At 53.3% G+C, this 141,472-nt stretch overlaps 1 protein-coding gene across 1 annotated transcript; it reads right to left on the bottom strand.

The window, feature by feature from the left end:
- Positions 1-32,629: 32,629 nt before the first annotated feature.
- LOC121167154 (forkhead box protein P4) lies at positions 32,630-82,168 on the bottom strand. Its single transcript, XM_040996540.1, has 17 exons — positions 82,090-82,168; positions 61,994-62,226; positions 50,221-50,316; positions 44,816-44,938; positions 44,308-44,394; positions 42,864-43,011; positions 42,519-42,732; positions 42,229-42,333; positions 41,374-41,461; positions 40,531-40,614; positions 40,230-40,434; positions 39,992-40,068; positions 38,875-38,976; positions 35,533-35,654; positions 34,794-34,860; positions 34,275-34,444; positions 32,630-34,033 (listed from the first exon to the last, which is right to left on the bottom strand). Exons 2-17 carry the CDS (start codon positions 62,207-62,209, stop codon positions 33,886-33,888), a joined length of 2,052 nt encoding a protein of 683 aa, XP_040852474.1. The 5' UTR covers positions 62,210-62,226; positions 82,090-82,168; the 3' UTR covers positions 32,630-33,885.
- Positions 82,169-141,472: the final 59,304 nt, after the last annotated feature.

Consider the following 141,472-nt stretch of genomic DNA (forward strand, 5'->3'; position numbering starts at 1 on the left):
CATTTTACAGATGAGTAAACTAAGGCACAGAGCAGTAAGGTAAGTGGCTCACCTGCCAGTCGTGGGTAGAACTGAGTCTTGTCCAGCACTTTCTAAGACCAAGAACAGAGCTGGTTTGTATCCCAGGCACAGCCTAAGCACATGGTGAGAGCTATGATGTCCTTTGTGCTATGCCCACCCCAACCCGAAACTGGTCCCGGCAGGTGCAGACATGGCCCTCTGTGTCCCACTTCTGTCTCGTTGGCACTGGGGCACCAGGAACTCACCAGGGCGTGGTAGAAAGAATGGGCTTGCTTTGCATTCTGGCTGGGTCATCCCTTCCTTGCTGTGCGATTTGGGGCAAATTGTTTGCACTCTCCGAGCTGCAAGCTTTTTCAGATAAACCTGGGGGACACTGGGTCCCCACTGGGTTGTAGAGAATGGGAGCCCTTGTGGTGTGACATCCTGGACTCAGTGAGCAGGGAACCCTTGTCCAGCACTTACCTCTTCTGGCTCCTGACAGCCCATGGAGCGGCTTCACCCCAGTCCTGTCATACTGAACTGTGTTTGCCAAGCCTTGCCCAATGCTTCCCATGTAACAGCACAGCTTGCAGCACGCCACAGCAACCAGGCGCTTCAACCTTTGCAATGTGAGAGAGCAGCTCACACTGGCTCCACTGCTCCCACATCACAAAGCCCTTCACTGCCCGCCTCCAGGTGCCAGCATGATCTTCCTTGGGGCATCAGGGCGCTCTGCTCCGGCCTTAGCTGTTGTCCTTTGGTCCATCGACCAGTTCATTGATCCTTGAGCTGTCAGTCATGGCTATTATGCTTACAGAGTGCCCCACCCAAAACTTTTTATTTGCAAAAAAAAAAGCCAATTAATGGGTGGGTTTTGGTGCAATGATTAAGTCACAACTTGGAATTCTTGCCCACTGTGTCACAGTGCTTAGCTAGACTCTGCTCTGCTTCCCATTCGGCGTCCTACCACTGCACATCCTAGGAGGCAGCAGGAAATAGCTCAAGTAACTGGATCCCAGCTGCTCTCCACTTCCAATCCAGTTTCAGGATAATGTGCCTGGGACGGCACAGGGGAGTACCTTTGGCCTGGCCTGACCCTGGGTGTTGCAGGTATCTGGGGTCGTAAACCAGCAGATGGAAAATATCTTTTTGTCTTTCTTTCTCTGTCTCTACCCCTCTGCATCTCAAAACACAATGACCTATAAAAAAAAACCAATTCAACTTTACACAGTTATTATTAAAGTTTATTAGAATTTTCTAGACAGTGCCAACACCTGACTTTTAAAAAACATACTCCATTTTAAAAAGATTTATTTTATTTAAAAGGTAGAGTGACAGAGAGAAGGAAAGAGATTTTCCGAACCACTGGTTTACTTTCCCATATGGCCAGATGGGTGAGATCGGGCACTCTGATATGGGATGTCACCATTGAAAGTGACAGCTTAGTCTACTGTGCCACAGTATCAGCCCCCACAGACTCTATTTTTAATGCACTTTTTCTTTTTTAAGAGTTATTTATTTTATTGGAAAGGCAGATATACAGAGAGGAGGAGAGACAAAGGAAGATCTCCTGTCCGATGGTTCACTCAGCAACGGTTCACTCCACAATGGCCAGAGCTGAGCCAATCCAAAGCTAGGAGCCAGGAGCTTCTTCCAGGTCTCCCACGCGAGTATAGGGTCCCAAGGCCTTGGGCCGTCCTCGACTGCTTTTCCAGGCCACAAGCAGGGAGCTGGATGGGAAGCAAGGCAGCAGGGATTAGAACCAGTGCCCATATGGGATCCGGAGCACTCAAAGCGAGTGCTTTAACCGCTATGCTAACACACCGGACCTTTTTTTTTTTTTAATATTTATTTATTTTTATTGGAAAGGCAGATATACAGAGAAGAGAAGAGAGGAAGATCTTCCGTCCGATGGTTCACTGCCCAAGCAGTCACCACAGCCAAGCTGAGCCAATCCGAAGCCAGGAGTCTCTTTGGGGTCTCCCACGTGGGTGCAGGGTTCCAAGGCTTTGGGCCGTCCTGGACTGCTTTCCCAGGCCACAGGCAGGGAGCTGGATGGGAAGTGGGGCCCACATGGGATCCCAGTGAGTTCAAGGCGAGGACTTTGGCCTCTTCGCTATTGTGCTGGGCCTGCACCAGGCCCTTTAAATGCACTTTTAAGTTGCAAGCAAAACTGAGTTGAAATGACAGTCTCCATGCTCCCCTGCTTGCTGCTGTCAACACCTCCCACCAGAGGATACCCTTGCTACTCTGGCATATCACTGTCACCCAAAGTCCATGGTTTACATCCAGGCTTATCAGAGGAGATGGGCAGGGAGCACTCCCACCTATTGGTTCACCCCAAAAAGGCCTACGATGGCCAGGGCTGGGTCAGGACTCAGAAAAGCAATCCAGGTCTCCCAGATGGGTCAGAGAAACCCAGTGGTTTGAGTCTTCACCTCTGACTCCCTGTGTCTGTGCTGGTGGGAAAATACAGTCAGGAGCCAGAGCCGAACCCAGACATCCTGATGTGAGTGCGGGTGTCTTACATGCCGGGCCAAAGGCCTGCTCTCTAGCACTCACTCTTGGTGCTGTGTACCCCAAGGCTTCTGACGCATGGATGACAGCATGGATCTGCCATGACGGCATCACTCCGATTTCACTGCCCTATAAACACCCCCGTGCTGTGGCTGCTTCTCCTCCTCCCCCACCTGCCAACATTCCCCTCAGCTCTGCTTGCTGCCGCACCGCCCTGCCAGACCAGGATCTGCTCCTCCGTACCGTAACAAATCGACCAGTGTGCAGATGTTTTTGTGAGTCTCAGTTTCCCATTATTTAGGTAGTTACCAAGGAGCACAGTGTTGGCTTACGGGAGAGAATGTGCCCAGTTCTGTTAGGACCCAGCGTGGTGTCTTCTGAAGAAGCTGGACCCTTTGGCATTCCCACCTGTGGGGACTGAGGGTTTGTGCCACTGCTTGGCGCTGTCAGCGTTGTGGATTTCTGCCAGGTAATCAGGGTGTGCCGCATTGTGGTTTTTACTCATATTTTCCCCATGACACATGACCCTAGCAGCATTCTTTCATGCGTTAATTATCTGTTTTACCTATCTTCTTTAGTGAGGTGCTTATTCATGTCTTTTCTCCATTTTAAAATCAGGTGATTCTTTTTATTATTGTTGAGTTTTAAGGGTTCTTTGCACATTTGAGGGTAACAGTCTTTGATCAGATGTGTCTTTGGCAAATATTTTCTTTTGGTATGTGCCTTGTCTCATTTTTTTGACAGTATCTTTTTTTTTTTTTTAAGATTTACTTATTTTTATTGGAAAGTCAGATATGCAGGGAGGAGAGACAGAGAGGATGATCCTCCTTCTGATGATTCACTCCCCATGTGGATGCAATGGCCGGAACTAAGCTGACCAAGTCAGGAGCCAGGAGCCTCTTCTGGGTCTCCCATGCAGGTGCATGGTCCGAAAGCTCTGGGCTGTCCCCAGCTGCCTTCACATGCCACAAGCAGGGAGCTGGATGGGAAGCAGGGCTGCCAGGACTAGAACCAACACCCAAATGGGATCCTGGCACATGCAAGGCGAGGACTTTGGGTGCTAGGTTATAGCACCAGGCCCTTGACAGTGTCTTTTAAGGACCTTAAGTGCTACACTTTAAGTCCAGTTTATCAGTTATTTCTTTTGGGGACCATGCCTCTGGGGAAGTTAGCCTCAGGGTGAGTGTTGGGCCTCATGATTCGGGCCCCAGCGAGGGCGTCCATATTCTCCATCCAAGTTCCTGCACCAGACTCCAGCTTCCTGCTAATGCAGACCCTGGGCAGGAGCTAAAGTTCCTGGTTTCCTGCTGTCCACGTGGGAGGCCAGGATTGGGTTCCAAGCTCCCATCTTTGGCCTCCTCCCAGTCCTAGCCAACCGTTGCAGATATCTGGGAGAAGAGAACCAGTGGATGGACTCTGTTTCTTTCTCTGAGTGCTTCATTTTTCAAATAAATTTAAAAAATAAATATAATAATAATTTAGAGAACCAAATAAAAAGTCAGTGGCAAACTCAAGGTCATCCAGATATTTTTCCTCTATGCTACCTCCCAGGAGCTTTATGTTTTAGCATGTGGCGCTGAAATCTGTTTTGAGTGACTCCCTGTGATTGACGGAAGGACTGTCTCCGGAGTCGGTTCTGTGCAGGTGGACAGCCTGTGGCTGCACAGCAGTAATGAGAAGGACTGCTCTGTTGTGCTTGTCTCTGCATGTTTGTCAAAGGTTGGCTGTCTGATCTGGGCTTTCTGTGCTGTTCCATGTCTGTCTACCCATTCTTGGGTTAACACCACACTGTCTTGATTTTGACTGGAGAATATAAATCCTCCCGCTTGGTTCTCCCTTAGGGTTGTGTTGATTAGCCTGGGTCTTTTGCCTCTCCATATATAAGCTTTTTAAAAAAAAAATTATTTATTTTAAATAAATAAATAATTCTTTTTAAAATATTTATTTATTTAGGAAAGACAGAGGTAAGAGCGAGACACCCACACACACATATCCTCTGATGCTTTCCCCATTGACCACAATGGCCAGGGGCTGGGCTCGGCTAAAGCCGTGTAGGCAGGAACTTTTTCCCAGTCTCCCGCAGGAGTGGCAGGAACTCAAGTTGCTCTCAGTATTGTTTTGGCACTACAAACAACCCTGGCAGGAGCTCAAGGCGCATCTTCTGCTGTTAGTAGGAGGTTGGTTCAGAATTGGAGCAACCAACTGGTAGTTGGATGTGGGAGCTTTTTTTCTTTTTCTTTTTAAGCAAATTTATTGAGACAGGATTCACATGCCATATGGCGTATTACATTATGAATTGTTTAAAATAGTGTTAAAAAACATTGTTTATAACTAGAGTTTTCATGTCAAGAATCTTTAGGTATGCTCCACTGGCAACAATTATATTCACAATGTTGGCAGTCCATAGTTTCATTTACAAAACTTTTCATCACCTCAGACAGGAATTGTAACTATTAAGCAACAACTCCCAATTTTAGTTTTTCAGGGTTGCCATGATGCTGTACCAGGCACTGGGTGCTGAGAAAAAGCATCATCTTGCCATGTAGTTTCCAGAGCTGGAAGTTGGAAGTCAAGGTGCCGGCAGGCTGTGCTGCTTCCAACGGCTCCTGGGGTGGAGTCCCGCTTGGTCTCTCAGTCTCTTAGCAGTGACCTGTGAAGCTCCAGGGCTGGGAGATGTGTCCTGTGGCTGTTCTCACACCCTCCATCTTCTTCTTTTAAAAGATTTTAGAAAAAATTTTATTTGAAAGGCAGGTTTTCATAGAGAAGAGACAAAGAGGTTCTCCAACTGCTGGTTCATTCTCTGAATGGCCACAATGGCCAGAGCTGGGTTGGTTCAAAGATTGGAGTTAGGAACATTCTTCCAGGTCTCCCATACAGGAGCAAGGGCCCAAGCACCTGGCTCATTTTCCACTGCTTCCCCAGGCCATAAGCAGCAAGCTGGATTGGAAGTGGAGAATCTGGGGCTGAAACCAGTGCTCACCTGGGATGCCAGTGCTACAAATGGAAGAATAGTCTACTACGCCACCGTGCTGGTCCCCATCCATCTTCTGCTTGTGTCTGCCTTTGTGGCCATATTTCCTGTTCATTTGGGGGCATCAGCCATACTGGATTGGGGCTCGCTCTGGAGCGCCTCAACCTGGTTCCATCTGCACAGACCCTGTTTCCCAGCCTGTCTGTGGTCTGAAGGACGGTGAGGCTGAGACTTCAGTATATGCTTGTTAGTATATTGCTTCCCTTCTTGCTCCTCCCAACCTCGGGTTACCTCTGTTGCACTTTCTGTACCCGTGTGTTGCCTACTGCAGCTGTTTCAGAGAAGTGGAACCCGCTGCTTGTTCCAGTGCATCCGACTCGTTTCCCTTAGCATCCACACCATGGCATCTCAGAGCTTCGCTAGTCTGAACGGCTGGCTAGTATTTCATTGCGTGTAGATAGATCGTTGGGGTATTTCCATCTTTTGGCTACTTGAAATAATGTTGCAATGTAATACTATCTGAGGTTTGCTTCTTCTACACTATGTTGGTATCTGTGTCAGTTTTTAAAAGTTGATCATGGAGGGGAGCGTTGTGGCAAATCAGGTTAAGTTGCCATTTGGTATGCCCACATTCCATACAGGGGTGTCAGTTCAAGTCCTGGCTACTCTGTTTTGTTTTTAGTTCTTAACTGAATAGTTAGCTTATCAAAAATGTATTAATTTAATTAATTCATTTAGAAGACAAAGCAACAGACAGAAGGAGAGGGAGAGACAGAGAGAGGTCATCCACCTGCCGGCTCACTCCCTAAATGTTTGCAAGAGTTAGGTCTGGGCCATTTCAAAGCTAAGAGCTAAGAAATCCATCCTGGTCTCCCACACTGGGGGCAGGAGCCCAGGCACTGGGCTGTTACCTGCTGCCTCCCCAAATGTGTTAGCAGGAAGTGGAATTGGAAACAGAAAAGCCAGGAGTGGAACTGGCCTTCCAGCGTAGCATGCTGACATCACAAGCAGTGGCTTAGCTGTCGGCAACACAAACACCAGTGCTGCCCATCACCTCCAAACTGTGTCTGATCCAGCTTCCCGCTGACATGCACCCCGAGAAGCATCAGGTCACAATTCAAGTGCTTGGACTCCTGAGAGCCACCTGCTGGGAAACCCAGATGGGCTGGCTTCAGCCTGACCTGGGCCTAGCTGTTACAGGTCTTTGGGACTAGAAAATGTCTCTCCCTCAGCCTTTCAAAGAAATAATTGAAGTGTGTTTTAAATCTCAAAGAATTGACCATCAGCACTAATATATGTCTATTTACATGATGTGGTATTATGTCACCTCACACATTGCTAGCCACATCAGTTAGCGTTCCATCAGGAAACTAAACTACCTCAAGCAGAGGCAGGTCAGCACAATGAGCTGGGTACCACGTCTTGGAAGGATGAAGGAGGAAAGGGAAGAAGGTGGTTCTCTGGGCTTGGAAACTTCCACACATGCAGAGAAAGCTCTTTCTGCCTCAGGCCTTCTCATCTCTCACTGATTTCCTCTCCTTGGCAGGACCTCGCGGAAGTTTGCCACGTGGGTTACAGGCTTCTATCCCCTACAAAACACAGAAGGGAGAGAGGAAAGCTGAGGGCCACCAGGCAAAGAGCCAGCCTGCTGCAGCGGCTCTCGCAGACACCCTGGCATTTCAGGGGTCTGTGAAGATTCACTTTCCTTTTTTATCCTCCCAAACACTGGACTACTTTAAAATTTTTATTTAGGGGCTCAACTTGATGACTCAGCCGCTAAATCCTCTTTGATGCGCCGGGATCCCATATGGGCGCTGGTTCATATCCCAGCAGCCCCACTTCCCATCCAGCTCCCTGCCTGTGGCCCGGGAAAGCAATAGAGGATGGCCCAAAGCCTTGGATCTCTGTGCCTATGTTGAAGACCTGAAGGAAGCTCCTGGCTCCTGGCGTTGAATCAGCTCAGCTCCAGCCTTTGTAACCACTTGGGGAATGAGCCAGTGGATGAAAGATCTTTCTCTCTGTCTCTTGCTGTGGATCTGCCTTTCCAATAAAAATAAATATATTTTAAAAATTTATTTAGAAATGTAATTCAATTTAGATGTCAAGGAAGCATATACCTTCCCTTTCATTCTGTTTCTTTTAGTGTAAAGTTCTATGTTATCTATTGAGATTATTCCTAGGAAACAATTATGTCACAGATATGAAAAGACTTAAGAGGGTATGGCGAGATAAGCCGTTCCCTACAATGCTGACATACCATACAGGCGTCAGTTTGAGTGTCTTCATTTCCAAACCAGCTCTCTGCAATGCACCTGGGAACACAGCAGAATATGGCCTAAGTGTGAGAGCCTCTGCACCCATGTTGGAGACCCAGATGGAATTCTAGGTTCCTGGCTTTTGCCTGGCTCAGCCCCAAGCTTTGTAGTCATTTGGGGAGCCAACCAGCAGATAGAAGATCTCTGTCTCTCCCTCCATGTCTCTGTCTTTCAAATTTATATATTTATGTGTTATATTTGGGCCTGGCAAGGTTAGCCTAGTGGCTGAAGTCCTTACCTTGCATGTGCTGGGACCCATGTAGACACCAGTTTGTGTCCCTGCTGCTCCACTTCCTTTTCCAACTCCCAACCTGTGGCCTGGGGAAGCAGTGGAGGACAGCCCAAAGCCTTGGGACCCTGCATCTACATGGGAGACCCAGTGGAAGCTCCTGGCTTTGGATTGGCTGAGCTCTGGCTGTTGTGGCCACTTTGAGGAGTGAACTAGCAAATGGAAGATCTCTCTCTCTGTATCTCCTTCTCTCTGTATATCCGGCTTTCCAATAAAAATGAATATATATATATATATATATATAAAGAGTGTTCTCCACTCTTACCATCTGAAGAAGTCAAGGTCTTGAAAGTGACGACTTGCCCAGAGGGCTCGGCTGCCGGAACATGCCTGCCTGAGAGCCTCGCTCATTGTCTGGGCGAGGTCAGGGTTGACTCGGCAGCTGCCTGCTGCCCACCACGCCTCCCAGGCCGGGCTGCGTGGCCGCAAGCCAGGACGTGCACGCCTCTTTCATGTTCCCCACACTCTTGGCGCCGAAGCCGAGAAGGGCTGACTAAGCTGTGACCTCTCCGGGGCTGGTGGCTTCCTTCTACTCCAGGAAATAGGGCATCCTGGCGGCTCCACGACCAAAAGGGCCAGGGCAAAGGTCAGGCAGTCTAGCAGCTGAGGCCTGGGCTGGGAGGGGAGGGGGCATGGGAGAAGGGAGCCCAGTTCTGTAGTTCCCAGGGTGGAGTGCACTACCGCAGAGTCGCTGCTATCCTCAAGGGGACCGTATTGTCTGCCTACAGCTCCTTCATGTGGGCAGACACATAGAATTAGGAGGAAGAGGAAAATGGCAGCTAGGGTGAGAAATAGCATTGACCTTGGCTGTTGATGTTCGGGGCAGGGTTGTTCCCATCTGTGGGGCTGTTATGTGCACTGTGCAAGTTGATCAGGAACCCATAGCCTCTCCCCAGCAGGTGCCAGGAGCTCCCTGGCCAGGACAACTCCAAATGCTCCCAGACATTGACAAAAGTCTTCCAGGTTTGGGGTAAACGCTCCCTTACTGGTTTATTCCTTAAAGTAGCAAGCGCCTCTGCTGATATGCCCAAGGGCAGAGCAGAGCCCTTGGCTTGCAAAGGATAGAGGCCCAGGCCTGTCTCTCCTCTGAAGGGTTCTGTCCTCAGGGAGTCCCTGGGCTAATGGGGGAAACTGCACAGTTGCTAGAAAAACAAGCAGCATGGTTAGTAAGAACACAGACTTGGAGCCAGAACACACAGCTTCAAATGGCGTCCCTGCCATTCATAGAGTGACCTCCCCCCCTTTTGACTCAGTTTACTTCTAGCAATCACAACAGCCTTATAGAGTTTTATGAAATCGAGTGTTTAGTGTTAGAACAGACTTTTTTAAGAACAGATTTAGGTTTGCAGAAAAATTGAGAATCAATACAAAGAGATATGACACAGGTCATGGTCAGTTCTCCATGATGAACATAAATTCCAAAGAGTGGACCCACAGTAACCCTTTATACTGCTAGCTACTGCCACAGTTTTTTCCAGGGTGTCCTGGGACCTCATGTGACCAGTCATCATGACTTCCGGCTTCCTCTCTCAGCCCTGACAACGTCCAGGACCTGTGTGAGGAGTTGAAGACCCTGAGAGATGTGAGGGGTGCTAGCCAGGAGTTTTGCAGGATGTCCCTCTGGTGGAATTCGCCTGTGCTTTTCTCGCCAGGAGGCTGGGATTGTAGGTATGAGGAAGGACAGCCTCAGAGGTGAATGCCAAGCGCCTAGGGCAGCGTGTGTGGCCCGGGGTAAGCTCTGAAAGGATGGTCCAGGGCGATGCCTGAAGGTGAGGGTGGAGAGTTCCCACACCCAAACACACCCAGGGCAGCCTGGAAGACAGCACCCCAGTCCCACTCCAGGCAGGTTCTCGGAAGTGATGAGTAAGTTAGCCATCCGGTGGAAGGAGACTGATGGAGACCTGGGAAGACGGCCATGGATTGTCCAGGTGGGCCCGCCAGTCCCAGAAACCTTACAGGGAGGGAAATGTTCCTGGAGGTGACTAGGGAACACACACAGCAGGATGACAGGACAGGGTCAGGGACCAGAGACACGGGAACTGGCCCCTTCTTTATTCTTCAAATATGTGTTAAAATATTTATTTATTGGTGTTACAGAGGGAAACAGAGAAGGAGAGATAGAAAGAGAGGAGAGAAAGAGAGACATCTTCCATCTGCTGGCTCAAATGGTCAAAATGGCTGGGCCTAGATCAGGGCCAAAGCCAGGAGCCTAGAACATTATCTGGGTCTCCCATATGGGTGTCAGGGACCCAAGCACTTGGTCCATCCTCATCTTTTTCCCAGTCACATTAGCAGGGTGCTAGATCAGAAGGGGAGTAGCCAGAACCATCATTCATATAGGATGGCAGCTTTGCAGTAATTAGCTTAACCTGATGTGCCACAACACCAACCCAAGGACGGGCCTTCCATCAATGGTTTTGCAGGTGAAGCAAGGTGGCAGGGCCCCAGGAACCCCTGGTCTGAGCTGTCAGGTCATCAGCTCACATTGGTGGAAACTGCTGATGCAGGTAACTCCAGTAGTGATGGGCTACCTGTGCACACCCTGACAAGTGTGGGGCTGAATGTGGAGACCGAGTCCTCAAATTGGACTGACTCTTCCAGACTGCAAACCTACCAGCTCTCCTTCCTAGTGGACTCCGTTCTTCCTGACCAACCCCAGCACCCCCAAAATCACTCAGTGGGTGACAGACACTACCATCTCTTCTTCTAAGCCGGGATGATGCCATGCCAGATCCCATGGGAGGCCCTTTAACTCATGGTGTCATTTCCTCTCCACACCACACTTATGGCACAGACAGAGGAAGGGTCCTTTGCCCCTCTGCTCCCAGGTTAGCTCCTTGCTGGTCATTAATGTGCTGCAGTGACCTCGGAGTAAGTCACTGTGCTGGGTCAGCCAAAAACTTAATTGGAGGACGTGTGTCTGCTGTCTTGCAGGTCCTGAACAGTGGCCCTTCTAGATCCATCAGAAGGCTGCTGGTAGGCTAGCACTGTGTTAAGGTGTGCCGCGTGACCCTGACATTCCTCCAATTTGAGCTCCGGCTGCTCCACTTCCCATCCAGCCCCTGCTAATGTGCCTGGGAAAGCAGCAGAGGAGGCTCACATGCTTGGGTCCCTGCAGCCACGTGGCAGACCTGGATGGCATTCCAGGATCCTGACTTGGCTTTGTCCGGTTGCACAAAGCTGTTGTGGTCATTTGGGGAGGGAATTATTGAGCCAGAGCAGAGCTCTCTGTCTCTCCCTTTTAGTCTGTCACTCTGACTTTCAAATAAGTGAAAGCCAATCCTCAGAACAAATAAATAAACAAACAAATAAATGAAAACTGCTGCGGGGCTGGTACCATGATGTAGCAGGTTAAGCTTGGGGGGTGGGGCAGTTTGCATCCTGGCTGTTCTACTTGCCATCCATCTTCCAGCTTATGGGAACACAGTGGAGGATGACTCACGTGGTAGGGCCCTTACACCCCGTGGGATACTCTGGGCTCCTGGCTTTGGCCTGGCCTAGCCCGGCCATTGTGGCCATTTGGGGAGAAAACCAGCAGATTAAAAACCTGTGTGTGTGTGTGTGTGTGTGTGTGTGTTTTCTCCCTCTCTCTGTAATTCTCCCTTTCAAATTAAAAAAATAATAATAATTTAAATATAACACAATAGGAGTATCTGGAATATACTGCAGCCATTAAATACTTAATTATTCTTTAAGGACCTGTGGCACAGCTCAAACTTGCAGGAGAGTGTGAGGTGCCAACAGGATCATCACTTGAGACAAAGTAGAACCAGGCACAGTTGCTTAACTTAAGCTGTGGGGAATCTGAGAAGGCTTCTAGAAGGTGTGGTAGGGGGAGCTGATGTAATGGCTCATTGGGTAAATCCTTCACCTTCAAATGCTGGCATACCATATGGGTGCCAGTTCGTATCCCGGCGGTTCCATTTCCCACCCACCTCCCCGCTTATGGCCTGGGAAAGCAGTAGAGGGTGGCCCCGAAGTCTTGGGACCCCACACCCACGTGGGAGACCTGGAAGAAGCTCCTGGCTTTGGACTGGCTCAGCTCCAGCTGTTGTGATCATTTGGAGAGTGAGCCAGCGCATAAAAGATCTTTCTCTGTCTCTCCTCTCTGTAAGTCAGATAAATAAATCCTAAATAAAAAGAAAGATGGTGTGACTGAGTTGGGCCTTGAAGAACAGGGAGGCCTCACTAAACAGAGAGAATGACAGAACAGTTCTGCTAGGACAGACAGCACATGCCAGGGCACGGAGCAAGGGAGACAGAGGCCCATGGCTTAGCTCTGACACTCCTCACAGCATCTCTCTTGAGTGGGTGCTGCCATCAGTCCCACTTGGCACAGCTCTGTCCTAGGTGAACCAAGGTAACACTGTGGCTCCCCAGGAAGAGAGGGGACTGGTGGGACCATTTCGCAGTTCAGGAAGTGCCCTCAGCCTGTGGAACAAAGGAGGGAGCGTGTGGAGGGCACGGGAGGAAAAGAGAGATGGGTCAGGGATGGAGATGGGAAAACTGGTGAGAAGCCAAGCGGCTCCGAGAGGCTAGAGGCCCACTTACCTTGGCAGGGCCTGAAATCCCAGCCTACCCTTTTCTGACTACACTCCCAGCTGGCCCTGCTTCCTGTTAAGAGAGGGCACATTCCAAGCTCAGCAGTGGCCCCAGATCCGCTGCAAACAGCAGCCCTGCTGGCCCCTCAAGCCTGAGGCCAGGTTCCAGAGCTGCCTGCAACCGCCAGGGCACAAACTGGGGGGATGAAAGCAAACCAAGACCAAGTCCAGGCACACCAAGAACTTTCCAGTGTGGTGGATGCAAGTCTCAGCTTGGTGGTGGGGCTGTTGTCACGGGGCTGGTACGTGGTGCATGTCCAGATTCACCGAGTTAGACATAATAAGCATGGGCACCAAGACAGCAGAAGGAGATGGAAAGGAAAAGAAAGAAGAAAAGGAGAAGAGATGCATGATACCAGGGCTGGGGGGGTAGGAGTGGGAAGTGGACGTGATGCTAAGGGATGAGGCTGATGAAAATGACCAGTGGGTCAACTTTGACTCACAGGCTAAGCCATCACATGTCGGCATCCCTAGTGGTGCTGGTTCAAGTCCTCACTATTCCACTTTTGATCCAGCTCCCTGTTAATGTGCTTGGGAAAGTAGCACAAGATGGCCCAAGTCCTTGGACCCCTACATCCATATGCAAGAACTTGATGGAGTTCCAGGCGCCTGGCTTTGGTTGGGCTCAGCTCTGGCTGTCACAGCCGTTTGAGGAGTGAACCAGCGGATGGAGGATCTCTTTCTGTCACTCTGCCTTCCTAATAAATAGTAAAACAGTGCCTGGGCCTGGGCGCTGCCTCAAGCTGTGAGATGCAAGCAGCTGGCTGGGTTCCTGCTACTCACACGGGGACCTGGACTGATTCCCTAGCTCCCAGCTTTGGTCCTGGCCACTGAGGAAATTTGGGGAGTGAACCTGCAGATGAGAGATTTTGCTCTCTCTGCCTCTCAAATAGTAATAAAAGTGGACTTTCAACAACTGCACCCATGCAGGGTTGGGGTGTGACCAGGTACAGTGGAGGGAGCGGAAGTGGGAGGGGAGCAGGTGTTGGCACACAGCACTCCTTCAGGAAAGCTGCCAGGGAAAGGAAACGCAGGAGTGAAGGCACTGGGGTTGCGGGGGCGGTGTGAGGCGGGAAGGTTTCCTGTTAAGAAAGGCATAAATGGCTTGATTTCAATGGCTCAAATGGCTAATCCTCCCCCTTCAAGTGCCAAGCATGCTCATTTGTGTTCTGGTTGTTCCACTTCCCATCTAGCTCCCTGCTAATGTGCCTATGAAAGAAGGATGACCCAAAGCTTTGGGACCCTGTACCGCTGTGGGAGACACAGAAATTCCTGGCCCTTGGCTTCGGATCAGTTCAGCTTTGGTTGCCTGGGAGTGAACCTGCAGATGGAAGATCTTGCTGTTTCTTCTCTCTGTACATCTGCCTTTTAAATCCTAAGATTTATTTATTTTTATTGGAAAAGCAGATGTACTAAGAGAAGGACAAAAACAAAGATATTCCATTCGAGCTGAGCTGATCCAAAGCCAGGAACCAGAAGCTTCTTATGGGTCCCCTGTGCATGTGCAAGGTCCCAAGGCTTTAGACCTCCTTAACTGATTCCCCAGGCCACAAGCAGGGAGCTGAATGGGAAGCAGGGCCGCCAGGATTAGAACCTGCACCTGTATGGGATCCTGGCATGTGCAAGGCAAGGACTTTAGCCGTTAGGCTACTGTGCCGGACTCGAGGTGGGGGAGGTCTCAATGGCCACCCTGGCAGAATCGCTTCATCCATCGCTGGCACACTGCCGGCCATGTACTCTCCCAGTCCTTTCCCCCAGCATCTGTTGTGGCCCTGACACTTGACACTAAGGGAAACAGGCAGAGGCAGCATTTGTGACCCGTTTAAAGGATCACATCTGGTTAGCACTGCCCTTAGGCAGGGGACAGAGGGGTCACTAGATAGTGAAACTGATTTTCCTTCTTTCTTATTTATTTATTTGTTAAGGATTTATTTATGTGAATAACAAAGGTTGAAGCTAGGAGCCTAGAACTCCGTCTTGGTCTCCCACCTGGGTGCAGGGGCCCAAGCACTCGGGCCATGGTCTGCCGCCTTTCCAGGTGCAGCATCACAGAGCTAGACTGGGAGTGGAGCTGCCAGGGCTCAAACCAGTGCCTGTATGCGAGCTGTTACTGCAGATGGTGGCTCAATGTGCTGCACTGTGGCTCTCAGACTTTGAATGAGAAACCGAAGCAAATGAGGTGACCTGTCTTTACCCTAGCTCACTGCCTGAGGCGGTTTCCAGGCTTCAGGTCAGGCTGTGGGGAATCCTAACCAAGCTCTCTGGTGCCTGCCGGTTAGAATTTGCAGAGCAGACCGCAGGGAGCGCAGGGTGTATCTGCAAATCCGCAGAGGTGTCTCCGTGACACTCAGGCCCATCCTGGTATGCACATGCCTGCAATCCAAGACTGTGTGCAGAGCCCCTGCAGGCTGAGCAGTGCCTGCAGCTGACACAGACCTGGCTTAATCTGCAGTCCCCACAGGCAGAGTGGATAAAGCTTGTAATACCTGGAATATCGGGTGCAACCTCAGAAGATATTGTCTTACAAGAACCTTAGAATAATAGCTCTTCTCTATCTGGCCTCATAAATTTGAAATGCAAGCATCAAAGGGAAACATATGCCTCAAAGTGTGCTAGCTGCGGGCCCAAACAAAACCCAACACCATCTCAGGGAATGCAACAAACTCAGAACTAAACAAAGTAAAACATGATGCCCAGCATTCAATTAAATGACAGTTGACAACCTTCACACAGACGCAGGGGGCCTGTGCTGGTGCATAGTAAGTTACGCCTCCACCTGTGGTGCTGGCACGAGTCCTGACTGCTCCACTTTTGATACAGCTCCCTGTTAATATGCTTGGGAAATCTACAAAAGATGACCCAGGTGTTTGGGCTTCTGTGCCCATAGGAGACCCGGAAGAAGTTCCAGACTCTTGGCTTTGGATAGGCTGTTGCAGCCATTTGGGGAGAGAAACAGCAGCTGAAATCTCAGTCTGTCTCTCCTTCTCCCTCTGTAAATCTGAATAAATTGGGCCTAGTGCAGTAACCTAGTGGCTAGGGCCCGGTGCGGTGGCACAAGTGGTTAAGGTCCTCGCCTTGCACGCCCGGGATCCCATATGGGCGCCGGTTCTAATCCCGGCAGCCCTGCTTCCCTTCCAGCTCCCTGCCTGTGGCCTGGGAAAGCAGTCGAGGACGGCCCAAAGCTTTGGGACCCTGCACCCGCGTGGGAGACCCAGAAGAGGCTCCTGGCTTCGGATCGGCATAGTATCGGCCGTTGTGCTCACTTGGGGTCTTAAAGAAGTAACCTAGTGGCTAAAGTCCCTGCCTTGCATGTGCTGGGATCCCATATGGGTGCTGGTTTGTATCCTGATTGCTCCACTTCCCTTCCAGCTCCCTGCCTGTGGCCCGGGAAAGCAGTAGAGGACGGACCAAGGCCTTGGGACCCTGCACCCGCGTGGGAGACCCAGAAGAAGCTCCTGGCTTCGGATCGGCTCCAACCATTACAGTCACTTGGGGAATGAGTGAAAGTGAGTCCAGTACCTGGGTCCCTGCACCCCCAGGAGACCTGGACGGATTCCTGATCCTGGCTTTGGCCGCAGCTCCTGGTTCTCATTCCCAGTGTATGTGGAAGTGACAGTAATGGCTCAAATAGTCCTGGCCAGTGTCGGGGGGAGACTAGGGGGAGCTTCCAGCTCCCAGCTTTGGCCCAACCCAGCTCCAGTCATAGTGGGCTTTGGGGGAGTGAATCAGCCTGTGGGCGATCTCTCTCTCTCTCTCTCTCTCTCTCTCTCTCTCGTCCTTACTCAAATGAAAAAGACAGCTCTTTGGGACCAGTACTGTGGCGCAGCAGGCTAATGCCTTGTGTGCTGCTGGCATCCCCTATGGATGCCAGTTCATGTCTTGGCTGCTCCACTTCCCATCCAGCTCCTTGCTTATGGCCTGAGAAGGCAGCAAAGGATTATCCAAGTCCTTGGGGCCCTGCACCTGCATGGGAGACCTGGAAGAAGCTCCTAGCTTTGGATTAGCTCAGCTAAGGCTGCTGTGGTCATTTTGGGACATGAACCAACAGATAAAAGACCTTCTCTCCATCTCTGTTCCTCTCTATAAATCTGCTTTTCCAATAGAAACACACGCACATATATAAGACACATTTCTGTGCATCGTGCTGGATTCGTGAGACGGCACATGTGTCAGACAGGAAGCTGGAGCATGTGCTGTGGAGTCATCTGTTGGCTTCATTTGTAACTTCAACAATCTAGATCTAGATTTGGGGAGGCTTTCTTGCTCTGGGACACATGGAAGATGGGGAGTGCCTGCTGGGTGATACGCCAGGATTTCACCCAGGAGTGAGTGGACAGGGTATTTGACAGGAGAACAGCATGGACCAGATTCTGCAAGAGACTTAGGGAGATGCCACAGGACTTCTGCAGGAAGTGGAATTTCGTGTGGAAGAGGGTGGGTGAGAGGAAAGGAGAACATGTTATGGGGCGTGCTGCTGTGGGAGTGGGGGGAGGCTGGAGCGCACAGCCTTTTCCTCTGCGGACAACACACTGTCCAAGGAGACGCTGGGGGAGCGGGGAGAGGAGAGCTTGCAGCTGGAGCAGGGAAGGCCCTGGGTTCTGCCTCCCTTTACCGCAGCCAGCTCCCCAGCACCCTCAGGAGGGGAGCCCAGATCACTTGTGGCACTACACGCCAACTCAGAGGCGGCAAAGCAAACTCCGCTCCTGCTGGAGCCTGTGCCTGCCAGGCGCTCCCAGACTCCAAGCCAGGAGTCGGCTGCCGACCGGCTGCCCTAGGCCAAGACTGTTCTCCTTGCTCCTTGTCTTTCTGTATGCAACTGTTTTGGAGCCAGCATGAGGGCAGGGAGGGCAGACGTAGGTTGGCTTCGGGAGGGCGGTGGGAGACCAGGGTTTGTTTTTGTGTTGTATTTTTTTTTTCTATTGATTGGAAAGCTAGAGTTACAAAGATAAAAGGAGAAAGAGCTCTTCTACCTGTTGGTTCACTCCCTGAATGGCTGCAGCTACCAGGACACAGCCTCGCTGAAGCCAGGAGTCTGGAGCTTCTTCTGGGTCTCCCAGGTAGGAGAAGGGGCTCAAGCACCAGGGCTATGCTCCACTGTTTTTGTAAGTGTATTGGCAGGGATCTGGGTCTGAAGTGGCAGAGCCAGGACTCAAACCAGTGCCCTCATAGGATACTGGCATTGCAGGTGGTGGTTTAACCCACTAGGCCACAGCACTGGCCTAGAGACCAGGTTTTGTATCAAGGGTTAACCCTGAGCTTTTGGGAAAAAGGGGTTCTTGGCCAGTAGCTCTGACAGAAGCAGTCCTGAGAAGTCCCCTGTCCCTGATCCTCCCTCTCCGATCCCACCTAAAACACACCTGGCATCATGTGGCCCCATGTGACCAGCTTCCTGCAGCCCAGTGGCCGTCACATAACTGCCGGCAGCGGCAGTCCCTGAGCTGGGCCAGGTGGGGCTGGGGTCATCAGGCTCCCTTCAGGGGCAGCATCGCCTGTTCTCTCTGCGTCATGCTCCCATATCCTGCGGGACACTGCTGTGGGATCACCGGAGAGGGATGGGAGGGGACAGTGGAGGGCATGTGGGACTCTGCCAAGTGTAGCTTCTTTGGTTTCTCCGAGCTCGCTTGAGTCAGGGAGCTGGGTAGGAGCGAGTCTCAGCCTCGGGCCCTGTTGCTCAGAGGTGCCTGGAAGGCGGAAATGGAGCAGAGGCTGTCTCCTGCCCTTCTTGGCTGCTTTTGCTCTCTGGGAAGGAGCCATGGCCCTCTGTGGTTTCCTGGCTGGGGGCAGAGTGGAGGGGAGGAAGGGTTGGCAGCAGTGGCCAAGGCGGCTTCCTGATCCTTGGACTGCCAGCCTGGAGGATAGCGGTGTCTGCTCTTGGGCAATTAGCTCCAAGGGGGCCTCTGTGGAAGCTGCCCCCTTGGCAGGTCCCGGGTTGGGGGTGGCACCTCCTCTGATGGAGATTGCCATTGCTGTTCCCCTATCCGAGTGGGAGGAGCCATGCCCACTCTCACATCTCTCCCTCCCTGCTTGTCTCCTCCTTCTTTGCTCGCTAAGTCTTCTCCCCTCCATAGCTATGCCCACCCTGCAGCTCAGGGGCAGTCAGCCCCTGCTCACTGTGGGAGTTCTGGGATGAGAATCCAGAGGAGTGCATTGTAGTCCTGCTACCCCCCAGCTGAACCCCAGGGGACATGTTGCTTCTTCTCTGTGGGCCTCAGTGTGCTGACCTGTAAAATGGAGAGTTGAAACGTTCTCTTCCAGCTTGAACGCATGCATGACTCACCTGACACACATGGAGGGCCAGCTGGCTGACAGGTCCTGGGCTAGGTGCTGAGGCACCGAGATGAACCGGGCCTGCTCCTTGTCCTGGGGAAATTCACCTCCCAGCAGCCAGGTGAACAGGTGCGTGGGGAACAGAGGCCTGCCGGCTGCAGCTGGAGGCGCTAGCTGCCGGCACCCAGCTTGTTAGGGAAGCAGGGGTCTCCCTGTCTTAACCCCCTACTCCCCTCCCCGCCTCGCCTTTCCTTCCTGCTTCCCAGGCTGCCACACCCGGTTCTACAGGATTCTTTAGACTTTGAGTATAGCAGCCACATTGCTACATCTGTTTCTTTCAGTGAAGTGTCAGTTACCTCCTCATTCTGTGAGTGTGGGTGAAATGCTCCCTCCTGGCTCTCCCCAGGAAGCCTCGTGCGTGGCCCTCCTTCCCCAAAGTGCTTACCTGTTCCTTGGGGTGGCAGTGTTCTCACTGTAAAGGTTTTATGCTTATTTACAGCTAAACCACATACTGTTATGACACTTCTATTTGCTTGTTTGTTTCTTTACGTTGAAAAGATGGAGTTTACAGAGAGGAGAGACAGAAAGATTTTCTGTCCGCTAATTCACTCCCCAAGTGGCCACAATGGCCGGAGCTGACCTGATCCAAAACCAGGAGCCAGGAGCTCCAATGGGTCTCCCACGCAGGTGCAGGGTCCCAAGGCTTTGGGCTGTTCTCTACTGCTTTCCCAAGCCACAAGCAGGGAGCTGGATGGGAAGTGGAGCAATCAGGACACGCATGAACCAGTGTTTATATGGGATGCTGGTGCTTGCAGGCAGAGGATTAGCCAACCAAGCTATTGTGCTGGATCTGTTATTACATTCCTTTCTACCTGTTTTCTCCCTAGAGTTAATTACATTTTTAAAAAGATTTTATTCATTTTTATTGGAAAATCAGAAATGCAGAGAGAAAGAAAGACATAAAGGAAGATCTTTCATCTGTTGATTCATCCCCAAGTGGCTGCAATGGCCACAGCTGAGCCGATCCAAAGCCAGCAGCCAGGAACTTTTTCTTACGCAGGTGCAAGGTCTCAAGGCCTTGGGTCATCCTCCACTGCTTTCCCAGGCCACAAGCTGGGAGCCTGATGGAAAGCGGGGCCGCCAGGATATGAACCGGTGCCCTTATGGGATCCCAATGTGTGTCAGGCAAAGATTTCAGCCACTAGGCTACTGTGCCAGGCCCACATTTTTTCACTTGACTTATTTTCTTTTTATATGGGAAAAGTCTTCAGCAAGTTCATAGAAAATGTTTATTATGAGGACTGACATTGTGGGGCAGTGGGTAGAGCTGCCACCTGCAATGCTGGCGTCCTCTATGGGTACCCGTTGGACTCCTGGCTACTTCACTTCTGATCCAGCGCTCTGCTAATATCCCTAGCAAAGCAGTGGAAGGTAGTTGCAGTGTTTGAGTCCATGCACCCACCTGGCAGAGCTGGAAGAAGCTCTGGGCTCTTGGCTTCGGATTGGCTCAGCTCTGGCTGCTGTGGTCACTTGGGGAGTGAATCAATGGATGGAAGATCTTCCTCTCTGTCTCTCCTCCTCTCTGTAAATCTGATTTTGCAATAAAAAAAAAATACATCTTTAAAAGAAAACTTTAAAAATTTGTTCTGAAAAAGCTACACATGTATTTCAAAAGTTTTTGCACCAAAATAAACATCTTCAGATTCTTTTTTTTTTTTAACCAGTCTTTTGAAATACCTTTATATTAAATTCATCTCTCCAATCTTGGGGGCTGGAATTGTGGCAGAGTGGGTTAAGCTGTTGCTTGAGTTGCTGGCATCCCATGTTGGAGTGCCAGTTAAAGTCCTTGCTGCTCTGTGTCTCATCCACATACCTGGGAAAGCAGTGGAAGATGACCCAAGTATTTGCTCCCCTGACACTCATGTGAGAGATCCAGATGGAATTCCAGGCTTCACTGTGGACCATTCCCAGACGGTGCAATGGTTTGGGAAGTAACCAGTAGGTGGAAGATTTCTCCTTCTCACCTCCATCACTCTACCTTTCAAATAAATATTTAACCAACAAGTAAGCAACAGACACACACACACACGCAAAAAGCCACCATCTTGGGTCTTGCCTAGTGGAGCAGTAAGTCAAGAACCTCTCTGCATTGCCAAATCAGCCCAGGAAAGGAGCCTGAGAGTATATGCAGGAGAAAGCTTGCTCTCCGGAACACGCTCTCCGACCCTGCATTCAGACGGCCGGCGTTCTGTGCATCCTGTCTTTTGGAAACAGTCGGGGCCTCCCCAGTCTGATCCGGCCCCAGGGCGTCTGACCCTGGGACAACGCGCCCCTCACCTCTTTCTTGCCCTGACCTCTTCGCGCCCATCTTGCTGGTGGTGGGAAATGCTGAGCCGGAGCTACATACAGCGCGAGGAGCTACATACAGCGCAGGTCCCTACACGCCTGGGCACTGCTCTTAATGAGCGGTGTGACCGGCTGGGACTCTTCTGCCCGCCTCCTCAAAGCCAGCATGGGCGCTCGCCACATTCCGCAGCAGCGCTGAGCTCGCATCCCTGCACGTGGCTTAGTTTCCTTGTTGGCACTCCACAGGAACCCCTGCTGGGGTCGGAGAGTGTGTTCTGGGGAGTGAGCGTGCCCTACATACACTCTTGGGCTCCTTTCCTCGGATAACTCTTGCATTACTGCTGGAGGGTTTCTGTGCCCTGGCCCCTCTGCTTCTCTCTCTGGATCTCCTGTGAGCAGGTACGGGGTCTCAGATTCTGTTGTCTTTTCTGTTTTTCTCTATCAGCTGTTTTTGGTGTCTTCATATCCAGCCCCTCCCGCCTTTGTTCTCCTTCATCTTCTTTTTCAGATTTATTTATTTATTTTTAAGATTTATTTATTTTCATTGCAAAATCGGATATACAGAGAGGAAGATCTTGTGTCTGTTGATTCACTCCCCAAGCAGCCACCACAGCCAGAGCTGAACCAATCCAAAGCCAGGAGCCTCTTTCAGGTCTCCCCTGTGGGTACAGGGTCCCAAGGCTTTGGGCTGTTCTGGACGGCTTCCCCAGGGCGTAAGCAGGGAGCTGGATGGGAAGCAGGACTGCCAGGATTAGAACCGGTACCCATATGGGACCCCAGCCACTAGGCTACCATGCTGGGCTCTATTTTCCTTCTTTCTGCGATCTTGTTTTGTTAAGTTTCTGAGCTCTCACTCTGTCCTCAGGACGCTCACTGGTACAGCAACTTGTTTCAAGGAGGCAGGATCACACTGTTGAGGTGGCATCCTCCGAGTTGCTTACTGTCTGTTGGTTGGTTTTGATCCGGGGGGTGAGGGAGAAATGGCAATTTTTGTCCCAGTTTGCTTTATTTATTTTTCATTTGGTTTGAAAGGCAGAGTGACACAGGTCTTCCATTTGCTGGTTTGCTGTCCCAAGTGCCCTGTGCAGCAGTGCTCCGGCCAGGAGTCGAAAACTCCAGTGAGATCTCAAGGACTTGGTCTCCTCTCCCCCAACCTCCCGGCTGCCCAGCGGAGTGCTTCAGCAGGAAGCTGGGTCAGAAATGGAGGTGGGCCTCATCATGGTCTCGTGATGCGGTGTCCAGGTGGCAGCTTCACCTGCTGGGCCACTATCCCTGCCACCATCCCTGCTTTTCTTGCTTTCCTTATCTGTCTGGGGAGCCGTGTGTGTGTGTGTGTGTGTGTGTGTGTGTGTGTGTTAGCAAAGCACGATTTATTGTAAGTCAGAAAACCCATGCCGCAGCAGCCCGGGGTGGGGTTTCCAGGAGAGGATGGCAGGCTCCACGCAAGAGTGAGACTAACAGCTCTGAGTCCGCAGGGCCAGCCTCTGGGAACCCCTGCTCCCACTGGTGCTCAGTGCCCTCCAACACTTGCAGCCCAGGACCCTCTGCTCACTTCTCCAGCATGGCCACCTCTTGTCACCAGGTGGGCTAGTGACAGGGTCAGCAGGGGTGGGAGGAAGTGGGGCAGAGCCTGACCGGGCATAGTGGAGGAGGCTGCTTCAGCTGACCTCCACTTGTGTGCCTGACTTCTTTTTGCAGACTGGACTTTGGGTTCTTCAAGCAGCTTTCGGTGAAATTGGCAGGAAGCAGAGACAGCTCGCACGTAGCCCCTGCCCTCTCTCCACTGTCCGCTCCCTGCCTGCCCCAGACCCGAGCAGCACGTTTGTGACAGTAGCTGATCCTGGCAATCCTAAAGAACACATGATTGTCACCCACATGCATGGTTCACGCTGGGGAGCCCTTGATGTGGCACTGTCCTGGGTTTGGGCCAAGGAGTAACAACAGTCAGTAACAACACAGGAGTGTGTTACAGGAGTAACAACCACAGTCACAGTCTCACAGAGGAGTGTGCATCTTCTTCCTTGCTACAGATGCACCTGCGCCCCCATCCCCCACACACCTCTCAGCTCTCCTCACTGCTGGGCCAGGACCCAGCTCCAGGCTCAGCCCCTCTCCAGCTTCTGAAACTCGCTGCTTTTGTCAGCTGTTGGGTTCTGCTTGTGGACAAGTAAAACTCCCTCCATTGCAGCTCAGCGGGACTTAAGGAGGCAGTGAGCTCAAGCCACCATCTTTAATTAGAAGTTGCTCCAATTGGGCTCTCTGTTGTCACCTCAAGTTCAACGTGACCCAGGCCAATCCTCTCATCTTCAACCTCAAAATAAGCTCCTTCTCCATATAACCCCACAGCTGCCCGTGACTTCCGCCCCCTCTGCTTGCTGGGATTTAAAGCCATAGGGTCCCTTGGTGCCTTGTTTTCTTGGCTCCTGTTCGTGCAGCGCTAGCCAGTGTGTTCTGCTTCTCGCCTTACCGTGTACATGTTCCCTCCCCTCCGCTCTCGGCTGCCACCCAGAGCTGGCCTGACGCAACGTCCAGTTTCTGAGCTCTGAGCTTTCCTTCCCCATGTCTACAACAATTCTGTTTCCAAGGAAAACGCTGCCATCAGGTTTTTCCCAACTCAAAAATATTTTGAGAATTGGTGCTGTGCTGCTGTGGGTAAAGCTGCCACCTGTTACAGCCTGCATCTTATATAGTCACCAGTTCGAGTCCCTGCTGCTCCACTTCCCACTCAGCTCCTATTCACTAGCCTAGGAAAGCAGGAGAGGATGGCTCAAGTTTGAGATCCTGTGCTCATGTGGGAGACCCAGAAAAAGCTCCTGGTTCCTGTTTTCAGATCGGCCCAGCTCTGGCCGTTGTGACCATTTGGGGAGTGAATCAATGAGTGGAATATATCTGTGTCTTTCCCTTTCTGTAACACTTGCGAAAATAAATCAATCTTTAAAAAGTATTTCCTCTAGAATGAAAAGTCCACATTGCTGAGTTGGGCAGGCACCTTTCCATAGTCCGGCTCCAGCTGCTGCCTGCACTGGACTCGCCTCACCCCTGCTGGTCAGATGAGCACGCTGCCCTGCAGGTCTTCACGTGCCCGTGCTGCCCTCGGCGACTCTTCACAGGTTGATTATTTATTTATTTGAAGGTGAGTGAACAGCAGAACTCTCATCTACTGGGTGGTCCACTCTTCAAGTGCGTGCAACAGGCGTCAAAGCTAGGAGCCTGGTGCTCCATGTGGGCCTCCCCCAGGGATGGCAGGGGCTCAGCTCCTTGAGCCATCACTGTCACCTCCCGGGAGGCCACAGTCAGGAGCCAGATCTGGGGACTGAACGCAGGGAATCCAGTGTGGGACACAGACTTCTTAACCAGTGTCTTACCTGCCTGGCAGGCTGCGCACCTGCCCCAACCTCATTACTTTTCTATTTCTATTCTTTTCTCCACTTCTGCCTCCACTGCACCATATTAATAATCATTTCTGCAGGAGGCCTTCTGAATAATTGAACTCCCTGTAGGCTCATAAGCAGCAGCTTCGCTATATTGAAGAGTACTTGGAGTGCACAGGAAGTGGAGTAGGTTCTGCACGTGGCTGTCCCTTGGCTTGTTCCCTCACTCCTTCACCCATCAATGCTCTCAATCCTGAACCATTCTCTTAGCCCTAGGGGGCAGGGCCTGTGCCAACCTACTGCTTTCAGGATCCCCCACTGCACCCTTCGCCAGCCTGGGTGTGCATGAGATGCTGATAGATTGGTAGTTTGTGTGCTCCACGGGCACATTTGGGATGGCTTGTTGGTGTGGCAGCAAAATCAGAAAGCCAAGCCAGGCCTGGGTGAGGCCAAGGTGTGACGGTTGGACAGCCAGAGACCACAGTGGATGGTGGGAGAGGGGTCTTGTGTTCTTTGGGAAGCAGGAAGCAAGAGAGAAGGAAGCGGGTGGGTGGAGAGAAATGCGTGTGGATGGGGAAGCAGCCCAGTGGGGGTGGCAGGTACAGTGGGGGAGCAGTGCGGGAGGTGGGCCAGCCTCCTGGGCTGATGTCTTAGGAGCAGCTTCCTTGTGCTAAGCCCACCAGCCTGTCCTCTCTCCTGGTCTCTGGCCTTCCAACCCCCTGGAGCATCTCCAGCCCCTTCGTGCTATGGTTTGCATGTTGAAACTGCTCCCCGCCAGCCCCCATCTTGTTCTTATAGTCTTCGCCCAGCCCCTGCCCTGGTCTGAAGGTCCAGGCCCAGACCTGTGCTTCTGCTTGCAATTCCCAACCCCTCCTTGTTCCCCGCCGCCAACCCCAAGTCCCATGGCTGTGTCCCGGTCCTCCTAGCAGAGGGGGTCCCCAGCCCTCTTTCTGAGTACCTTGGATGGAGTTAGCTGCTGAGTAGCGAGCGCTCTGTTCTGTCTGCTGCAGGAGGGGCTGGTTCACACACACCCCTAAGTCTCATGCAATGCCCTCCCCATGCTTGTGGAAGGTGCATGGCATCACCACAGGGGGCATTTCAACAATACAAACCTCTGCCCCTGCGCTAGGGCTGAACTCATGGAGACAGCTCTCCCCTCCACTCTCTCCCCACACCGCAACGCCTCAGGAACCCTTCTTGCACCTTCCTGGTTCTTACACATCACTCAGGAGGTCAGAAGCCCGCAGCTGCTGTATCCACAGGGTTGTCTCCCAGGCCTACCTGCCTTTGCCTTGGCCACTGTCCTCCTAGTTCTTCTTCCTATTCACCCCCTGACCACCTCTGCCAGCCTCCAGAGCCAGAGGTGGGACTAGATGGGTCACCAGTGTCTTTCTCTCTACCTTCTGTACAGGGGACAGCTGATGCCCCCTGCAAGCCTGGGTTAATATTTTATTCTCTCCTTTGCCCTGGCTGCAGTTGGGGGAAACCTGAAAGTCTCAGAATTTTCCCTGTGTTTGTGAAGCATTTGGGGCAAGCCCATGACACAAAGGGCAGCAGGATGAACCTGCACGCCCACAACACGTGCCTGATGCCTCCTGGGCAGCCGCTTCTCACCACATGCCCACTGCCTCTGACAGGTGGCCATGGGCTTTACCATTCTGATGTGTTCTTCAGATGCTATGTTTACAATGGTGCTTCCAAGCACTCCTAGGAAAATGGGGTTCAAAGGTAAGTTTATTTGGGGACTAAAAGGATGGTGAAGTCTGAGGCCAGTGTTGTATGGTGCAGTTGACTAAGGTCCCTGCCCAGGTGCCTGGGAAGGCGGTGGTGGATGATCCAAGTACTGGAGCCCTGGTTACACACAGGGCTTCATCCTGGTCCAGCCCTGGGTGCTGCAGCCTTCTGGGGAGCGAATCAGCGGGTGGAAGATCTGTCTTTGATTCTCCTCTCTCTGCCTTTCAAGTAAATTAATTTGGGGCTTGGCACCGTAGCTCAACTGGCTAATCCAGCCTTCATGCCCCAGAATCCCATATGTACACTGCTTCATATCCCAATTGTTCCCTTTCTGATCCAGCTCCTTGCTCTTGAGCTGAGAGAACAGCAGAGGATGGCCCAAATCTTGCGGCCCTGCACCTGCCTAAGAGACCCAGAAGAGGCTCCCGGCTCTGGATCAGCTCAGTTCCAGCCATCGTGATCTTTGGGGGAGTGAACCAGCAGATGAAAGGTTTTTCTCTGTCTCTCCCTAAATCTGCCATTTAAACAAAAGGGACAAAACTTGAAATAAGTCAGTTGTGAGATTAAAGACCCTGTGTTTATATGCCTGTGACATATAACATCTGCACACTCTTAGACAATACAGGTTTGGGAATGGAGACACTATTTATTCCTCTTCCTTTTTTTCCCCTCCTTTTTGCTCTTCTATTAGGAGTGCCTATGTATTTGCTTTCATTGCTGCACAGTATTCCACTACAAGCCGTGTTGTGCTTGGCTGCCCGCCTGCTGGGAACAGATGCTCTGCTCACAGTAGTGGAGCTTATTCTGGGCCTTCCTTCACAGCTGCAGCCACCCATGCTCTCAATGCCACCTGTTTAGAACTTCATTGTCGCCTGGACCACTCCCAGGAGCCCCTTAACCACTCTTACAGCCAGTAGCACCCCATCAGCCCAGGTTGCAGTGGGCTCCATGCCCCCCAGCCCCGGCTCCCCTGCCTGGCCTGCAGGGCCCTCACCAGCTGACCTCCTGCACTCCTTCCGGGGGCTCCAGCTTCTCTAGTCCTTCCTGCTTCTCCCCAGATGTCCTGTTTAGTTCCCCTAAGCTGTCCTGCCTTCTCTTGGTTGCTCCCTCACCTTGTCAAGCTCTTCTGCTAAGCCTGACCTTTCTGTCCAGGCCTGCTTGGAGCACCCCTCAAGCCCTCAGCCTGTGGCACTGGCCCTGGCCTTGACTATGGCTGCACCCATGCTGTACGTATTCAAGTTCAGGCACCTGACCAGATGCTGGCACCTGTTCCTCACAGCCAAGCAGCCTTGGCTTCTCCCTCTTAAACAGCAGTTACAGCTCTCACGGGCACAGACAGACTGGGCAGCTCCTGGCACTGTCTTATGTCAGCCTCCTGCTCAGGGCCCTGTGCCGGGGACCGAGGAGGGATGGGTTGGTGACAGTCATGCTGCCTTCCCTTCTCATTGCCCTGAGCCTGACCTCAGCCCTCTGCAGGCCGGGAGCCTTTCTGTCTACTCCTTCCTTCCCAGGGCTCTCCTACAGAATCCTCAGGCACATGGTTTCCCCATGACCAATCCGGTCCTCCCGACTGGCTGCGGGTAGCTGGCACCCAAGCCCACATTTGATCGGCACCAGCTTTCCATGTGCCAGGCATCACTGTGTACATCACAGCACTGATGTGCACAAGCTAAACCACGCCGGGGTGATCATGCCAGCCCACTCTGCAGATGAGAAAACCGAGCCCCCAGCTAGGTCAGCAAGCTTGGCCGGAGGCAGGACGCAGGAGTGACAGAGGCAGGGTGCTGACACTGCTGGGGCTGACTCCCTGACACCCCCGAGCACTTGGCCCCCTCATCGGCCCCCATCTGTCACCTGGTGGAGAGCCGGCTCTCTGGTCACCACCCCTCTTTGAGCCCAAGCAGCCGGAGGACACAGCGTGGCTTCCTAACCATGCCATCACCTCTGCACTGTCCATCAGCCCATTTCTTCTCCCTTGTGGGTGGCCAGCTCAGCATACTTGCCCCAAATCCTCTTGACTACAACAGGAGTCTTCCTGTCTCAGCCTTCCTCACTGCCACAATCTCTTTTCAAGGGGGGATCTTTTGCTAAACTTCTCATCTTGCAGGTCCAGGACCATCTTGCAGGTCTCCTCTGGCAGGATCCAGTGCTTGTGTGATGGGATGTCTCTGTGATCATGGTGAGGCTCAAATCCCTGACCTGGGATCCCACAGGCAAGTTGCCTAAAGATGAGTTAAAATGAACTTGGCTGAGTGGCAGTGTGTGTGTGCAGGTACACCTGCGGCTGTGCAGATGTGTTCACGCGTGCCTCTGCCCATGCAGCGTGGATGTGTCTGCCGTGCTCAGTATTATGTGCAACACACTTGAGCTATGCAAACGTTGTACACAAGGTTGCTGAATGCATGCACGCATGAGCAATGTTCAGTGCATGTTCATGTGTACTTGTGCACCTGCTGTGTGCATGAGCTTCCCAGCCCACACAAGGGCCTCCCTGATTTGGCTTTCCATTAGAAGGGCCTGCCTGGTGAATTTTTACATTTTGGATCTTTCTCCTCGGGCTCCCTCTGTCCTTCCGTGACTGTCCTGAGTCCCCGCTTACCTCCTTCTACCTAAAGGAAAAGCAGCAGCCGGCAACCCTGGAGCCAAGTCCACAGCTCCTGGCTCTGAGGTGCTGGGCACCTGCTCCGCACTCAGAGTCGCCGCGGAAGCACTGGGGGCTGAGGGGCCTCAGAACTAAACGCAGGGAAGCTAGGAGCCCCTGAGCTGCCTCTCCCACCCCACCCCACCCCAGCTGAGTTGCAGATGCCGGAGCGCCAGCAGAGGGCGCTCCTGTCCAGAGCTCACTCCCCCAGTTCCATGATCCTCCCCTGCTCCCCAACGCCCCACCCCTACCCGTGGGAACTCCCCACGCAGGTGGCAGGAGCTCAGTCCCTTAAGCCGTCAGGACTACCTCTCAGGGCTTGCAACGGAGGAAGTGGGAGTCAGGGGCCAGTCTGAGTTTCAGACCCAGCAGGGGACTGCAGTGAGGGATGCGAGTCTCTTAACCACTAAGCCAAACCCTGTGCCACATCCTAATTCTTAGTGCTTTTTTTTCCTGTTAACCACTTTTGGTTCTCTGCACCTGTTTCCTGGTAAGAAGAGGATAATGATATCCAGCTCAGAGTTGCTGTAATGGTGAAATAAGAAGCTTCTAGAACAGTGCTGCACACAGAAGTTAATAATAATGAATTCCTACTGTTGATGGTGGGCACACGGCATGGTGGATTGCAGCTTGGAACACCAGGACTGCCTGGCTGGAGTCCTGTCTCCACATCCAAGCCAGTTTCCACCTTGTGTGCATCCTGGGAAGTGGCACGAAAGGGCTGAAGTCATGGCTCCCTGCCGCCCACATGAGAGATCTGGATTGAAATCCAGGCTCAGCCCTGGTTGTTGTGGGCTTAGTTAAGGAGGCGAGCCAGTAAACAAAGATCTGTGTCTTCCTGCCTTCCAATGAAATGCAAACAATAAAAATTTGTGAAAAATAATTATTACAATGGAGAATGGCTGCCTAGCCCTGCCTCAGGCCCACTAACTATGCCGTAAGGTACCACCTCGGCACTCAGGCCCTTGCCCTGTGTCACTTTAGGGTGCTTCACAGGTCACACATGGGAAAGGCCCATGACCAGGTTCTGCCCAGGCTAGAGACAGAGAGAAGTGTGGCTGGAGTCCACACCGCAGGCGCACACAGCAGTTTGTCCAGAGGAGCGGAAAGTTTGCTTTGTCTAAAGCGCCCTCTGCTGGCCATTGGCAGAAGGCCTAGGGCAAGGCTGGCTACTGAACGGCAGAGTAGAGACCTTCCCTGGCCAGGGTCAGGGGCTTCTGCCAGTCCCCCACCCCCTCCAGAGCCCAGAGGGCCACTTCTACTCTCAAAGTGTCCATCTAGAAGTAGTGCTCATTCTTTCTCTCTCAGCCTGATAATAACTTCCAAAGATAGCTTCCCCGTTGGGGTCGACAGGCGAGTACAAGTTAACAGGCAGCAGGCTGCTCTCAGAAGCTACTGAGTAAAAGTGGGCAGGGGGGAAGTTAGCACGCAGGACAGCCCTATGCAGTGTCCAGAGCCGGGGGCGGGTGGTGGTGTTTTCTTCCTTAGGCTAGGGGGAGGGGAAGGGCACCCCAGGCGGGCTCTGTCACACTGGGAAGCACATTAGCCATGTTGCGGAGAGCTCAGTGCACGCGCACAGATGGGCACAACCGTCTCCCCTATCCTCCATCACTCAACTCCACAAATGCACAGAGCAGACAAATGCCATCACCCAGTGAGAGACTGGAGCAAAACTGCTGGGAGGACTGTCCCCAGAGTGAGGCTAGGGGCCACCGTGGCCTCTCTGGGTCTCTGGCGCGGGAAGGAGGGCGGAGCAAGGTCGCTGGGAGCCTGGCACTTTCTGGGCCCTTCTAGAGGGCTGGGAGATGAGAGCAGAACCACGGGTCATTGTACTGTAGAGGCTGACAGTGCCCAACAGCAACATTCCAGGGCACGGGGCTCCAGCAGCGTCCGCAGAGGCCCAGGAGGGAACAGGATGATGCTCAGTGCCTGGTGGGTCAGGCTGGCGGCAGGAAGGTGGGGACACTCACCTCCTTCGGGTGAATGCTCACCCCAGGTTCTGCACGAGCGTCCACAGGCTTGGGCAGGGAGGGCGGAAGTCAGCGCTGGTACTAAGGGTCAGAACCTGAAGCCATGGATCCCACCTGCAGACCCTGCCCATCTCTCCCTACAACCTGGCCTTGGAAAGTTGCAGCACTTCGGCACTCTTCTCTCAACATCATGCTCCCTGCCACCAGCCTCTGCCACATTCCATCCTGGCATCTACCCCCAAGGAAGCCTGGGAACAAAGGAGCACTGAGTGGATGCCAGGAGGTTCCCTGTCCGGGAAAGCAAGGGTGGGCGCCCAGAATGGGTCTCGTGTGGGCTGGCGGTGCACAGCTAAGGAAGGGGTAGGGCTCAGCTTTGGTTTACTAGCTCGAGGGCCTGCTGCCTCCCTTCCCTCCCCAGATCCTCTTGGCACATGGAACCTGTCGGTAGCAGGGTTGCAGCACACACGCATGGCCCAAGGGTGACATTGTCACCCAGGAATGGCCTTGGCGCAAGTGCTAGGATGCCACCCCCATTTGTGTACACAGGCACACGCTCCCTTCCCTGTCCAAGTATCTCCCAGGACAACATGCATGATACACACCCAGGTTTGGGGGAAGGTGTCTCCCAGGGCCACAGGCAAGGCACGTACGAGTTTACTCCATCTGTGAACAACCCAGACCTGAACCCCATGAAGGATTTGGGGTGAGGGACTGAGACACAAGGAAGAAGTAGGATCACAGAGACCTGGTTTACCAGTGGAGGAGGAGGAGTGGGCAGGCTCATGGGGATGCCCACCTCATACCTGGGAGTGCCTGGTTCTAGTCCTGGTTATTCCACTTCCAACCCACATTCCTAACCTTGTGCCTGGGAGGCAGCTGGTCAGGACCCAAGTACCTGTGTCCCTGCCAGGCCCATGCGGGCAGGCCCAGATGGTTTCTGTCTCACCTCAGCAAATGGGGGCATTTGGGCATATGAACCAGTGGATGGGAGATCCGTTATTGTGTATATCAAGAAAATTAAGAAAAGAGTGGAGGGGACAGAGCGATTGGAGGGAGACCCAGTCCCAATCTTGGGCATAGCACCTAAGGACCTGGCATCTATGGTGCCCATTCAGTGTATCCACGCATGCAGCAAAGCCACCCCCGCAGGAACCCGGCTGTTCCCTGCCCTGGCTCGGAGCAGAAAGAGGGAGTCATGCGCTTTGGGGCCCAAGCCCCTGGTGAGAGACACAGGGCCGGGTGAATAGAGGACGTTTAATATTTCTGTGCTGGTCAAACGAACACAGGTGGGGGGTACACGGGGTGGGGCGGAGGCCCCGCCTCTCAGGAGGGGTGCATGGGGGTGGGGAGGGTCTCGGGCAGTGTCCAGGAGCCTTCTCGGTCAAGGGGCCTGGCCGGGTGTTCCGAGCACCTGATAAACCCCGTCTCAGCCTGAAGTCGGGGAACGGGGGTCCCCCATAGGGGGTCTGGGGAGACTCACTTCCTCTTCCAGCCCTTTCTGCTGGAATCCACATTCCCAGCACAATGGGGGACTTGTTCCTGGAGAGTCCCCTCGGGAAGCAGTCCAGGGCATGTGGGACCACCGTACCCCAACCCTCTCTTTTTTCCTTAACCAACCCACCCAAAGCTGGACAAGAGCCCAGAGGAACAAGGCCTCTCCACCCCTACTGAGTCCTACGGGGGGGGGGGAGGGTCCCTGGGTCAGGTGGAGGAAGGATGGAGGGAGAGGGTCTTGCCACCAACAGACACTGTAAACTTTGGTTTAAAACAATAACTTAAGTGGAGGGAGGGCTTCCAGCCGGCGGGCAAGGGGTGGGGGGATGTCTGGGGTGGGGGACAGGTGTCTGGGCAGGGACGGGGGAGTCTGGGAGGCGACAAAGGAAAAGAGCCAACAGAAAGTTTTGGTTTTTGCTTCCGGCATAAGAAAGGTCTTTGGTCATCCGTTTAACTGGGGGACAGGGAGGACGCCGGGAACCTGCAGGCTGGAGCAGCCAAGCTGGGTCTTGGCCCTCTTTCCCTGGGCGCATCCCCACCATCCAGGCACTGCCCCGGCCCCAACCCCGGCCCCAACCCCGGCCTCCTGGGCATTGGTCCACCTGGCACGGGTTTCTCTGTGCAGAAGATGGGCATGGAGCCTCCTTGGTGCCCAGCGTGTGGGGGTGTGAGGAGGGGGTGGCCCAGCTCAGCCTGGGTCCCATCTCAAGTTGGGGAGATGTCTGCAGGGCACACAGCTAATCCCACCCCAACAGCCATGGAGTTGATTTCTTCCAGGGCTGGTCTGAAGTCCCCATCTCCCGTACCTTCTGGCTCCCCCCTCTCCACCCTGTCCCTCTGCAAGGTCGGGCAGGGGTAGTAGTTGGGAGGGCCGGGGGCAGAGTTCTCTCTTCACAGTACGGAAAAGGCGGTGGAAGGGGGCACACATCAGGGAAGTCGGGGGGCCTCTGGCCAGAAAGCACTGCTGGAGCCAGGTGCCAGGGGCTGGGGTGTGAGGGTGACTTAGCCCCGCCTGCGGGTCTCCATGGCGCTTGAGGGGCCCTGTTGGGGGGAGAGCTGGTGGGGGAGGAGGGCCCTGCTACTGCTGGTGGTTGGGGGCGGGGGCAGGGATCAGACGTGGGGGAAGGTCTGAGAGGGGTTCTGGACCCTCCGTGTCCTCGGTGTCCCCTCGGGGGTGGGGGCTTTGGGCAGGGTCATGCCTGTCCCAAGTGTGTTCCTCTGTCAGGTCACACCCTGGCCGGGATCTCCCCCAACTCAGTTCTGGAAGTGCCTTGAGGTTCGGGAGGGGCTGAGGAGTGGGGGGTGGGTGGCCTGGGTCCCGGGTGGGAAGGGTCTCACCCCTGCCCTGCCCGTGCCTGACGACAGGCCCTTAGGACAGCTCCTCTCCCGGCAGCTCCTCCTCCAGGTCCCTGTCTTCTGGAGGCCCCACTGGACTGGGGTTGGGAGGTACGAGGGGGGGCCCAGGCCGTCTGTCCTCCTCCGCCTCGGCTGGCTCCTCCTTCACCTGTACCTGGTGGCTGTGGCAAGAGGGAAGATGATGACCTAGTTCCCTGGGTGCCTTCCTTGGACTTCCTGTGAGCCCCTGGAGTGGGCCAGAGCTCTAGGCAGAGCCCAGCACCCATGCCTCCCCGCCCCATCCTAAGGAGCAAGGACACAGCACAGGAACTGGTCAGCAATGAAAGGGATTGAGGGCAGGGAGGAGGCAGGGAGGACCAGGAAGAGGAGGACCTGTAGGGCTGGGGGTGCTGGCGTGCTCACCTGTACTGGGGAGGGGAGAGGCGAGGGGGACTGCTGTTGCCATTGCTGGGCAGCGGCTCCACCGGGGCACCCATGTCCTCGTGGCTGAGGGGCAAGAGGCTGCTGGCCGAGCCGGGGTTCAGCACACCCGGGCTGTTCAGGAGGGGGAAGCTGCTCTCGGCCAGGGCGGCCTGTGGGGCACAGGATTGGGCACACCACCCCTCTGTCAGCAGGCCCCATATGGGGTGGGTACACCTGGTGCCACTGTGTTCCTGGTCCCATCCCTGGGTGACCTCCACTGGGTCCCGGACCCAGCCTTTTGGATGTGCACCCCTTCACCCCTCCCAAGGCTAGAATGCTGAGTCCTAAGCACCGTCCCTGTCCCTCCCCTCTCCCCTGGAGGACTAGGCCCTGGCTGATTGCACCTTGGGCAGCCAAGGACAGGCTGGGGGTCTGGACACCCAGAGAGGTGTCTCCCTCCCTCCCGCTTCGTGCTCCCCTCCCACAGGGACCTGGGGGAGGCTCTGGGGGTGCAGTCACCTGGTAGCTGGCATTAAGTGCTCCATAACTGAGGCCTGACAGCATGTTCTTCACCAGGGTGGGACTCCTGGGGAAAGATGGGGCACTCTGGCTCTCTCACCCTTTCCTAAGCTCACCCCTGGCCTGTGTTGGGGACTTTGTTGATCTGGGTTGGAGGGGAAGAGGTCCACAGAGCCGTGACTTCGTCCAGCGGGTGCAACAGCCCCTTCCCAGGAAAGGGTGCTGAGCCTTGCGGCTGACCCCAAGCCTCAGGTCAGGATGGAGGGAGCGGGATCCTGCCCTCTCTATCTTCCTGCTGGACTGGGGGTGGGGACAGCTGGAGAACCTTCGCGCTTTCTGGTCTAGCATCCTGTGTGCAGTAAGGTCTCTGCTGAGATGACAAGAGAAGCCGGCAGGACAGGGCATCGAAGCCACGGATCTGGCTCGACTCCACCCACCCGCTATGTGGCATCCCACCAGCCACCTGCCCTGTATGGGCCCACTCCCCAGCCCCCTGTAACGCTGGCATCTGTCCCTCTCTGCTTCTGGGTCTCTCTCAGCTCCTTCTCTCAGTCAGCAAGGACAGAAACCTGACTCCGAGCACTGGGTTCCTGTCCCCTGAGGCTCCTCCTGCGAAGGAACTGGTGGGTAGCACCCAGCACCCAGCAGAGGTATGGGCTAGGCCACAACTCTCACGCTGAGGGGGTGGACGGGGTAGGGGTGTGAACCCACCCCCTCCCCCAGGTCTGGACCTGCATACCCCGTCATCTTTGGCGGTCTCCGCTTCTGATACTCTCGCTCATCCACGGTCCACACAGCACCCTTGACGTTTTCCACACGGACAAAGCACTTGTGCAGGCTGAGGTTGTGGCGCACAGCATTCTGGGGGGGTGCAGTGGAGACAGACTCAGAGGCGGTGGCTGGGGCCTCTCTCTGCGCCCAGGCATGTCTCTGTCCAGTCCCATTTCCTGGGCAGCAAGTACATTGGCCTTGTCCCTACCCAGGGCCAAACTGAGGCAGAGAACCCCCCTGCCCGGCCCTGGGAGTCAGGGGCTGTTGGCCTCCTGCGTGCCCAAAGCCCACTTGACGCTTCACCTCTGGCTGGCGCTGATACCCTCAGGGAAACAGCCCATCAATGAAACACCATGGGGTTGGTGACCACTGGCTTCCCCATCATCACATATCAATGCTACAAGCAGCTGCGAGGCTGGGCTTCTGTTGGGCTTGGGGTCACACGTGGGACATGCAGCCTGGGCATATTCCCACTAAGCTTCTTCAAGTTCACAGCCCCCACGGCCATCTTCTCCAACCCCTGGGGATTCTGACATTGGCTTAGAGCCGACAGCGAGATGCTCCAAGTTGAGGGAGGGAGGATGGCAGAGCCATAATACCTATGTGCTACAACACATAACCCGGGAGAAAGAAGATGAAGGAAGGGTTTGGTGGGAGACGGGAGAGCGGGAGAGCGGGAGAGCGAGAGAGCGAGAGAGCGAGAGAGAGAGAAGCTGAGTTACCTTGTCATTCTCCCTCCTCCCAGCAGGGGAGCATCAGGAATCGAGGTTGGCTGGTTTGTAGGACACTGGGTGAGGGCGGGGTGCTCGGCCCCACCCACCCATGGGAGCCTAGTAGGGGCCCTAAACGAGTCCTTAGCCACAGTCCTGCCCCTGTCTGCTCCTCTCTCGGTTTCCCAGTTCTGCCCTCCCTGCTGGCCCCAGCTGCCTCAGTCCCTGTCCCTCTTACCTGTCCTGCCTCAGCCTCCCCTCCACTGCCCCCCCAACCCTGTCCTCATCCTTGCCTCCTCTTTACATTTCTAAACGGGAAAGAAAGCGGCCAGGGCGGGCAGCCCGTGCCCCTGGAGATCCCCTCTCCCTCTCTCCCTTCCGACTCTTGCCACTTGCAACTGGCCCGATTTCATTACCAATTTTAATTTGCCTCTAATTAAATCCTGTGTATTTTTCCGACTCGCTTGCTAATCCACGAGGGAGGCGGGCGGCTGGAGTGGAATCTCTTGGAGCGATAATTACAAAGGGCCTAATCACGCCGGGGCTCCTGCCTCGGAATAAATTTGCCCGCATTACGGGGCTCCGATCCTCCGCTTTGCAAATGAGAATGACCCCAATTTCCGAAGATGGCCTCACCGGGGCTTTTTTCCCTCGTTTCGAAGCCTGATTCGTGATGAGAGACTAATTCGTTACGCTGAAACATTAACGGCAATTTAAGGGGTCTGGCTGGGGCCGCGTAAACAAAAGGATGGGCCCACAACACAGGCCCTGGGAGGGGACGGACACAGGGGGAGGGCCAGCGAGGACCATGGGCTTGGCAGATGGCGGTGCTGTCCCTGGATGAGCGGCAGCTGGCCTGGCCCACCCACACCCACTCTTGGCCCTTCTGTCCCAGACCAGTGGCGCTGGTGCTGGCGTCTCCTGGTGGGAGGTGGGACAGGACAGAAGCCAACTGTGATCCAGCGAACTCGGGATGGACGGTGCAGGTGGTAGAAAAGTGTTAGATGGAGACGGGGCAGAAAGAGTAAGAAGCACAAAAACATTCCAAAGGTCCAAGTGGCCCTCAAGTCGAGACAGATTGTGCCTCGGCTTCAGATGGCGGAGATGGCGGGCAGCAAAGATCCGCTCATGGACAAGGTCACACACCCACTCACCCACTCTCCCCCAGCCCCACCAACTTCTTCCTTGGACCCAGACTAGGAGAGGGAGATGGAACAATTAGGAGGGAAAGGCATAGATAACCAAGGTCTAGAGGGAGGGATAGAGTGGCTTCAGGATGACTCAGAGAGAGAAGAGGTAGGAGGTGGGCAGGGGGGTACGGGGTGCTCGGTGGGAAGTTCTGCACTGCCACCCCTTAAGGTCAGGGTGTATCTGCAAAGTCAGACTTTTTGCTGTAATAGCGACAATCCCTTAGGCTTGCACAGATTCTTAATTATCAGTTAGAAAATTCAGTCCAGGAGGTGGGAGACATGGCCAGGTGGCCACAGATCGGCCTTGCGAGCTCAGCAAAGGGGCAGAGCTGTGCTTGGCAGGAAGTGACATCACTCAGAGCCAATCAGAACAGCTGTTCTAGCCTCACAGGGTCTCTCTGCCAAGTTTTGGTGAATGGGCATGAGGACACAGAAGGTCATGGAACCATCCCTCCTCTTGCATCCAACACACAGCCCAGGCAGAAGACGCCAGGCCCTGTGGGGACCCTATCCAGTCCGGGCCGCTGGCGGGAGTGGCACTCAGCGCCACTTGTTGAAATCTGATGGAAGCGGTCAGCCCTTTGAACGGCAGTTTTCATACTGGCCAGTAGGGGGACTCGAGAGCCAGAGATCCAATTAAGTTTCTAATACGGACCCCCTCGTTATGTCTAACCTTCCCACTGGGGCCAACACTCCCTCCTCCTTTCTCCTACCCCTTTCCCAATTTAGATGTCACCTTCCCATCTTGCCGCACGCATGCGTAACCCAGCTCAGCTATGCAAAGATACACGGCTCAGTTTCCCAGCCCATTTGCCTGTGTCCCACTTTTCTGGGGTCCCCCTCTTGCCTGTCTAGTCTCCCAGGAAAATGCTTTATGGCTGAAGGTGCTGAAATGACTAATTGGATAGAGACAATTATCTTCCCCATCACTGACAGCAAGCCAGGGCAAACCAGCGCGTACCCGTGTGTGGGACTCTGTGCAGGGGTCCCTTCAGTCTGTCCATGTGTGCACCCCAGCACACCCCCTACAGCCACCGCGGGCTTTGGAAGATACACCGTTGGCCACAAGAGCCTTGGGGTCTCTGCATGAAGCCCATACCTCCTATGTGGTACCCCCGACCTCAGGCATCACCTGTCAGAACCTGGAGCACTGCCAGAACCTGGGACAGCCCCTTCATGGGGCTAGAGCCTTTGGGGTCAGAGGGGAGCAAGCGTCTCATGGCAGGAGAGCAGGTGTCATGGAAAGGCCATCATAGACACTCTGGAGTACATGCTCGGGTGGGGGACGGGAGGGGGCAGCACGAGGTCCCCCAGAGCCGTGGCCTGCTTCTCTAGAGCTAACCGTTCAGGAGGCGAGTTGGTAGGCAGGGCTGCCTGGGGCCAGGACGAGGGCCAAGCAGCCAAGCTCACCTTCCAGGTGGCAGTGTTCCTGCGGAAGTAGGCAAACATCCTGGTGAACCAGTTGTAGATCTCGTTCAGGGTCAGCTGCCTGTCGGGGGTTTCCAGAATGGCCTGTGGGCAAAAGCAACCAAGTCCACACTCCAGGTGTGCGTTCTCACCGTTCTCCCTGCCTCCCCACTCCCAGCTAGGGAGCTCTCCCTTCTGCCTCGCTGGGAGCAGAGACCCCACTGCAAAATGAGAGGGGAGAGCGGCCCTGCAGAGGCTGGGAGCTGTGCGCTGAGCATGGGAGCCTCCTCTAGGGGGGAAATGCCTCTGAGAGCTCCTCAGCCCCTGGGCTGCCGCTATAAGCAGATGGCCGGAAGAGAGCTGTCTTCACAGGACACAGGCTGACCTTGGCCAAGGACATCTGAAACATGAGACAGGTTGTGTGTGTCTGTGGGGTACCAGAAAGGACATATGTGTGAACAGATGTTCGTGTGTGAGACAGGGGGAGGAAACACAGAGGGGAGAGAGAGAATGTGGGTGGTATGAGAACGGAGACTGACTTGAATCAGTTCATTGAAGTACAAGTGCACAGAAATGAGCACACAGTAGATTGTGAGTCATGAAAAACAGTCACAGGGGCAGGCATGGTAGCATAAGCTACTGTCTGTAGTGCTGGCATTCTATATGGATACTGGCTGGAGTCCCGCTTACTCCATTCTGATCCTGCTCGCTGCCAACGTGCCAAAGAAAGGAGCAGAGGATGACCCAAGCGCTTGGGCCCCCGCACCCATACGGGGGACCTGGATTAACTACTGGATCCTGGTTCTGGCCTGACCCAGCCCTGGCCATTGTGGCCACTTGGGGGGTGAAATCAGCAAATGGAAGATCTCTCTCTCCCTCTGCCTGCTCACTCCAAAACCCTGCCTTTCCAATAAAAGAGATTCATAAACAAACAGGGACACACATACACAAATGTGCTGAAATGTGATGGAGATCAGATGCTGAGAATGGAGGCAGGACAAGAGAAAGAGGACCATGATAACGTGGTGGGGGGACTATACCCCAGGTCCCATGACCCTCTTAGGGGCCAGGACCTGGTATAAGAGGGGCACCACCGGAGGGCCATCCCTCTTGCACTCACCTGGCGGATGAGGGAAGCATAGGTGAAAGGTGGCCTGACGTCAGCATTCTTATAGAACTCGTGATTCTGGGCCAGCTCTGGGGGAAGACAGGAGGTGGTTCAGGCAGCAAGATGGGGAGTGGAGAAACAGAGGTGGGGGGATTGGGAGGGTTGGGGGGGTGGGGGGTGGGCCCAGTCCCAGCCCAGCAACAAGCTGCCCCTCCCTCCTTACACCAGGCTGCTGACCCCCTGCCCTGACCTGAGGAGATGGGGGAGCAGAACTTGTCGCTGCTTCTCCGGCGGGCAGGGCCCCCGCTGTGCAGGGAAGCAGAACCCAGGCCTGGAGGTCGTAGGGGGGTAACAGGGGCGGCGGCTGAGGTCGGGGGGTGCACAAGACCATCAGGGAAGGAGTCTGTTGCAGAGACGGTCACCTTGGAGAACGAGGAGCCAGGGACCGGGTTCAGCTATGGGCAACAGAGTGAGGGGGCGGAGGGAGGGGGGGGCTGGAGGCTGAGACCTGCGCCCAAAGGGGTGAGGTGTTCCGAGGGGCAGTCACTCACCGGCTGGCTGAAGGCCTTGGGTTCCGAGGGCCGCATGTGCAAATGGGCCATCATGGCCTGTAGCCGCTCACTCTCCTTGGCAAGCTGCGGATGGAGGGGCAGGTGGTGGGCAGGAGGTAGGGGATCTTAGGGACCCCCTGCTCCCATCCTGCTTTGCCTCCATACATCAGCATCCTGGCCTCTCTGTTCTGCCCTCTGGCCCTCGATATCCTGGAGGCCAGCACTGGGGGGTGAGGGGGAGGCTGCTGGAAGGGGTATTTCTCTTTCTGGCTAGTGCCTGGCTCCTTCTCCTCCTCCCTGGGGGCCTCTCTCTCTCAACTTGACCTCATCCCCATCCTCTGTGTCCCCGTGGAGGGCACAAGCTGCAGCTGCACAATAGCCTTGTGGCGTGTGTACGCAGGGGGGTCTGTCGTCGCCGGCTGAATGGAGATGTGGGAGGGGATGAATGATTCATTTCTCCCCCATTCATGAATTCCAGGGCTTTCCCGCCACCACCCTCCCAGGCCAGGCCACTCTACTGGGAGCACAGGGAAATGAGGAAACAGCCTCAGGGCCAATTGGAGTGGCCTCTTGGGTGCCCCGTGGCAAGCCCGGGAGCTGGACTGCCTGGGTTCTGGCTCCAGTTCTGAGAGGCCACAGGCAAGCTAGTTTTCTTCTGTGCCTCCACGTTCCCCATCTGTCAAATGGGGTAGCAAGCACAGCCTAAAGCAAGAGGACTCCCGTCGCTGCGGCCCACCCCCTAGCATCTGGCTATCCTAATTACCACACGAAGCTAAGGTGGTGGGCGTGAGGTCCTCCCCCAAAGACAGCCCGTGCTCTGCCCCCACATCCTGCAGGCCACACCTGGATCTCCAGCTGCTGCACCACCTGCATCTGAACCCTGCACTGGGCCGTGCTCCGGTCGTCCAGGGCGTGCTCGGTGTTGAGGTGTCTTGGGGGAGAGGAAAGGCAAGAACCAAGACAGTCAGTGTCAGCCAGGGCTGTTCTCGTTGCCACCACCAGCCTCCCATCCCAGCCCCTCAGCCCGGCTGTGGCCTAACTGGCATAGAGAAAGACAAAGACGAGGGAGAGGTGGGGGAAAATGGGGCGAGGCAGGAAGCCTTCTCTAGGCCTCCCAGTTTGATGTCTTTGCTAAGATCCCCGCTACAGAGAGATCTAATTGCAAATGAACTAATTAAGTAAACCTCTGACGAAGCGTGAAAACAATTTGTTTGACCCTGATGCTGCAAGGGTCTGGGAGACAGCGGAGTTAATCAGTCAGTGACAGAGCCTGGCACGGCGGTGGCAGCTGGCCGCCTGCTGCCAGCCGCCTGTCCGCCTCCCACCCTGCCTGCCAGCGGCCTTCAGCGGCCCTCAGCCCGTCACGGGGCCGTCACTCCGGTGGCTGAGTGGGAAGGGATGGCGCAGCGGGCTGAGAGGCGAGCGGAGACGCTGGTCCCACTGCTCCTTCTCCTTGCCCTCTATCCTCTGCCCCTGTGTTGGGGGTTGGGGAGGTGAGAGGAGTTGATGGGAGAGCCCCCCTAGAGTAAGGAGAGTGGGACAGCTGGTGACAGAAGGCCCCAGAAGCGACAAGCTGGGTGGCTGGCTGAGGGCAGAGGAGGGGAGGGGCGGGACTCTTGGGGGAAAAGGCTGCTGGGAGAAGCAGCTAGGCAGGGATTGGCGGGGGGAGTGGCAGGGAAGGCAGGGTGTGACACCTACTTGATAAACTGGCCCAGATCTTCACACAGGGTCTCACAGCCTGGCCACTTGCACTCTCCGTGTCCATAGAGGGGGTGGGAGCCAGGGGTCTCCTCGTGGGAGGAGCTGGGAGGGCAGGAGGAAAATGCTGGTCAAAGACTAAAGGACTTCAGCAGCCCCGGGGCCAGTTCCCCTGCTGGCAGCACTTCTCTGTTCCTTACAGAGGATGCCTTGGAAGAGAACTTAGAAAGCCCTGGTACCCTCCCCACCTCCCCAACAACAAATGCCATCCCTGGGGCCAGTTCCCGTACCTGTCTCTCCGGGGCGCAAGCACAGTGGGCTGTCCGTTAGGCAGGGTGTGGTGGGAGAGGGGAGGTGAGACCTTGGGTGGGGCGGCGAACGAGGTAGTGGTGGCGGCCGTGCCAGTGAGATCCAGCCCCTCCTGCTTGACGCTGTCCTCGGCAGGCTGCCCAGAGGCACCCTCGCCCTTCCACAGCTGGGGCAGGTCCGATGGGCACACAGCTGCTGTAGGAGAAATGGGGGTGGGGGGAGGGAAGCTGGCAGGATCCCACCACCACACAGCCTCCCACTTGGCCGCTAGGCACAAGAAAGGGGCTGCCAGTTCTGGGGTGCAGGGAGGGTGGCAGGCGGCTCACCTTGCGGGAGGGTCTGCAGGGGCCCGGAAGCCTGGCTGGGCTGCAGGCTAACCAGCCCCTGCCTCTGCAGGTTGAGCAGGTGCTGTTGCTGCAGCTGTTGCATTTGCAGGAGCTGCTGCTGGAAGGCCAGCTGCTTGTTCCCCAGTGCCTGGTGGGGGGCCCGAGGGGGCACGCAGAGAGGGCTTCCATCAGCCTCGGGCATGCCATTGGGCCCCCAGCCCGCAGCCACCCCTTCCCAGGGCCTGTCAGCTCCCGGGGCTGTCGTGGCGGTGTCTGCCGCTGCTGCCGCGGCTTCTCTGCTCCCAGCCCAGCTTCCATAGGGCTGCATGCCGCCTACAGTCAACACACGCATGCACGCACACACGCACACACGCACGCGCACACTGCCAGACCCAGACACGCAGCACGACGCCAGCCTGCCCCCTCCCTCCGTCGCCTCCGCTCCCGCGCAGCAGCAGCAGCTGTGTGCCCCTGGGTAGGGGGGCTTGTGGCTGTGATCGATGAGCCTGTCACGCTTCCAGGGGCCCCTCCTGCCCACAGGGCACCCTCCCCACATGCCTGGGGAGCCCCCCTTCTGCTTTGCAGAGGGAGAGCTTGCTTTTCAGACATTGGCACTGAACAAGATCTGCACCTGCTGGTCAACGGGACCCAGGATCAGGGCAGTGACAGCCCCACAGCCCCGGTGATTGCACCGGGTGCCTGGCTCCTCTACCTACCTGCGTCCCTGCCCCCTCCTCAACCCCCAACCCCCAACACACACACACACACACACTCAGTTCCTCACACAGGCACCAAACAGGACTTTGCTGAACCCTAGGAGCCAATGTGTCCTGGGGGGGTTGCTAGGCAGGGCCCACTCTGTCTTCCTGTCCTGAGTGGGTTGGCGGGTGGGAGGGAAGGGTATGGGGCCAGATGTTCAGTAGGGAGATCCTAAAACTTAGACAGCCTAGTGACTGGAGACCTGCAGGCACATCCCATGGCAATCCCATAGCGGGGGTGAGGGGATGGGTGTTGGAGAACAGTTGGGCAATCAGGGCAGTCTTCTGGGAGGAGGTGACTCAGGGCTGGTGGATTGGGGGCAGAACTCTGTGGCACACATGGGGTGCAAGGGAGTTCTGGGAGCAAACCCATAAAGTATGAGAAGAAAAGACGTTGCTGGAGGGGGCTGAGTGAGACGGAATGAGGACAACAGAAACTGGGCAGGCAGAGGTGGGTGGCATGGCTTGCTGCGGGACTGAAGACGGCACCAACCAGAAGGACACTGGTGGACCACCAGCGTCTCACACCCTCCACATCTGTGCACGGGGGACAATGTGATGATATGGGACACAGAAGGCAGTGAGTGGCTTTCCCCAGTCCTCTGGCCGGCCGGGGGGAGGGGGGGTGCTGGGAGGGTGCTCTCGGGGGCTCACACATCGTCGTGGGGGCCGAGGCAGCCTCTTACCTCTTTGGGTTGCTGTTTCCCAGCCTGCTGCTGGGTGAGGAGTTGTAGATGGAGCTGCTCTTGCTGCTTCTTATAATACTCTTGCAGCTAGGGACAGGGACCGGGGACGGCAGGAGGGTTACTATCCCATTACCTGCCGCCTGCCCCACACACAGCCCCAGTCCTGCCCTCTACTGCCTGGGAGAAGGGAGTTCGGGGGCAGGGGAGAGCGGTGGTGGTGTTACTGAGCAGGGACTGGTGAGGAGGGGAGAGGCCTGAATGCTGGAGGAAGAATACAAGGGTGGGGACAAGGGTGAGGATGAGAAGGGGAGGGGTGGTCGGCTGAGCCATGACCTTTGGCCTCTCCCAGCTGCCTGGGAGGAATGCAGACCAGTCCAGCCTGAGCCAGCGGTCTCTCTGGTTTCTGTGACAACGCTGGCTCTGGGTGGTGTTGGCAGCAAACAGGACAGCAGGCCAGAGGCCAGGGGCTGCCTCAGGAGGGATCTGGCTGCCTGGGAGCCCGCCTTACCTGCTGCAGCATGAGTGCCTGCTGCTGCTGGAGCAGGGCCTGCAGCTGCGGGGGCGACAGGATCTGCTGCATCTGCTGGGGGGTGAGCATCTGTGGTGACATCATGGCCACTGACACGGGCACCTACAAGAGTCACCAAGTTAGTAGGCTCCACTTGGTCCCGTCCATGGGTGCAACACACACACACACACACACACACACACACACACACACACACACACACACACACACACACACACACACACACACACACACACACGATGGTAAAGCAGCTCCCAGGGACACAGCCCCTAGGCTCAAATCATGGCTCTGCTCTGGCTGTGTTTTCCAGATGGATGACTGACCTCCTGCTCTCTTGTTGCTAAAATACAAATGACAATAGTGCCCTATCTGAGCCCCCAGGAGGACTAACACATTCACTCTTAGGACAGAGCCTGGTGCATGGCAAGCGCTTTAAGAGTAGGCCATAGGCCATTATGGTAGGTGGCACTGTCCATGGAATGCTGGGACACAAAGTTGCACTCAGTCTCTTCTGAGACCAGCACCTGCAAGGGTGCCTGGCTAAGAGGGCAGTCTGCAGCCATGAGGAGGAGGAGGAGTCAAAGAGTGGCCCACATGGCATGAGGCGCTAGACGTGGACTGGGTTCACATACATCACACACTCCGGCACACCTGTCAGGCGTCCCTCATGGTGGCCCGGTGCTGCAGCCCAGGGGGTGTATACTGATGCCAGCTGTGCAGCAGAAAGTACAGCAGGTGGGGAAAGAGGGAGACAGGCTTCTGTCCCGGGCTCTGCAATCCACCTCGAGGAAGTCACCTGCCCTCTGTGATGTCCGAGTCCTTCCACACATGAGGCAGGGACTGAACCACAGAAGAGGATTCCTTCCTGGACTCTCAAAGCCCAGCGGCAGCTTTTCTGCCCCTCACCCAAGGGGAGGCCTCCACAGGAGGCTCCAGGGATACAAAAGCAGAGAAAAAGCAAAGATATCATTTTTTTTTCTCCAGCCTCATCTCACCTGAGACTCCCAGGCTTGCGCAGTCATGGTTAGGGACGTCCAAGCCATCCTACGGTCCTGACTCCATTTCAACAGACCACCTGCCACCGCTATCTGTCCACTCTCCCCTCCTTTCCTACAACCAAGCCCTGGCAGAGTGCCAGAGCACACAGCAGGCATTCAGTGCTTGCTTCCCCTGTGCTGACTCACCTGTCCCAGCAGGAGGACAGCCCTGGGGCAGGAGGGAGGGGTGCAACCAGACCAGCCAGGGAGGAGTGTCATGCAGCAACTTGCTTTGCACAGGGACAGGCTAGGTCCCCTGGGGGAGTCCTCTCCCAGCCCCAACCCCACCCGTGGGGCCCCTTCCTATCCTTGGCAGGGTGGGGGTTCCTTACTCTACCTGGCAGGACCAAGATCCAGCCATGAGGCACTCCCTTAAGCCACAGGTACAGAGGTCCCCAGGTAGAGGAGCAAGCAAGCAGATGCACTGAACCCTGGAACCCTGGAAAGTCCCAGAGGCAGCCCCTTCTCACTCAGTCCTGGGTTCACATCCTAACCCTGGCCCAGTTCTGCCCACGTGTCCCTAAGAGGGAGACAGCTGTGCTTCCGACTGGACCTCTGGGCCCTGCGGGAACTGAGGCTCAGCATTTGGGAATTTCCCCCCGTACTGCCCTGTAACCCTGTTTCTACCAAAGAGGAGATCAGACGTGCAGTGGGACTAAAGCCCAGGTGCCCACGTGTATGTCTACATGCACCCACTACAGCCTGGAGCAGGGGCTTAGTGCAGGTAGGGGCAGCAGAGCTGGATGCGGTCAGGTGTTCCCTTCCCACCTGCACCTTAGACGGACTCTGAGGAAAGCTGGGCTGCTGGCGTGGCAGGACCCTCAGTCTCTGGGCAAGCCTGGGGTTGAGGGCAGGCAGCGGCTCAACCCCAATCCTTGCAGAGCCAGACCCTGCGCCTGCCATTGAGCGTTCAGAAGTAGCCGAGGCAGCTGCTCCAAGAACTCCAGCTTTGCTATCTAAAGACGTAGGTAACAAATGCTAGACTGGAAGCATTTGTCATCAAGCAAGTACTTGGCCTGTCCTTGCTTTCCTCCACCCATAGCACAGAGGTGGGCTGAGAGAGAGCTCAGAGCCCTGGCTGAGCAAATGACCCAGGTTTGCTATCTTGAACCTGATATCGACTCTTTGAAATCGCCAAGCCTCCTCCTCCTCCCTGTCTGCCCTCCTCACCCCACTTGGCTGCACTGGAGTGACACAGACTGCCAACAGCCTGGGGAGAGCAGGTGCTTGATACAGATCTTTGTGTGAATTGTGGCATCCTCACTGTGTTCCCTAGCAGGGGGAGGGTAGAGTAGCGGATGTTATCATCACTTCCCATTTCCCAGATCAGAAGGCTGAGGCCCCACAGTGTTTCAAGAAGCTGCACTGCCTGGCAAAGGTCACTTAGTACCAAAACCTCTAGGGACCACTCCTCCTGATCAAAGGCCACAGAAAGAGACTGGACCAGACATCCAGCTCTTTGCAGGAACCAGGACTGTGAGCTGCCGGAGTAGCACACAGAATGGAGGTGGCATGTCCTCCCTTAGAGGCTGGGGAATGGGAGAGGTTACCCTGGCTCCTGCCAACCCTGCCTATGGGGCTGCAGCCACCACCTGATGTGTGCTTGCCTCAAGGTGGCCCAGGAGAGCCAAGCAAAGAACCAGGCTGAACTTCCTGGATGTCCCCACTGACTTGTCATTGGGCTGGATGTGTCAGGCTGGGCACCCTCCAGCAAGTAAGCTCAGCGAGCCCATGAGTCACATTCTGGAGTGGCCAGGGCAGAGAGATACCTCTTTACATCCTGGCGGTGTAAGCCCTGGGCCACATGCTGGCAGCTACCTCCAGTGACTGGAACTAGGGGATGATGGGGGCAGGAGGATCACTGCTCAGGCCCTTGAGATTTCCATCCAAGTACATGCTGTGTTAGGTCGCAGGCCTGACCAGCAGGTGCAGAATCTTGCCCAGCATACAGGATGCTTCTTGAAGGCTGAGGGCTAGGAATAGATGTGATGGAGTGCTGGAGTCAAGGACCCAAACTCAGCCACCTGGGTTCCAGAGGGAGTGGGGAGCAACGTGGTCAGAGCTCAGCTCGGGTTCAACTCCCTTGCCAAAGACAGGAAGGAAATTCTCCAGTTAATTCTGGGCTGGAGGCACAACAACAAACCTAGCAGTGGGACATCAAGAGCAACGTCCAGAAATGTCCAACAGGAGGCAGACAGGGCCAGAGGCTCTGACTCCAGCCATTTCCCAGCCCACGCTCACCTCCCGGCTACCTGCGCTGCCTTCTGTGACACTCCTTCCTTGTTAGAACCCCAGGCTCAGCCACGGGCAGGCGCTCTTGCTAGGCTACAGCCAGAGACCTAAGGACACTTTTGGAGGTGTTGGCTGTGGCTCAGATGGGAGTGGGTAGGCAGGCCTTCTGGGGACCAGTGTCTTAAGGGCCTCTTGGGTGGACATGGCTGCTACTGGTCTCATCACCCATGTTGCTTAAGTTTCACCTTTTCCCCAAGGGAGCAGAGCCCAGCCCTGGTTATCCTGTTCCTTCTGGGGTCTGTGACCTCAGCAGTGGGGCTGGGAGGCAAAGGAAGGACTGCGGGGTAGGAAGAGTATGAGAGGGATGGGCCACCAGGCTTCTGTGTCCAGACACTGGTGATGGTGCTCACAGAGCATGAAGCCCAGGGAGGCCTCACGGGGAGGGAAGTTGTGGACCCAGTTGTCAGGGTTTGCATGCAGGCTATGCCCACTGTGTGACTGTGGACAAGCCACTTAGTCTCTCTGGGCCCTATGTGAAAGACAGGACCCTGGTGAAGTGCCTGAGGCAGGTTTCACAGCTAAATGCTCCTTAATAAACAGCAGCTGCTGATTCAGGGCCAACTTGGTGAGTGTCTGTGAGTTGAAGGAATGGGTTGTTAGGAGGCTTGGAGAGGCCCAAGAAAGTGGCCTTGGTGTCTGCCTCTATCACTCCTTGCATTTCCAAGAGGGTCTCCTAGGTTGGAGGCCACTATTCCAGTCCAGCTGGGCAGGTCCCTCTTGGTGCCTGGCCACTGTTCTTCCAGCTGCCACTGAACTCTTCCCTCCTGCCCACCTTAGTCGGGGTGGGATGCAGCAGACCCTTTCTGACTTTGGGGGACATTGCTCTTCTCCACCTTTGCCTTGAGTACTAAACCAGGCTGAGCAAAGGGAGGGTTCAGCAGAGGCCAGAGGGGCCCCATAAAACCCAAAGAGCAGCATAGGTGGGAGTCCCTAATTCAATCAGACCCAGGATAGGACACCACAGGGGTGTGGGAACTTTTTCTTCCTCTCTTCACTGACTTTCCAGCCCTCCCAACCTCCACCTCAGGCCACGCCCCCTCTCTGCCCAGCACCGCCCCCTTAGAAGGTAGACTCCTCCCAGGGCTACTGCTGGGGCTGCACATTTGTCCTGCACCTTGAGCAAACTTGATAAACATAAGCTCATGTCTACAAAACCCTGATCCTGCGTCAGGTCCTCCAGGCGCAAGCTTGGGCCCGGGGCTTCCTTTTAGCACCCAATACCCCTCCTCACCTCCCAGCCAGCTAGGCTGCAGATCAGCTCCAGAGCAGGCTCACCCTTCCTCCCTTTAGATAAACTTCCTTTCAAAGCCCGTTAATCCTCTCCCCAATTCCAAGCCCCCCTGCCCATTGCCCGTGCAGCAGTTGCTTCTTCGGGAGGGAAGGGGAGGGCAAGCCTGCTGGGCTGGGGGAGGGGGAGGGGAGTAGACTGTCCCAGTGGTGACCCACCCTGGACTCAGACAGCAATTCCCCAAGTTCTTTGTGACACAAAAGGTAAACAGAAGGCCTGGCTCCCCCCACCACCCCTTCCTCCCCCTCGCGTCTCCCCTCCCCCTACCAGCCAGATGGGCCGGCAAGCTTGGGGGAAGGGGAAGGAGAGGGGGAAAAGGGCAGATTGTGTAAAGAAAAACAAAAGAGACAGAGAGAGAGAGAGAAAAAAGAGAAGAGAGACTTACAGAGACAGGAAATGCTGACAGCCTAAGAAGTGGAGGCGGGTGAAGGGGGCTCTGGGTAGGGGGAGGGGGAGACCCGGAGAAGGACCTGGGCTAGGGGGTGGGGGCAAAGAGAGCGACAGACAAACAGACCACAGAAGTGGCTTGAGTTGACAAGGAGAGCTGTAGCCAGAGGCCGGGACCAGGCAGGCCCTGCCGGACTGATCAGGGGAGCCCAGAGAGAAAGTGGGAGTTTCTTTGCCCTGCCCCTGAAGATTGTTCCTTCTGGAAAGCAGCCCACATTTTGGCCTTGGTGGCTAGCAAGAGCCATTCTTCCAGTGGGTCCCGGAGGCCCCGTGTGCCAAGCCCACCCTCCTCCAAGACGCGGCCCCACCCTCCTCCTCACCTGCATGGCAGAGGCGGACTGCTTGCTGTCGTTGCTGCCCGGGGAGCCCAGGCCTGAGGCCTGCTGCAGCAGGAACTGCCGGGCCACCTGGAGAGCCTGCCAGACAAGGGGTAAGTCAGTCAGGGCCGGCTGCAGCCAGCCAGAGCTAGCAGGCAGGCTGAGTGGAGGGTCCAATGGGGGAGAGGGGAGGCCAACTGTCAGGGTTCAGGCAGCAGAAGCTGTGGGGACACCCTCGTGGGACTCAGGTTCTGCCAGTATTGCAAATGGAATGGCCAGTGGACCACAAGGACTCCAGGGTGGGCTCAGAGAACTAACATAATAGCAGGTGCTGTTAGCTGAGCATCTATTATGCTTCAGGCATTTTCCAGACAGAATCACATTTGATCTTCCCCTCTAGGGCAGTGAGGTAGGGATATGAGTGTCCAGGAGGCTGCAACTTGCTCTACAATCATACAGCTTGAGGGGAAGGTGGTATCAGAGGCAGCAGGAGGCCCCAGGACCAGCCTCATTCCAAGGGCCTCTGTCAGCCTCTGGGTGGCTGCTCTGGGGATTTGGCTGTCAGAGGACACAGCTTGGTGAGACATGGGGCCATGGTCTAGGGGTTAAGGGGCAATAGGGTGCGAGACCTGGTAGGGTGGCAAATGAGATCATGTCCTGCAGGGTGTGTGTGACCTGCTGGCGGGGAGCAGGGGATCTGGACCTCTGAGCCGGGGAGGACAGGACTCTGAGCCACAGAGGTCCCAGAAGCAGGAAGAATATGGAGTCTTCAGGGGTCAAGGAGGTGGGACCGGAGAGCTGGCGGGAGCACAGGATAAAAGGCTAAGCCCCCTAAACCCACGGACTCCCTCACACAGGGTCAAAGTGGAGCTCAGCATTCACATTCTGTGAACACAAAACCTGCCTGTGCCCACACAGACCCCTTGGGAGCCAGGACGGCAGCTGAATCGCAGGTCTGCCCATTGGCCAGCCATGACCTTGGACAAGTCATTCCGTGGCTTATCTGCAGAACTGGGACCCCACCCATCTCCGAATTACTCTGGGGATTAAAGGGCCCGTGCTTGGCACCTCGTTGGCATTCAGGGAGTGTTCCCTCCCTCCCTTTCTCATTAATCTCCCTCTCTCAACGGCTCTCCACCTCTCCAGTCACCACCTCCGGCCTCTTTCTAGCACTCCTGGGGTGGAAGGTGCCTGCTCAGGGTGCCCTCTCAAACCTGTCCGCACTCCGACTGATGCTTTCTCACACTTTCATTGCCCTACCCTACCACACGCACCTTCGAGGGAAAATCTTTCACGGCAGGATATGGCTGGGTCAAATGCACCCGCCACTCAGCAAACACCTGCAAAGGCCCGCTGTGTACCAAGCATATAGACACACACACACCCACACCCACAGCCCTAGTCACCGACTGGACTGAACGGCCAGCCTCCCCTGGGGCCCAGGTCTAGTTTACCTTAAGCTGGTGTCTATGCACACACAAGGGGTATCTCTGGGAACATGTGCTGCACCACTCCCCCACCTCCCCACCCCAAGCAGACCTGGACTTCACATTGGCACGTTCCTCCCCCAGCCCTTCTTCTGGATGAAAGGATTTAGTGGTGGGTGGAGACAGGAGAAGCAGGGAGTCAGCCAGGAGGTGCCAGGAGGGAGCCCCTGCCTGTCTCTTACTGACTAGCTACAGGTGTCATGATAGATGCTCTTGGTCCCCCAAAGACAGAAGTGCTGTGCAAGCAGGGCATGGCCCAGAGCAGAACACTGCATTGTGCGTGGAGTGACGGCGGAGGGGTTCTGGTGTCAGGGGTCTGTGCTCCAGACACACCGGCACACTCACTGTCTCCTGGGTTCACACACCTTCACCATCACCTTGCTTACATCCTCCTGTGCCTGCAGGCATTCTGCTTAGTTTGCTTTCAACCCAGCCCTGACTCAACATGGGCCCTGGCTGCACCCAAAAGACCACCCTGGATATGCCTATCGTGGGGATTTGGGACAGATTCTAAATCTAAATCCCCTCCCCAAGTAGCCTGGACATGTCCCTGGATGCTCAGCATAACTTCCACTACTCTATTCCCAAACACTGCTCTCATCTTCCATGTACCCATTGTCCTAGCTGAACAGAGGTCTCCTCTAGAGTGGTCTGAAACCTCCTGGAGTCCTAGGTGGGTCACAACATCTCTGCAGGGCAGGGAAGGTGGACTAAAGAATCACAGGAATACCCTCCCCACAGAGAGATGGAAATTACAGCCCCCAACCGGCTTCAGCTGCCACCAGCAGCCAACATAGCACAACTGCCACACCTAGGGACTTCAGGAAGTTGCTGGAAAAACAGAGTTCAACTTGTTTTGGTGCAAACATTTTGAAACCCATACCCATGAGAAGTCTTCCAAAACAAGCAAACAAACAAACAAAAACAAAAGTTCACAGAGAACCCACATTCCAGAAATGATGGCAGGAACTTCAAAATTCTCTGCACAAAAATAAACTGATTTCACATTCCATTATTCCATGAACTCTCTGAAGCATCTTATGCCACCTATTTATTTTAGGTGGAAAATGGAAAGCAGGCACAGGCTCACACCGAATCTAAGAGCTGACACATGGAGCCAAGGTAGTGACGGAGTTAAGGTGCTCGTGACACAAGCATCCCCACATCAGTCCCTGACTGCTCCACTTCTGATCCCACTCCCTGCTAAGGAACCTGGGAAAGCAGCAGAGAATGGCACAAGTACCTGGGCTTCTGCCACCCATGTGGGAGATAAGAGCTTCTGTCTCTCCCACTCTCTGTTGCATTGCCTTTCAAGAAAGTTGCTTTTTTTCTTTTTTTAAAGAAAAGATTTAGTTGGGCCCAGCGGCGTGGCCTAGCGGCCAAAGTCCTTGCCTTGAATGCCCCGGGATCCCATATGGACGCCAGTTCTAATCCCGGCAGCTTCACTTCCCATCCAGCTCCCTGCTTGTGGCCTGGGAAAGCAGTCGAGGATGGCCCAAAGCCTTGGGACCCTGCACCCGTGTGGGATACCCGGAAGAAGTTCCTGGATTGTGGCTTCGGATCGGCATAGCATTGGCCGTTGTGCTCACTTGGGGAGTGAATCATCGGACGAAAGATCTTCCTCTCTGCCTCTCCTCCTCTCTGTATTTCTGACTTTCCAATAAATAAATAAATCTTAAAAAAAAAAAAAGATTCAGTTTATCTTATTGGAAAAGCGGATGTACAGAGAGAAGGACAGACAAAAAGATCTTCTGTTTCTTGGTTCAAGTGGCTGCAACAGCCAGAGCTGAGCCGTTCTGAAGCCAGAAGCCTGGAGCTCTTTCTGGGTCTCTCCTGTGGGTGCAGGGGTCCCAAGGTCCTGGCCCATCCCCTACTGCTTTTCCAGATCATAGCAGAGAACTGGATGGGAGGTGGAGCAGCCAGGACACAAACTGGTGCCCAGATGAAGGCTGGTGTTTGCAGGTAGAGGATTAGCCTGTTGGACCACATCACCATGAAAAATTTTTTTTTCTAAAGAGCTTATATTTGCATAGAACCTTGATATCTTCAAGCATTTGTTGAAGCTTCAAACACTGAAAGAGGCAGAGCTGCTATCACATGTCCACCTTATAAGCAACGTCTCTGAAGCCCACAGCCCCATGGCCAGCAAGTAGAAAAGAGTTTGGACACCTCTGCTGTCAGCCCCCTGCCACTTCCTGCCCCAAGAGCCTCGTGTTACCAAGGGCAGCCCAGCGAGGACAAGGTGGCAAACCAGGAGTCCCGTAACCTCTTTGATCTCATTTGTCCCCTCGGACTGATATCAAACACCCAGCCCTGAGGTCCAGGGTTATGGTCTTGCTTCCCCCAGGGAGGCAGAGCTGGAAAGCCTTAGCTCTATCACACACACAATGCAATCTTGAGTAAGTCACTTCCCTTTTGGTGAGCCTTTGATTCTTTCTCTGTAAGCCACGACTACACTAGCTCACACAGTGTGCATGGAAGTCCCCCTTGCAGTGTCCACTCCCGCTTGAACCTGGAAGGACACTCAGTACTGTTGTTATGAAGCTCCTGTGCCCAGCGCCACTGGAAGGCCTTGCTCACCAAAGCCTCTTCTATACCCTCTTCCTCCCCCCTCAGGTTTGCTAATGAAGCCGAAATCACCACCCCCCCCATTCCCCATTCTGAAGTCATTAGTAGGATCTCCACAATTAGGCACCAATGGCTTATGACGGACAGACGAGGGCAACCAGCAAGGAGGGGAACGAAGCTGTAGCTGAGGGCAACGGGGAGCTGCTATCAAAAGGAAAACAAGGGGCTGGTGCTATGGTATAGTGAGTTAGGCTGCCATCTGCAATGCTGGTACCCCTTTTGAGCACCCCAGCTGTTCCAGTTCTGATCCAGCTCCCTGCTAATGTGCCTGGGAAAGTAGATGGCTCAAGTCCTGACTTGGGCTCCTGCATCCACGTGGGAAACCTGGAAGAAGCTCCTGGCTCCTGGTTTAGGACTGGCCCAGCTACAGGCATTGCAGCCAGTGAGTGTATGAACTGTATGGAAGATTTTTCTCTCCCCCCACCCATAACTCTGCCTTTCAAAAGATAGAAAAGGAAAGAAGGAAAGAAGGAAAGAAGGAAAGGAGGAAGGAAAGAAGGAAAGAAGGAAAGAAGGAAGGAAGGAAGGAAGGAAGGAAGGAAGGAAAAAGAAAAGAGAAGAAAAACACAAGTCTTAGAGTAAAGGGTTCCTTACTTCCTGTTTTGAGAATTTGGGGGTAGGGACTGGTAATGGGGGTATATTCCTAAAAAAGGCATATGCCAGGTCCCTCAGCAGTCCCTTCACCTGACAGGTGTCTCCTCGTGCCCTATGTGGCTCAGGGAGAGAGCTGGGAGTGAGAGGGGACTTGTTCAGGGTCACCACCTGGCTGGCCATGACCCCACAGCATGTTATGCCAGTGTAGCGGTTCCAAAGGCAGGACTTCACACACACACACAGTTACACTGTTCTGGTTATGTTACACATGAGGACAGCGGTCTCCGGGAGACAAGGCGACGGTGGTGACAGGCAAAGCCTGCATCCAAGAGTGCCTATGTGGAGAGGCGACGGATAGCTACCAGGGCAGCATGGAGGAGGCACCACAGACTGTGCCACTACTGGGATGGTGGTGTGAGACAGCTCCCTGTTATACACAACGCCTCTTCTGGTTGCCTCTGGTGAGTTCTAGAAAAGCTGGGCTTAACTTGTCTCTCTCTCTTTCCATTTCTTCCTCTTTTTTCAAACTTATTTATTTTTACTTGGAAGTTGAAATTACCGAGATCTTTCATCTATATGCTGGATCACTCCCCATATAGGCAGTAAGTCTGGGGCTGGGCTGACCAGGAGCCAGGAGCTTCTTCCAGGTCTCCATGTGGGTGCAGAGGCCAAAGGCCTTGAGTAGGAGCAGCCAGGATGGACACTAGCACCTTGGGCAGAGGATGAATCTCCTACACATACCACATCCCTCCCATCCCCAACTTGTCTTAATAACGGGTTTTCACTAGTGTTGGCTGCAATGCAGCCTGGAAGAGTGCTGGAGGGGACTTGCCCACCTGACTCTATCCCAAACCTGAGGCACGTGCCCAGGGCCCAACACCTGTACCTCCAATGACTGACCAGTAGCATGTGAGGCACACGCAAGGTGCTGGACGCTGACCAGGCAGTCTTCGTGGGGGCCTCAGGCTGACCGGCTGAAACAGGCAGTAGGCAGATGGGTAACACAGCATGCAAGGCGGGCAGCACAGCCAGTGGGCTGCCTGCACCTACCACGTGGCCAGGAAAAGCCTCTCGTGGGGGATGCTAAACATCAGAAGGAGGTGACTTTTCCAAGAGGTATTTTCAAGGTGAAGGAAACAGCTGGCGCATTATAGGTGACTATCTGGGCATATGATTAAACTGGAGAGACCAGCAGAGTGGCCAAGGGCAGAGGCCCAGAGCGGGTATGAGAGCCACAGTGTACAGGAACAACTTTTTAAAAATTTCATTTTACTCTTGAGGAAGAATCATTGAAGACTCCTGAACAGAAGTGATAAAATTGCCAAGGGTAGACACTGACTCACTGCTAATAAATAGTAGGTACCTAATAAGTACTCATTGATTTCAATTAAGCAGAAAGCAACTCTTTAACCACCTCTCAACATGGCAACTCTACAGGGACCAGAGAGTGAAGGACCAGGTCAGAGGTCAGCCAGCCCTGGCCACCAGAGGAACTGACCTGGGGAGAAACAAGTTCTTGACCAGACAGACTTTGTCCTCAGCAAAGAGAAATAAACACGAAATGACACAGGGAAGGGAGATGAGGAGAGGGGAGAGGAGACCATAACAACCCCAGAACTGATTCCACACTTTTTTTTTTTCTCCTTGCAGGGGGGAAAAAAAAGCTTTTTGGGAAAGGCTGTAAATTTTTTTTACACCAACCTCGTAAAAACGACATCGGCACATTCTCAAATTAGAACCATTAAAATGAAAACCAGCAATGCACAAACACAGGCGGGCCCACGTGGGTGGGAGACACGTCCTGGGTACAGTCCTGGGTTCTGGGTGCTTCCCTGCTACGTACCTTGCCAGTGCCTGCACTCTGCAAGGAACTGGCCACAGGAGACAAGGACCTGCAACTGACAATGTCAGGGAGCAAAAATCACAGGGGCTGGGGGTGCACGGGCAGAGGTGGGCGGCTCCTGGGGGGGACTTCCTTTACTCCTGGGGTTCAACCTCAAGTGCTGAGGTAAGGGACGGGTCCGAGGTCAGGGACAGGATGGAGGAGTCAAGCCACTTATTCTGCAGGAACAGTAGGCCCAGATCTAGGGTGGGGACATGGAGGGGGCCTCAAGTTCCTTTCCAGGAGAATCCTGCTAGTCTTTTCTGAATCAAGGTGTCAGCTCCCCAATGATGAAAACCAGGTCACCCACCCAGGTTTCTTAGGCCAAGCCCTGCCCTGGGGGCTTCAGCCCCGCCCGCCTAAAAACTCACCTCCTCGGAAGAGGAATGCTGCATGGACTCGGTCCCCAATTGTCTGATGAGCAGGGACAAGCCCTCTGTGGGGGAAAGGGAGTGAGGGAGGGGAGGGGATGGTCCATGGAGACCCTCCCCACAGCCAGGGATTCCCTCCCTAGGAGTATCTCCCACCCAGAAATGGGGAGAAAGGGTGGGAGTTGCTGTGGGGAAGCTCTGGCCCAGACCTGGTCTCTTATAATCCCACTCCCATTCAGGTGGAGGAGAGGACAGCAGCTGGTGTGAACTGGCGTGGGCTGGTGTGAAGCCACATCTCCTCTCTAGAGAGGTCAGTCCACTTCCTCCCACAGCCTGGAATCTCGGGCTGGGGACTGACTGCTTCTCCAGAAGGAAGAGAAGAATCCAGAAGGACTGGACCCTGAGATGAAAGGGCAGGGTGTGGGAGAGAAGTGTGAGTGGGGGCGGGGCCCACTGACCACCACCAGTCCCTCCCCCTGAGCTGGGCAGAGAAGGGAAGGGGAAGAAAAGTTTCTTCCATTCTTCTGCTCCCCTCCCCCACCTCCCTGACCACTCCCCCCATCACCATCTCTTTGGGAGTTGGTGGGGAGAGGGAGCTAAGAGCCCATTAATGTGCAGAGCCCCCCCAGCCCTTTTGAATCTCCTCACAGGATGTGAACAGGGTGGGATTTGGCCCTGTTGCCACAGCAACTGCAGTGGGAGTTCCCCGACGCTAGGCAACCCTCCGCTGACCCTCACTGACCTGTCACCCCTGCAACCCGTGGACAATGGCAGTGCCCGCCCTGGAGGCCCCCCCCACACACTTTTCAGAGTGGCCGCCAGCAGCTCTGCCCATCACCCTCTCCACAACTCCTCCTTCCCAGGCAGGCTGGCCAATGCACCCACTAAACCTAAGACCAGACACCCCCCCAACCCCGCTTCTGTCCCCAGGCCCTCCACCTCCCTAAATTCGACTCATCCTTCCCCTCTGCTCTCACAGGCCTCCATGAGAGAACTCAAAAGGGTGCTTGCGGGGAGACTGGGGGAAGCACCCCAAGCTGGGAACCTTCTCAGACAGGTGACACCAAAGCAAGGTTAAGATGCAGAGGCAGTTTTCAAAGATCACCACCATGGTGGTAGACAGTGACCACACGAGCATGCAGGTGCTGCCTCCATGGAGGAGGGGATGGAGGCAGGACTGACACCTGCATCTGTCTGGGGGTCACCAATTCCAGCATGTCATGAAGCAGGTTCCATGTGTGTCTGCCAAGTGTGACTGGCCACTATGGGCATTTGCAGGCCCTTGTGCTACCTCCTCAGGGAAGATTCCCAGAGGGGTTGGGGACGGGGCAGACCACAGCCTCGGTGAAAGGCCCAAGACAGCCGAGATGCGTGTGGCTCTACCACACTCTCACCAAGGAAGCTGGACGCTGGGGTGTTGAACACCGAGCTAGGGCAGCCAGTCAGGGAGGGACCCTGGTTGGAGTGGGCCTGGCAGTCCAGGTCACCCCTCGGCCTGTGTTTAAACAAACTCCCGGCTGGCTGGTTGCATGGAAACCAGCGCCAGCTCTTGTTCTGCAGTGACGCGGAGCCCTCTTCGGCACTATTTGTCTCAGCCTAGAGAACAGTGGCCGGCCTGACTTGTGACTCGCCCTGTCTATATCTCCTCAGCCAGCTCATTACACCCAAAGCCCAGCACCGCTCTGCCCAGAGCACAGAGATGGAGACTGACACACAAAAGCAGAGGCACCTGGAGAGCCTGCACAGCACACAGCAAGGCGAACACACAGCCCCACGCCCACCGAATGCCACGGTCACAGAGATGGGCCAGTGGGCAGGGCTGCTTTGCGATTGCTTTGTAGCCTGCTGAGGTTGGAAATGACAGTCTCACTTACTCACCCAGACATTGATTTAGCACCTACTGTGCTCCAGGCCCATGGTGGCTGGGGTAGGAGCCACAGGAAGATGTGCTGAGTCCTAAGCTGGGAACTAGGAAGCTGAGGTGCAGCTGCAGCCTTTGCATCAGGTGCACAGATCGGGGTCTCCCTCTCACTGCCTCCCCTGTACGATTGATACAAAGGGGACAGGGACCTCCTAGGGACAAGGGTGCTGCCACATGGAGACCCAAGGCCCCAGACGAAGGCATCTGCTTGTCCTCTAAGGACTTCCTGGCTGGGATTGAGGGAAGACGAGGAAACCCCAAGAGCCAGGTTTTCCTTCCCACAACTGCTCACCCCACAGACAGGACCTGTGGCTGCTGGGACACCCAAAGGAGGTGTCACTCAACAGCCCCCTCCTGACATGGAGGGGATGGGGCAGGGCCTCCAGGCAGCTCCCTTCTCCTGGAGAAGCTGAGAAAAGCTTGTCGTTTTAATTTCGCAGGGATCTTTTCATGGTTTGGAGCCAACAAAATCTTTCTTTCTTTCTTTTTTTTTTTCTAAGTCTCAAATATTTTCCTTGGCCGCGGGCACTATGCCCATCGTGAGCCCAAATGGATAAAACAGCCCTCTGCCTGCCTCCAAGTTCCCCACCCCAGTTTATTTGTGAAACAGATATAGGATTTTCCAGGGCTTTGGGATAGTCCCCAAAACAAACAGGAATAACTGGAATGCAGACTACAGATGGTGCGACACGGCTGGTGTGTGCACGGCAGCCCCAGGAAGCCTGCAGGGTACAAGCAGTCCTGTCCCTCCCCACCCCAACGGCACCCCTCTCACTCTTCCCTTAACTCATTTGCCTAAAAGAAACCTTCCAGCTTCGGTCTCCACCCCAACCTTCTCAGTTCCACTCCAAGTTCTTCCTAGCTCCTGGAGCGCGCCATACACAGGCAGGGAGAGGGGGAGCTGGCCTCCTTGGCTCCTGGTGGAGCTGATTGTTTTGAGGAAAGTTTGTCTTCGCATGTATGCGAGCTGAATGGGATGTGGGACAGACTGGACTAGTCCACTACACATGCTGGCAAGCATGAGAACCAGGGCAGGGGGCAGGCCTGGTGGGGGTTATTGTGGGTTGCTCTGACTAGGCTGCAGCTCCCACTGGTTCCAGTGGAAGACAGAGCTGGAAACAGAACCGACCCAGCAATTGCAACCACCAGCTGATTGGGGCGATGGACTGTACCGGGCCCTGTACTTGCAAGTACACACAAGAATCTGGTCTGGGATCACCTCAGACAAAGTTTCTTTTGGGATCTCCCCAATCAAACTGCTGGACTCAGAACCCATGGTCTGCCATGGAGTGCAAGTGCCAGAGCCGAGCCTCCTCAGAGGCTCAGACGGAGCAGTGGAGAGCATAACCAGCTGCACATGGAGGATATGGCAGTCTATCAGAACCTGCAGAGGATACCTGGCATCACAACAGAGGACAGAACTGATCAGTCAACTACCCCAGCCAGATGTTGGCAGTGAAAAACTGGGCAAACGGAGACTCTAAGGTGGACTATGTCAATCAGTGGATTCTGCAGCAACTTCATTATGCTTGGAATGGCGAGATTGGCAGCAATTCATAACTGTTGAACTATCAAAACCACTTGAGCAAGACCCTTGGAGCATGCCCTACATCAGGGACCTGGGATGGGTGGGAGACTGGGTGGGGCTTCTTCCTTTATCTCCCCCTTTACCCCAGATACAGGAAAAAAACAATGTGGAAATAATAGTCTTACCCACTTTCCTGTAGCCCTTGAACCTTTTTGCCCTAATTAACTATGTAAAGATTGTCAAAAATAAAGGGAAAAAAAGTTTGTCCTTCGGCCTTCTGTCTCCCAACAGAAAGCACTGGTTCTGGGGGGTCTCCTCCCCAAGGGAGTGTGGTGAAGGAAGACTTGGGAAAGGCCAGTGAGTTCCAAGGACCCTTAAGATCCTCTCTGACCCAGCCTCCACTGTTGGCAAGAGGAAGAGACTTTAAAGTCCTCCCTTCTAACAATAGGCACAAGTCAGGGTGTAGGGAGAGGGTGTCACTTCCAAGCTGCACCTGAACCTGACTACCCCAGAGATCATGAGGCTGGAACTTGGGGAGGCTAGGCTAGAGATGCAACCCAAATCACCCTGCTGGCAGGGATTTAATCCTGGTATTCTGCAACTGGCCGGCAGTCCCACTTCCAGACTGACAGCCAGGTTCAAGGCCAGGACCCTCCAGCGGTTACAGAATCAAGTGGGGGCGGGGGGACACAGCAGGTACGTGCATCTGTACATGCCTGTGGCTGGGGTGTGGGTATAGGGAGGGGAGTGGCGTCCAGGGTCCTGCTTCTCCATTCCTAGCAGAGCCCCTCTTGGCCAGGGCATCTACGACGGTGCAATTTCAGCAGCAGCCTCACAGGAGAGGAGGGGAATCCCAGGCCAGGCTGAGCTGGTTCTCCTGAACTTGCCAAGCATGATTCCCCGTTCTCCCCCAGGGGTGGAGCCAGGACCTGGGGCCCCTGCTGTGTCATCACCCAACCAACTCCCCACCCTGGTGCCTCTCAGAGGCTGGGCTTGAACTCCCGAAATCTTCCCTTCAGGGATGATGGGGGGCAGAAGGATACACAGACAGGGGTTCCCAGACTGAATCCCCCAGAGGCCCCTCTTTGTATGCTTTGTCTCAGTTGTTCTGACCCCTGGTGCCTGGACATGTAAATCTTCTCACTGCTTGGATGGAGGGGATTTGAGAGGGGGTGGTTAGAACTGGAGGCGTCTGTCCATCCTTTTGGCACATTGGGACTGTTCCAAGTTCTACCATCTCAGCACCCCCCCCCCCCCGGGCTCAAAGTGGCCACTAAAACAAGAGTGCGGCTGTGAGGAAGTGGGATGTAGCCTGGTGTGCCCCCTCCTGCCCCAAGGCCAGCCAGGAGAGGCATCTGCTCCTACCTGTTGCTGTTGGAAGTGCAGCAGTTCCGCTGGGCTCATCTCACCATTGCTGTCTCCGCTGCCAGGGGCTGCGTCCCTGCCCGTGCTGCCTCCAGCCGTCCCTGTGGTCCCAGCCCCCGTGCTGCCACCACCATCAGCCTGCCCAGAGAGGCTGCCCACACCGTTCTGACCGGATGGTGCCGACCTGATTGTCTCCGAGGCAGATTCCACCATCATGTCGCTCTAAGCGGGACCTGGAGGGGACAAGGTAAGGAAGAGGCTGAGGCTGGATGGACGGGTAGTTGGGCAAGTGACAGGTTCTATCCAGTGTAGCAAAGCCCCTCACAACACAAGCACTACCTCACAGCCTACTTCCATTCTGGGGTGCTTGCTGCTCTTCAGCTTTGTTGAGCCAGCTCCTGGGCACCCTATGTGGGGTGTAGTATCCCCCTAAGGCCTGGCGAGGGGCAACTCCAGACTGGAGCCTCCCCATGCACCTCTTCCCTACATTCCCACTCCCTTGGCTTCCAGGAGAGCAGAGCATGGTAGGGACTGCATCCTTAGCCTGTTGGGGTGTCTCCATCTAGCCATCCAGGTCAGAGTGTGAAGGGGAACCAGCATCAGCTGGGAATTGGTGGGGCAAGGCAGAGACAGGTAAGTGCCTCCCACCCCCGCCTTGTAACGGTCCCCATCAAGATAAGGGAGATCCCCAGGGCACTGACAGCCCCCTGGCTAGTCCCTCGTGGGACCCAGGAACCCAGCCTGGCCAGGCTTATCGGCTACAGCCTCCCACCCCACTTCCCACCTCCCATTTTGAAGAACCTAAACCTGAGGCACCTGGCCCAAAGTAGCAGCTCAATGTCGGCTGCTATTACCAAGCCAGTCTTACAGATGGAAAAGGTGAGGGTCTGGATTCAGGGTGTCTGAGTTAGAGCTGATCCCTATCACACAGGAAATGGTATTCAAGCAGCAGCAGCAGAAACTACCCCCAGAAACAGGTTATGCCTGGGAAGGTCAAGGGCAGTGAGGCAGCTCACGGGTAAGCCCCAGCACCACATCCCCTGGAGGGGAACACCGTGGATTTTGGTCAAACAGCATGTGGTTTTACAGCCACCACTGACTTTCACACATCTAAAAACTGCCCTAACCTCAGGAGCCTTGTTTGTCAAATCATTCAACTCCTACCTCTTTAAAAAAAAAAAAAAAAAAAAAAAAGATTTTATTTTCATTGGAAAGTCACATATACAGAGAGGAGGAGAGCTAGAGAAAAAGATCTTCTATACGTTGATTCACTCTCCAAGTAAGTGGCTGCAATGGCTGGAGCTGTGCTGATCCAAAGCCAGGAGCCCAGAGCCTCTTCTGGGTCTCCCACGCGGGTGCAGGGTCCCAAGTCTTTGGGCAGTCCTCGGCTGCTTTCCAAGGAACTGCGCTGATCTGAAGCCAGGAGCCTTGAGCCTCTTTTGGGTCTCCTACGTGGGTGCAGGGGCCCAAGGCTTTTGGGCCATCCTCAACTGCTTTCTCAGACCACAAGCAGGGAGTTGGATGGGAAGCACGACCGCTGAGATTAGAAACGGTGCCCATATGGGATCCCGGAGCATGCAAGGCGAGGACTTTAGTCATTAGGCTACTGCAACAGGCCCCAACCCCCACCTTTCAAGAGTCCTTTAAAGTCAATCCGTAAGCCAGCAGTACACCTGGCCAGTGTACTGCGTCTCCCTCCTACCCTGACCAGCCCCTTTCTCCAGCTTCACCAACTGGAAGATAAAGGCCTGGGGTGAGTGGGGTGGGGGGACAGCACTCACCTGGCCCAGGTTGCACAGAGACATCAGGGGCCAAGGCCAGCCAGGTCCTGAAGTAGCAAGGCCCAGTGACTCTGCCAGCGGTCCTTCCTACCCTTGTGACCCTGTCCAGCCCAGCCAGGACCAGAACCTCAGGATTTCCCTGAACCGGCGGGGTGGCAGATTAAATACCACAGGAGGAAGCTGCTGTGCTGCTCTCCCCCCAAGCTATCCCCATAGTCTCTCTGCTTACTCCCCAAGAACTCTCTTTGCCCAACCTCCTGGGCCACTTGTTCTGGTCCCTTCTAGCAGCAAGGGGGGGCAGGCAATGTGAGGGTAGCCCCTTGCCTTCTGTGATTTGAGTGTTTCCTGTCCCAGTTCCTCTCTCTGGCCTCCGAGAGCCCCAAGGGGCAGGCTTACCTCCCACTACCTCACTTCCACTCCTGGGTTCATAAGAGGAACAGGGCCAGGGGTGCAGGCAACGATGGGGGTGACAGTTCGGAAGAGATTGAGCACTCAGTCTTGGGCCTTAATAGCCATGTCAGCCTAAGGGCTAGTGGCTTCCCAATGATGGATGGGGTGGACACCATGCTCCTCCCACCAGAGCCCAAGGCTCCAGCCCCCTCCCCTGCAAACTCCCACCACCCCCCTCAACTGGGGTCTGGATCGCAACTCTGCGAGGGGAATGGTGTGGGGGGTGGATGGCAGGAGCCCATTCTGCTCTCTCAACCAACCTTGGCCCTGCTGGGGTGCATAGCAGTTATGGGGGAAGGAGGAGGTGTGATTCCAATGGGAGCCACTCTGAGATCTGAGAATTCCTGGGACCCAAGGGACAAAGACCAGAGTCTCAGGGGGTTCCTGCAAGCACAGGAGAAAGGGACAAGACTGGCCAGCCACTTCCCCTGTCGAGAGGGTTGGGGAGGGGAGTGTGTCCCTTCCAACATTTGCAGGAATGCCACAAAGTTACACTTGATGGGGGCAGCAAGTTTGGGGAAATGCAGAGAAAGGACAGCCCAGGATGCACACACACATGTCCCTTTCTTTCCTGTCTTTTTATTTGGGAAGGGGGTCCAGAGTGACGCCCAGTGCACAACATAATTGCTGCAATGTGGCGTGTAATAATAGCTATTCAAGGGCCGATCATTCATATTAAACAGGGTGAAGCAAGCCTCTCATTTGCATGCTTGAGATTAGATGCATTTGAAAAGTCATTTCCGCAGGGTGTATGAATGGCATTAATTCCCATGTGGCACGCTCTGTCCCCTCCCGGGGGCCCTCAGCCTACACACACACACACACACACACACACACACACACACACACACACACACACACACACACACACACACACACGAGTCCACTTCTTTCCTTGCTCCTATCTGCCCACCCACAGTCCCCCATCCCACCTTAACAGCCCATGGTGGCAGGCTCTCCCAAGCAAGTTTCACAACCTCATCCCTCTATTCCCTGTATTGTGAGTACACAGACTGCAAGCGTCTGGGGCCCAGCCAGCTGGGGAGAGTGTTGGGGGATTGCAGAAGGCAGGCCTAGGTATCTGTGTCCTGTACCTTTGAGGGTGAGGGGTAGGGTCCGTGAGAAGGTAGGCACTGGGCTCAGTTATAAACCAGCCTGGTGGCAACCCTGTCCTTTACTGTCCTGTGGACCTCTGTTCCCCTCTGCCCACATAGTGAGATGGTCTCAGCTCCAGCCAGTTCAGCCATCTGGCCAAGCCACCAGTCAGTCCTCCAGAGTCACACCTGATGGACCTTTCCCAAAAGGCCTTACCTGCTAGAGTACTGGGCCCCCTGCCCTGTTCCTGGGGTGCAGCTCCAAGAGCTCCTTCCATAGACACCTAGGTGGCTCAGCAAGGAGCAGGAACACAACCCTGCAGAGAAAGGAAGCAACTCCAGGAATCAGATTGTCTGGTCTCAAGACCCAGGTGTGTGACCTTGGCCAAGTCACTGCTCCTAACCCAAGTTACTCCTTGGGCTGGCTGCTCCTTTTTGTAGACAAGCAGGGGAATCAGGTTCACTGAGACTGCTCTCCTCCTCCACGCAGCCTTCCCTGGCTGCTCCAGGATTTCTGTCTGCGGCTCTGGTCCAGCACCTGGGCAGGTCCTGGTCTCCCATTCTGAGCCGGGGCATGTAGGAGGCTCCCACAGGCTCCCTGCTAAGGAAGGAAGCTGGGTCAAAGCCACAGCTGCTCTTCCACTGAGGGTGCCTGTGGGCTGCTGGGAGCGCCTACTGCCCTCAAGGCTCTCTGCTCTTCATACAAGGTGGGGGATGCTCTCTGAGCTAACCCAGGTCTGCCCTTCTACCCTAGGGGGAAGTGTCCAGCTCTACCTACTATGGAGCTAAAACGGGGACCCCCATAGTAAGGATGCCTTGTGGGGAGGGGACAATAAGAGGAACCCCACACGCTGAGAACCCTTTTGTGCCTTTTCACGGGCCGATATGGTGTAGGAAGTATTAATTCCTGTAGCTTTTTTTTTTAAAGACTTATTTATTTTTATTGGAAAGTCAGATATAGAGAGGAGAAGAGACAGAGAGGAAGATCTTCTGTCTGATGGTTCACTCCCCAAGTGACTGCAACAGCTGGAGCTGAACCAATCCGAAGCCAGGAGCCAGGAGCTCTTCCAGGTCTCCCACGTGGGTGCAGGGTCCCAAGACGTGGGTGCAGGGGCCCAAGGCTTTGGACCATCCTCGACTGCTTTCCCAGGCCACAGGCAGGGAGCTGGATGGGAAGCAGGACCGCCAGGATTAGAATCAGCGACCATATGGGATCCCAGCACGTGCAAGGCGAGGACCTTAACCACTACACTATCACGCTGGGCCCAATTATCGTAGCTTTTTAATTAACAATCATTTAATCTGAGCCGTAACATTTGCCACGACACCCTGCTCCTTGCCGCGAACCCATGCCGCTGGCACTGCCAACTCATCAATTAATTTTTATTGACGTTTTCTTCCCCAAATAGGCACAATACCAGGGTTTTCCAATTAACACCTCCACGATCTCTAATTAGTGTAATTAACAGACTGATGGATGCCTGGAGTTTACCCGTGGGGGAAGGAGAGAGGGAACGGAGGGAGCAGCCCTCAGTGTGCTCCGGGACATGTACCCCCACTGGGCACACCCATGCATTCAGCAGCAGTGGCCACAGGTAACCTGTGCCCAGAAGGGTGGTGATAGTTGCAATTCAAAGAAGCAAGCAGCTTCCAGCTCTCGTTAAGCCTAGGATCTATTGGAAGGGAGCAGAGCTAGGAGCCTGACACCAGAGGCTGATACACTGGAGTCCAGCCTGAACCTCCAGCACAAGCTTATCTGCACCCTGGACAAGGTGGCTGCTCCTTCCCTCCTCCCATAATGAGACCTGAACTATAAACAGTTATCATATGAGGACTTCAGAACGTTTGTGGAAAGTGGCATCAAACAATAAGCTTATTTTGGTGCAAAACAGTTTTAAATCCATGCATCTGAGAGGGTCTTCCTAAAATCTATAGGGAAAAGAATGTGCATTATGAAAAACCTTTGTGTAGTTCAAGAATTCTTGGGGGTGAGGCAAAGTAGGCATTATGGATCCATTGGCTAATCCTCTGCCTATAAATTTTGGCATCCTATATGGGTGCTGGTTCATGTCCCAGCTGCTCTAATTCTCATCTAATCCCTACTCATAGCCTGGGAGAGCAGCAGAGGATGGCCCAAAGCCTTGGGACCTTGCATTCACATGGAAGACCAAGAAGAGGCTATGGCTCAGCTAGGACTGTTGCGGCCATTTGGGGAGTGAACCAGCAGATGGAAGATCTTTCTATCTGCCTCTTCTCTCTGTAAACCTGCCTTTCCAACAAAAATAAGTAAATCTTATTTAAAAAATATTTTTTGCATCCAGACAAGCTTATTTTGTAAATTACATTTTCTATGGACTTTCTGAAGTACCTTCATGGATATAATTTCTATCTCCAAAAAAGATTAGGATGCAGATTGCAATAACAGCCAGATAGAACTTCTGAAAACAGAATAGGAAGGTGCAAAATGGGCAAAAACTTAGACTGGGGCGGGGGGAGATCATAAACTTCAGAGCATTTCACCTCTAAGCTGCTGAAACACACAGCACAGGTGTTGTGACATCATGGGTTAAGCCACCACCTGTGATACCAGCTTCCCACAGGGGCACCAGTTTGGTTTTAGTCCCAGCTATTCCACTTCCAATCCAGCTCCCTAATGCACTTGGGAAAGCAGCAAGAAATGGTGCAAGTCCTTGGGTTTCTGCATCCACATGGGACACCCAGATGAAACTCCAGGCACCTGAGTGGGGCCTGGCACAGCAAACCACATAAACAAACACACCAAACAAACAAACAAACAAAAATCACACCCACACACATCACTGGATCCCAACCCCAGAGAGTCTGGCTGAGTAACTGCAAGACTGGGCCTGAGAATGTATTTCTGAGCAGTTTCTAGGTGATGCTGATGTTGTACTTTGGTCACAAGCTTCTTGGTGGCCTCAAACACCTGATTCCTCTCCAAAAGCTTTTGAGCTTTGTGTAGGGTATCCCTGAGCCCAGTGGAGGTCTGCAAAGTCATCCCCCTCTCTCCTCCAATGGCTGGCCAGGAGCACACATCATCAGCAAAGAGCCTGCCACCATCCAGGGCTTCAACAAATACTTGAATATCTCAGTGCCCCTAATTCTGTGAGTGTGCTAACCTGGACAGCACAGGGTGCAGGCCCTGCTCTGGTGGAGCTTTCATTCCTAAGGGAAGAGCCAAGTGATACATCAGGGCACAAGTGAATGAATTCGCTTAAAAAAAAAAAAAAAAAAAAAAGAGTTCTATCCCATGTGAGTTCAGGAGATAAATGGGATAGCATTTAGACGGAGAAGGTCCAGGAAGGCATGCACTCTTGAGCCAATTGCAGTTAGGCACAGAAATACAGTGAGTAGGCGTGGGCCAGGCAGAGGGAACGCAAGGGAAGCAGAATTGTGCAAATGCCCATAGTTATGAAAGAGAAGCCAGGAGTTTCAGGATTTGCAGAGCTGAGCCTCAGAAACGGACCTACTTCTGGATAATATAGATTTGTAGGATACTACATAGGACAGAGCAGGAATGTCTTCCATTCTCATTTCCTTTTGCCTCTTCTTTCCTTTCTAGTCTTCTTGTTATCAGCTTTTTATTCAAGTCAAGGAACAGAAAGCACAGAGCTTTTCAGAGCCATGAGCAGTGACCCTCCCTGCAACTGGAAGGCTGTGTCTCCCTACGGAGGCCTAGGAACTGCTCTCCCATGTGAGCTTGGGCCCAGAGGTCCACGGGCTCCCATGGAAGGTCCATGGGCTGCAGCCACTTGTCCTCCACCTTATTTCGCCTGCCACTCTCATGCCATCCTACCTGCTTCCCCATTCCCTGGCCTTCTCTGATTATCTTGGTAACACTGAGGTCTGAGGTCACCTGTCTGAGTCTTGCTTTCCTTATCTGAAGCAAGGGGCCTAATACCAATAAGCTTTTCCTTCAAGGTTGCTTGGAGGGAAGCAAGACGCTGCATAGGCGTCCTGCTCTGCGGCATAGCAACTGAAAGCTTGCACTTGTGGCATCAGCATCCTATATCCAAACATTGGCTGAAGTCCTTCCCAGCTACCCTGCTTCAGTTCCAGCTGTTTGTGAACACTCCTGGGAAAGCAGTGGAAGAAGGTCAAGTGCTTGGGTTCCTGCCACCCATGTGGGAAACCCGAATGGAGTTACTGGCTCTTGACTCCAGTTTGGCCTATACTTGGTTGTTATAGCCATTTGGGGAGTGAACCAGCAGGTACAAGATCTCTGTTTCTTCCTGTCACATTTTCAAATATATATATATATATTAACTGCATGAAAAAGACATTAGTTGCTCTTGGTAGTCTGAAAATTCAGCCTAATTCTGGGCTATGGTTTCTTTCTAATTTTTTAGGATTTATTATTTTTTTTTAAATTGAAAAGTCAGATATACAGAGAGGAGAGACAGAGAGGAAGATCTTCCGTCCGATGATTCACTCCCCAAGCAGCCGCAATAGCCAGAGCTGAGCTGATCAGAAGCCAGGAACCAGGAGCCTCTTCCAGGTCTGCCACATGGGCACAGGGTCTCAAGGCTTTGGGCCATCCTCGACTGCTTTCCGGGCCACAAGCAGGGAGCTGGATGGGAAGTTGGGCTGCTGGGATTAGAACCTATGCCCATATGGGATCCCAGAGGGCATGAAAGGCCAGGACTTTAGCCACTAGGCCATGCACCAGGCCCTGGGCTATGGTTTCAAAACTGATCCCATGCCTCCTTCCCAACCCTGTGCCTGGCACTTGAGGAGTGTCAAGGGGAATCAAGGGTGAACACGTGGCTACTGCTCCTAGCCAGTTCTGGGGATGAGAGTACCATCGCTGCTGGGCTGTCTGCCAAGGCCAGCAGCTTCTCTCCCTAGTCAAACATTATTCTCCTCCTTCCTGATGTTACCTGACCCTTCTCTGAATCCCTGCCCTCCCTGAAGTTGGGGATCCACTTTGCAGGGGTCAGAGGCTGATACATTAGCCCACCCAACCCTCACTCTCATCTCTGCCTGTGTGGCCAAGCCTGAGGATCTTCCTAAATGGCTTGTAAGGTCCTAGGAGCCACCTGCCCCAACTATTGGGGCCACTCAAGACCTCTCCTGAGCATGGAGGCTGGAGGGCTCTTAGAGCTTAGAACAAGGGGCAGAAATAAGACACCCCTAATTGCAAGGCCACTACAAAGCCTTCCATCTGGGAGGGGAAGCTGCCACTGGGCACTGTCCCAGGTTCTCTCCCAAACTTCAAGCCACTTCATTTTTTTCCCTTTCTTTCTTTTTAATTATTTATTTTTAATGGAAAAGTAGAACAGAACTGAAGCAGAGCAGCTGGGACATAAATCGGTGCCCATATGGAAATCCGGTGCTTACAAGGCAAGTATTTTAGCCACTGAGCCTTTGCACTGGGCCCGAAGCCCCTTCAACTTCTTTTTTTTTTCAAGATTTATTTACCTTTATTGGAAAGTCAAATTTACAGAGAGAAGGAGGGTGAAAGATTTTCCATCTGCTGGTTCACTCCCCATGTGGCCACAACAGCCTGAGCTGAGCCATTCTGAAGGTGCAGGGTCCCCAGGCTTTGAGCCATCCTCAACTGCTTTCCCAGGCCACAAACAGGGAGCTGGATGGGAAGTGGAACAGTCAGGACACACATGAACTGGTGCCCATATGGAGTCCTGCACATGTTAGGTGAAGACTTTAGCCACTGGGTTATCGTGCCATACCCACCACTTCATTTTCTAATTCTAAAAGTTACTAATATTTCAGTAAAATATTTTGGGAGGAAAAAAATACAAAGAGTGCTTACACTCTTAGCAAGCAGTGCTCTAGCCTTCTGGTGATCTCTCCCTGCAGTCAACCCCCTTTCGCTCTCATATGGTACATAAACATTTAAAAATGAGGCTGGGGTCATAATCTGTGTGCAGATTGAATGTTCCGACTTTTCCACTCGCCACTTACTATCACAAGCATTTCCACATGACTTCAAATAATTTTAAGCATCGGCATTTAATGGTCATATAGTTGCTTGGTGGGCTGCATGTTCCAGAAGTTATTTAGCCTATCCCCTTGAGTAACATCTAGGCTATTACCTTATTTATTTATTTGCTTACTAATTTTTTTTTCTATGACTCTGCAGGTAACTCGTTTCTGGGAAGAGGATGCTCTGCATTTTTTGACCATTTGCCTAGGATACAGGTTTAAAAGGTGTAACTTACATTACTGATGCTTTTGATACATTTTTCTCTGATGTGTATAAAACTGGTACCTGTCTTCCCCACCTACAGCAGTGCACCTGCGTCTCAAGAAAGCCCACAGGCCCTGGCCTTCCTATTCACTTCCCTCCACTCCTCCCAGCTCTTCCTCCAGCATGGTCCTTGGATCCCGCAGGGAACACTGAGAATGCAACCAGACATACTCAGTCAAATCTGGGTGAGTGCACTGGACACATGGCTGGGCCTGGGGACCTTTCCCTGCACTTGACTCTCAACATGCAGGGTCCTAGGGCCTGGACAAACACCGGATGAATAAAACAGTACTTGCTCTTAGGTGACTCATGACTGGACGGAGGAAAAAAGTGACACGCAGGTGAGAAGCATGCTGATAGGTAAGTGCAGCTTCTACAAGGAGGCTTTTGCTCTCAGTTCTGTATCTGAGATGCCCACCTGGTCTGTCAGGTGCATTCTCTTCATTAAACTTTGCTAACATGCTCACTGTTGGGAAACAAAACGAAAACACTGAATTTAAAAGTTTACTATAGGGCCAGCAGCCTGGCAAACTGAACTTCCCATACAGGTACCAGTTCAAGTCCCAGCTGCTCCACTTCTCTGATCTAGCTCCCTGCTGGTGGCCTGGTAAAGTAATAGAGTATGGCCCAAACACCTGGGACCCTGCACCCTTGTGGGAGACCAGAAGTTCCTGGTTCCCAGCTTTGAACTGCCCATCTCTGATCATGGAGAACATTTTGGGGGGCTTGAAGCAGTGCATGGAAGATCTTTGTCTCTCCTCTCTCTATATAATGTGCTTTTCAAATATAAAGTAAACATACCTTAAAAAAAAGTTTATTACAGCACAAAACATTTTTGAGATCCATACCTTCAAAAAGCTCAAGAAACATGCACATTAGGAGTAAACTATGCATGGATTTTAAGTTAAACTTGCCTTTAAATTCCACTTTTCAGAAACTTTCTGAAGTTGCCCCAACACAGCAGACTCACCTGGGAGAATGCTAAAGAAAAGCACCGCCATTGTAGCTAATCTGCTATATCTGACAAGGAGTTGGACCTGGGCTTGGATATGTGAAAAAAGCAAAGCTTTCTCAAGTGTTCTGAAGCTCAAATGCAATTAGGGTTGAGAAGCTCTGCCCTTACACACCAAGTGCAGGTCGGTGCAACCTGCATGGGAGCAGGCCCCTGGAAAGCCTGCCAGGGGCTCCAGCACACCAGACACGAACCTGTTCAATTCTCAGTGACAGAGTCCTCAGAGCTCCTTCCCACAGGCCTGTGCTGAACTGACAGGCAGGAATCACACCTCCAGGGATTTGCTCCGGAATTTGACAAGGTCACTTGGCTGCAAAGTGGCTGAGCCAAACCCAAACCAGGTGGCCCTGCTGACCTCCAAACCAATGCTCTTCCCCTGCACCTGGCCTTAGAGGCGGCCGGCCAGAGGCATGCGCCCCGCCATCCTCACATCCTCACAGAACGCACATATCCCTCACCACTACCCACCAGTCCACCTTCGGCTGGCCCTGGCCCCAGAACACCTCTACCAGGCCCTGGAAGAGGGGCATCCCTCCTCATGCCTTCCTACCAGAAGGAAGACTTCACCACAACGTGGAAAGAGCGAGCGGGAACCAAAGATCCCACTCCATCTCATTAAGAAAGTAAACATAAGAGCCATCTAAGTGTCTAATTAAGCTTCTAATTAGTCCCTGCTTGTTACTAATGCAAATTAGATTACTCCGCTTAACTACAGCATGTCCACAACACCCTTGTTAATTGCGGCCTTTTGAAATTAAATTACTCCCTAATTAGCATATCAAAGCCATTGATTCGGAGCTGGGAAAGATGAGGGCAAGAGAAGCCGAATGCCAAGTTTGGTTAATCAGAGATGGCTAATTAAATAGTGACGTCTTCCGTGGGGGGCCTGCCGGCGAAGGGGGTAGGAGCAACTTGCCCAGGGCCTGGATGGCCATCTGGAGCCTGGTTGTGAGCCTATGGGTGTCCTTGGCATCAGGAACTCCCATGGGCACAAGAGAAAAAGCTCCAGCCAGCCTGCTATAGAACACTGGCCTGGCCCTCCCTGGGCCCTGGAATTCCAAGGGGTCTTCTTGGGCATGACTCAGAGGTACCCAGAACCCAGCCACAGGACAATCTGCAGTGGTGCAGGGTCCTCCCCTGGCTCTCCTCCTGTTCCCAATGAGTCCCTCCTTGAGAGGAAGTGGCTATCACTCCCAGCAGAAAAAGTCCACAAAGAGGGCCCGGCGCGGTGGCGCAGTGGCACAGTGGTTAAGGTCCTCGCCTTGCACGCCCGGGATCCCATATGGGCGCCGGTTCTATCCCGGAAGCCCTGCTTCCCTTCCAGCTCCCTGCCTGTGGCCCGAGAGAGCAGTGGAGGACGGCCCAAAGCTTTGGGACCCTGCACCCGCGCAGGAGACCCAGAAGAGGCTCCTGGCTTCGGATCGGCACAGCATCAGCCATTGCGCTCACTTGGGGAGTGAATCATCGGACGGAAGATCTTCCTCTCTGTCTCTCCTCTCTGTATATCCGCCTTTCCAATTAAAAAAATAATAATAAAATAAAATAAAAAAGTCCACAAAGAAAGAAAGGTGGGGTGGAGACTGATGGTTTTTACAGATGGGCTCACCAGGCACAGTTGGTTTGCCTTCAGTTGGAATAGGCTCCTGGAGTCCCAAGGCCTCAGCATTCCCCCCAGGTCGGCTGCCCAAGAGCACCAGTTCTCTGTGGCATCTGATTTGGGTGGGGGGCAGGGTGGTCCTCACAGGCCTTCTGAGTTCTTATTGCACCTTATCCTAGTCTTTCAGAGGAGGGCTCGCTAGGTTTTCCTTGGAGAACACTGGAGCTGGGAGGATGACCCTAATAAATGCCCTTCAGGGCTCAGCTGGTCCCCGGGGAGGCCATGGAAGAGGCAGAGGGGCACCAAGAGGCAGTGGCTGTAACTGGGTCACAGTCCATCCTTGCCATGCAAAAAGGCCGGCTCAGAGCCGGTGGCCACACTGAAGATGTTCACCAGAGTAACAGGCAGCGTGTGTCATGCGGTGAAGATGGTACATTTGGGACTTTGGCCCTCACGGTCAGCACTTCCTCCCCAGAGGCAGGATCCAGTCACCTGTGTGGGCCTGGGTCTCTCAAGCGACAGTAACAGTGACCCCCACCTGCCGCTGTGAGGGTGAGGACAAGCACAACTCTTCTGGAGTGTCTCTGGTGACCACCTCCTTCCACCTGCCATGATTCACTCCCAGATTTCCTAAGAGAAAAGCCTTCTAGAATCATCTTCCCAAATCGCAGCTTTCACTTTCAGGGAACAGAACCCAGGGCTGCCACATGCCTGTGAAAATGCCTGCCCTGGGAATGGGGTATGCACACGCCGGCAGGTACCACACACCTATGCCCTCTGCCCTACATTGTCAGCCCTGTATGGGGCATTGCTTCCTAACCCTAGCTCTTCTAGAAAAGGTGGAACCAGAGCAAACACTGAGACAGTCAGCGGAGAACTCCCACCCCCACTTGGTCCTGTGGCCAGCTTCCTCCAAATGGAGTGTAATCTGTGCCCTCCCTACCACCACTCTCCCCAAGTTTCTCACTAGCAGCCCCTGCAGCATACCAGGTCAAGCTCAGGGCCAAATTCTGAGGGTGAGGTTTTGTTTATTTAAAGAGAGATCACAAGGGGGGTGTGCAGGGTAGAGGATTTCCCTTGGCCCTCCATCCCACAGTCTCCAAAAGTATGAGTCTTAGAGCAGTGGTTTTGTTTTAAGAAATACGTAAAATTAAAAACAAGGCAGGAGAACAGAGATGGCAGGAAAGGGGAAGCTGTCCCGGTGTGAAGGGGGAGGGGTAACGGCAAAGCACGAGGGCCAAGCCAAAGCCTGTCTTGCCTGCCTTGTGCAGCTCTCTCTCTCCCCCTACGAGATTCAATTAATTGATAACAAGAGGCATCAAATTAATTTCTGGAGGATGTGAGATTCTGATGAAGGGAAATCTCACTGATGGAAATCGGGGGGAGGGGGATAGGCAGCACCCCTTTTAATCAGGTTCCTGTGCCTAATTGGGAAAGAGGAGACAGGCAGGGGTGGCCAGGTCCCCAGCCCTGGGGCTCCACAGTGCCCCTTTTGGGTGAACCCACTGGGCAGGAGGCTCGGGATACTGCTGGAACAAAGAGGGAATGTGTGGGGCCCTCCAGGGCACTTCCATCTGGTTCCTAACACACAGCTTCGGGAAGGAGAGGTGGGGGTGATGAGAGAGGCCCACAGGTGCTCCCTCCCCCAAACCCAGAGAGGACCAGCTGGCTTAAGAAGTTGATCACTAGGGGACCAGTGCAGTAGCCTAGCGGTTAGTCTTCTTGCATGTGCAGGGATCCCATATGGGCGCAGGTTCTAATCTTGGCGGCCCTGCTTCCCATCCTGCTCCCTGGGAAAGCAGTCGAGGATGGCCCAAAATCTTGGGACCCTGCACTCAGTTGAGAGACCTGGAGGAGGCTCAACTCCTGACTCCTGGCATCGTATTGGCTCAGCTTCCGGCAGCTCCAGCCGTTGTGGCCGCTTGGGGAGTGAGTCAATGGACAGAAGATCTTCCTCTGTTTCTCCTCCTCTCCATATATCTCACTTTCCAATGAAAATAAAATAAATCTTTGAAAAGAAGTTGATGACTGGGCACTTCCTGGGGCCCCTCATGGTGTACCCAAGAAGGGTCCAGACCGTTTACCACCCAGACTCACAGAATCTTCCTGAGCACACAGCGTGGGTGGCCCACTCTGAAAGACACAGGCCAGGAGGCCTGAGCCTCCCTAGTACCCCAGACACCAGTTGGAGCTGCCTGGTGCTGCATTTATTCTCCGCATCCAGGGGAGGACCTCAAATAAGAGGCACTGCATTCCCAAGCTCAAATCTCCATGCTGCCCCACCGCCAGCCACTGTCAAGCGCACTCTGGCTGTACACTCCCCTGGTGGTAGATCAGCCCAAAGCAGCAGGGGAGGGGCACACTGAGCTGCGGCGGGGTAGCCAGGCGGGGAAGGGGTTGCAGGTGAGGATCCTGGAGGCTTCCCCAAGGAGAGGTGACTCCATACCCTGGACACAGCCCTTTCTCAGTGGCACCTGCAGCTCCCTTCTAGAGAGCCAAAAGCCTTCAGAATCCGGCCTGAGTGCTTACAGCTGCTGCCCTTCAGGCAACCTGAGGCTCCTTCTTACGCTTAGATTCTCACTAGCCCATTTGTTTCCTTCCAGGACAGGAGCTGTGTGTGCTGGAGAACTTTCCACCCTGGGAGGGGCAGGGGAAGTGGGGGATGTACTACCACCTTCCCTTGGCCCAACTTCTCCTGGAAACACCAACTACTCAAAAAAAATATAGAAACCTCCCCCTAATGGACCCAAAGCTTGAGGCCCTGCACACACGTGGGAGACCCAGAAGAGGCTGGGGGGCTCCTGGTTTCGGATCAGCTCAGCTCTGGCAGCTCTGCTGCTTGAAGAGTGAATCAACAGTTGAAAGATCTTCCTCTCTATTTCTCCTCCTCTCTGTATATCTGACTTTCCGATAAAAATAAAAGTAAATGAATGAAAGAAAAGAAAAAAGAAACCTCCTCCTAGGAACGTGCAGCCAGAACTCTTAACCCTACTTCACCACTTCCTGCCCTCCAGCCTCAGCTGCCCACTCCTCAATTTGCCTTCAGGCCACAAGGTCCTGCCCAGGACTCTCTCCAGGCCAGTATCAACATTCCACCTTACTAGCGGACATCAGGCCAGAGCCTGCCACAGACAGCCAGTACCCACCAGCAGACAGGCACTCCTGTACCTGCTCAGATTTTTCCAAACTGCGAGGGAGGCACCTGTCAGATCACCTCTTCCCCGGGTTTCTCTTACATGTCCCTGCGCACAGTAGGTACTCCTCCACGTGTGCTGAATGGATACAACTCCATTCCCTAGGCCAGCATTTCACAGCCCTTCCTCCCTTCCTGCCAGTCAGAATCCTGGATAACTTCCATTCCCATCAGCTCTGACTCCCTTGAACAAATGCCAGAAGGTCTGGATTCTCCAGACTTTGCACAGTCCAGGAAAATCCACCATTCTGTTCCCCGACCCCTCCCCCCCCCAACCAGTTCAGGTGCCATCAGAACCTCCCTGGGCGGGAAATACCATTGCCATATTGCACCACCAACTGACCCCACCCAGCCTCAGGCTTGGTGAGAGGGGGAGGTGAGAGTGGGGTGCGGCAGGGAGGGGGAGAGTAGAGGATTCAGCCCAGGGAGGTGGGACTGTTAACCAGGCTAGAAAAAAAAAGGTGAGCAGGGCTGTGCTGGAAGAAGAGCCAGGAGATTGTAATCCTGTATGCCAGGCGGGGAGCAGCCAGGCGGAGGCCCAGTGGCCCCCCGCAGCTCTGATTGCCACAGCCCAACACCCTGTCGACACAGGGACCTTTTGCTCCTGCTTTCTTCTAATGTATGTGAGCTGCTGTCTGCAGCAAAGGCTCTGCAAGAACCCAGGAGCTCTCTCTCCCTCACCGAGCCCTCCATCCGCAGAACAGTCACAGAGCATGCCAAAAAACTGGGAGGGCTCCTGCTTTGGTTCCCGGCATGGCAGAAGTAGCTGTGAGTGGGGCGCCACTTTTCCACACTGCAACGCTGGGGCAGCTGCCGTCCGCTGCCGAAGACGAGCCGGAGCCGGCACTTCAGGCTGTGGGGAAGTTTGTTTTTCCCTCTTTGACATGAGCCATTCAGGCGGAGGTCCCAGGCTGGCCGGCGACCTGCTGCATTACACCTGCCCTACAGCTAAGTAGCTAAGAGCTTGCAAACTCTGGAAACCTTCCTTCTTAAGCCAGGAGGAGCTCGCTCCTGCTTCCTCCTCCCAGCTCCACGGACAACTTTGGGAGAAGGAGCAGGAGGAAAGGGGTGAGAGGAACTGGACCCCCTGCATGCAGCAGTGACTGGAGCCCTAAGGGTTACACTGGGAGGCAGAGCCTGGGCTACAGTCCCACCTCGGCTACTGCGTCATCACAGTGTCATCATCGGCAAGTCTCCTCTCTCAGGGCTTCTTTTTCCCCAACTCAACAAAATGAAGGTGAAGAGTCCAGCATTTCCAGTACACAGTTCAACATCCAGCTGGGACAGCGCTAGCCAACCAACAACAAAAAATGACCGCACACAAAAAGTCACCCCTAGACTGGCACTCCCCGAGGCAAACATCAAGCAAGGTACTTCACATCCGTTCTTCAGCTCCCAGCCTCTCGGTGGTGGGGAGTAAGTACTGACCTACTTTACAGTCCAAGAAAATTAAGGTTCCAAGAGCTTAATTAAGCTCCCCAGAGTACCATCTCTACCACCAACCTCCAAGGCCCTTTCTACTCACAAGTACTGTTGTGCCAGGGACACCCCCGCCCCCCACCGATTCCTTGCCCTGGGCCCCACTTAAGTCTCAAGGATGCCCAATCAGCCCACTGACCCTCAGTGTCCGGTTTTAAACACCACACCTGCTTTCCCAAAGTCTGAGAGACCGGCGGGAGCAGTGCTACTTGAGAAAAGAAGGAGTCCTGCCAGGGCCCCTGGTTGGCAGAAACATGGTGGGAGCTATTAGAAGAAGCAAAGCCATTGTACCTGCTTGGGATGGAAGTGTGGGGTTAGCACTGGGGATGAGGTCCTAAGAACCTTTCAGGGCTAAGGTCCAGGGGCAGAGGGAACAGGACCAGCAGGGTAGGTTTCTAGCTCCCTGGGGAAGAGACCCTCCCCTCCCCGCTCATACTTGTACTCTGAAACAGAGAGACAGCTCCCACCCTTTTCTTTGCTGGGAAAGTCTGGCTGTCTCTCCAACCCCAACAAACTGGGATCCAGGGAGCACACCCCAGCCTTCATGGCCTGGGCATCCCCAGTACCCAGCCTAGGAACCTGCCCAGGCAGAATGGGGGGCTCAGCAGAGGTGTAAGGAATTACTGCATCAAAAGAAAGTGTCCCATCTTCCCCCTTTCCTCCCCTCCCCCTCCACCAAGGAAGAAGTGTGTTTAGAGTAGGGGCCCAGCAGGATATGCACATTCCAGGCAAGAAGCGACCTACCTGCCTGAAGCCAGAAAGGAAGTTTCTGGCCCAAGGCAGAAGGGGGATGGGGTGTCTGGGGAGGCGAAGGGGTGCCCTAACAGGCACCCACACAGAAAGCTGCTGGCCCAGACAGTTGGCCCTGTCTCCACCATTGTCCAGCCTTGGTATCTGGCCATTTCCTTCCAGGGTTCAGGGGTTCCCCAATCCCAGGGAATCTGCCCAGGACTGGAGAAAGACAGAAGTCCGGGGGGAAGGGACAACCATTAGTGCCAGGAGAAACTTGGTGCCAAGGCCAGCACCAGGAGAAAGCAGGCCCTGAGGGGCCACGAGGAAAGACTTAGATGTGGCGGGGTACGGGCTGGGGGCCTTGATGTGGGGCCAAGGGGGTCCTCCTGCAGCAACAGCACCATCTCCTCCCCCTCCACCTGGCTGCCCAAGAGCCTGGAACACCGCCAGATGGGGAGCCCCCCAGCACAAACTGTGTAGGTACTCAGAGGTCAGCAGCCAGGGGAGCCTGCACGCAGCCCAGAGGCCCCCAGTACAGTCCTGGCGTCCTCCCTCCTCCCACCAGGCGACAAAGAGCTCTTCGAGACAAAGTTTCTCAAGTTGAAAGAAAAAAAAAAAAAAAAAAAAGCAAGTAAGCCTGCAGCCCTCCCTGAGGGGGTGGGCAGAAGTTGTCCTAGGTGAGCCCTTTGGGCACCCTGGTGCAGGGCCCCAGGCCAAACTCTAAGCTCACCTGCTAAGCTCGGGGAGCTCGGGGCACCCAGTGCTGCTTGGATGCACAGCCTTTGCCGGCAGTCAGCCAAAGGGCTGGCAATGGGAATGGATGCGACCCTCGTCGGCCACCAGCAGCACTCACCACCTGCAGGGCACCTGGGCAAACCCCAGCCATTACTCCAGAATCTGCCCGCCCGCCCCAAATTCCTTCCAGACGCAACCCAGTTCAGTCCCCGGGGGGCCAAGGCGGGCACTTGGACACCCACAAGAAGATGCTCAAGTTCAGGTTTAAAAAAAAAAAAAAAAGAAAACCCGCATTGGCCAAAATACACCTGGACTTCCATGGAAACCGCCTGAGGGGCTGCCTCAGGGCTAGGTTTGCTCCTCCGGGGTCCCTTCACCATAGCCCTAGCTTCGGTGTTGCAGCCAGCGGTCGTGCGGGCCTGCGCCAGGGCACTGGCCTCCGGATACCAACTCCCAGGTGCCGACAGAGCGGAGGGAGGATCCACCTGGCGACCGCTGGCAAAAGACCGGGGAAGGGGGGGAGGCAGAGACGGGAGGTGCGGGCCAAGCTCCGGCTCGGAGACCCCTATCCCTTCCCTCCAGCCAAGGCGGTGGCGGTGGGGGCGCCAGCCGGTTCACAGGTGGCCCCAGTTAGGCGGGAGAAGGCAGATCCGCCGCCATCGGGGCCTCTGTGTCCGAATCCGCATCCCGCGAAATCATTAAATTTAACACATGCAATGGCCAGGAGCCCAGGACATTCGGGGGTACCCCCGAATGCTAGCGCCAAAGGCTCTTTCTTCCGGCACAACTCAAGGAAGTTTGCTGCTGAAGGGCGCGCGAGGCGGGAGCGTCGCCGGGATCGGTCTGGGAGAAGTACAGGGGTCGCCGTGGGGCGACAGCAGAGGCCCCGGTCTGGGATGGAAGGTGAGGTCCAGTTTGGTTACGCCGGGACATTCTTCCCCACTGGACTCCGGGTACTGGCCGCCCCCTCCAAGGTGGGGTGGAAGCTCTCCCCAAACGAGGCGAGTAGTCCAATAGGGCCCCCCATTCTCTGGCGGCGCACAAAGTCCTAAGGACCATTTCCAGACGCTCCTAAGTCCCCAAGAACTTTTCCACTCGATCTCAGAGCCGTGCGAGGAATGGGGAGAAGCGGACGAAAGCTCCCGGCGCTTCCAAGGTGGGGTGCCCTCGGTGGAACCCGGGCCAAGCCTCGGGTCCCTCGGCTAGTGGTGCGTCTCAGGGTGTCCCGCGCAGATTGGAGCTGGGCGGCGAGCGTGGGGGGGAGAAGCCCGCTTCCCTTCCCAGCCCCGGCCGGTCCGGCCCGGGAAGCAGTCTTTGTCTGACTCGAGGCAACGGGGTGTCGCGCCCTCCTTACACCCCATCCCCTGCGGCCAGGCAGGGGGCGGAGGCGCCGCAGTTGGTGGGGAGGCCGGCTTTCAGGGGCCCCCTCCAACGGCCCCACCACCACCACCAGCAGCACCACCACTCCTCCGGCCTCCGGGCCGCCCCCTCCCCCCTTCCCGGTCGGCGCGCCGCGGCCCCCACCTGTTCCCTGCGGAGCTCCTGCCCGCGGGGGCCCGGGCCGGGGGCGGAGTGTCGCGGCTGCGTGGGGTCAGCGCGCCGGGGCTGGCCCTCGTTGGAACAAAGTGCGCCGGCCGGGGCCCGGCTCCTCCCGGCGCCCGGCGCGGCTGCGGCGGGCAGTTTGCAAACACAAAGTGAGCCAGAAGCAGGCGAGAGAGTGCGCCGAGTGAGGGAGTTGGTCTGGGCTCCGGCCCAGCCCCCACTCGGTGCCGGCCCGACCCGCCACCTTACCTGTCCCGCCCGGTCGCTCCGTGCGGGCTCCGGCCCGTCAGTCCGCGCCGGGCATGGGGCTCGCTCGGGGCGCAGCCGGGCCCGCCGCCGCCGCCGCCGCCCGCCGGGGCTGCCCCTCCGCGCCGGCCCGCGCCGCGCCGCTCCCGGGCGTCCTCCTCGCCGCCGCGCGCTTCAGCCCCGCCGGGGCATCGCACTTTGTGAGCAGCTCGGCTCGCCCCGGGTGCCGCTTCTCCTCCTTCCCGGTGCTCCCGCGACGCTCGCTCGCTCGCTGCTCCGGCTCCTGGGCTCCAGGACCCCGGCGTCCCCGCCCCCCGGCCCAGCCCTGGTTCCGGCCCCGGGCTCCTCCCCGCCGCGCCGCCGCCGCCGCCTGCGCCGCCGCCCGCGCCGCGCCCTCTCCGCGGGCCGTGGGGGGCTCCGTCCCGGCCGCCGGCCGCACCGTCCGATCCGCAGGGCCGGCCGGCTGCACACTCCGAGGGGCTGCGACTGCGCCCGGGCTGCGAGTGGCTGCGAGCGGGCGGCGCGCGGGCGGGGCGGGCGGGGACGCGGGAGGCGGAGGGAAGGAGGGGAAGGAGGGAGCGCGCGGCGAGCAGGAGGAGGGAGCGGCGAGCGGCGCGGGGAGGGCCCACCAACTTCTAGCGCTACCATAATTCGCCTAAAGCAGGTGCAGCCGCTTTCCCCCGGCGACGCCGCCTGCCGCGAGCCAGAGGTGACCACGTGGAGCCAACTTCAGGGGAGAGAGAAAAGTGGGGCCGTGCTTGGTGGAGGGGAAGAGGGCGCCGGGCTCCGGATCGGAAAGAGAAGGGCAGGCGGGGAGAACCCCGGGGCTTCACCTCGTCCTCGGACTCAGGCTGGGGGGGTTGGGGGGTTGGGAGCGCTTTGTAAAAGCTGGCCTCTCGCTGCAGCTTGGAGGAACGGCCGAGTCCGGCTCCCACACGGTTCACTGGTTCTCGGCGGGCTTGCGCCCGACGCGGGGAGTGGCCCGGGGGCCGGAGGGGGGGCCCGAACTCGGGGCAGGGGCCTACCCTACCTTCCCGGCGCTCCTCACGGCGTGGGGGCTGCGGGTGGGCTTTCTGAACCGGGCTGGGAGCGGGAATTTGCAAACCACCCTCCCTCGGCGGGCCGCCTCGCTCCTCTGAAGGGGACTTTCCCGGAACCAGAGAAGAAGGGGGCCCATGCCCGGGTCCACGCGGACCCGGCCAAGTGCAAAGTTGAAGCGATTATTCGGACAAATGAGATTGTAAACAGAATTCGGCGTCTGCTCCGGGGACTGCAGGGGCGGCGGCGGCGGCGCTGCTGTGTGTGTCTGGGTCGGGAGGGGGTAAGGCCCTGCATCCAGCGGGGCGGGGCGGGCTCTAGTAGTAGCTGACGCCCGGGCGACCGGAGAAATCTGACTAGATCCTCCGCCCCGTGGGTCTGGGAGTGCTGAGCTGGGTCGGCCGAGCGGTGCGGCTCTCCAAAGAGCGCTTCTCCACCTCCCGCCCGGAGATGCTGGGGCTCCCTAACCAAGGGAAGGGCCCTGAAGTGCAAATAAGGGCAAGAAGGAATGCCCCCGCCTTTTAGGATAAATTTATTTATTTGAAAGGCAGAAAGAGACCTCCATTACCTGGGTTACCAGCCGAGGGGCCAAAGCAGGAGACCGGAGCTTAATCCAAGTCTCCCAGGTGGGTGGCAGCGACCGAACCGCGGCAGCATCCCAGGCTTCCAGTTCGCAGGAGCTGGGGATTGAACCCAGGGCGCTTTCCTGGTCCCAGTTACTTTGTGGAAATCGACAAGGGTCCGCGAGGCCCCAGTGCTCTTTCTGAGGTTGCAGCAGCCAGAAGTAGTAGTACTGTTATTGACACCTGCCTAGGTCCTAATTTGGAGCCTTTCTGCTTCCTAGGAATGAAGTTGTTGGGACACAGGCCCTGAACCCGATACTAGTGGCTAAATCCTCACCTTGCATCCACTGGGATTCCATATGGATGAGGGTTCAGATCCCAGCTGCTCCAGTTCCCATTTAGACCCCTGCTTTGTAACCTGGGAAAGCAGTAGAAGATGGCCCAAATCCCTGGGACCCTGCACCTACATGGGGGACCCAGAAGAAGCTCCTGGCTCCTGGCTTCGGTTGGTTGTTTCACCTACAGTGGATGGAAAATCTGTCTCTTCTCCTCTCTGTAATTCTGACTTTCCAGTAAAAATAAATAAATCTTTTCAAAAATACTTTAAAAATAAAGAAATTGGGGGGAGGACTCTTAAGAGCCACTTACTTGGATATTACAGTGAGCTTTTCTGTGTAGCAATAGCAATAGCAACAGGCATACAGTAACAGCTAGCGTTTGATGAGGACCCCATGCCAGGCTTATTGGCTGGCCCATTTAATTGGCACAGTATCCCTATGGAATTGGTAGTTCTATGATCTGCATTTTGCAGAAGAGGAAACTGAGGCACAAAATAATCACGTTCCTTGCCCAAGTATCCACAGCTAATAAATGAGGGAGCATGAATCCAGCCAGGGCCACATGGGTTGAACACGGTGAAGTGGCAAGTGGCTCACAGGGTTCTCCACGTAACACTGCCTACTGCAGGCTCTCAGGAGGAGGAGGATGGTCGGAAGGAAGGCAGACCTTGGAGGAATGACCCGATTCATGTTCTGGGAAGAGTAAGTTGGATGAAGGTCTGGGTGTGTGGACAGTCCTGGACCACGCTGCTGGGGTCAGGCCAGCTACCTGATGACCACGCATCTCCACTCCCTCGCTGCGGTGAAGGCTGAGAGTAGAGTGAGAGTTAGGGATCTGGGATATGTACAGGAGACTTTGGCATAGTGGGACACTCTCCTTCTGGTCCTTGCTCCTTCCAGGGATTCAGGACAGGAAGCAAGACCTCGGCTCAGAGCGGGGGACCTGGAGTCAGACAGTCTTGCGCAGAACTTTAGGCTCTGTCACTTGCTGGTGTTTAACCTGGACGAGGGATGGGAGCCTGGCACCTCCGGGGGTCAGCAGGACAGCGTGGAAGAGCCAGGATAGAATGTCCAGCCTGTGCCTTCCAAAAATGTTTGTGTTCCTTCTTGTAAGCCCCTCCCTGAAAATGAGGGAAGGCTGCAAACCCTGAGTTACCACTTACTAAATAACTGCCGGCCTCATTGCTTGCAGGAGGTGGCTCTGCTCCCCATTTTACAGGTCACCTGCCCCAGGGCACATAGCTGGGATGTGGTACAGCAAGAACTGGCTCCTAGCTCTTCCCGCTGTATAATAAGTGGATGCCCTTCCCAGGTCAGCTTGTTTGCTGTTTTTGTGGGGGATGAAGTGGACTAATTGCACTTGGCCTGATGTTCAGGTGTGGGGGTGTTGGACTGTGTGCCCAGAAACACTCATCTCCTAATTCCCACAATGCCATTACAGGTGGGCTCAGGTATTCCATATTTCTACTTTTTTTTTTCTTTTAGGGGAAAAGACGGAGTAAAAGCCGATCTGTTGGCTCACTCCCCAAGTGCCCTCAATAGGGTATGCATTATGAGATTGCTGCAATGGCAAGTGGAGCCTTTACTCAAACCCAAACACACTGGAGGCCGGCATTGCAGCACAATGGGCGAAGTTGCCTCTTGCATCGCTTGCATTGCCAGCAACCCACAGGTCAAGTTCCAGCTGCTCTACTTCCAATCCAGCTCCCTGCTGTGCACCTGGGAGGGCATGCGATGATGGCCAAGTGCTTGGGCCACTGCCAGCCATGAAGGATATGGGGATAGAGTTTCAACCTCCTGGACCCTGTGGCCACTTAAGAAGTGAAGCAGCAAGTGAGGAGTGAAACAGCAGATGAAAGATTTCTCTTTCTACTTAAGATTTATTTTTATTATTTTTTCATTGGAAAGGCGGATATACAGAAGAGACAGAGAGGAAGATCTTCCGTCCGATGAGTGAGCGCAGTACTATGCCGATCCGAAGCAGCAGTGCAGGTTCCCAAAGAAAGGCAGCTTGCCGGGATTAGAACTATGGGATCTGCAAGGTTTTAACCACTATTGGTGTGTCTTTAAAAAAAAAAAAGCTTCACTAAATACAACAGATAGCAGGCCCTCTGATGGGAGCTGTCAGGATCTTAACTTCCAGGCCAAATGCCTGCCCGGATCTTAACTTTTTTTCCTCAAAAAAACTTTTATTATTAAGGTAGAAAACTTGATTCTCATAAAATTGCAATTCTCCTTCTAAGTAAGGGGTGCTTCAGAACATCAGGAAGAAATGGCGTTTAAAGAGCAGCTGAGGGGCACAGCAGTGAAGAGGCTGCTGGCTGGCATCCTGGGCCAGAGTGCCCATGTTCGGAATTCCAACTTTGCTTCCAGTTCCACTTCCTGCAACGCACACCCTGGAGGGCAGCATGGAGTTTGGGGCTTTGGGGCTCCTGGCTTCAGTCTAGCCAGACTCTGGCCGTTGTAGGCATTTGGGGAATCAATCAGTGGATGGAAGAGCCCGTCTCACTGATTTTTTTCACTTTCCAAAGAAGTGGGAAAATAAATAACATATTTTTAAAAAGACGCTTATATTGGTGCAAAAAGTTTTGGAATCCAGTGTTCGTAGTGTACATTTTCTATGAACCCCTTGACTATCCCTCAAATGTGTAGACTTCAGAATGTTTGGTGCCAAGATAAACTTACCTTTTAATTCCATTTTCCACCAACTTTTTGGAGTTTCCTGACACGTAGACTTCTATGTGTTCATTAAACCCTGAGCCATCTACTCATGTATGCCAACTTTCACAATACCTATCAAGAGAGGAACAGGTAAACAGATCACATTCTCGTGAGCTAGAACTTGGCAGTGAGAATGAAGGCACTATTGCCATATGTAACAAGATGGGAGGAATCGCACAAACATGCTGTTGGCCAGAAAGGCCAGACATAAAAGGGAAAGAACAGTGTGACCACACTGATTGGAGATTTTAAAGTCAGTTGAATTAATTGATGGTGTTGGAACTCAAGGATGTCCCTAGTACAGGTGGGACAGGGATGGAGGCTTTGGGAAGGTTCTGGTTTTAATGGGGGATTTGGATACATGGGTGTGTGCACTGAGATTTAATGGAGATGCACATGCCCCTATGCTTCATATATCTTTATATTCAAAAAAAAAAGTAGGCAAACTGCTGCTCATCTACCATCCACCTGCTCCACGTGCCCCGTGCTTCCCTTGCCAGCAGTGGTTGGTGTACGGAAGCTACAGCCAGGATTTCTGCGCTATCTCAACAGCAGGAATGCAAGGTGCTCTGTGCTCCAGGGAGGTGGTGGTGGTTGGTTTTAATTCAGTTGTGTCCCTGCTACACATTCTGCTTTGTCTCTCTTGCCACTTACTTCCCAGGTTCCTGGAGAGCACCCTGCCAAGTTCAAGTCCAAGTTAGTGCTCCTCTGTCTCTTTCCCAGCTGTCCTCCAGGCACAAGGAGGCTATATGGGATGAGTGGCCCTCATGGTTTCCCCTGCAGTGGGCTTGCCTCCTGCTCAGGCAAGTTGCTTCCCTTCCCCCAGTGCCTCCTTCATTCTGGAATCTTCTCACCCAGCTTCCTGGTCTTGGTGACCCAGGGAGACCCATGGTGGGAGATGCAGGAGGGAGGGAGGAGGGGCACACGTTGCCTTCTCTGCCAAGGCCCCATACTCCAAGACAAATGACAACTTAAACAAAGAAATGTTTCATTAGGGGTTAATATCTTAATGAACTCTGTGGGAGCCTTCAAGTCACCCTTCAGGCTCCCCCCACAACTTCTGTCCAGTTTACCATATTGCCCCTAGTAGAGGACCATGCTAATGTGGGGAGCTGGGGGGATGCAGGTGCTTTGGAGATCTCCCAGGACTATCAGGGCTAGGCTCTGAAGACCAGGCTGGCTTAAGTGCTAGGGCCCTGGCAAATGCTAGAAGCCGTTGCCTGCTCAGAAACAACGGCTTCAGAAACTTAGTTTTAGACTCAGGCCTTTTCTGAGGGATGGTGGGCAAGGGCCTGGAGGCTGGTTAAAATGATTCATTAAAGATCAGGTAATGAATCACAACATGAGAGCAGTGGGCAACTTTCCACTCATTAGAACACAGCATCTTTGATGCGGTGAGTCCCCTTGGTGCAGAAAGGGAGCCAACCCGAAGAGCCTGTTCACTCTTTAACCGTGAGCCCATATCTACCTCCCCGTGTGAAGACTCAGTTTAAATCCTATTTCTGACACTTCCACTTCTGAAATCCTGAAGCAAGGAGCTTTACTTCGGGTCCTTCGTGTACAGGATGGAGAGAAAGGTCATGAAGAATAAGTAAGGGTTCTACAGAGTTCTTTTCTGCATAGGTCCTGGAGAGGCTCTGTGGCTTCTGCTAGGATCCCTTGGTCACCCCAGGCCACACAGACCTCTTTCCCTTCCTCCTTAGAACTGGACACATTGATGTTACAATGTGTCCTTGCCCAGCTTTTTATGTCCTAAGCACCTTGTAACTTGTAACACATTGTATTGTTCTTTAACTTTTAACTATTTCCACCCCCCCCCAAAGATTTATTTATTTATTTGACAGGCAGACCTATATACGCAGAGAGAGAGAAAGAGCTTCCATCCACTGGTTCACTCCACTCATCCAAATGGTCTTAACTGGGCTGGTTTGAAGCCAGGCCAGTCTGAAACCAGGATCCAGGTACTTCTTCCAGGTCTCCCATGAGGGTGCAGGGGACCAAGCACTTGGACTGTCTTCTACTGTTTTTTCAGGTGAATTAGCAGGGAGCTGGATTGGAAGTGGAGCAGCTGGGACCCATATGGGAAGCTTATGCAACAAATGGAGGTTTAGCCTGTTACGCCATAGTGCAGGCTCTGACTGTTGCCTTTTAAGTCTCATTTTTCCGACTTGAGGCCAGGGACTTCCCAAAATTGCACCCAGCTTGGTATCTTTTGCATAGCAGGGGAGCAGATAAATGCATTTATTGCATGCTGATTTGATTTGATATTCTAGAGCAAAGGTTTTGTTTTTGCTTTTGTTTCGTTTTGTTTAAATAAGAATCAACATTGTGGTGCAGCAGGCTAAGCGGCTGCTTTTGAGGCCAGCATGTCCTATCTGAGCACTGGTTAGAGTCCCTGCTGCTCTGTCTCTGATCCAGTTCCCTGCAAATGTACCTGGGTCCATGAAACCCATGCAGAAGTTCTGAATGCAGTTCTGGACTCCTGGTTTCAGCATAGTCCAGCTCCAGCTGTGGCAGACATCTGGAGAGTGAACCAGCAGATCGACAACTTCATCACTCTGCCTTTTAAATATATACATATTTATGTGTGTATGTGTGTGTGTGTGTGTGTGTATGTATGTGTGTGTGTTTTAAAACACTCATTTATTTTTATTTGAAAGGCAGATTTTACAGAGAGGAAAGTAGAAACACAGAAAGGTCTTGCATTTGCTGGCTCACTCCTTAAATGGCTGCATTGGCCAGAGTTGAGCCAATCTAAAACCAGGAGCCAGGGGCTTCCTCCAGGTCTCCCATGTGGGTATTGCTGCCTACCCATTAGCAGGGAGCTGGATCGGAAGTGGAACAACTGGACTGCATCGGTGCCCAGCTGGTGTCAGTGCTGCAGACAGAGAATTAATTTGCTATACCACCATGCTGACTCCTATAAAATAAACCTTTCAGAAAATAAAAATAGCCTAAAGTCTTAGGGCAAGTTGGCACCCTGCAGGTGTCTGCTGGGGGTACAGAACGTGGGCAATAGCTGCGTCTGCATTAATTGCCAGGAAAGCATAGGGGATGGAACGGTCCTTGGATAGAAAGTGGGACTACTCCACTCCCTGGGAGCCAAGCCATTTCTTTCTCCCAGAGGGCTATTTATGCTCCCTTCTTCAGCTTCTGTTTGTCTGCTGCAGGTGCTTTCAGAGGTCTGTGCTTAGGAAGCATTGCTTCCCAGTGGAACCTGGCAGGCTAGGGTTTGGGATTTCAGCTTCTGGACACTGATGGCTGAGGTGACAGGAGGAAAGCCAAAGGTCAAAGCCTGTAGCCACTCTGGGACTAACCACCACCTACTGAGCACCTGCTGTTCATCAGGTGCTTTTTCTTTAGTTGTTTTTTAAAAAGATTTTTCATTTATTTGAAAAATAGAGTTGCAGAGAGAGCATCCCATCTGCCTGTTCATATCCAAATGGTCAAAATGACCTGGGCTGATTTGGGCAGCTAAGACTCAAATGAGCACCCATATGGGATGCTGGCATTGCAGACTGCGGTTTAACCCATTATGCCACAATGCTGGCCAAACAAGTACTTCTTACAAGGATGTGAGGAGTTCAAAAAGTTTGTGGAGGAGGTCAGCACTGTGGCATAAGATGCTCTATCTCGGGCTGTAGGGGTGCCAGTTCAAGTCTTTAATGCTCTACTTCTGATCCAGTTCCCTGCTAGAAAAATAGCAAAAGATGGCAAAAGACCTTAGGCCCCAGCACCCACATGGGAGACCCAGAAGAAGCTCCTAGCTCTTGGCTTCAGATCAGCTCAGTTGTCATTGTGGCCATTTGGGAAGTGAACCAGCAGATAGAAGATCTCTCTGTTTCTCCTTTTCTATAAGTCTACTTTCCAAATAGAAATAATATTTTTCTTTAAAAAGAAACTGTGGAGGACCCAGCCCAGTAGCCTGGTGGCTAAAGTCCTCACTTTGCACATGCCAGGATCCCATAAGGGTGCTGGTTCTAATCCTAGAAGTCCTGCTTTCCAACTGTGCTTGTAGCCTGATAGGGCAGTCGAGGATGGCCCAAAGCTTTGGGACCCTGCACTCGTGTGAGACCAGGAAGAGGCTCTGGGCTGTGGCCACTTGGGGAGTGGATCAACAGATGGAAGATCTTCTTTTTGTCTCTCCTCTTCTCTGTATATCTGACTTTCAATAAAAATAAAATAAATCTTTAAAGAAAAGAGAAAGTTTGTGGAAACAATTTAAAAATAACTTTATTCTGATACAAATTTTAAAATCCATGCACAATGGTTTTTTTAATTTGCATTTATTTATTTATTTATTTAAAAGTCAGAACTGCAGAGAGAGAGAGGAAGAGAGCTCTTCCATCTGCTAGTTCATTCCCTAAATGGTTGCAATAGCCAGGGCTGGACTAGGCCATGACCAGGAGCCTGGAAGTTCATCTGGTTCTTTCGCGTGGGTAACAGGGGCCCAAGCACTCGGCTGCTTTCCCAAACATTCTAACAGGGAGCTGGCTTGGAAGTGGGCAGTGTGGACTCTAACTGGCCGTCCTACAGGATGCCAGCATCATAGGCAGTAGCTTAGTTTGCTGCACCACAATGCCAGACTCTTCTGTAAGCTTTTAAAGGCCTTGCCCCACCCACTGCATCTTGCTGCATGCACCGCTTTCAAAAATTCCACACACAAAAAAATTTGCACCAAAATAAATTTACTTTCCCATTGAATTTTCACCGATATTTTGAAGCACCTGTAAAACTGATTCTCTCGCATGGTTCCCCAAGTAGGCAAAGGGAGTGCCTATCCATAGACTGGTTTGTAACAAGCCAGATGTCTTCGGGGAACTGCCATATGGCTTCCATTCCCCGCTCAAGAAGTCCGGTTCGAGGTCATTCTCCTGGGCTTCCTGCTTTGAAAGGTAGGAGGTGAGGGGCAGGGTGGGTCAAGAGAGCGATGACTGGAAGTGGAGAGGATTCCCAGGCCAATTGGCCCTCACTGCCTCTCTCTGGGCCATAGGCAGAAGTCAGGGCCAGTCCCTGCATTATGGGCATGAACACCTTCAGGACTGCCGATGTGATGAAGGGAAGGAAGTCAAGGCCACTGGGAGTGCTGGAAAGATAGACTGAGCTAAGGATGCAAGAGGGCTCAGGCTCGAACTTGGGGCTTTGCATTCTGCACAAGCAGGAGCAAAGAGGACAGCATAGGCTCGCTTGACGTTAAGTCCTCTGCTGACCAGAGCAGCTGACCTGCCTTTTTTATGACTGTGAGGGTGGGCACCTGGCAGACAGAGATGGCTTGATCATCTTGAACATCAAGACATGGTCTACCACGTCTTTGGGTTCACGGTGTACCTTTGTGTAGTTCAGGGGCGCCCAGAAACAGGTGCTGAGACAAGGGTTCAAGCAGAGACACTTTCTTTGGAAGGTGATCTGAGAAACATGAGGTTGCTTCCAAAAGTTCATGGGGCAGGGGGCGGGGGGGGGGGAAGGGAATAAAAAAAACACATTTATTGGGTTCCACAAGTTTTCAAATTGATGCATGATTGCTTTTTTCCTACCAGTGTGAACAAGAAGAACACCATCCCACCAGAGGATGTTGGCAGGTGTGACATTGTGTGCATTACCTCCCAGGATGGGAAAGGGGGGAACCCTCTCTACTGGTGCCCCCTTATCACTGCTCGAGACCTGCTTCTGGGCCCAGGGACTCTCTAGCACTTCCGGCTTGTTCTGGCCTGGAGCCAAGGGTGTTCACACGGCTAGAAAATCAGCCTTAGACAAAGAGCAGGTGTTGGCGGGGTTGGCCTTGAGACTTAGAGGCCAATGGTGAGAGACATTGGCAGGGTGCCAGTGCCCGCTACACTGCGCCTTCCTGTCTCCTTGATTTTTCCTTGCCATGTGCCTGGGTGAGGTCATCGCATCATTCACTGTCCCTGCTTGTATCTTACTGCTCTCCAGGTTTCTGTCAGCATTCTTTACTCTCAAGTTGTCTACCCTCGTGGGCTTGCCTGTCTGCTTTAGCTCCCACCTGTGAGATGAATGCCCCCAGACCTCACTCTGACTTGGACCTTGAACCTGTGCCCATGACTGGGGGGCCTCCAGCAGTGGCATAAGCAATTTGGCTTGAACCTGAATCATCTTCTTTATGCAGTGCACACCCCTCTTTCTGCATTCTCATCCTTTTGGTGGTACCAGGGTCCACTCAGTTGCCCTGGGAGTGGACTCGTCCCTTGATCGTCCCTGTGTCTTCCTCTTCACACCCATGTTCTGTGCATATGGTTTCCAGAGCATTGCTGGAATTGTTCCCTCCCTGTCACCCTCAGTGCCATTGGCTGGAATTCTTCATCGCTTTCTACCTGTTGCATACAGGCAGCCTCCTAATGGGCTCCGCTCTTCCCCCATAGTGGCCAAAAGGTTCTATCTAAAGCACCAACCTGAACCTGCCATGCCCTGCTCAAGACCATTCCTAACTTAAGCACCTTGGCCTGGTACACAAGGAACAGAGTGTCCTCTTTTTTTGAACCTTTGATTCCATCCCTGACCACTCCTGCCCCCGTGGACTCATGGCATATATGAGCTTCCTCTCAAGCCACACCTGTTGCTTGGAGTGCCTTCTTTCTCTAAGACCCAGCTCCAATAACACCTCCTCTTGGAAGTCTTCCCTGAATGCCTCAGGCTGGATTAGACACTCTTGTGCTGTGGTATCAGTGTGAACATCACAAAATCTGATTCAAATGGGCTTACATAACAATGGGAGTAAGTTGGCTCCTGAAACTGAAAAAGCCAAGAAGAAATAGAGCTTGCCTGAGATGAGGTATAATCCAGGCAATTACGATGATGCCCCCGCATTCTCCACGTTGCCTTTCTTAGGGAGGGCTTCATGCTCTCAGTCTTTGGAGGGAGCCTACTATTCCTGACTCACGTGTGTGCTGCCCAGGTCAACTGATAAATGGTTCTAGCACACACTGGCTTAGCAGCTCCCAAGTAAGGGTTGACTTGTTCCTCTCCAAACCAACCCAGGTGGCCCATGCTCACAGTGTCCTGCTCCAGAAGGGTTTGGCAAGCTGGCCAGATCCTGCCCACCACGGGTTTCTGTAAACAAGGGTGTGTCAGGACACAGCCATACTCGTTTGTTTGTGTGTCATCTGTGGCTGTTTGTATGCTGTGATGGCAGAGTTGAGTGGCAGAGGCAGGGACTGGCAAGCTTCTCTGTAAAGGGACAGATGGTAAATATTATAGGCTTTGCAGGCCAAGAGGCAAAAAGAGTATTGCACAGGGATCTGGGTAATGAGAGAAAAATGAATCTGCACAACATTTTCATTGATAAAATTACAATTGGAAAAATAATTGAGAACAAGTGTTTTTGTCATGCATGTCTGTTATAAGAATGAAATTTTAGGGCAGAAAATTGTGCTTCATTGGGGTTCAAAGCTGAATGTTTCCCACTGTGATATCAATAGGAAATGTTTATCTAAAACACACAGGACTTGGTCTCCAGGCCACAATTTTCTAATATTTGAGTTAAATCAACCATTAGAAAAATATAATATGCTAGGCAGCTTTCTGACACTATAACTTAGTACTTGAAACAGGCTGCTTTTGAAGTAAAGAGGTTTATTCTGGCCCATCGTTTTGGAAGTTCACCGTCCACAATGGAGCAGGACCCTCTGGTTCTGGGGTCCGGAGGCTAAAGGATTGTCATGGTGGAACATATGCGCAAGATCACATGACCAGCCTGGAAGCCAAGACAGGGAGCCTACTTTTCACCTGTGCACCTGTGGATGAGGCTTAAAGTCTCCACGATTTGATCATGGAGCTCCACCACAATGACTTAATCCAGTCTAATCACATCCTTAAAGCCCACCTTCAGATATCACAATTGGATTACGTTTCTGCCCTTGATCTATTAATCCATTAACATAAGATCTGGGGGGATCAAACTTTCAATGCATGGATCTTTAGCGGACATTCAAACCTGAGCAGCAATGAAACTGGAAGACAGGAAATGGAAGGCCACTCTGATGGAAGATGACATCGACACACATGAACTACCTTTGCGACGTGCCAGCTGCAGGGTGGTGCAGTGGGGCAAGGACAATTTTTAAGGGATTTCTTCACCAGGTATTTGTGTGTCCTTCGGCCCCCTGGCAACATCCCTGTGAAGCAGGCAGTGCAGGGTGAGTGTGCCCTTTTCTGATGAGAAACTAGGTTCACAGAGAGGTGCCTGGCCGAGCTGTCACACCAGGGCCTCCCTTTGTTGAGTCATTGAACAATGTTGAGAGAGAAGAAACTGGGCTGGACCACAGTGTACGAGGTGGGGTCTCCTGTGCCGTGAGGACTCTATAGGGCTGGTCCACACAGGCGCTCAGGAATGCAATGCTGCCTGTCTCCCTTCGAATGCATGGTGCAGAGCAGGTGTCATCAGCACAGGAACCCAGAAGCTGGAAAGAAGTCGGGCTTAAGACAAGACCATAGAGGAATGCCCAGGGTTGGCTCGTGCATTAAGTTGACAGTGCATTAAGCTGCTGCTGCTTGAGACACCTGCTCCCTAGATCAGAGTACAGCTATGGGTCCTGGCTACTCTGCTTCCAACGTGGCTCCCTACTAATGCACCTGTAGGGAGCTGTGGACCTTGATTCAAGCATTTCACATGGGAGACCTGGATGTTATTTTTGGCTCCTGGTTTCAGCCTGGCCCAGCCCAGGCTGTTGTAACCATTTGGGAAGTGAACTGCTAGATGAAAATTTCTAGCTCCTTTCTAACTCCTCCTTTGCCATTCAAATAAATAATCTTCTTACTTTTTTTTTTAAGGAATGCTCAAACAAGGAGATTCATAGATGTTTCATTTCACTGCCTCTGGCCATCTGGGTCCCTGGTGAGCATCCTGCTGTCCTGATGGCCAGGATATGGACAGGACCCCTTCAGGGTTGCCTGAGACCAGGAAGGGGTTCTGGGAATGGACAGAGGCAGCCACAGCTGAAGGATAGATGCTGGGAGTCTCCCCAGGATGATGTGTAGACACACAGGATGATGCTGACACACACAGAGATGGCTACACAGTCTCAAATTCACACCTATCTCCACTCCTGAACTCTCTCACACTTGCACATTTTCAGGGCACTACAACACGTTTGTACATACATGTTCTCATACATCTAAATTAGTTTCCTGGACCTGCCCTGAGTACCTATGCTAGGCAGCTGAAAACAAGTCAAGTTTATTGTCTGAGTTTTGCAAAGCTGAAAGTCCAAAGTCAAGACCCCTTCTTCTACCAGAAGGACAAGATCTCTCCTTTCCTCTCACTGACTCCTGGCAGTTCCAGGTGCTCCCTGACTTGTGGATGCACTTCTCTAGTCTCTGTCCCAGTCATGGTCACACACTATTTTGTCTTTACCTGCTCCATCTAATGCGTGTGGGGCCACCTTACTCTAGGCAATCCCATCTCAACCAATTACTTCTGTAGGGGCCTTATTTCCAAGATCATGTTCTGAGTTACTGGGTGTTAGGACATCAGCAGACATCTAATACCATCCAGGACCATTTCACACACACCTGCCACATTCACACTCTCACACAGGTTCACACACACACACACACACACACACACACACACACACACATTCCTATGATCAGGAAATCCCCAGTAGCTCCCTGGACCTCCAGGAGGATGCACTCCCACAGTCTCACAGTCACATTCTCCCTTGGTCTCCTAGTCTTACACATAGCCCTTTCCATAGCCCCGCCTCTACCCCTCTATCCTCTGACCTGCTCCACAGTGGCCACACTCAGAGGTGTGCCACCCTGCCAAGGTCAGGCCCAGAGCCACAGCACATTTGCAACCTCTCTCTCTCTCTCTCTCTCTCTCTCTCTGGCGCAGATCCCCTCCCACCCACACAGGGCCTCCCCTCTGCCGCTCTGTCTCCTCCCTCCAGCTCACATGTCTGATCCCCCAACCTCGCCTCCCTGGGAGGAGCTGGTAGTCTGGCTGCTCTGTGCCACCCCAGCCTGGCACCCCGTGGCTACCCCCACACCCTCTGGAACTGGATTTCCCACCCCCATAAGCTTCTGTCCCCTCTCCTCTCAGGGGCAGACAGACGGCTAGACAGACGCGCACGCACTCTCACTGCACACGCCCCCTCGGCAGCCCCACAGCAGCAGCCTGTTCCTCATTATGGGCCAATGCGCCTGTTTACTCACCCAGCTGGAGATGGTTAGAGAGTGATAAATAATGAAAGAGAAAACAGGCTTTTCCCCTCTGTGGCTTCTATTTATGTAACATGTGTCATAGCGCACTCACAGACTTTGTTTCGGAGATGGTTGCAGGAAATAGTTTATTTTTTCCGAACGGTGGCTTTAGGAGGTGGGGAGGGGGTGTTCAGGTTTCTGGTCTCACACCCATGGGAGTTCTGGGATCTAGCTCTCAGAATCTTGCTCCCCTGCCTCCCCGAGGGGCCTCCCTGATACCTACCCCCTCCACCAGGGCAGACATCACGGCTCGAGGCAGCCACTGAACAGGGTTCTCTCACTCCACCAATTTGGAAGGAGCTGGATGGTGGTGGCGGGGGGGGGGGGGGGAGGTTTCGGGGGGAGCCCTCCCAGCTGCCTCTAGATCCTCTCAAACAGATGGGCTGGTTGTTGGAGCCAGACAGCCGGAGGCTAGGCTCCCTGAGAACAGGCAGTTGAACAAGGGGCTTCCTAGGTAGCTTGCACCTGTTAGGGGTGAGGATGTAAAAGGATTCCTTCCATAAAATAAGAATGAAAAGACCCACACTCACTCAGTGTTCGCATAGTATTTTGGTGTCTGGAGTCTCTCCGTGTCCTCACCAGGTCTATTGGCTGTTTCCTAGGTGGAACCTGGAAGAGCCTTGCCGCCTTCTGCTCAGCTGGTGGGTGAGGAGTCGGGACTTCAGAAGCATGGATCTGTTTCCAGAGGAATCCTTGTCCTCGGCCCCCTCCTTCCTTCTCCCAGGGGGCACATCCTTGGCAAATTTGAGGGGACAGGGGCGCTACAGGTGTACTGGATGAAGGTGAAAGTTTAATGGGATGGAGGTAAAGATGTACTAAGAGGGAGGAGCAGGTGTACCAGGATGGGGTGAAAGTATACTAGGTGGGGATGAAAGTGTACTGGAGTGAGGTACAGGTATAGTGGGGTAGGGGTGCAGGTGGACTACAGTGAGGTACAGGCGTGCTGAGCTGGAGGTGCAGGTGCAGAAACCTGTCCCATAGCCTCTGGGGTCCTTACAGGGAACACCACACACTGGTAGGCAGTAACATGCCATTTTATTGATGAGGACGCCGAGGCTCTGAGAGGTCTAGTGACTTGTCAGAGACCGCCAGGCGGTGGAAGTCCTCCGTACAGGAAAGCTGGTGCTCTTTTCAGTGCTTCAGGGAGGAGTTCCGCTTAGGAGGAAATACCGCCTGCAGGCCGGGACAAGCAGCCAGCTCTCCAGGACTGCCTCCTAGAGAGGTGGGTGAGGAGGCAGCGCTGTTGCTGTACCTCTGTGGGAACCATGAACTTGCTTGCGAGCTCTGTCCCAGGAAGCTGAGCAGGGGGGTAGGTGCTTGTTTTCTAGGGATCTCAGAGAAGGGTGTAGACAACCCTGCTTTGGCCTAGGCAGGGTAGGTGTGTAGGGATGGCGGGGCTAAGTCATATTTCCATCACAGGGATTCAAGGGATTCAAGGCAGACCCCTGGAGGGACCCTGTGCATTAACACACACACACACAAGGCCCTCTTGAAAACCCAGACCCTGCTCCCAACCGGGATGTCCAACCAGACAGAGAGCATCACTCCAATCCCAGGTGTTTGAACATGTGGTCTGTGTGCTTCACTTTGGTTCTACAAAGGAGCCTTTGTTATCATCCCTACCCTAACCATGGAGCTGAGAAAGATGGGGCTCGGAAAAGCCAAGTGGCTGCCCAAGGCCCCCTGGCTTTACCGCTAGGCAGAGCCAAGTGTGAACTTACATATTGTGCCCGCCTTCAGCCCCACTCCTAGCAGGTGCTCAGGAAGCCTCCTGACAAGGGTTTATACACCTTTTAAAAAGTTTTAAATTTTTAAATTTTTACTTATTAGGGAAAGACCAAGGTCTTCCATCTGTTGGTTCACTTCCCAAATGCCCACAATAGCTGGGGCTGGGCCAGGCTGAAGTCTGGAGTAGAGAGCTCCATGTGGATGCACATTAGCAGGAAGCTGGAAGAGCAACAGCACTGGAACTGGAACCTGGGCACTCTGACATCGTTGCTCTGCATACGTTATCTTATATACCCTGAGCACTGGCCCTACCTCACCGGGCCTGTAGAGACGCCCTGGTTTCCCTCCTAAGCCAGGAGCAGCGCCATCCTGAGCTCCCTGGGTTCAGGCAGTCTCCCAGCCTGGCACCCCCTAGGTAAGCAAGCCCTTCCCACAGCACTGTCCAGGCCTGGCCCTGCGTTGTGCCACTTCCCCCCACCCCTTTCACACACCTCCACCCGCAGCAGCCCCCTCCCCCGCGGCCCCCAGGGAGCGCAGGCCTTGCTGGAGGGCAGCGAGTGAAGCCGGCTGTAACAGAGAAACCTCGGGCTCCTCTTTAGAAGTCCCCGGAGGAGGCAGATCTGAGGCAAGGCTGCGGAGAAGGCGCCTGCAGCAATGTCAGCTGGAGAACAGGCCGGCTGACAGGATGCTGAGCGGGGATTAAGGTCAGGATCAGGGAAGCTGGGGAGAGGAAGGCGCGCCGCTCCCCTCGCTACTGCTGCCACCGGCTGCCCGCCACCACCGTCACTGGGTTTGTCTTATTTGTTCTTGCTCTGGGAAAGTGCGCAGGAGGGACGCTGATGGGGCGAGGCGCAGACAGGCAGAAGTAGGGAGGGCCAGGCAGGAGTGGAGGCAGCAGCAGATGAGTCCTACTGTTTCTGGGTCCTTGGACTGGGGGTCCTGTCTGCGCCTAGTCAGCTAGGCAGTGTGTGGGCCAGTGGGGCAGACAGCCAGCCTACTCCCTTGGTCAGGTGTGGAGTGAGGGGCAAAAGCAGCGAGCTCAGAATGGAGCTCACCCTTTCTTCCCTACCCCCCCAGAAGCTGCAGACCAAGGCTGCAGAAGGGGTGACAAGATGCAAGCACTGTGTCCTCTGCCCGTCTGGAGATGCAACTCTGGGAGAAAGCCAGTCCCCAACCTGCCTCCTTCATGAATTGTGGCCAGAGCCAGCCAAGTGGGCAACTATTTTCCAGGTCAGCTAGAGCAACACGGTTTGAATGAAACCTCAGACTCTGGCCTTGTTACGGGCAGTTGCTGGTGAAGACCGTGGTTGTCTGGTTTTGGATCGTATGCATTCAAGTGTAGACTGCCATGTGCTGTGTGGCCTTGACCAGCCGTCTGACCTCTCTGGGCCTCACTGGGATGAAATCACAGCAAACAAAGGAAGGGGAAACACACTGGCAGTACCAGGAGTTCAACAGCCACACAAGGCATCTGTGGCCAGGGGAGCTTTGGTGATTATCAGGGCGGAGGGAAGCAGTAGAAGTGATGCCTTGAAGTTAACTGTCTGAAACCTTCCTGGAGGAAGGGAATGTAGAAACCAGATTTTGGGGTGGAGGAATGAAGTAGGGCTGTGGATGGAGCCCCGGTTTGCCAAGTGAGTGATTCAAGGCTGTGTCTGGCAGGGGCTGGTGTGGTGGCATGATGGGTTAAACTTCCTCCTGCAGCACTGGCATCCCATTTGGGAACTGGTTCAAGTCCTGGCTTCTCCATTTCTGGATTCAATTCCCTGCTAACACACCTGGGAAATAGCCCAGATCCTTGGATCCCTGTGCTCTCATGGAGATCTGCATGAACCCCCTGGCTGTTGGCCCAGCGTTCACCGTGGAGGCCATCTGGGGAGTGAACCAGCAGATATAAGATGCCTAAGTCTGACTTTCAAATAAATCTTAGTAATAAGAATAATAATAATTAAATAAAAGGATGTGTCTGTCACAGGCATCAAGGAGCTCCACTCCCACTTTGTCTCTAAAGTTCTTGCTCTAACTAGGGATCACATGACTTCTCTCTCTCATGGACAAGGCAAGGGTTCAGACCCTTGAAAAGATGCTATTTATTTTTATAGTGACATTCCCAGAATGGGGCTAATAACGGGAATCTTAGTGAGTCAGAGAGATGACAGTTACCACAGGGTCCTTTGGATCTGGTGAAGAAAGAGGCCAGCACAGAATAGAGACCTGGAGGCAGACAGTTGCTGGGTGGGGTTAGAGCTCTGCCCCTTCAACCAGATGTGGCACTGGGAGGGAGTCAATTAGCTTGTCTGGGCCTCAGTTGCTTTGTCTGTGAAATGGGATCATAATGTCCACCTTGGCCTAGTGGTTACAACCAATCCCTAATAAATATCCCCAGTTGATTTCTTACTTGGCAAAGTGTCCTACAAACTGAGCCTCCTCACTGGGTCCCTGAGGGGCTGGTGGGCCACATGCAGAAGCTGAGGGTTGCAGTGCCATTTTACAGGTACCCATCCCTCCCAACCCCGCCAGAAGCTGGGGAGGGCAGATCTCAGCCTCTGGGTGTCATACTGCACAGCCTGCTCTTCTGCAGCCTCTGCTGAGGGGCTCTCACGCACTGCCCTGCCACACCTCTGGTAACTGTGCCACCGTCCTGGCCAGTGTTTTCTGGGGAAAGCCCTGGGCAAGCGCCCAGTCTCTGTACAGATGTGGGGATTTTCTAGAAAATCTAGTTTTAGAAACAGTTTTTCGTTGTTCTAGTATAAATGTTATGTATACTTCTGATGCACATATAAAATAATGAAAAAGCAAAGAAAGGGAACTGAAAAGGGTTAGCCATAATCTGACCACACAGTGATGACTCTGGTTACATTCTACACTGTATTCTGATCCTCTTTCTTTCCTTTTTTAAAAAAGATTTATTTACTTATTTGAAAGGCAGAGTTACAGAGAGAGGGAAAGAGAGAGATCTTCCATTTGCTGGTTCACTCCCCGGCAACTACAGAGACAGAGCCAGATCAAAGCTGAGAGCCTAGAACTCCATCTGGTCTACCATGTGGGTAACAGGGACCCAAGCACTTGCACCATATGCTGCTGCTTTTCCAGATGCATTAACTGGGAGCTGGGTTGGAAGTGATGTAGCCGGGACTTGAGCTAGTGCTTAATATAGAATGCTGGTGACCTGGGGACGGGCTCAACCTGCTGTGCCCCAACATTAGCCCCTCTCCTGGTTTTCTTAAAATTCACACCATACACACACACATGCTCATATGTGAGCATACACATTTACATGTTGATATGTGTAATTTTTCATCACAGCCAAAATAAGAATGTACACATGTGAGAGTAGTTGGGAAAGTTTGCAGAATAATGGGATTAAAAAATACAGCTCCAATCCTAACCTCCATGCCCAGTTTTATCATGACACGTATTTTTATCTCCTATAGCTTAAAAATTTACTAACAGGATCATGGAAAAATTTTTTTGTAAGCAAATGCTTTTTAAATTAAGCATCTTTTTAAAAAGAGATTTGTTTATTTTTATTGGAAAGTCAAATATACAAAGAGGAGGAGCAGAGACAGAGAAGAAGCTCTTCTGTCTATTGATTCATTCCCTTAGTAGCCATAATGGCCAGAGCTGAGCTGATCCAAAGCCAGGAGCCTGGAGCTTCTTCTGGGTCTCCCACTCAGGTGCAGGATTCCAAGGCTTTGGGCCATTATTCACTGCTTTCCCAGGCCACAAGCAGGGAGCTGGATGGGAAGCAGGGCTGCCGGGACCAGAACCGGTGCCCATATGGGATCCCGGTGCATTCAAGGCGAGGACTTCAGCTGCTAGGCCACAGCTCTGGGCACGGAAGAGCATATTCTTAAATCTAGAGACTCATGAATTGTTTGCCCACCCCAGTGCCCAGGCAAACCAAACCTTGGCTCCCCTACCCCTGCTGCCCCTTCCCTTCTTTTGAGGGCTTTTGTTGTCTTCAAGCCAAAGGTCCAGCAGACAAACCCCTTTCTCCTGCTTTTTACTGCGGAAGAGATGTGATAGCAGCCCCCTAGCTCTCCATGCCACAGCCCCTCTCTGGCCCCGTTCCCAACACCATAGCCTGCTACATCCCTGGGATGTGTCCTCTAAGGGCACCCCTCACCTCTTGCCCCCTTCCTCCCTTTGTGTCTTCCTTGGGAGTTCTAGGTGGGTGCTACCAGTCTGAGCAACGGAGATTTGTAGAATCATGGGTCTGTGAGGTGGGGTGAGGTGGGGTGGCATGGTGGGGGAGGATAGAGGGAAAACAACAATTGAGAGACAAAACTTATTTAACTTCCCCCTCCCAAGCATCCATGCCCCCAACCCCCTGGAATTTCTCTTTTTCATTTTGAACCTCTTCCTCTCCCTGCTCCTCCTCATCCCTCTTACTCTCTCTCAGCTCTGACCCACACGCTCCCACCCTCCTGTCCTCCTCTCCCTATCTCTCCCCTTCTTTTTTAAGTTTTTTTTTTTCTTTTAACTTTCAAGGTCATTCTGGACTCCTGACGCCGCCAGTCCCTCGATGAGACGTGTGCGCCATTGGCGTCCGTGGCCTCTGTTTCCGTGGCAACCCAGTAACCATTAATTTTCAATTAAAGGAGACAAAAAGCTCGATGACAGCTCCAGGTCTGCTGAAGATGTCAAGAATCTGTATTAATATACAGCAAGAGAGCATAATTGTGTGTCCATCTTCCAGAGCAGTGAAAAATGGAGGGATAATTACCAGCTCGAAAGCCACTCTGTAATTTAGTTCTTACTGTCACCACAGCCCTACACATTAGCATAAATTAAAAGCAGAGTTTATTGTTATCAAAGTGCATTGATATCGCCAGACCTGCTTTCTTCCTTTTAACTGTTTGTTGTGGGTGAGTGCTCCCCAACTCTCGCTGGGGTCTCTCTCCCAGGGCAGGGGGTTGCAAGAAAGGAAGTGGGGGTGCTATTGTCTTGGCTGTTCCTAGCAATTCTTGGTGACTGGGGGCAGGTGGGGACAAGGCTTGGGAAGTTACCCTTCTGTTGGGGTCTGGGCCTGGTGGTGGTGTGTTGGGGGCTTGAATATAGATTCACCTTTCACACATGGGTGCTTTGTTTTATCTAAGAGCCCCTCTTGTTCTTTTCCCACCCTGGTCCCCCCTTCAGCGCTGGCTGGGCAGGTGTTGGACTCTTAAAGGCCACAGAAGGAATGTAGAGTGCCCGGGGTCTACTCGCCTGCGGTGCATGCTAGGAGTAACCCTCTTGTTTCCACTCTCAGGGTGAAGTCAAGATATTCTTGACTGGGTGACTTCCTGCTCAGCTCCCTGGGACCCCAGGCCCCTCAAGTGGCCCCTTTGCTGCTGGGCTATTCACCCTCATGGCTTGGGTACCACCAACAGCTGTCTCACTTTCACAGCCTCACTTCCAAGCCATTGGAGAGCCTCAAAGTGTCTCCCTTGCCAGGGTGCCTGTGACAGCCGCAGAAATCACGAATTTCCGTGAATGGGGGCTGCCGGGTTTTCTTGTATTCTATCCAGAGAGAGCTGTCCTTCAGAGGGGAATTTAGTGTAATTACCCTTAAGGGAGCGATCCTTACACAGTCAGTCACAACACTGACCTCCTGGCTGAGATTTGACAGCGAAATTACAGGCTGTGTACTCAACAGAAGGGGCATCCTCCTTTTTTGGGGGGCGGGAGGGTGGGAAGGAAGAAGGAGGAGGGAAGGGAGATGCTGAGGCTTTGAAAGGAAAAGTGCCGGCTTACAGCTGCCACGCGAGCGGCTCTGCTTGGCAAGGAATCTACTAGGCAGGGAGAAGGTGCCAGAGACCCCTGCGCTACAGCTGGTTGGTGCAGCCGAGTGGAGCCAGGGGCCCCAGCCCTATACATCCCTGGGCCCTGATCTGTGATCTTAGCTAAAGTGATCTTAGGGTTTGGATGGTGCTGTAAACAATTCCATCAATGACTCCATCAGCTTTCTGCAAGCACAGGAGCTTCTCAATCCTTCCCAGCCGACCCAAAAGTGCCCCTCTCCCCATCCCATCACCCGGACAGCTTGCATTTTAGCTACCTGGCAGGACTAACATGCTAATTGGTGACTGTTCCCAAAACACAGTGGCTTGCCTTGCAGGTGCACTGGCCTGTCCCATGGCAGTGGGTGCCCTGACAGGGCCCTGGCTTGGCAAGTTGTCATGATACATTGGAGACGATCTTGATGGGCCACAGCACTGACCAAGGAGTGGTCGGTTGGTTGTACACCCCCAAATCTCGGAGGACCCTCAGAGACCAGAGGGTTCAAGCCCTTCAGCCTGGGGTTCAGCCACCCCTGCTGCACTACTCCTAGTAGGAGTCTCTTGCTTCTAAAGAGGTTTCTTCTGCAATTCAACCCCATGGACCACCAGTTTGTCTTTCCTGGGCGTAAGTGCAAAATCTGCCACTCTGAAATTCTTCCCTTGCCTTTGGAACCTCAGGAAGACTTGTAGATTTCCCTCTCACCTGAAGACCACACTCAGCTGTCCCATCTCTCCTCTAGTTCTGTGACCCAGGGACCCATCACCTCTAAGCTTAGCCTGCCCTGGAAGGGCCTCGGAGGAGCACAACAGGATGAAGGAGCCAGCATTCACTGAGCACCTGCTATTCTTTCTCAACCTCATCCACTGTATCCCTCTCAACTTCCCAACCATCCAGGGTGAGGAAGATATTCTGTTCTCATTCTATTACAGAGAAAAGACCTGGGTTGATGGCTGACCAGGGGCAGAATAGACTAGGAGTCCAGGCTGCTGCTCCAGGACGAGGATGTACCTTGAGAACCCAGCTGCTCATGCCCCTGGAGCTTCGGACACCCCCAGGCTTGCGGTGTGAGAGCTTCCCTGGTTTCCTGCTTCCCTACCTCAGAGATGTTGCTCTCCAGAGCCCTTCTCTCCCCGCCCCTCCCCCTGCTTCTCATCAGGGAGGGAGCAGGAATCCCAAGGGAAACCCAGCTAAAGCCCTGCTTTCTCCCTGAAGGCTCCTACAGACATTCCCTCTCCCTAAGTCCTCACTCTGCAGTGGCTCAGGGATATAAGGCATCCGACCATATGGGCCTAGGGCAATGGCTCAGTTGCCTAATTCTCCCCCTTCAAGCACTGGCATCCCATATGGGCACCAGTTTGCATCCCGGCTGTTCCACTTCCACTTTTTTTTCTTTTTCTTTTTTTTTTTTTTAAGATTTGTTCCATTTTTATTGGAAAGGCAGAGCTACAGAGAGAAAGAAAGATAGACATAAAGAAACTTTCACAAAATAAGACATGATATCAAATTATCGTCAGAAGAATATGCACCATCTTTATTTTCAGTAACAGTGTTTCCTTATATCCTGTCAACTTGGCCAATTATCAAATATTTTCATTTTATCATTCTGAATGAAAAAAAATGGTGTTTTGTTGTGAGGATAAATATCTTTTTAATGTGAGGGAAAAGAGAGAGAGAAAGACAGATCTTTCATCCACTGGTTCACCCCCCCATATGGCCACAATGGCCAGAGCTGAACCAATTTGAAGTCAGAAACCAGGAACTTCTTCCAGGTCTCCCATGTGGAGGCAGGGACCCACGGACTTGGGCCATCCTCCACTGCTTTCTCAGATCATAAGCAGAGAGATGGGTTGGAATTGGAGCAGCTGGGCCTTGAACCAGTACCTATATCGGATGTTGGTGCCATAAGTGTAAGCTTAGCCTACTGTGCCATGACGGTGGTCATCCCCACTTCCCTGACAGCCCTCACCCCACCAAGTTTTTATTCTGTTATCTGAAAGGCAGCTGCAGACATCTTGTATATGCTGGTTTAGTCCCCCAAATGCTCACAAAACCCAGAGCTGGACCAGACTAAAACTAAGAGCCAGAATTCAGTGTGGGTCTCTTACGTGGGTGGCTAGAAAGCAAGTATATGAGCCATCATGTGGCACCTCTCAGGGTGTACGTTAGGAGGGCGCTGGTACAGGATGTAGCATATGGCATCATAAGGGCTGTGCCAGCTCCCCCCTCAATACACACACCAATTGGCATTGAATCCAGTTTTCTGCCTTCAGCCCCCATCCCACTAAGGTCTGCATCTTCTTCAAGCGCTCCTTTCAAGGATGGCAAACGTAAGCACCCTGCCCCCAGTTCCTCATGCCCTGCTTTCATTCCATAACTCCTCTCTCTGCCCATGCTCATTGTCTGCTTTGCTTCAAGTTCCAAGAGGTCAGCAACTTTATTTTCTTTTTCATTGTATCTCAAGTGTTTAGAAAGGTGCCTGGAATTGTGTAGCTGCCTACTGTGTACTGGTCAGGTGAGAGGAAGAAAGCAGAAACCCTTTGGGTCAGGGCCATTGTCATCCCAACAAAAAAAGGAGCTGGGGCTCTGGTGCTAGGTTAGGTGGCTTGGGCTCGGAGCTGGCAGATTCAAGTCTGTTGAGGGCAGAGGCCAGGGTGTGCTGGGAGTGGAGATTGGCATCCTGGGAGACTTGTGCTGGCAACCCAGGCAGCAGGGTCCTCTTGCAGACCCTTAGCTCCTATACAGGCTTTAAGAACTTCAGGCCTCTGCTGCTCTGTGTCCTGTCCCTGGAGAGGCCTGCAGGTGCAGTCTAGTTTGCCTCTTTCTCCCCTGGGGACTCCACCCTGGGGCCTTGGGTCTCTGCCCTCCCCCAGCAGTCCTGAGCGCCCCTGCTTGGCCCCCCAGTCCTGGCCTCAGAGTGGCTCCTCTCCCCCTACCCTGTGGATGTAAATCCTGGCCCCAGAGTGGCCACACAGAACACACATCTTAAACAAACACTTCTCCTTGCTGTTTATCTCCCCGGCCTTTAAACAAACTCTTTCAAAGGTTTCTGCTGATAGGAGAGATTTACGGAAAACCATTCCTGGCTTAAAAGCCCCGGGTTTCTGCTGCTATGGTGGGGGCGGTGCGGGGGATGGGAGGGGGCCCTCAGGCCTGGGGTTTCTCTGTCTACAGGCCACATGTTTATGCTCCAGGCCTTGATAGGGGAGCAACACAGAGTGATCTTTAAGGAAAAGGGGAAAAAAAAGCTTTGGGGGTGGGGTGGGGAATGAGACCAGGGGGCTTTGGCTTTTGTCACTGACTTTGTAAGGCAGTGACCACTGTACTGCTGCCCAGGGGTGCGGGGGTGCAGTATCTGTCATGGGGTAGGGTTCCCTTAAACTTTGGACAGAAGGTTCCTGGGCAGGTGAGCCTCTTTTTGGGCTTCTACCCCTGCCACCCCCACAGAGGCCAGGGTGGGCTTTTCCCAGCTGGGGGTGGGGAGGGGATAGGGTGTCAGTCACATGCCTGCAGCCGACATTCAGGCAGTACCCAGTGTGTGCTAGGACCCGAAGGCGCAGACATGAGCCATCTCTGTGGGCCTAACACTGCTCTAAGCCACCCATGTGAATTAACTCACTTAACACAGCATCTCTAATTAGCTCTGCATACAGGGAAACCAAGGCACAGAGAAAATTATTGAGCTATACCCCTGGTTTTATCCAGAGCAGTCTGGACATTGGATTTTGAAATACAACCCTTGGGGGACTTCTGGCTAGAAAGACCGGCATGACTGTTGATTCTTTTTTTTTTTAAAGATTTATTTTTATTATTATTTTTTTATTGGAAAGGCGGATATACAGAGAGGAGAGACAGAGAGGAAGATCTTCTGTCCGATGATTCACTCCCCAAGTGAGCGCAACAGCCGATGCTATGCTGATCCGAAGCCAGGAGCCTCTTCCGGGTCTCCCACACGGGTGCAGGGTCCCAAAGCTTTGGGCCGTCCTCAACTGCTTTCCCGGGCCACAGGCAGGGAGCTGGAAGGGAAGCGGGGCTGCCGGGATAGAAGGGATAGAACCGGCGCCCATATGGGATCCCGGGCGTGCAAGGCAGGGGCCCATGACTGTTGATTCTTAAGGATACCCCACTGCAACGATTCAGGGCACCTCCTGTGCTAGCCCCAGTTTAAGGTTCAATGCCATATACTGCTGGAAAACTTGTCTCTATCTGTTGTGGAACCTGGGTCAGATGATTTGCGTACATGATCATGTTTAAGCTGCCATCAATGCTTGAGGCCAATAGCACAAGAAGCACATCTGATAGCAGATAGAGACACAGGTGGCCGGCATCACGACAGAGCAGCTAAGGCTGTGGCTAGTGATGCCGGCATTGCGTGTAGGTGCCCATTTGTGTCCTGGCTGCTTCACTTCCAATCCAGCTCCCTGCTAATGTGCCTGGGAAAGCAGTGGAAAATGGCCTACATGCTTGGGTCCTGCCACCTGCGTGGGAAAGACTGATAAAGCTGTTGGCTAAGGCCTGGCTCAGCCCTGGTCATTGTAGCCATCTGAGGGGATAAGCCACCGATGAAAGATCTCTATCTCTTGCTTTAGCGAAAAAAAAAAAGGAAAGAAAAAAAAAGAGGGCCCAAAGCAATAACCTAGCAGCTGAGTCCTTGCCTTGAACATACCAGGGTCCCATGTGGCAGCCCTACTTTCCATCCAGCTCCCTGCTTGTGGCCTGGGAAAGCAGTCGAGGAAGACCCAAAGCCTTGGGACCCTGCACCCACGTGGGAGACCTGGAAGAGCTCTGGACTTCTGGATTTAGCTCTGCTTGCAGCTGCTTGGGGAGGGAGTTAATGGGCAGAAGATCTTCCTCTCTGTCTCTCCTCCTCTCTATATATCTGACTTTACAATAAAAATAAATACATCTTAAAAAAAAAAAAGGAAAAGAAAAAAAGGAGGCATGGAGAACAGGGACTTTTCTTGCCCAAGGACGTTGAGCCAAGTGGGAGCTAGGTGACAGGATCTGAACTCTGAGTGAAGCACTCAGTTATTCCTGAGTCTGGAAGGCGTTTCCTACTAGTCCAACAATCTTTACTTGTGCTGTCCATTGAGGAAGACACTGAAATCTAGAAAGGTGGAGCTGCTTCCCAGGCTGCCAACCCAACACACCCGGGGGAGGCTGGCTCAATTGCTTTACACCTGCCTGATATAAAACAGCTGCTTCCGAGATGAACACAGGACTGGAACGGTCCCCTTGGACAGGGGCCTGGAGGGAGAGCCTGCTGTCCTAGCCCCAGCATCTTGAGTACTAACAGCAGGTGTCATTGCCAAGATCACGGGGACTTCCATCTCTGCTTTGTGTGTGGCCAAAGAGGCTGTGGTGGCATGTGGGGACGACAGCAGAACCAGCAGAGCACCAGGTAGGAATCTGCACTCCTTCCTGCTGCCCCTGGCTCCAGCGCCGGAAGCCACTCCCCTGGCCCTTGTTTACTCTTTGCGGGCCACACCTTGGGAGAAGGTACCCTCTCCCCCACGCCCCCTGCTCCAGGCCAAATACCTTTGCTTTTTTCCTGAAAGTACCTTTCAGTACCTGGGCCCTGGGCTAGGGGAGCACTTGCAGGTCGGAAAGGAGGGGAAGAGTGTGAGGAGGGAGGTGGGAAGGTGGGCGCAGTGCAGGGAGCTGAGCAGCCCCGGTAGTGGTGGCGGCCTCGCTCCCATCACCTACCTCCCTTTGTGGGCCATCCTTTTCTTACATAGTGACTCACAATTCCCCCAACTTTTCAGCTCTTGCTGTAAGACCCTTCAGCCTCACCAAGGTAAACATGACTGATAACAGCGTCTAAAGTGACCCTCTCACGGGAGAAGTGCATTTTGGCAGCAGCCTCTGTTTGTCGGTTCACTCTTGGGTTTACTCAACATTTCCTTTGACCATCCTGGGGGGGACGGATCCCCCACCCCCACCCTGGAGTCTTAGTTGTCTGGGGAGGTAGAGGTGGGCTGTTGTGAGATCGCTGTGGGGCCCTCATCTCTCCCCTCTGATGGCACAGCTTTATTGGTAGCAGCTCAGCTCCCTGACACTTTGCAAGGGAAGATAGTTGATGGTCATGAAGACTTCTGGGGCCCTGTGCCTTGAAAGAAGAAAGGAGATAATGTGATGGTGGGTTGCAGGTGCTGGCTATCAGACTGTTCTAGGGTGATGGTGGGCCTGGTTCCCTGGGGCAGCTGGGCAGACACCAGACCTTGGGGCAGGGGTGGAGGGAGCCCTCTAAGGCTAAACTCTGTTTCAATCTCAAAGTCAGTCAGGTGCAGTCACAGGGAGGCTGTGGACTTGCTTCCTGAAGGGAGCTGTTGGGCATTGAGTTGAGGGTCTGCCTTCAGGACAGCCCCAGTTTTCATCAAGTTTGAAGGGCATTTGTGCCCTTGCACAATTTCTTGGAGCCCTGAAGTGGGGCAGAGGAGGGGACCCAGAGGTTTCAGACCCCAGGGAGGGAGGACTTGTTAGCCCACATTTGGTCCCTCCCTGAGCCACAAGAAGATGGAGAGTGGGACTAAATGCTTGGGGAGGAAAGGCCCTGCCTCCATACCTCCCAGCTAGACTGATTCCCCCTGTTCTTTGGCATTTTAAGAGCCTTGACTCAAATCCTTCAAGGGCTTTTGAAACAATTAGATTTGCAAGAGCCCAGTGTTCTGTCTAATTGCTTAAAAGCCACTCCAGGCTCCAACTGACCCACCTTAAGGCCTAGGGGTGATCAGGGGGAAACAGATAGCCCAGACACTCTGTCACCCTTTTCCCCAAGCCTTTCTTGGGAAGCAAGTTCTGGGTAAGAGGTAAAACCAGAAGTGATCTTTGAAAACCGTCCCCTTCCGGTGCCCCATGGGCATCCCCCCCCCATCTCCCTGCCCTCCAGCCTGGGGAAGACCTTATGTCTAACTCTCCTCCTAGATACTGTCTCCTGCCCAAACTAGTGTCCTTGGCGGGGGGTGGGGGATGGGGTGGGCATGTGTCTATACCCAACGGTCAGAATCAAAAGTTCATAGAAAGATCTGGAATTCTTGGGTTGCAGTGGTGGGTGTGAGTCCTCTCCCTGGGACCTCCCAGGCCTGGAGTAGGAAGTTTTTGCCACCCTCAGGTCCATCTCTGTATCTTCCTGGCTACTCTGTTTCTACCTTCCATCTTCTGCCTCAGCTTATTTTCTCTGGCCCATGATCTGGTGTTGGCTGAGAGCTGGGAGTCAAGTCTTCCCCTGACCCTCTGAGCTCTTCTGTCATTCAGCCCCTCCTCACCTTCCCAGCTCCATCTGCCCTGCGTCCCCTTATCTCCAGGCCATAGCTGAGACCTTCCGTGTGCCCTGCTCTTGGTCTGCAGTCTAACATCTGAATGAAGATATCTCTTTACATGCCAAGCATGGGGACCCTGAGATAGGCCCTGCTCTCTGGGTGACACATTCCAGTGGGAGCTTAGAAACAAACTGATGGTTCCTGTGCCACATTCTTGTTGTGTACCTGCTGCTGTGCCAGGCCTTGTGCTGGGCCCTGGAGACCCTAAAGTAGGCAAAACCAGTAAAGTTCTCACCTTGCATGGGACTTAAGATGAACGGAAGGAGAAAGAGACTGAAATGTGTAGGCAAAGAGACATGGAATGTGCCGGTGAATGAAGGAAAACAGAGCAGGCAGAAAGAGAAGGACCTTGGAGGGAACACTGGAGCAGAAACCCATGTAGTCGGAGGGAGCCGCTTGCACAAAGGTCCGAAGGCCGGGGTGGGGGCAGGTGCTGTGTGTACAAGGAGAGTGTGACTGAGGAAGAATAGGGGGCATGGAGAAGGAGGGGATGCATTGGCAATCCCAGCAAGATCCTTGGCATCTGAGTGAATGGGAGCCACTGGGGACACAACTGGGTGACATGAGCAGATATGGTTTTCTAGGTTCGCTGGGGCTGCTCATGAGGAGGGTGTTGGGGGAGGGTTGTTGAAGTGGGAATTGGGAAGGCGAGGAGAAAGCTACTGCAATAGTCTAGGTGAGAGGTGGTGGTAGTTGGGGTCCTGGGAAAGAATCAGAAGAGAAATTCTTGGAACAAGGCAGACACTAGAGGTGGAAAAAAATAAGAACAAATTGGTTGAGGTTGGCTCATGAGTCCTAGAGAGGAGGGGTCAGTGCAGACAGGAGGGGCAGTGCCTGTTGCCGACAAGTGCTTCCCATGGGGCAGGGGCCTGGGAGCGGTGAGTGTCCTTAGGCAAAGCAGGAAGCCAGGGGCTGAGGTAACAGGTGATGCTGGCAGGCTGGATGCCAGGGCCACAACTGCAGTAGAGTGGGCACAGGGTGGTCAGCCTGGCCTCCCTATGACCCTGTTTGTGCTGGGGAAAGACCACATTAGCCTCTGGCGGTAGAGAAGGCAAGGGAAGGGGTAGCCGTGGATCCTCCGGGGAGACGTTTAGGAAGCTGTTGTGGTGAACTGGTGACAGATGAGAATGGCCTGGACCAGAGCAGTTGTGACAGGGCTTGGGGGAATGTTAGAAAAGAAAGCACTCAGGATGTGCAGTCACTGACTGTGGGATAAAGGGGTTTGGTAGGGTAAAGAAAAGGAAGGGGTGGGCCTGGCGTGATGGCTTGGTGGCTAAATCCTTGCCTTGCAAGAGCCACTGGGATACCACATTCCAGCTGCTCCACTTCTCATACAGCTTCCAGTTTGTGGCCCTGGGGCAATGGTGGGTGGTGGAAGCAAGTTGAGTGTAAGCCCTGTGGACAGAATTGAGGTGGATGCAGTGGCATGTCCACTCACACTCCTGAAGCTCGTCACTGGTCAGGATAAAGTTCAGGGGTAGAAGGGCAGGGAGCCAGGCTGGGGTAAGGGCTCAGGGGAGGATAGAAGGTTGTTTCGCCTTGAATTGCCCTGTGTAAAACTTGAAGAAGCCTGAGAATTCTAAATTCAAACCTGGCCTTCTGAAGCTTTGGAAGGTCTATATGTCAGCAAAGAAGAATAGGGCATATTTTATTGAACAGTTTGTTAACTTGATTTATAACATTTAAATATTTAGACATATGGAATGCGGGGCCTCCATTTGTCTAAGAGGGGCGAATGGAAAACTCCCAGGGGCCAGGAACGTATCTGACTTGCCCAGCTTACCCTTTCCCTACTGCCCCAAACCTGGGTCCCTGGGCCTTGGTAATTTCCATAAAACTGGAAAGAGCATCAGATCCCATTTCCACAGTGAGAAATGGGGCTTGATGTGAGGCATGTAGGCGGAAGGCTGGGCCGTCTACAGAGACCTCTGGGTGGTGTGACAAGCAGCTAGATTCAAAGCCCAGCTCTGTTCTGGAAGCGTCTCTATGACCCCAGCTCCTGGTTTGCTGGGGGAGGATTTAGTATCTGGTATGTGATGGCTTCCAGACAACCTTTTCTGTTCCTATTGCACCAAACGGTCCCTTCCAAGGGAGTAAGTGGGCCTTGGTGCTACACCTTTTTCCTTCTATTTGCAGATTTGCTCCTAGAGGACATTGAGTCATTAGGCTGTTCTTTCCCCTCCCTCTGCTCCAGGATTCTGGGCCCCTAGTCCATGGGCTCTCATGTCCCAGGATCTTGGCCAAAGCACTCACCTATTAATTCTTTTTTTTTTTTTCTCACCTATTAGTTCTTGAGGACCCTGTTCACACAGAGATGTCAATTCCTGAGAATGAGCCAAGCCTTGTACTGAGTGTCCTGTCCCCAGGATCTCAGGCCTTTGCAAGAGTCCTGTCCAGCATGCTCTTGGCTCCTGCCCCTGGAGAAGGTTGGCTCAGAGAGATTGCCCAGGATTTCTCAGCAATAAGTTACACAGCAAGGACTAGAACTCAAGGATGAAAGGCATCACCCTTTTTGTTATGATGAATCCTACTATGTTGAGAGTGGCTGTGGCATGCCTACCTTAGAGAACTCAGTCTTTCTGGAGAAAAGGGCCTGTCCCAAAAAGAAGCGCCTGGATGGGGAATTTGGGGTGGGGGTGTTGTAGGTACTACAGCAGGCTGATGATAAGCTGATGTTCTTTGTCGGGGGAAAGATTGTTTTTAATGGTTTCCCTTACCATGTGGTTGAGGACTATCCATGTGATCCAACCAACCAGTCAACCAAAAAGCCAGCTAACTAACCAACCAATGGATTAACTAATTAGTCAAGCATTCAACCAGCCAACCAACCAACCAGCCAGCCCACTAGCTAACCAATTTTCCTATCTACTCTCTCTTTTCAAGGATATGCCTGTCAGTGAGTCTGAAAGAGAAGGAACTTGGTATGTTGGAAATTCTGGGCTGCCAGCTGTGTTTGGCAGGCAGGGTTCCAGTTGGAGGGGATTCTCTGGGGACTCTGGCTCAGCCTGTCCCTGTTGGAGGCCTCAAGGCGACCTAGTGACATGGGCTCCCGGGAAAGCTCTTCACCATAAGGATCAAAAGCAGTGAAATGACACTCACTCGGCAGGCCTGGAGCTGCTTCCCTTCAGTGCCTGCTCCCTGGAGCCTGCAATTCTACAGAAGGCTGCTGTAGGCTCTAGGGAGCACTGTAGAGAAACAGCACCAACAAGGCTGTCCTCTGGCCCATGAGGGGACTCACCGTGGGACTGCGGGCAAATCATGGACCTCTCTGTCTTGCTTTCACTTCTATAACACGAGGTTAGGATTTACCAGTGGATTTGAAAACTTTGCTTTTCCATAAGTTCTGATGAAATCCCACTCAGAACTCACCTGCACATGAATGAGAGGTGAGAGCAGAGCTGTGTGGCTTTTTGTTTTTCAGGTCATTGTCAAGGGCAGTGCTCAGTGTCCTTCTTGCTAAGACCTGAAGCCCAGGAGACAAGTTCAGAAAAAGGCTCCTGGAGAAGTCACCATGGATTCTTTTTTTATTTGACATTTGAATTTTTAAAAGATTATTTGTTGATTTTATTTGAAAAGAAGAGAGAAAGAGTGAGCTGTCTGCTGGTTGACTCCCCAAATACAGCAGCAGACAGGATGGGGCCAGACAGAAACCAGGGGCCTAAAACTCCAGTTGAGTCTCCCCACATGGGTAGCAGAATCCCAAGTACTTGAGCCATCTTTTGCTGCCTCCCAAGATGCATATTAGCAGGCAGCTGGATTGGAAGAGGAGCTGGGATTTGATGGCTGGCAGGATTTTAATGAGTACTGGAGACATGAGGGCCTACCAAGTGGAAGATGCTTGAGTGAGACGGGGAAGGGCAGGGTCCTTGCTGGCACCGGGCCCTTCTGGCTAGCACTGAGGGGTTCTGGAGCAGAGGGGTCTCAAGAAACACCAACAGGAACCTCACATAGGCATCAAGGCAGTGACTGGAAGATACGCATGTCCTGACCTTTATCTGCTGGGAAGGCTGGGGTGAGGGTAGGCAGAACCAGTGAGAAGGAAGCCATGGACAGGGCCCAGTTCAAGGGTTTTGCTGAGAGGTGGTGTCAGGGAAGTCATCAGGAGATCCCCTAAGAGCGGCAGGCTCTGGGACACAGGAAAGTGAGAGAGCATTTGTCAAGTGAGGTCAGGTAAGAGCGGACCCTGTGGGCACAAAACTTCTGATCCTTCCTTGCTTTTGGTCCAGCAGTGGTTGCTAGTCATGGTTTTGTGCATTTTCCCAGCTACTATGTACGGTGGTCACAGTGATGATATGCGAGTGTCAGAGTGTTGCAGGTGCCATTCCCCAAGACACACACATGCACACACGTGCGTATGCACACACATACTCAAACACATGCTCCTCCCCACCCCCATCCCCCAGAACCCCTGGGCTCCAAGCCCACACCTTACTCTGCCTTCCTTCTCCCCCTCTTGGAGCCCCTGTCCTTCCCACCCACCATAAATCTGCTGCTCTGCAGTGTGTGTGTGTGTGTGTGTGTGTGTGTGTGTGTGTGTGTGTGTGTGTGTGCAGGGGGAGCTGTGATGGAAAAGCTGCAAACCCAACCACCCCGGCAAATGAAAGCAGCGATAAATCTCTGTCTATCAGGTTTGTTGGGAGCACAAACATTGCCAAACAAGGGCCCAGATGGCCCGCAGCCCTCCTCCCCACAGCCGGCCTGCCGAGCTCTAAATGGAAAGGCGGGTTTTGTACATTTATTTCCTGCGGGGCCGCAGGGAAGGTGCCTGGCCAGGAAATGGCAGGGAGTAGGAGAGGTGGGGGGGAGGGTGCGCAGGGCAGGTGGGAACCTTCTGCCTTCCCAACACAGGGACAGGGCTCTGTTGGCCACATACTACTCTGACCTCCCCTGTTCCTGCTGCTGTTGTGTCCTCTCAGACACAGGACACTTGGCAGGGAGGGCTGGGGGCAGGGAGGGCCAAAGCCGCCCCTGGTTGATCTTTAGGCCCCACAGCTTGATCCCCAACTTTTCCCCCAGACACATGTTCCTGGCCAGCCAGACCCAACTCTGCACTGTTCTCAGAATTCTTTACCCCTTGAATGAAACTTCTGTTCCTTTCTATTTGCTACTTGATCCTACCTTGTCCTTCATGTCCAAGCCAAATCCCACTTCCACTAGGAAGTCTTTCCACCTTTCCTCTTCTCTCTCTCTCAGTTTTCATTTCTCCAACACCAAGCAATGAGAGCCCAGTGCAGTCTCTGGGAGATGATTGCCTGTGAGTGGACAGGGGAAGGGATAGGGTGGTGAGATAGAGAAGTAATGTGGGAGAAGCTAATGAAGAGTTATGTGCAAGTTCAGAGAGGGCGATGAAGCCTAATGCGCAGTGAGCAGAACGCTCCGGAATTGTCCCAGGGGTTCTTGTTGGCTGTAACTAAAGGTATTTATATCCACCCATTTCTGTCCTGGATTGCTAAGTTAAAGGTCACCCCTGGGGCATGAAACTCCTGGCACTTCCTTGCTTCCAGTAAGCTAGATAGAGCTCTTGCAGGAAGAAGTGGGAGAACCACTTAGGGATGGACACCTTTGGGGCTTACATTCTCCCCAACACTACAGGCAAACCCGGGGGTACCTGAGGTGAGCTACCAACAGCAGTCTCTGCTGATGCCTCTCTCACACACACACACAGAGACATACACACACACACACACACACACACACACACACACACACACACACGTGGCATTTCTGCCCATGCCAGCATGGCACTATGTCCACAGCAGACATACGACATACTACAATTATTTGTGGGTCAAAGGGAGGTTTGAGAAGCCGTTGACGGCGCAGTAAGTTAAGCTGCTGCTCCCAGCACCAGCATCCTGTATAGGAATGTGAGTTCAAATCCCAGCTATTCTGCTTCTGTGCCAGCTTCCTGCTGAAGTGTCTAGGAAGGCAGCTGAAGGTGGCCCAGGTGCTTGGGACCTTGCACCCACTTAGCAGATCTAGGTGGAGCTCCTGGCTCCTGGCTTCAGCCTGGCCGAGGGTGTTGGCTGCTGTGGTCATCTGGGGAATGAAGCAGCAGATGGAAGAGCTCAGTGTGCCCGTCTTCTCTCTCCCTGCCCCACCTCATGCTATCAAACTTAAAAAAAAAATGGTTTTTGACTAAAAACTGGCAAAACCTGGATTCCTTCTGCTGTTTTCTTTTTATTTTAAAAAGACATTGGTTTATTCATTTGAAAGGCAGAGTGATAGAGAGAAACAGAGAGCTCTTTCATCTGCTGCTTTCAATCCCCAAATGGCCTCAACAGCTGGGACTGGACCAGGCCAAAGCCAGGAACCCCATCTGGGTCTGCTAAGTGGCTAGCAAGGACACAAAGACCTGGGCCATTTTCTGATTCTTTCCCAGCTGCACTAGCAGGGAGCTGGATTGGAAACAGAGCAGCTGGGACTCTGAGTGACACTCTGGACTCTAGCATAGGATGTAAATGTGGCGAGCGGCAGCTTAATGTGCTTGACACTGACCCTTCTGGTTAGTTTTGGATTTGTTGTTTGATGATAAGACCCATGACTTCTCTGGGTTCATCTTCTATTGTCATATCAGGCTGTTTCTACTTTATGCTAGCGGTCATACTATGGAGATGGCTCGGGATGATCTTGGGGGTAGGGACTCAGAACAACAGATGGTTGTCATGGTGACGACAATGATGTTATCAGAGGTGACGTCCTCTTCCTCTGTCCAGGCATGCTCTGAACGCAGGTGCCCAGGTCATGTTATCCACACGCATTTTGTGCTCAGATCACAAAAGATGTTCCCTTGACCAGCCTGTCTCTTCCTATTCCGTGATAACCCTGAAGGGCAAGGGTGGGTAAAAGGCCAATCGGTTCAGCCGAGCTGGCATCTTGGTGAAAAAGACTCCCAGAGTCCCTGAATCCCAGGTGTGCTCTGTGATTCCTTATTTCTGGGTCAGAAGTGCGTTTGGAGAGTGGACATTCATTCACACAGTGGCTAAGTCACTAACCGGGACATCGGCATCTGAGAGCAAAGTGCCTGAATCTAGTCCCAGCTCTTTTGGTTCTGATCCAGTTTCCTGCTAATGCCTACTCTGGGAGACAGCAGGTGGTGGCTCAACTATCTGGGTCCCTGCCACACACATCTGAGCTCTAGAGGGGACTCCTGGCTCCTGGCCTAGTCTTGACCTGGTCCTGGATGTTGTCTGCATTTGAGAAATGAATCAGTAGGGCCTAGTGCAAAGGATCAGTTAGCTAGTCCTCCTTCTACAAGGTCAGGATCACATATGGGCATTTGTTCGTGTCCTGGCTGCTCCTCTTCCCATCCGGCTTCCTGCTTGTGGCCTGAGAAAGCAGTGAATGATGGCCCAAAGCCTTGCGACCCTGCTACCTATGTGGGAGAACTGGAAGACGGCTCAGCTCAGGCCACTGCAGCTACCTGGGGAGCGAACCAGCAGGTGAGGAAGATCCTTCTTTCTCTCCTTCTCTCTGCAAATCTGCCTTTCCAATAAAAGTAATAAATGAATCTTAAAAACAAAAGTGAATCAGTAGATGGAAATTCCCTCTTTCGCTCTTTGCCTTCCAAAATAGACAAATAAACAGAAATCTTTAAAGTAAGTTTTGTTGATGACTGGACTGAGTACAGATATCATTTTCTAGGGAAATTCTTTAAGAGTCTTGGAACCCAAGAGGGGCTCAAGACAAATGTGTACAACTTAGTATCTGCCTATATGTGTGCACTACACATGTGCATATGAACTGCACTTCCAGAAAATTCTGAAAGAAATCTGCGACTCAAGAAAAGTAGATTTGTTCTAGAGGAAGATACTAAAGTCCAGAGAGAGTTTTTTTTTAAATAAGATTTATTTATTCAGGGTCCAGCATGATAGCCTAGAGGCTAAATCTCACTTTGCATGTGCCAGGATCCTATATATGCACACATTCATGTCCCAGCTGTTCCATTTCCCATCCAGCACCCTCCTCGTGATGTAGGAAACCAGAAGAGCAATGGCCTAAAGCCTTGGGACCCTGCAGCTACGTGGGAGACCTGGAAGGAGCTCCTGGCTCCTGGATCTGGATTGGCTCAGCTACAGCCTTTGTGGCTACTTGGAAAGTAAATCAGTGGACTGAAGAGCTTTAAGAACTTTCTCTCTGTCTCTTCTCTCTGTAACTGACTTCCCAACAAAAGTTAAAAAAATAAATCTTAAAAAAAGAGAGAGAGATTTATTTACTTAGTTGAAAGAGTTACAGACAGAGAAAGATCTTCCATCTGCTAGTTCATTCCCCAGATGGCCAGGTCAAAGCCAGAAACAAGGAATTTTATCCAGGGTCTCCAAAGTGGGTGGTGTGGGCCCAAGCACTTGGGCCATCTTTTTGCTGCTTTTTCCAGACTGTTAGCAGGAAGCTGGATCAGAAGCAGAGCAGCTGGGACATGAATCAGAGCCACGTGGGATGCCAGGTTCACAGGCAGCAGTTCCACTGGCTGTGCTACAGCACCAGCCCTAGAGAGATCACACCTTAAGTGGTGGACAGAATCGAAGGCCCTAACCCTGAGCCACTGTGTGAATCGGCTGGGTCAGACAGGTGGGCAGTCCAGGAGGCTGGACCAGGATCTCACAGCGGAGGATCTCTCCTTGTCCTGGGGAGAGGACATCTTAAGGCAGTTCCTAGTCCCTGGGGGTGTGGGTGGGCACAGAGGTCTATGTCCACAGGAAACAGGAGAAACAGGGAAACCAACAAACACAAAAACAGCATATATATGCAAGAAAAGGAACTCTGTTGCTGAGGCAGGGCTGGAGCAGGAAGCTTATTCCTGGAGATGAGCCAGGGCAACCCTCAGGCTGGCTTCCACATGTGGGAAATGAAAGGCTAATCACACATCTCTAAACGGTGGTGAGGATTAAAGAACAAGTGAGTGAAAAGGGCTCATGGAAAGAAAGCCTGGGAGAAGGGGCAGGCCTAGTGGCACAGCGGGTAAAGCTGTCACTTGGGAGGTTCACATTCCACTCACGAGTGTCTGCTTAAGGTCTTGGCCAGCTCCTTTGCTTCCCATTCAGCTACCTGCTAAGCGTCTTGGGAAGCAGAAGACCCGGGCTTCTGCCTCCCAGGAGGGAGACCCACACAGATTTCTGGACCCCTGATTTCAGCCTAGCCCTGCCCTGGCTGCCATGGGCCTTTGGAAGGTAAATCAGTAGTGAAAGATCTCGGTTTCCTGAAATGCCGGCATCCTACATGAGGGGTAAGTTCCTGTCCCAGCTGTTCCACTTCCGATCTAGCTCCCTATTTATACACCTGGGAAAGCAGCAGAAGATGTCCCAACCTACTTGGGACCTCTGTGCCCACCTGGGAGAGCTGGATGAGCCTCCTGGCTTCCACTTGACACAGCCCTGACTTTTGTGGCCGTTTGGGGAGTGAGCCAACAGGTGGAAGATCTCTGTCTCTCTCCTTCTGTAACTCTGCCTTTCAAGTACATAATACATATGTGCATGCATAAAATGAATTGTTCAAAAATTTTAAAAAGGAAAGCTGTACATACATGTGACAATCATTACCACAGACACTTAAGTCAAAACTTGCTTTGCTACTGATGAAATTCTACACCTCCTGAATGCCAGTTACTGTAGGACAACTCTGCCACCGGTTTCCAAGCCACAACAATCTGATGTGGAAGCAAGAACCTTGGTTTTGGAGTCAGACGGGAATCTATTGCCAAGTTCTACCACCTGTGCACATGAGAACCTTGGACCACTGGCTTCACTTCTCTGGCTCTCCCATTGCCTGTCTGCAAACTGGGGACAATGTGTGGTGTGCAGGAACACAGGTTGTCTGTAAATGAAGACCTCCACAAGTGTGACAGGCCTATGGTCTCTGCTGACCGGTTTTTGTTCTTGTTCCCACAGTCTATTTTTTGTGTCTTCTCTGATCCACTCACACCGCCGTCTTCACCAGAATGTCCACGTCTCAGCACAGGGGCATGCTTGTCTTGTCCACACAGCTGTCACTTTCCCAAAGCCTGGCACCCTGGGTGGCAGTTCCGCGGTAAGCCGCGAGGTGCAAAGATGGAAGGCAACTGGGACCAGGTGGACCTGCTCTTGAGTCTCGACCAGCACCGAGGTGGAAGAGCGGCGGGGGACCTGGAGTGGTGCCAAGGGCTCCGTTAGGATGCCAAGAGGGTTGGCCTCTGGGCCTCACCTGCTGAACTGCAAGTAGTTGACCCTCTCTGGCCCCCTGCACTCCTTCCGGAGCTCAGCAGCTGCGGCCAGAGGCTGGCCTCCACGGAGCTCTGGCCAGCTGGGGAGTGTGGGATTTCGGGATAATTCAGCCACTTAACCAACCAAGAGGAAGGAGAAGTGGGAGAGGATAAATAGGCGGGGTGGAGAAGCAATCCTGGAAGAAAAGTCAACAGGCGGCGGCAGCAGCAACGGCGGGCGCGGGGGTGGGGGAGGGCAGCCGGCTGGAAAGCCACGCTGGGCAAGGCACCGAGCGGCTGCGCTGGTCCCCGGGGCGTGTCTCCCAGCGGCCGGTGCGCCCGAGCCTCCCCCCCAACCCCCTCGCCAGTTCCCGCCGCCACTGACTTTCTGACTTCTTAACTTGTCAGCAAATCCCAGAGTTAAAAATGCACACGCACCCCGGCCAGCCGCCAGCAGGGCCGTCTGGCCGCGGCTCCAGATGTGGGGCCACCGCGCGGGCCGCCCGCCCCGCCGCGCAGACTAAACAATCGGCCTTGGCCGTGAGCGCAGCGCAATTCCAGATGCCGCGTCCCTCGCGCCGCGCGCTAATTGGGCCGCGGGCGCGAGGCTCTGTCAGCGCCGGCAAGGCCCTGCCCGGGGCGGCCTTGGCCCGGCGCCCGCCTGCTGGGCTACCTGGGGCGGGAATGGGGGGCAGGCAGGCTGGGGAGGGTGGGAGAGACTGAAGGGAAGCGGAAAGGAGCGGAAACGCTAGGAGAGGGACAGGCGCGAGAGGACAGAGACGCGCTCCGAAAGGGTCCAAGACAGCCAGAAGCCCTGAGTCACATTCCGACGTAGCAGTCTGAGGCACAGCGGGTTCTCACACAGAGAGAACCAGAGGCAGGGCAGACCCACCCGGAGGGCGGACATCAAGGCCACTAGGACGAGAGCAGGAACGTGGCCGTGGCCCGGGACGTCGTAGAAGGCCTCTGGGGGACCTCCGGGTCGCTTGCTGCCGGGTTTTGGGCGTCCCGCTCCACCCCCCGGCGCGTGTTTTTCTAGCAGCTCCTTCCCAGCACCTTCTCTTAACTTCCTACACTCGGGACTGAGTCTGCCGGCGCGATGACTGGTCCAGTCCTGCTGTGGCTGGGTGCCTGCGCAGAGGAGGAGGAGCCCTCGTCCCCCAAAGAAGCTGAGCTGCCTGGACTTCACCCCCAAACCTGGGCTGGTGTGAGACGGGGCTCTACCCTCCCGCAGCGTCCTTTCCCTTGCGCCCGGGGGCTTCCCTTAGCCCCCTGACATTCCTGACACTGGGGACGGGCGGCGGCGGAGAGTAGGTGTCTGTGTGGAAATGACAGGTTAGCCGAAGCCCCGGGGCAGGGAAGCCCACCGGGGACCACCCGGGGGAGCCCCCCCAGGCTCAGGTTCCGCCCGCGCCGGGAGGCCCGGGCGCCCGGGGGTGAGCGCGGAGGGCAGTGCGGCGGCCCCTTTCTGACAATCTTTCCTTTGTTTGTTTTCTTAAATCTGGGAGGCCCGAATTCCTGCCGGATTCCGTAGGTTTCACTCAGGAAGGAGGCGCCCCTACCCCCACCCCTCTCACGTCGGGCCCGGCGGCGGGGAAGGGGGGGCAATGCGAACCGGCAGGTTTTTTTCCCGTAGGCCCGGCGGTGCGCAGCCCCACGGCCCGGGCAGGGCGAGCGGGCGCCGGGCGCGGCGGAGAGTCCCGGGCGTCCTGCCCGTGCGCACCGCCCCGCCGGAGGGCCGCGGGCAGCCTCGGCCCAGGACATTCTAAAAAGTGAAAACCAAGTCTGGGACACTTTAAAAAACACAAAGTACGGCCTCTCCACTCCCTGCCCCAAACTCATTCCATACCCCTCCACCTCGCACACTCTCTTTTTTCTTTTGCTCTCCAAACTTGAGCTTCATTAATTTCCAAAAAAAATTTCCCCCAATAAAAGGCAAACATGGAAAGAAAAACAAACTATTAGAAAACAGAGGAGGGAGGAAATGTTATTTAAAAGGTTAGCAGACCGCATCATTTTCCAATGATATTATATACTCCCAGCAGTATCCAAAATATATATGGGCCCGGGGCCAAGAATGTAAAAAAAAAAAAAAGCAAAAAACTTTTTTTTTTTGTAAACGCCTCACTTAGACACAACATCTGGACCGGAGAGCGAACAAACCGCCCATTTATCACACTTAATCCTCCAATGAAGCAATCGACAGTTGACTTCTGTTTTGCTAATTTAGCTGCTTTCAAGCGCCCGCCCCGTCCAGACCCGGAATTAAGTGTCACTTGCCTTTGCTCCTTCCCCAGTCTGAGTCGGGGAGGAGGGGAGGTGGGGGTGGGCGCGGCCAGGGGCAGGTCATTAAAGAAGAAAGAAACTTTTTATGAATTCCCTTTTTTTGCCCTACCCACCCTGGTCAGTGAAAACCTCAGCTCTGACCTGGCCCTGCCCCCTCTCCCAGCACCCGCTTCCTTGGGGCCACACCCTTCCACCAGCCAGTTGTGTCTCCCCCATCAGACCCAGCCGAGCAATGAAATTAACTGGCACAAGCCCTGCAGTTCCAGGCTGTCACCCTGGGCCCCACTCTCTGATTGGCAAATGTGGCTGCCAGCCACACCTGGCTCTGTCTGGTGGACTGGCAGCTTGCCCCTTGGGCCCTGAACTAGAGATAGGGAGTGGGGAGCAGGAGTGAGTTGGGATGCTGAATGGAGGGGAACCTCTATGCATCTGGAAATGGATGCTAGGCAGGAGGACCCGGGGCCAGCAGGGTTCAGAGACAATGGAATCTTGTAAGAGGGTAAGCTCTAGAGAGAGTAAATCAGGGAGAGTGTATCATTTGAGGATTAGTCAATAAACCCCTGGGACCCCAGCCCAGTGGGGCTGCTGCCAGAAGCAGGGTTGGCCCAGTGCACAGACTTCCTTCCACAGCAGCCTTTCTACCCCTCCCTGGAGGCCTCCTGGGTCTTCCTCTCTCCCCAGCTCTTTCTCTCCACTTTATATTTTCTGTGGCTTTCCTTGGGCTTTGGAGCCCAAGGGACAACCTTGCCACTTCTCGCCCTTATTTTGAGGGCGATATTTCTCCAACCGAGCAGTGAAGGTCAGGGGCCAGGGCTCTGCTCTCAGGTACCTGCAAGGGAAAGAGGCTGGAGAACCCATACCAGCTCCAGCCTGCCTGCTCCTCTTTCCTCCAGCACATCCCCCTCTCCCTGCCACCCCACCCCATCCCACCACCACCCAGCCTGCTCCAAGCCCTTGGGGAGTCCTGGCAGAGTCCCCAAGCACAGCCTACATTCCTGAAAGAGGCCCCCGGTAGCCTGTGTGTACCCCAGTCTCTGCAAGCTCTCCTAGAAGCCTGGCCAGGGCCTCACACTTCTTGACATAATGCCAAACCTCCTGAGGCTACCTGCCAAGGGCCCATGGAAGCCTCCGGGGTGGAGCCCCTTCCAGGTGGCTCGTACTCATTCCAGCAAGCATTTCCAGGCACCTGCCATGTGCTAGGCAATGTGCTGGATCCAGGTCAGAGACAGATCTGCACTGGTTCCCATAAGCAGCAGCCTGCCAGGTACCAGACATTGTACTAGCCACTGCGGGATTGGAGATGGTGAGGAATCATTTCTGCCCTCAAATTTGCAGGACCAACAGACATAAGACCAGGCAGAAAGTACGGGCCCTGAGGGAAGAACAGAGAGGAACTTCAGGGTGTGCCCCGGGTCATGACTGACTCACTCTGTCTGGGATGGAGGCGGGGGCAAGATGGACTTCAGAGTGGAGGGGGTGGCGGTCCTGCAGCACAGGCTCCTAAGGCCCATCCCCAGGCAGCTCAGCCCAGGGGTTGAGAGCAAGGACTCCCTGGAGCGAGGCACAGTGGTTTGGCTTCCTTGCTCTGAGCCCTGGTTTCAGCAGCAGGACAGTGGGACTAGGACCATAGCAATGACCTCCTGCGGGTCCAAGGTGGGACAGTGGGCAGATGTCCATCTCTGGAGGAACGTCCACTTCAATGATCTTTCCTCCAAAGAGCAAGAACAAGCCTCTCTGCTACCTCCCCTTGGTTTCCCTCCCAGGCACCTGGCGTGGTGCTGGGCACACTGAATAACTGGATGGGGAAGCTAAAAATCCACCAGGCCTTGGCTCAGGTCACTCTGATTCACACAGACAATGCTGTACCTACTGGGTGGTGGGCCTCGAGTGCCAGCTCTTCTCTCAGATCCCAGCCCCGGGTTTGAGTGGGTCATGGTAGCTGTTTTTTGTTGTTGTTGTCATTTAATTATTTATTTTTATTGGCAAGGAGGATTTACAGAGAAGAAAAAGAGAGAGGAAGATTTTCTATTCATTGGTTTACTCCCAAAATGATCACAACAGCTAGAACTGAGCTGATTCACAGCCAGGAGCTTTTTCCAGATCTCTCACACAGGTTCAAGATCCCAAGGCTTTGGGCTATCCTTTACTACCTTCCCTGCAGGGAGCTGCATGGGAAGTGGAGCAGCCAGGACACGAACTGGTGCCCATATGGAATGCTGGTGCCTGAATGTGGAGTATTAGTGAACTGAACCCTTATGCAGGCCACCCCCATCATAGTTCCCTCATCTTGGGAAGCCAAGCAGAGCAGGACGTTCCAACGCCCCCTTTTCTGAGCTCAGCCAGTTCATTCATTGGTTGACAGCCCAAATGCCTGTCTAGGTCAGGCTGGAGCCACAAACCTGGAACTCTGTCCGATTCTCTCACTCAGAGAGTGTGGCAGGAGCTATACACTTGAGCCATCTCCTGAATCAAAAGTGGAGCAGCTGGGACTTGAACCGGGACTCTGAAATGGGATGTGCTGTCCTAAGCAGTAGCTTAATGCACTGTGTCACACAGCTTACTGCATGAGCAGAGCCTTGATTTGCTGTGTGTCGCTGGGTGAGGCAGGTTTCCGCTCTGCACAAGTACAGTGAGCAGGTTGACCTGGATGCCCTCCAAGCTCCTCTGCAGCCACTGTGAGGTACGCCTACCTCTCCTTTCAGCGTCTAGAACCTTCTCTTCCTCCTGGCACCTGCTCACTCGGGGGCGTTTTTCCATTTACCCATTCTTGTCTGCCTCTTGGCTTTTCTCTTTCTGTGACTCAGTCACAGTCCCAAGGCATGGAGATGATGTGGACCCTACAAATGCTTAACTGCTTCTAGGGAGGTTTCCCCACTACCCTCCGTCTAGTTTCCAGGGCTCAAAGAGTCAGGCCGTGCCATCTGTCCTCCTGGCTGCGAACCTGTCCCTAAAGGGTTTGGTGGTGCCCTGACCCTTGCCCCCTGACCTCTGATAGAGTGTGGGAGTGACATGCCAGCTGGACCCAGAAAGTGCCTAATAGGGGTCTTCTGTCCACCCTGGGACTGGCAAGCTGTGTATTCCCACGCTGCCCTCCCCTGCCCCCATCCCAGGCTCAGGGAAGGGGAGAAGGCAGCCCTTTCTAATCGTAGTAATGCCCAGTCCCCAAAGCCCACCTCCTCTGCCATGCCATCTCCCATCTCCGAAGCTGAGAAGACCCATTTTTCAGAAGCCTACATCCCTGGATGTCATGATGGTCGCCACGGAATCCTGTGTTTTCTTAGGAGCCATTTCAGGAGAAGCCCTTGCCCCCCAGGTACGGTGCTGTGAGTCAAGGGAAGGTGTCTCTCTCTGCAGAAGGGGCTGGCAGGGGACAAAGACTCGGGGAGTCCCCAAGGACGTATACTGCTGCCAAGTCTCGGGCTCGTGGGCACAGAGGGCTTGGCAGTGTCTGTGCGTGGGCCCAGTTGGAGTGGCACCTGAGATGGAGCCAGGACCGGAAGGCAGGTAAACAGGACGCTGGCCGATGGGCGTGGTGGAGGAGGGGGAGGAGGACCCGGGGTGGGGGTACAATGGGCCATTGTGTGCCTTCACTTTTGAACTTTGGGCTTCCCCTTCCTCTCCAGCACCCTCCCACTCGCCTGTACAAATATGAAGACATATGGAAGCTGAGGCAGTAAATACCAAGGAATGAAGGGACTTCACAATGTTCATGGAAAAAAGGGCAGATTAGAAAGAAAATCGATGCCTGAATTGCGATACTTTTTGTATCAAAAAAAAAAAAACTTTAAATTATTTTTCATTTTGCCTTACTTACGGACATGATTGACTTTCTACAAATATTTATTTATTTATTTTTTTGGAAAGGCAGATTTACAGACAGAAAGAGAGACAGAGAGAAAGATCTTCCATCTGCTTCTTCACCCCGCAAGTGGCCATAATGATCAAAGCTGAGCCCATCCTGGTCTCCCACTCAGGTTTTGGGTCATCCTCAACTGCTTTCCCAGGCCACAAGCAGGGAGCTGGAAGGGAAGTGGAGTAGCTGGGATATGAACACATGTCCATATGGGATCCCAGTGGATGCAAGGTAAGGATTTAGCCACTAGGCTATTGTGCCAGGCCTGGTTGATTTTTTTGTTTTCTAAGATTTATTTATTACAGAGAAGGAGAAAGGAGGAGGAAGAGAGAGATAGATCCTTTATGTCTTATTTATTCTCCAAATGGCTGCAATGGCTAGAATTGGACAGGTCTGAAGCTAGAAGCCTGGAGCCTCTTCTGGTTCTCCTATGTGAGTGCAGAGGCCTGTTTGCTGCGTACCCAGGTCATAAACAGGGAACTGGAAGGGAAGTAGAGAGCCAGGACTCAAATGGTGCTCATATGTGATGCCAGCATCTTAGGAGGAGATTGGACTACGCTGTGATATAGGCCCCAAGTTAGCTGTTTTTACTTCCCCTGTTATTCTACTACATGATTCTTTAGCCTTGGGCCCACCACTGCGTGGTGGTGGGTTAAGCCATTGCTTATGATACCTGCATTTCATACTAGGGTGTCACTTGTAGTTTTGAGTACACCTTTTTGAGAACACATCTGCGAAACAAGCACATGATGGCCCAAGTGCTTGGACCCATACCACCCATGTGGGAGTCCAGTGGAATTTTGTCTCCTGGCTTTCACCTGACCATTGCAGCTGCTTAGGGGAGGGAACCAGCAAGTGGTTCCCCCAAACCCCTGTGTCTTTCAAATAAGCAAAATAAAGGCTTTTTAAAAATATTTATTTAGTGTCACATAATGCTATGTAATCAATAAAAATAGTGTAAAAAAGAAAAATATTTATTTATTTATTTATTTGAGAGAAAGAGAGAAATTTTCTATTTGCTGGTTCACTCCCCAAATGGCCACAGCAGCCAGGGCTGGGCCAGTGGGCACCCAGCTTGAGACCCAAGCACTGAAGGTGGTGGGTTTAACTACTCCACTAAATGCTGGCCCAGTAAATTTTTTTTTCTTTTTTTTTTTCTTAAAGATTGCTTAGGCCTTGCAGGTGTCCCCACTGGGTTCAAAAGTAGGACAGAAGAGATGACTACTAGGCTTGGCACGATGGGTCAATGGCTAAATCCTTGCCTTGTACACACCGGGATCCCATATGGATGCCAGTTCATGTCCTAGCTGCTCTGCTTCTCATCCAGTTCCCTGCTTGTGGCCTAGGAAAGCACCAGAGGATGGCCCAAGGCCTTGGGACCCTGCACCTGTATGGTGAGCCCAGAGGAGGCTCCTGTCTCCCGGCTTCAAATTTGTTGTTGCGGCCGCGTGAGGAGTGAACCAGCAGATGGAAGATCTTTCTCTGTGTCTCTCCCTCTCTCTGTAAATCTGCCTTTCCAATATAGAAAAAAAAAAAGTGATAACTACCCTAGTGGGATTATTGAGAGGCCTGTTGGCAGGAATTGGGGTTTTAATTACGAGTATTCAACCAGTGAGCCTTCATTCAGTCACCGTTTCTTCAGGTGGGATGTTTTTCTTTTGAGCTTCCTCTCTCACACCAAGCACTCCAAGGCTCTGGCTTTCAAAGATAAAGCAGAGTATGTCCTGTCCTTAGGAGACACCTGGTCAGATTTGCGAGCGGGCAGTGCTGAACACACACATCCCTTTTAAGAGAAAATAGTGACAGCTAGTGTTTGTTGAGTACTTATTCTGTGCCAGAACTGACTCTCAGCACTTCCCAGGTGTTGATTCATACAATTATTGCCATTGTGAAGATAAGACGCCCAGAGAAGGTAAGCAGCTTGCCCAAAGTAACAAAGCTGAGATTCTTCCAGTCAATCTGTCTAGTGCCTGGGTTCTTAGTCAATAGATAGATCACACAGCACACACCAACAAGGGCCAAAGAACAATGGAATAGAAGGTTGGGCTGAGCTTCCAAAAGGATGAAAAAGGTGCAGGGGCAACGACTATTGTCTGGCTTGTACTAGAGCAAGGTGGGGTGGGGCAGGCTATATTTCTAGCAGGCATGATTGGGGTGTCTCAGGAGATGGGGACCTGGAGCATGTTTACAAGGCAAGAGGTTGAGCCAGGCATCCTTGAAGACAGCAGAAAGACCACTGGGACAGATTCCTGACCTGTCTGTTGCAGGTCCTTAATGGGAGGAGTTTGGGAGGCTCCTGGTGGAAGGTGGCACCTGCCCCAACTGTCACTTGAACTTCCCTATCCCTCAAGTCTGTTAGGTCTTTAACATTCTCTTGCATGTAGGGTGCTGGGAATTGAGAGAGTCAGGGCTGAGTATGCCAGCAGCCAGAGCTCAGGGAGTAGGGTGTGGAAATACACCCCCAAGGAGCTTCAGCCAAAGAGAGGGGTTTTTGGTTCAAGTCTCTAGGAAAGATGAGCTTATGGGAGTGTTGGGATTGCAGGGGCTGGGAATAGGGAGGTATCGTTTTGTTGGTCTTATCAATATTTGAGCTATGTTTTTTAGTAGGTGATAACCCCATTTTGTTGTGTCATTTTCCCCTAGAGCAACTGGGCTTCATTTCAGCGAAGTGGAGGAGTGAGAAGGGAAGAGGGGGCTGGGCCACCTGCACCACTCAGTGGAGAGCAGAGAAAGGCAGGTAGAGGAGCTTGGAGCCGTTTCATGCTCACATTTCGGGGGACAGAGAACCTGCCATTCCCAGCACCCTCTGACCACTAAGATCCTAGGGCAGCCTGCTATTTGCCTGGTGTGGATCATGTGCCCATTTCTTGGACAATTCAGGTGGTTAGGAAGATTGTGTGTGCCAATTGGCTAAGCCTGGATCATGGGCCCATCTTGAAGCCAGCGATGCCTAGGAATTTTGATTGACAGCCCCATTGCAGTACGTGCAATAAGGAGCAACTGTCCGGTGAAGGAAAGGCATAGTCCCTAGAACCGGAGAGGCTCCTGGGCATGTGCAAAACACGAACACCCCTGCTTCAGTGGCACATGTTTCCCACAAGTTCATGTATTGGAAGCTGAATTCCCCAAATTTATATGCATTTTCAAATGCAAAATCTTCATTTATTTTTCTTTCTTTTTAAATAAAGATTTATTGATTTTTATTGGAAAGCCAGATATACAGAGAGGAGGAGAGACAGAGAGGAAGATCTTCCATCTACTGATTTACTCCCCATTGTGACTGCAATGGCTGGAATTGTGCCGATCCGAAGCCAGGAGCCAGGAATTACTTCCATGTCTCCCACACAGGTTCAAATTCCCAAGGCTTTGGACCATCCTCGACTGCTTTCCCAGGCCACAAGCAGGGAGCTGGATTGGAAGCAGAGCCACCGGGACACTAACTGGTGTCCATGTGGAATCCTAGTATGTGCAAGGTGAGGACTTATCCACTAGGCTACTGTGCCAGGCCCCACTAATTTTCTTATATTAAGAAAGTTGTGATTTATTTTATTTTAAAGAGGATTGAGAAAGAGACTCTTTCATCTGCTAAATTCCTCCCCCAGATAACCACATTGGCTGAAGCTGGATCATGCTGAATCCAGGAGCCAGAAGCTCAGTCCAAGTCTCCCTCATGGGTGACAGAGACCCAAGTACTTGAACAGCACCTGTTGCATTTCAAGGCATTCATTAGCAGGAAGTTGGGCTTATGAGTAGAATCCAAACTTAATCCCAGGCACTGATTATTGTGTCAAATGCCTACCTCTGAAACATTTTTTAAAATGTAACTTGTATGGCTTATGTTGAAATTCATGAGTTTCAAAGAAAAGATACTAGGAACCAGCACTGTAGTGCATCAGATTAAGCTACTGCCTGTGATGCTGGCATTCAGTATGAGCAGTGGTTCAAATCACAGCTGCTTTACTTCCTGTCTCACTCTATTGCATCTAACGTGCCTGAGCAGTGGAGGATGGCCCAAGTATTTGGGTTCCTGCAACTCATGTGGGAAACCTGGATGGAGCTCCAGGATCCCGGGTTTGGCTTGGCCTGGCGCGTGACAAGTGAGCCAGGGGATGGCAGATGTTTCAGGGTCCCCAATCTGGGGCATGCTCCGAGGGTCCTGTTCGTGAGTTTTGATAGTTCAACAGTTCTGAATTACTGTCACCCCAAGCATGATGAAACTCTCGAGAAACCAAAGCTGACACAGTCCACCTTAGAGTCTCCATTTGCCCAGATATTCACTGCCAACACTTGGCTGGGGTAGTTGATCGATTTGTTCTGTCCTCCATCCTCTGTCATGGTACCAGGTGTCCTCTGCAGACTCCAATGTACTGCCATATTCCTCATGTATACCGTATACCTGGATATGCTGTCCACTGCTCTGTCTAAGCCATTGAGTAGATCCCAGCTCTGACACATGCACTCCACGGTCAGATCATGGAACCTGCAGTTCTCTCTGAGGTGATCCCAGAATTTATTCTTGTGTGTGCTTGCCAATATAAGGTCCAGCACAGTCGGTCACCCCAATCAGCTTATGCACATGCTGGTGGTTGCAATTGCTGAGTCAGTCTGTCTCCAGCCCTGTCTTCTATGCAAACTAATGGGTGTTGGAGTCCAGCCTGATCCTGCCCACCACATACTCGGCCTTCATGTACACTAGTGGGAGCTGCAGCCTAGTTGGAGCAACCTGCAATAACCCCCATCAGGCCCGCTCCCTACCCTGGTTCCTGTGCTTGCCAGTATGTACAGCAGACTGGTTTAGTCTGTCCCACATCCCATTCAACTCTCATACATGTCAATGGGCATTGAAACCTAGTTCAATCCAACCAGCCTCCCTCCCCCCACCCCATCCAGCCTACTTGCCTGCCTGCGGGTACCACTCTTTCTAGTCATGCCTGTCCCAGTCCTGGTTCTCATGCTCATCAGTTGGAATGGCAACCCAAGAGGGAGGTACCCTACTGTTTCCCTACTGGGCCCACTCCCATTCCTGGATCTTGCACTCTCCAGGTGGTTTTGTGGTTTTGTTTTGCTTTAGATTTTTAAAATTTTATTGGAAAGTCAGATATACAGAGAGGAGACAGAGAGGAAGATCTTCCATCTGATGATTTACTCCACAAGTGGCTGCAATGGCCGGCACTGTGCCGATCCAAAGCCAGGAGCCAGGAACTTCTTTCTGGGTCTCCCAGGCAGGTGCAGGGTTCCAAGGCTTAGGGCCATCCTCGACTGCTTTCCCAGGCCACAAGCAGGGAGCTGGATGGGAAGTGGAGCTGCAGGGATTAGAACCGGTGCCCAAATGGGATCCCAGCGTGTTCAAGGCGAGGATCTTAACCATTACGCTATTGAGCCGGGCCTGGTTTTGTAGTTTAACTTAACAGAATTTGCCCCCTGTGCCAGCATCTGCCAGCTGATGTTGTGGCAAAACCCAACCAACCCACACCCACTCTGACTTATGCATGCACCAGTAGGAACAGTCAACCCAGCCTGGCTTTCCCCTGATCCAGCCCACATGAGGCCAACAGGTATTGTAGCCCTGCCCAGCCTGGTCTGTTCTCATCCCAACTCACACTCTCCAGTGGGAGTGATGATCCAGCAGGGAAACCTTCCACAGCCCCCTTACCAGCTTCACTCTCTCCCTCCCTGGCTCTCATGTATGTTAGTTGGGTGCTGCAGCCCAGTCTGGCATGGTTCACCTCTTCTCCACATTTGTCAGTGGGTGTTGTAGCCTGGCTGGGCCTGGCTCACTCCCAATTTGAACTCACACTGGTGGGGGCTACAGCCTAGCCCAGCCCCACCAGGCCCCAGTCCTGGTCTTCATGTGAATTGGTTTGTGTTGTGACCCAACCTGGCCCAACCCACACTCCATTCTGGTGCTCAGATTCACCAGCGGGTGATGTGAACTGGCCCAGCCTGGTTTGCCCCTGACCTGCGCCAAATGTATGCCGGTTGGTATAATTCCCTGGCCTGGTCTTGGCTGCACCCTTTTGTGGGTCTTATGCTCACCTGCAGGGACTGTGTCCCAAAAGAGGAGTTGCCCAGGCTCCTCCACCCAAACCTCTCCCAACGCCAGATCTCGTGCACACCAGTGGATCCATGGGCCAGCCCTACTTAGTTCACCTCCTGTACTAGGCCTTTCCTGCCTAGCCTTCACCCTTTCTGGTTTTTACTGTTGGGTGTTACAGCCCAGCCAAACCTGGTCCACACCCAGGCACAGCTCACATATGGTTCAGCAGGGACAGAGACCTAGTCTAGCCTGTCCTACACCTACCCTGGTTCTAACGAGCACCAGTGACTGCTAGAGTCTAGCCTAATCTGGCATACCCCAGACCCAGCCCACACTTGTGCCAAGGGACACTGCAGCCATGTCCAGACTAGACAACAGCCCCCACTCTGGCCTTTGTACTCACCAGTGGGAACCACAACCCAGCCAGGGCATCCTCTTAGCTCCCCAACCAGACCTGATCCCAGCCATAGATCTTGCGTGTGCCAGTTGTTGCCCTGACCCAGCTTGGCACAGTCCCTCATCTGTCTTGGCCTTTGCCTTTGGATACTGTAGCCTGGCCTGGCCCTGTCCCAACTCTCACTGGAGGGTGCTGGAACCTGGCCCTGCTCAGTCTGCTCCCATCTCTGGCTCATGCAAACTGGTAGGTGTGACAGCCTAGCCCAGCATGACCTGTGCTCCAGCCTGGTTTCTGCACTTACCAGTGAGCTAAGGTTTGCTTGGCCCCACCTAGTCTGCCCCTTTCCAAACCAACTCACATATTACCCAACAGTTGGAACTACCTTGCCCAAGCCTCGACCAAGTACTTACCCGCAGGAGCTATGACCTACTAGGGGAGATTCCCAAGGTCTTCCTCTCAGTCCACTCCTAGACCCGGATCTTATGCATACCAATGGGTGCTAGGCCCTTGCCCAGCATAGCCTGCTCCTCCATCTTGAATGTTGTGGCCCAGCCTGCCCCACACTCTGATTAAGGATGCACATGTGGGTGCTACAGCCTGGACCTGCCCAGACTATTCTTGGTCCCTGTACCCATGAGTGTTGGCAGGTTCCATGGTCACACCTAGCTCAGCCCAACTCTTAAGCTAACTAGCAAGACTTGCATTTCCATAGGGTTAGGCCCACAAATCCCACACAGAATCTACCCCTGGACCTGGTTCTCTCGTGTGCTGGTTAGTGTCATGGCCCTGCCTAATGTGACCTGTTCCCTGTTCTGACACTCAGTCAGATACTATGATCTAGTCCTGCTAGACAGGCCTCTAGCCCTAGCTTTCGCATGGACTAGCATGTGGTGGTCAGCAATGTTCCATGAAACAAGCCCAGCTCAGGTCTCCCATGTGGCTGACCCATAAAGGTCTTTTGGTTTCTCCCCTCCAATCCACCAGGTCTCAGTCCCCTTGTTTATCTGTCATTGAGTGTTTTTTGGGATTCATTCCTCACCTACATGTTCTGTGGTCTTATCCCTAGGCAGTAATTCCAGGCCCCCAAGACTCTAGAACTTGCCACCGAGTAGCCAGTGGACAAAGCCCACCTCCAGTTGGCGCTCTGGCCACCTGCAAGCCCAGAACCCTCCCACTACCCAGCAATGGTGGACTGGGAGCTAGGATCCCCAGCAGAAAGACTGGCCTGACATGGGTTCTCCAAGATACAACCATGTGGCTGAGAGATTTGAGCTATCTGCACCTCTGAGGAGAATTACCTGGATTCCTCCCACCAACATGGGGGTGGTGGGCAAAACCTGAAAACAAATCTTAAAAAAGAAAAAAATCTACAGGATGTCAACAAAGTTTTGGATTTGCAGGGAGCTGTTTTGCATATCCCCTTTCCCATGCCTGATATGTTTGTTTAAATGTCTGATGCTAACCATGTTTGGGCAAAGAAGTTGGACTCACAAATCTTGAAATGCACTAGAAATGGCAATGACACTGGACCTGGAGCCAGAGATACACATGTTGCTTTAATTCTCCCTTCAGTTGTTGATACTGTGGTATGGTGAGTAAGGCTGCCATGGGCAGCACCAACATCCCATATGAGCACCAGTTTGAGTCCCAGCTGTTCTACTTCCGATCTAGCTCCATGTTAACATGCCTGGGAAAGCAGTGGAGGATGGCCCAGGTCCTTAGACACTTGCACTCACTTGGGAAGTCCAGGAGAAACTCCTGGCTCTTGGTTTATGACCAGCCCAACTTTGACTATTGTGGCCATTTGAAAGGGAAATCAACGGATGAAATCCCTCTCTCTCTCTCATGTAAGTAAATAAATCTTATTTAAAAATGAAAACCTCCTTCTGCCATTTTCTAGTAGTGTGGTCTTAGGAAAGCTGCTGTCTCTGTGTGCCTTGAGCCTGTCTCACTGGAAAATGGGTACACTGATGCCTGCTTGGCAGAGGGATGGCAAGGAGGAAGGTGTCAAACAGTGAAACCCACGGCCCGTGCCTGGCTCCACGGAAGACAATGTAAATGTCACCACTCACTTCCTTCCCTCTGGGTTCTGCAGGCTTCTCAGGCTCACCCTGATAATCCTGGCTTCTGGGAAAGGGGACCTCACTCTGCTCCTGGCTAAACTGCTGAGCCTTGAGAGAAGTCTTAAAAAAAAAAAAAGATTTATTTGTTTTTATTGGAAAGGAAGATTTGCAGAGAGACCGATAGAGAATCTTCCCTCCATGGCTTCATACTCTGAATGGCCACAACTATAGCTGAGCTGCTCTGCCTCCAGGAGCCAGGTGCTTCTTCTGGGTCTCCAGAAGGACTTGGGCTGCCCTCCACTGCTTTCCCAGGCCATAAGCAGAGAGCTGGATCAGAAGCAGAGCAGCTGGGTGTTGAACTGGCACCGACATGGGATGCTGGAGTTGCAGACGGTGGATCAGCCTGTTGAGCGCTGCTCAGGTCCCAGAAAGAGTCTTGAGATCTGTTACGATGGGAGCTCCAACTGTCACATGTGCATGGTGAAACATAGCATCACCACCTGTAGACCTGTAGATCCTGACTGATCCCTTTGCTGGTGTGACGTCACCCACCAAGGGGAAATATGCTGTCCTGACTTCCCTTCTCCCCAAAGCCCCATCCTCTTTTTTGCAGATTTACAGAGAGAAGGAGACACACAGAGAAAGATCTTCTATCTGCTGGTTCACTCCCTAAGTAGCTGCAACTGCTAGATCTGAGCTGATGTGAAGCCAGGAGCCAGGAGCTTCTTCCAGGTCTCTCATGTGGGTGCAGAGTCCTAAGGCTCTGGGCCATGTTCTACTGTTTTCCCAGGCCACAAGCAGGGAGATGGATAAAAAGTGGAGCAGCTGGGACATGAACGGATGCCCATATGGGATCCCGGAGCATGCAAGACCACTAAACCATCGCACTGGGCCCCCCAAAGCCCTTTGAACATTTGACTAAACACTGCAGTGATGTTCTTATCTATTGCTACACCTCTGGCTGCCACCCATTTACGAATTCTTGAAGCCAGGATTTGTTTTCCTCACTTCTGTCCCTCCAGTGTTCATGAAAAGGTGGTGCTGAAGAGGGAAGCCTGGTTAGCTTCAATGCAGACATAGGGGAACAGGACTTGTGCTTTCTGTTCAGGTACCAAAAGTTCCTCCCACCGTTTGTGGAACTATTAAAATGCAGCAGGTGTGAGCTCTTTCATCTGATCCTTAAAAAATCTGTAGGTTCTGGGGACTATAATTTGCCCCATTCTAGAAATGAGAAACTGAGTCTCAGAGAGTGAAGGGAACCAGCCGGTGAATGGTGACATCAGAACACAAATACAATTCTGGGAGAACCTTTTATGTTCCTCTTCCACTGCAGGTCACGCTGAGGTGTGGCTACAAGTCTCTAGACAGAACTGTCATGGTAAGGGGTTGTCTACTAGAGAGAGGCAGGGCTGGTGATCAGAGAAGATGCTGGGTGGGCCTTGGGAAGGAGGAAGCAAGCTCTGAAGGCTAAAGTTCAAGGGGACTGGGAGTCTGGGGATGTGAGGCTGACACTGGTGGTCAAGTACTGTAGGGGGAGGCACCAAGGCCAAGTGTGCCCCAGGCAAGGCACTGGCTGGGCCAGGAGGCAGCCCCTTTAGGTTGTTTTCTAGCGGGGTTGGGGGTGTTTAATATTAATAGTAATGACTGTGGCGGGAAGATAATAGACCTCAGTCAGATTAGAAGGGGGTAAGCGCTTATCTGTGGCTGCTGAAGACACATGTCTTTCACCTGCTCCTTTAATATCCCCCTTCTTTCATTCCACCGCCCACCCCCCTCCCACCAGCCTAGAACAAAAGGGGTATTATGGGCCGGGGTGTTTTCAGGCTGCAGCCAGTGAGACCTCCCCTTCCCCCTCTGCTTCCCCCCCCCCACCCCAGTTTGAATGAGGCTTTTTCCTCTCGCAGGAGATTAGCAACGTTTGACAAGGCGGTGAACTTTGGGAGGGGTGAGGAAGGGTCTCCTTCGGGAGCCTCTGGGCACAGCCTTGGCGAACGATTGCTGGCTGGGAGAGACAGACAGACACATGCACGCTTGCACACACACATACACACACTTCAGGGTGTTGAAGTAAGTGGGAAAGCACAGGGAGACAGACAAACCTACACAAAAGGACAGAACAGAGAAGCGCACATATACTGCATGATTCAGAGAGAGACAAAGGCAGAGGGAGAGAGACAGATGGCAGGGGATGGGTTATTGGGGACACAGAAGACACTACAGACGAAGACGCCCAAGACACAAACAAGATGACAAAAAAAGAGAGGAAGAAAAAGGGAGGGGGTAGCAGCCCGATGTGTGGTAGCCTAGTGGCTTTGCATGCACCAGGATCCCATATGGGCAGCAGTTCTAATCCCAGAGGGCCTACTTCCCATGCAGTTTCCTGCTTGTGGCCTGGGAAAGCAATCAAGGATGGTCCAAAGCCTTGGGACCCTGAACCCACTTGGGAGATCCTGAAGAGGCCCCGGGCTCCTGGCTCCTGGCTTCAGATTAGCGCAGCTCTGGCCGCTGTGGCCACATGGGGAGTGAATCAATGGATGAAAGATCTTCCTCTCTGTATATCTGACTTTCCAATTAAAAAAAAAAATCTTTAAAAATTAAAAAAAAAAAAAAGGAAAGAAAGAAAGCAGGGAGAGGGAGTGAGAGAAGATGGCATTGTCAAGAAGCCAAAGAGAAGACTTGGAAGAAAAGTGGCATGAAGGCTGCCGGACCCTTGACCTTCCTCACTATAACTCTGCAAACCCTGGTCTTTGAGGACCAGGGGTCCAAGTGGAGTTTGTTTGGGTGAGATTAGGCAGACAGGGAGAGGCACACAGCCTGGGACACTGGAAACCCAGACGAAAGTAGAGTGTTAAAAAAGGGGCTGACAGAAGACGCCAGCAGGTGGAGTGGGGGTTGACCTGTGGGTTAAGACTGTGCGTCCTTCACCTGAGTGGCGATCTGGATCCAATCTCCACTCTGACTCCAGCTTCCTACTCAGGCCGACCTTGGGAGGCATTAACAATGACTCAAGCAGGTGAGGTCTTGCCACTCCTGTTTCTGCATCCCAGCTTTGGACTGACCCTGGCGTTGTGGTCCTTTGGCAGAGTGAACGAGGGGATGGGAGAGTTTGTTTTTCTTTTGTCTCTAATAAAATAAATATGTAAAAACATGAAGAAAACCATCAGCCAGAAACGGGAGTTTCCTCAATAAGGCAGCCCTTGGTCTCTGTAGACAGGAGAAGGAGTGGAGGCTCTCAGGGCTTTCAGGGGCCTCCTGGAAACAGGGTCCTTCGTTTCTGGGGCAGCACTGCTTCTCCTCATGCAGAACAGAAAGAGAGTGGGACTGTTCAACACAGACAGTCCTGAGTTCAAATCCCAGCTCTGCCACTTCGTGACTTTGTCAGGAACCTAACCCATGCTAATTCCACTCTACCCATTCATAGGATGGGGACTAGTAATAGTATCTTCCAGGAAGGTGCTTGAAAACTTGTATTAGGCTAAGGGCGTTAGCACCATCAGGACCCAGACCAGAGACTAGCACTGATTGGCTACTCAAGGTTAGTAGCCCTGTTTCCATGCATTATCATTTCATTTACATCTCTAGAGCACAGTCTACACTCCAATCACACATCTCTAAGAACTACAGCTGTGGATTCAATTGGCTGGGGATCTAACAAGTCAAAACATCTGGGAAGAGGCAAGTGTTTGGCACCATGTACCAGAGTACCTGGGTTTGAATCCTGGCTGTGCTTCTGATGCCAGCATCCCACTACTGCCCTGAGAGGCAGCGAGTAATGGCTCAGGTCCCAAGTCCTTGTCACCCACAATGAGAGACTGGAGTTTTGTTTCTAGCTATCAGCCTTGGCATGGCACAGTTCCCAGGCATTTGAAGAATGGATCAGCTATATGGGACAGTTTCTGTCTCTCTCTCTGCCTTTCAAATAATGAAAAAAAATGTATACAGTAAAATAAAGTTTAGAAAAACACTTCTCTGGCCCAGTGGCCTAGCAGCTAAAGTCCTTGGCTTGAACGCACCAAGATCCCATATGGGTATCAGTTCTAGTCCCAGTAGTTCTGCTTCCCATCCAGCTCCCTGCTTGTGGCCTGGGAAAGCAGCAGAGGATGGCTCAAAGCCTTGGGACCCTGCATCCACGTGGGAGACCTGGATGAAGCTCCAGGCTCCTGGTTTTGAATCGGCTCAGCTCTGGCCGTTGAGGTTACTTGGGGAGTGAATCAGTGGATGGAAGATCTTCCTCTTTGTCTCTCCTCCTCTCTGTATATCTGACTTCCATAAAAAATAAAACAAATTTTTTTAAAAAAGAAAAACATTTCTCACATTTAAAAAATATGCAAGGAGGTGGTATTGTGGTACAGCACATTAAATGACTGCCTGCAGTGTAGACATCTCACATGGGCCCTGGTTCAAGTCCTGGCTGCTCTCTTTCCAAACCAGCTCCCTGCTAATGGTCCTGAGAAAGCTGTAGAAGATGATCCGTGTACATGGACCTCCTTCACACATGTGGGAGACCCAGCTGAAGCTCCTGGCTTCAGCCTGGCCCAATCCATGGCTGTTACTGCCGTCTGGAAAGAGAACCAATTGATGGAAGATCTCTTTGTTTCTCCTACTCTCTCTATAACTCTGCCTCTCAAATAAATGAATCTTTAAAAATATATGAAGGGAAAATTGCACCAGCACTGAACATGTAGATTTATTTTTTCTTGCTGTTATTCTCTAAACAATACGGTAGAACAACTGTTGACATTGTAGTTACATTGTCTGTGGTGCTAAAAGGAATCTCCAGATGACTTGGAGTACACAGTAGTGAGCAAGTAGGTTAATTGAAGATGCTACACTGTTTCACATAGGAACTGAGCATCTGGGGGAAGGGTGTGTTGCTGCTGTTAACAAT

Source organism: Ochotona curzoniae, unplaced genomic scaffold (assembly GCF_017591425.1).
Source record: "Ochotona curzoniae isolate NIBS_2020 unplaced genomic scaffold, NIBS_Ocur_1.0 patch341, whole genome shotgun sequence".
NCBI lineage: Eukaryota > Metazoa > Chordata > Mammalia > Lagomorpha > Ochotonidae > Ochotona > Ochotona curzoniae.

Coding starts and splice junctions, on each gene's coding strand:
- LOC121167154 (XM_040996540.1), bottom strand. CDS start 62,209: ATGATGGTGGAATCTGCCTCGGAGACAATCAGGTCGGCACCATCCGGT. Junction 40,435..40,530: donor CCAAGGCCTTCAGCCAGCCG/GTGAGTGACTGC, acceptor TGTTGCCCATAG/CTGAACCCGGTCCCTGGCTC. Junction 34,861..35,532: donor AGACCGCCAAAGATGACGGG/GTATGCAGGTCC, acceptor ATCTTTCCCCAG/GAGTCCCACCCTGGTGAAGA.